Source organism: Podarcis cretensis, assembly GCF_951804945.1.
Source record: "Podarcis cretensis genome assembly, chromosome: 1".
NCBI classification, from domain to species: domain Eukaryota; kingdom Metazoa; phylum Chordata; class Lepidosauria; order Squamata; family Lacertidae; genus Podarcis; species Podarcis cretensis.
In genome coordinates, this window is record NC_137170.1 from 6,197,891 (window position 1) to 6,333,641 (window position 135,751).

The 135,751-nt window shown below is 45.6% G+C and overlaps 3 protein-coding genes across 7 annotated transcripts; 1 reads left to right on the top strand and 2 right to left on the bottom strand.

Moving 5' to 3' along the window:
* Positions 1-8,038: 8,038 nt before the first annotated feature.
* Positions 8,039-56,414, bottom strand: GCH1 (GTP cyclohydrolase 1). Its single transcript, XM_079963030.1, has 6 exons — positions 55,684-56,414; positions 40,164-40,273; positions 26,355-26,410; positions 14,098-14,129; positions 10,843-10,927; positions 8,039-8,266 (listed from the first exon to the last, which is right to left on the bottom strand). The coding sequence occupies exons 1-6, from the start codon at positions 56,027-56,029 to the stop codon at positions 8,140-8,142; spliced, it is 756 nt and encodes a 251-aa protein (XP_079819156.1). The 5' UTR covers positions 56,030-56,414; the 3' UTR covers positions 8,039-8,139.
* An 11,247-nt stretch (positions 56,415-67,661) lies between these two features.
* Positions 67,662-104,678, bottom strand: WDHD1 (WD repeat and HMG-box DNA binding protein 1). Of its 4 annotated transcripts, none has more exons than XM_079985400.1 (27): positions 104,535-104,678; positions 102,525-102,634; positions 101,918-102,003; positions 99,747-99,858; positions 97,005-97,156; positions 95,555-95,666; positions 94,831-94,881; positions 93,509-93,604; positions 92,069-92,161; positions 90,690-90,796; positions 89,633-89,774; positions 88,673-88,874; positions 88,293-88,480; positions 86,046-86,230; positions 84,968-85,209; positions 83,095-83,232; positions 80,752-80,908; positions 78,631-78,745; positions 77,122-77,253; positions 75,504-75,724; positions 73,992-74,125; positions 73,537-73,578; positions 72,434-72,486; positions 72,161-72,319; positions 70,278-70,408; positions 69,921-70,056; positions 67,662-68,688 (listed from the first exon to the last, which is right to left on the bottom strand). In XM_079985400.1, the coding sequence occupies exons 3-27, from the start codon at positions 101,992-101,994 to the stop codon at positions 68,485-68,487; spliced, it is 3,381 nt and encodes a 1,126-aa protein (XP_079841526.1). In that variant the 5' UTR covers positions 101,995-102,003; positions 102,525-102,634; positions 104,535-104,678; the 3' UTR covers positions 67,662-68,484. The 4 variants fall into 4 exon arrangements, with proteins under 4 accessions (XP_079841526.1, XP_079841525.1, XP_079841527.1 ...); XM_079985399.1 differs by having other exon boundaries at positions 102,525-102,655; positions 104,535-104,665; XM_079985401.1 differs by lacking the exon at positions 104,535-104,678 and adding an exon at positions 102,828-102,888.
* A 452-nt stretch (positions 104,679-105,130) lies between these two features.
* SOCS4 (suppressor of cytokine signaling 4) lies at positions 105,131-121,523 on the top strand. Of its 2 annotated transcripts, none has more exons than XM_079953271.1 (2): positions 105,131-105,748; positions 119,650-121,523. In XM_079953271.1, the coding sequence occupies exon 2, from the start codon at positions 119,760-119,762 to the stop codon at positions 121,068-121,070; it is 1,311 nt and encodes a 436-aa protein (XP_079809397.1). In that variant the 5' UTR covers positions 105,131-105,748; positions 119,650-119,759; the 3' UTR covers positions 121,071-121,523. The 2 variants fall into 2 exon arrangements, with proteins under 2 accessions (XP_079809397.1, XP_079809398.1); XM_079953272.1 differs by having other exon boundaries at positions 105,131-105,737.
* The last annotated feature ends 14,228 nt before the right edge of the window (positions 121,524-135,751 follow it).

Sequence of the window (135,751 nt, forward strand, 5' to 3'; positions counted from 1 at the left end):
GGCCCTCTGCCTGGTTCCCTTTAACTTGGCTTCTCGCAATGAGGGAACCGCCAGAAGGCCCTCGGAGCTGGACCTCAGTGTCTGGGCTGAACGATGGGGGTGGAGATACTCCTTCAGATATACAGGACCGAGGCCGTTTAGGGCTTTAAAGGTCAACACCAACACTTTGAATTGTGCTCGGAAACATACTGGGAGCCAATGCAGATCTCTCAGGACTGGTGTTATGTGGTCTCGGCGGCCGCTCCCAGTCACCAGTCTGGCTGCCGCATTAACCAAGGGACTGCCATACGTCTGGAAATCGGGCTGTCAAAACGGCTTCAAAATCGGCAAAATGTCCAGGTAAACCCAGACGTAGGGCAAGTAGGGCGATTTAAAAAAAAAAATGCTTTACAAATCCAAAAAAAGCCCCAATAATTTTGTCCATATTTTCACTTTGGGGAATATGACAACCCTAATTAACCTGTTTAACTTGATTACATGCATGGAGAAGGAAGAAGGGTAGCAAATTGTGCAACAGCCTAACCAAATTGCTTTGGGACCTCTTTCTTGTGAGACGTGATTAATAAATTTAATAAGCTAATTGCACTGTGTTACCCAGGTCTTCCCAGGCAAACCACTGCATGCTAACAACTGCACCATCCTTTTGGTTTGTACTAAGTGGAAACTTACAAGCAGTTTTAACTGGTGAGGGCAGAAAGTTTCTAGTGTTTGAATAAGGGCACAAAGCTTTCGAAATAGCTCCTCGCTATGTCCTCACAACGTCAAAAGCTTTCGCAAAAGGGCAAATGGACGGGGGGGGGGAGACGCACAGCCCAGTGGCAGATATGCAGAGCAAGGGGCTGAACGAATGACAGAGCCAGTGACAAAACTGACCCTCCTTCTGCCACCTGTACTGCCGGCCGAAAGTACATCTTTCCAGGGTTACATCATTGTCCAGAAGAGCAACAGCTCATCAATAGCTTTACTGATAATAATTAACTGCTTCGTACCGGGGCATCGCTGGGAAGCGGGTAGCGCTGTGGGTTAAACCAAAGAGCCTAGGACTTGCCGGTCAGAAGGTCGGTGGTTCAAATCCCCGCGATGGGGTGAGCTCCCGTTGCTCGGTCCCTACTCCTGCCAACCTAGCAGTTCGAAAGCACGTCAAAGTGCAAGTAGATAAATAGGTACCACTCCGGCAGGAAGGTAAATGGCGTTTCCGTGCGCTGCTCTGGTTCGCCAGAAGCGGCTTAGTCATGCTGGCCCCATGACCCAGAAGCTGTACGCCGGCTCCCCCAGCCAATAAAGCAAGATGAGCGCCGCAACCCCCAAGTCGGCCACAACTGGACCTAATGGTCAGGGGTTCCTTTACCTTTACCTTTAACCTGAAAAAGGGATGCGGGTGGCGCTGTGGGTTAAACCACAGAGCCTAGGACTTGCTGACCAGAAGGTTGGTGGTTCGAATCCCCGCGACGGAGTGAGCTCCCATTGCTCGGTCCCTGCTTCTGCCAACCTAGCAATTCGAAAGCACGTCAAGTGCAAGTAGATAAATAGGTACTGATCCGGTGGGAAGGTAAACGGCGTTCATCCTAACATTCATTAATTTTACAATATTTCTGCAGATAGTCTTTGAACTTCTTCCAATCTTCTTCCGCCGACTCTTTTCCCTGGTCTCGGATTCTGCCGGTCATTTCTGCCAGTCCCATATAGTCTATCATCTTCATCTGCCATTCTTCCAAAGTGGGTAGATCTTGTGTCTTCCAATATTTTGCAATAAGTATTCTTGCTGCTGTTGCCGCATACATAAAAAAAGTTTTGTCTTTCTTTAGCACCAATTGGCCAACCATGCCCAGGAGAAAGGCCTCTGGTTTCTTCAGGAAGGTATATTTAAATACCTTTTTCATTTCATTATAAATCATTTCCCAGAAAGCCTTGATCCTTGGGCACGTCCACCAAAGGTGAAAGAATGTACCTTCAGTCTCTTTACATTTCCAACATTTATTATCGGGCAAATGATAAATTTTTGCAAGCTTGACTGGGGTCATGTACCACCTGTACATCATTTTCATAATATTCTCTCTTAATGCCTTAACAGAAAGTTCTTCCTGATGTGGAGTCGGAATCTCCTTGTAACTTGAAGTCGTGGGCTCGAGTCCTAGCCTCCAAGGTAGGGCCCTTCTGCCTTGAAGTCCTGCCCCTGGGGCCATTGGCATAGCTACCCCAGTGTAAGAGGCTGCTGGAGGAACGGTATCTCATGTCTGATGCTAATAACGGCACTGAAAACATGTCATTTCCTGCACGACTCCCAGCAGTCAATAAATCACTAAACAATGAACACCGGCTTGATTCCTGGCCGGTGTCAGTGATGTTGTGACATGACTGAGCTTCAGGGCCAGAGTTTAAATCTCGTTCCAGCCATTTACTCACTGGGTGGCCTTTGGGAAGCTGCTATTCCTCTCCCGTTCCCCAAATCTGTAATATGTGGATAAAAAATTACTGTGTTCCCGTGCAGTGGGGTTGCTTTGAGGGTTAATGGGTGATAGCCAATAAGATCATAAGAGCTTCGTGGATCAGGCCAATGGCTCATCTAGTCCAGCCGGGGGTATAGGAATAGAATAGAATAGAATTTATTATTTATACCCCGCCCATCTGGCTGGGTTTCGCCAGCCACTCTGGGCAGCTTCCAGCAAAGTATTAAAATACAGTAGTCTGTTAAACATTAAAAGCTTCCCTAAAGAGGGCTGCCTTCAGATGTCTTCTAAAAATCTGGTAGTTGTTGTTCTCTTTGACATCTGGTGGGAGGGTGTTCCACGGGGTGGGTGCCACCACCGAGAAGGCCCTCTGCCTGGTAGGAAGGGGGTGCAGGAAGCAGGGTGCGTGTGTCATCCTGAAGGGGGGTGACATTCAGCGCCCACCCCCCTGCGCCGAGATCGGCCCCCGGGGAGGACCGCGCAGCTGTGCAGAATGGCCCCTTGGGCGGATCGCCCCCGCCTTCAGGTGCACAACATGTCTGGCACTCCGGGTGCCGGAACACCCAGCTACGCCACTGAGTCCAGCATCCTGTTCTCTCAGTGGCCGACCAGGTGCCTGCGGGAAAAACCCACAAGCAGGATTCGAACACAAGATTTTCTCTCCCCTCCTGTGTTTTCCACGACTGGGATTCAGAATCCCTGCTGCGTCTAATTGTGGAGGCAGAGTATAGCAGTCATTTAGCTGGCAGCCATCTGCATCCCTGTCCGCCATTAATTTTCCTGGTCCTCTTTTAAATGGAAGGGCATCACTACCTCTTCTGATAGCAAACTGTACAGTGGTACCTCAGGTTACAGACGCTTCAGGTTACAGACTCCACTAACCCAGAAATAGTACCTCGGGTTAAGAACTTTGCTTCAGGATGAGAACAGAAATTGCGCGGCGGCAGCAGGAGGCCCCATTAGCTAAAGTGGTACCTCAGGTTAAGAACGGTTTCAGGTTAAGAATGAATTAAGTTCTTAACCCAAGGTACCACTGTACTTCCTTTCTTCACTCCTGCAATCTCCCAGCATTCAGGTGCATTGGATAGTCCTCCATTCACTGAATGGCCTTGGGCTGTGGCTGAAATGATCCATAAATCATTTGACATGCTAAGTTTGGACCAGAGAGACACCTGGGGTCAGAACCCAGCCAGTATGTAAAATTGGGTCCATCGCTCTTCCATCGTATCCAAGGGATGGGGAACCTGTAGATGGTGTTGGAGTACAGCTCCAATCTTCCCTGGGACTGCTGTTGTGGGTGAGATTCTGGCAATGCAGTGCTTTGGGGGGTTCCTGCCAACTCTTTGATTCCAACTCTTTGATTCTATGACATTGGGGAACCAGAGTCTCGCCACATCTGGAGCACCTAATGTTCCTCCTTCTAGCCTTCCTTGTAGGGTTGGTGTGAAGGTAAAGGTAAAGGGACCCCTGACCATTAGGTCCAGTCGTGGCCGACTCTGGGGTTGCGGAGCTCATCTCGCTTTATTGACCGACGGAGCCGGCGTACAGCTTCCGGGTCATGTGGCCAGCAGGACTAAGCCGCTTCTGGTGAACCAGAGCAGCGCATGGAAACGCCGTTTACCTTCCCGCCAGAGCGGTACCTATTTATCTACTTGCACAGGTGTGCTTTCGAACTGCTAGGTTGGCAGGAGCTGGGACCAAGCAACGGGAGCTCATCCCGTCACGGGGATTCGAACCGCCGACCTTCTGATCAGCAAGTCCTAGGCTCTGTGGTTTAACTCACAGCGCCACCCATGGTAAATATGGGCAAATTGTCAACTGAAGGGCAAGATGCATGTGTGTGTGTCAGGGGGTGGGGGTGTAAAGTTTTGCTTTTCCTTCGCTCACAAGAAACACCTGCTACGAAATCCAGGCTCTTCAGGGAATTAAAGGTCAGCATTTCAGTTAGTTTGTGGATTCAAGAAATCTGAACAAAGAACAAAAGGAAGGAGGTAGAGGGTAATCTCAAGAGTATTAGATGCCTCGGCTAGGCCAAACAGAGGTGTTTGAGTAACCTAATGTTGACACTTCTTTTTTATGTTTTTAAACCTCTGTTACTTTGCGGCTTTCTGAAGCAGTTGTGTCCGTTCTTCCTGGATGAACAAAACGAGCCATTTCCTGCCTCTGGGGGTGTTTCTTCACTTCAAATGAAATTAAAAAGATGGTCTGGTTTTGGGAAAAGATTCAAACAGAGAGAAAATAACCCAATGAACTGGAAGAAGTGTAGGCATAGTATTTGGGGGGGGGGGAGACAATGTGCGTCTTCCAGGCCTTTTGTGTGAAAAGATCCAAATGCTACAACCTTTGATTCGCTCCATCCCCTTTTGTGAACCTTCTCCAAGTCCATATTGAGATGGCGCACCCATTTCATCTCACACCTGGAGGCTGCTGCACGACTTTCTACCCCAAAGACCAGAGCTTTCCTGACTTTTCGTGCTGGTGACGCACTTTTCAGACCTGTATCGTTTTGCAACACAGTCATTCAGTTTCACTAGCAAACCAGAGGTTAAACCGACCCCATTCCAGCCCCGGGAGCGTTCGCACAACACACCGACACTCTGCAACCGACACACTAACATGCCACAACACAGAGTTTGGAAAGCTCTGCCACAGATGCACATGATAGCGGCAGCACCCTGGCCCATGTCTCCCAAAAGCACAGGTACAGACTGCAGGTATGCATGCGATTCTCAAGCAGTTTAAACCCTGGGTTGCAATCTGTGAAGTTGCTGGATGCCAGTGCTGAACTCACAAATCACACAGCGGAGAGTCTCCCAAAAATGACCAAGGCTGTATTTATCTTTTAATATTTTTAAATAGAACAGAGCTTGACAGAAGGGGGAAACACAACGACGGACTGTGCATGGCTTACGTTTATTTATGTACAGACTGGGCACGGAAAACGTTGGCTAAGGGTCACTTTTCCCCCACAAAAGAAGAGGCATAAGCAAGCCTTCCTCTTCGCCCTGCCATCATCCAGCTGTTTGGGGACAATGACTCCCATCTGCCCCAGACTGTAGTCCTGAACATCTGGATGAGGCCAAGAGGAGCAAAGCTTCCCATCAATAACAAATTTGCCAAGCTGTAAGTTCAACAAATTCTAAGGCCACAAAGGGTGGGTGCAAGCTGCTTGGAACTTCCTTTTGCTCGTGGTACGGGGGGAGAAGGAATAAATTGCTCCCTTGCACCAGTTCTCCTTTATGGAGACAGCCGAGAGGTTTTCCAAAAGTCCAGTTAAGAGGTATGTTGGAAGGACTCTGTGGCGAAACAAAAAAGCAGAGTTTGGACAGGGACGACGCCGGCTCTGTCCCTAAGCGAAAAGTGAGGATGTTGTGCTCCTGCCTCTTCGCTCGTTGCACGAGGCTGAGGGTCACCAGTTTCCTCATCCCAGGGCTTCCCAGATTAAGGTTACCAGACGTCCCTGTTTCCCAGGGACAGTCTCCGGATTTACAAATCAGTCCCCATACAAAATCCATTGGAGTTGAAAAGTGTCCCCAGATTGATTGAAAAAACAATCTGGTAACCTTATCTCAGATGTTGCTGGACCGCCAAAGCCCATCGCCCCTGACCACTGGGTGTACTGGCTGGCGCTGATGGGATTTCCAAGGCCAACAACAGGCTGGAAAAGGCCAAATTGCCATTTTGACTTCGCACACTTCCTAGAAAGGGAGCGTCTGTGGAAAATCCAGACGGGCTTTCTGTTCTCTCCCCTCTCCTCCAACAGTCATGGGCAAAGAAAAGGTACCATGGCGAGCAGCCACCCACAGCCCTCTCCTCCACAAATGTGTCTAATCCTTTTTTCAAACGCTGCCTCTTGTGGCAATGAGTTCCATAGTTAACTTCCGCCTCACTCGCTTTTTCAGTTTAGTCCCAAAGTGTGAGAGCACGTGTTGCGGTGGGGTCTGCTGAGTCACCCCTCTGTTGCCAGGTAGGGTCATAAATATTAATTTAATTGGCATTTAATTGGATGGCTGTGTTGCTGGGGGAATTTACTTGTTGCAAATTTGGTGAGAGGGACCAAACTGTTTAAATTCAGAGCACGCAGCTTGAGGCTTTCTCTTTCGCTGCGTGAGCCAAATCACCCGCCCACCCTCCCTATATTTAGGGTTTGTTTGTGCTGACTTTCCTATGCCTGTCATGGGGTCATCTGCCGTTGGGGCAGGGGCCTGGTAGGAATTTTGTCCATCTGGCTGATTGGCTGTGCCATTTGGTTTTTGCCTACTGCGTAGCAAATTGTCACAGCTTGTAAGGTTGCGGTTAGGCATTGGTTTAAATTGGTTGGAGGAGGGGTAAGGATTGGCCGTGGCTGCCCCTCCAATGCTGCTGCAGAAAGGGAATTCCGTTAAAGGAACCCAGGGGCTTGCCACGATTTCATCTGAATCCCTGGAGAGGGGCTAGGGCCGGCAAGCCCTGGGAAGCATGCGGGTGAGCGCTGAGGGCCTGTGACTCAGCTCCATTGCTCCCCAATATTGTTTTCCCTTCCCTGGCATCCGAGTTCGGATGTCAGTTCTGTCCCCAGGCAGGGGGGGACAGATAGTCTTAACCAGTGCCTAAGCAACCACTCATAACCACCCAAACAAAAATGACGTGTGAGTTGTGAGTTATTTGAGGGGGTGGCTTGGGGACCTCGACACACAAATGCCTTGGATGGGAGTTGCTTCTGGTTATTGCCCTTTCCTGACAGCTTTCATCCCTGGGACCATTGGCCAAGCTGGCTGGGATGGGTGGGAGTTGGAGCTCAATGACTTCTAGAGGTCCAGGGGTCGCCGGTTTACTGACTTACCGATCCAAGCTCTGGCAAATGATAGATTTGACTAAGTGAATCAGACAGGCTTAGGGAGGGGGAGGCTTAGAGTCTGCTCAACACTTGCTTCCAGTTACTGCACCATCTTTCCTTAATTAAAAGAGGTTTACAAAACATCCCTTGCCTTAATTTTCCCTGTAGACTGCAGCAAGCCACTTCTGACGATGGTGGCATTTTGGTTACCTCAGAGGAAGGGGACGGGACTCTTTGACGTGCACGGAAAAACGTTCCCATGAAAGGACAGTGGCTGGCCATGTGTTGGAAATCAGGAAGGAGTTCTCAGTCTGGGGAGAAGGGCTTCATAGAACCACAGAATTATTGCAAGGGACCCCAGGGCTCATCTAGTCTAACCCCCGGCAATGCAGGGATCACAGCTGGCATGTGGCCACTTGGACGGTTGGCCTGTGAAGGATTGTGGCCCTTGGGTTGACTGCCTCTGCTCCACCCCTTGAAGGAAGGATGCATTTTTTGAGTTATTTGGAAAGAAGGGGTTTCGCTTTCCCTCCTTCTGAAGGAGCATTTCCTGAAAAGCGCTTTAAACCATCTTAAGAAGCAGAATAAATTTTGTAAAATCCCACTCGAACCACCCACCAAAATCAACGGACAGCGCTGTGAGAGGGCCTGCCCGGAACATCAGCCGAGAAAACATTTTTTCAAGACAATTTGGAACCTCCCAGATGGGGGTCACAATGGACTTGCCATAAAGAACCTTTTACAGAACCAATAATAAGTGAAAACAAGGGAATCGAAACGGACAGTTACTTTAAGGAAAGAGTGAGAGAGAGGAGGGAACAAAGCAGCAAAATAACCAACAGCAGACAAGACAGTCCGGAGGAAGATGGCACAGTTTTAGCTGCGGATGAGCGTCAAAAACTCTTCCCGGGTCTTTGGGTCTTCCCGGAATACTCCGAGCATCGTGCTGGTCACAGTCTTGCTGTTCATTTTCTGAACCCCTCGCATGACCATGCACATGTGCCTGCGGGGAAAAGGAAGAGGGAGGAGATGCCATCAGGCAAGAAGCAGCGCGGCGAAATGGTTAGAGTGCTGGGGGAGCAGGGTTCAAATTTCGCGCGGACATGAAGCTCGCTGGGAGACCTGGGAGACAGTCACATCCCCAGCATAAAAAAAACCTACCGCTAATTAAATATTTCAGAGATAAGCATATGCGGGGCGGGGGTGCAAAGATCCCCCCGGCGTGCCGGCGCCACCCAGGTTGCCCAGGTTGCCCAGTCCCAGGTGCGCAGGAGGGCAGAACTGGCCGGCCACCTCAGTGTCTCGCTGGCTCAGTCGCCCCCAAACTCGCGGCACAGAGCCGCCCGCAGTAGAAGAGCCCAGCGCGGCACTCTGACCGATGTATGGGCTCTTCCCCGGACTCAAATCTCAGGCCCTGGATTCTTGGCCTGGCGCCCGGGTGCCCCGCACCCCTATGACCTATGGGTAAGACGGCCCTGACAGGGGTTTCCCTACAGGAAGATATCTGGTTAGCCGCTGTGAGAACAGGCTGCTGGACCAAGATGGGCCGTTGGCCTGATCCTGCAAGCTCTTCTCATGCTCTTATCTCTGATCCCCAGCCTGTTCACATCCCCAGCATAAAAAAACCTACCGGTAATTAAATATTTCAGAGATAAGAGCATGAGAAGAGCTTGCAGGATCAGGCCAACGGCCCATCTTAGTCCAGCAGCCTGTTCTCACAGCGGCTAACCAGATACAGTGGTGCATCGCAAGACAAAAAGAATCCGTTCCGCGACTCTCTTCGTCTAGCGGTTTTTTCGTCTTGCGAAGCAAGCCCATTGACGGCTTAGCGGATTAGCGCTATTAGCGGTTTAGTGGCTTTTAGCGGCTTATTGGCTTATCGGATAAGCGGATAAGCGGCTTAGCAGCTTAGAAAAAGGGGGGAGGGGAAAAAACCCGCAGGAACTCGCAAGACATTTTCGTCTTGCGAAGCAAGCCCATAGGAAATTCGTTTTGCGAAGCGCCTCCAAAACGGAAAACCCTTTCGTCTAGCGGGTTTTCCGTCTTGCGAGGCATTCGTCGTGTGGGGCACCACTGTATCTGCCTGTAGGGAAACCCCTGTCAGGGCCGTCTTACCCATAGGTCATAGGGGTGTGGGGCACCCGGGCGCCAGGCCGAGAATCCAGGGCCTGAGATTTGAGTCCAGGGTAGAGCTCATCCATCGGTCAGAGTGCCGCGGTGGGCTCTTCTACTGCGGGCGGCTCTGTGCCACGAGTTCGGGGGCGACTGAGCCAGCGAGACACTGAGGTGGCCGGCCAGTTCTGCCCTCCTGCGCACCTGGGACTGGGCAGCCTGGGCGGCGCCGGCACGCCGGGGGAATCTTTGCACCCCCGCCCCACATATGCTTAAGACAGCCCTGACCCCTGTGCAGGATCCGAGCAGGAGAGCAACTCTCCCCTTATGTGGTTTCCAGCCACTGGTATTTAGAAGCATAGATATTGTGCCGAGTAGCCATTGATAGGCCTCTCCTCCATAACAGTTGCTAATCCTCGTCTAAAGCCATCATATAGTTTTTCCACCTTTTTGAGTCCGCAGCTCCCTTGACCAACTGCATTCTTTCTGCAGCTTCCCTTTCCTCCTTTTTTCTTTTTCTTTTCTTTTTTTTAACAAAGTAATAAAGGTAAAGGGACCCCTGACCATTAGGTCCAGTCGCGGACGACTCTGGGGTTGCGGCGCTCATCTCGCTTTATTGGCCGAGGGAGCTGGCGTACAGCTTCCAGGTCATGTGGCCAGCATGACTAAGCCGTTTCTGGTGAACCAGAGCAGCGCATGGAAACGCCGTTTACCTTCCCGCCAGAGTGGTACCTATTTATCTACTTGCACTTTGACGTGCTTTCGAACTGCTAGGTGGGCAGGAGCAGGGACTGAGCAATGGGAGCTCACCCCGTCACGGGGATTTGAACTGCCGACCTTCTGATCGGCAAGTCCTAGGCTCTGTGGTTTAACCCACAGCGCCACCCGCGTCCCTAACAAAGTAATAATCATGTATAAATAAGAACAAAAATGTGCACCCCACCACCGAGACCATTCCATTGTAATTATCCAACCACCCAAAATATCAATATCTCTTGCAATAGTTTGACCCCAATAGTTTGACAGTGGTACCTCTGGTTGCGAACGGGATCCGTTCCGGAGCCCCGTTCGCAACATGCAGTGGCGTAGCGTGGGGGGTGCAGGGGGAACAGCCGCACCGGGCGCAACATCTGGGGGTTAGGGTTAGGGTGCGCAAATCCACGGGTTAGGGGGCGCAAATTACTTGCCTTGCCCCGGGTGCTGACAACCCACGCTACGCCACTGGCAACATGAGCAGAACGCAACCTGCGTCTGTGCATCTGTGCATGCATGGGTCATGATTCGCTGCTTCTGTGCATGTGCATGACGTCATTTTGAGCGTCTGCGCATGCGCGATGTTTTTGGGATTGAACCTGGAACCTTCTGCATGCAAATCAGATGCTAAACCACTGAGCGATGCCCCTCCCACCCACAACATTTAACCCCTGGCCATCCAGGGTAACTCAGCAGAGCTCTGCGCATGCTTACGTCGCTTCAACCACCACCCCGACACCCGCAGGCTGCAAGGCTTCCGTGATGGCGATGGCAATCTGTTTCGTAAGGCGCTCCTGAACTGCAGCAAGGAAAGAAAACAGGAGGGGGGGGGAGATCTGTAACTCTTATGGGACGTCTCTGCAAGTCACATCCAATAGGAAAGAGTTGTTTGGGAGGGGCAGCAATGCTTCAAAGCACTGGGTGGCAGAGATTACCATATTTTTCGCTCCATAAGGCACACCGGACCATGGGGCACACCTAGTTGTTAGAGGGGGAAATCAATAAAAAAAATCTTATTTCCCCCCCAGCCCCAAAGAGCAGCGTACAGGCTGCGCGCAACCTCTCCCTGCCGGAGGGGTTGTGCACGGCTATGGCACAAGCCAAGGCAGCGAGTGGGATGGATCCCACTCGCTGTTTTGGCTTTCTCTTTAGCCCCATGCAGCCTCTCCCTGCCGGAGGGGCTGCGCGTGACTATCCCTGAAGCCTTCCGAGCGCAGCACCTGTTCCCGCTGTGCTCCTCAGGCTTCGGGTTCCTTTTGCTGAAGCCGGGAGAGCAAGACTCTCCTGGCTTCAGCGAAAGGAACCTGAAGCCTCCAAAACGCACCAGGAACTTGCCGCTGCTGTGCTCGGAAGGCTTCAGGCAGCTATCCCTGAAGTCTGGAGAGCGAGAGGGGTCGGTGTACACTGCGCCTCTCACTCTCCAGGCTTCAGCGAAAGCAACGCGAAGCCTCCGGAGCGCTGAGGGAGCGCTCCCTCTATGCTTCAGAGGCTTTGCGTTGCTATCGCTGAAGCCAAGGAGCCTGCATTCGCTCCATAGGACGCACACACATTTCCCCTCAATTTTTGTGTCCTAAAGAGCGAAAAATACGGTACATTTCAAAATATTCATTTAAAAAACCAAAAATCAGTGACTTCCCTTCTACTCTTTCCGTGGTTCGTTTTGCATTCCATACACCCCTGCATCTTTTACATAGAATCCTAGAGTTGGAAGAGACCACAAGGGCCATCGAGTCCAACCCCCTGCCAAGCAGGAAACACCATCAGAGCAATCCTGACATATGGTTGTCAAGCCTCTGCTTAAAGACCTCCAAAGAAGGAGACTCCACCACACTCCTTGGCAGCAAATTCCACTGTCAAACAGCTCTTACTGTCAGGAAGTTCTTCCTAATGTTTAGGTGGAATCTTCTTTCCTGTAGTTTGGAGCCATTGCTCCGTGTCCGCTTCTCTGGAGCAGCAGAAAACAACCTTTCTCCCTCCTCTATGTGACATCCTTTTATATATTTGAGCATGGCTATCATATCACCCCTTAACCTCCTCTTCTCCAGGCTAAACATGCCCAGCTCCCTTAGCCGTTCCTCATAAGGCATCGTTTCCAGGCCTTTGAGTCCTAGTATGCTTGGCTGCTCCTAATCCATTCAGTAATCCATTGTTACAGCCATCAGAACTTACTTTCAGTGGTGAATTTATCTCAATACTACCAGTGTTTTTCAATGAACACAATTTTCTGTAAACATTTTCCAAGTCTTCTTTAAATGTGCATTCTTTTTCTTCTCTTATTCTATATGTTAAATCTGCAAGCTGCGCATACTTCATCAGATTAAGTCGCAATTCTTCTTTGGTTGGGACCTCACTCGTTTTCCATTTGGGGGCTAACAAAACACGGGCCGCAGTAGTAGTGTACATAAATAGTCGTTTTTGACACCTGGGAATCTCCCTCTGAATTATCCCCAACAAAAAGGACTCTAGTTTTTTGGGGGAAGGTACTTTTAAACGTTCCCTCCCCCCCCCCTTTATATATCATTTCCCAATACCCTTTTACAAGTCCACCACGTATAATAAAAGATACCCTCAACCTCGTTACATCTCCAGCACTTATCTGATGGATTTAGGTTTGATGAGGCCCTAAGCTACTGAAGGTCATGGGGCCCTTGATATGTCCAGCTGTCCTTTGTCAACAACAAATTGCCGCTGTTTTTTGTGTTGAATATATGCTATATGGTAATTTATGAACCTAACAGGTATCTCAAGCCATTGGCACGTAAGAAAATTACCGTATTTTTTGCTCTATAAGACTCACTTTTCCCCTCCTAAAAAGTAAGGGGAAATGTGTCTGCGTCTTATGGAGCAAATGCAGGCTGCGCAGCTATCCCAGAAGCCAGAACAGCAAGAGGGATTACTGCTTTCACTGCGCAGCGATCCCTCTTGCTGTTCTGGCTTCTGAGATTCAGAATATTTTTTTCTTGTTTTCCTCCTCCACAAACTAGGTGCGTCTTGTGGTCTGGTGCGTCTTATAGAGCGAAAAATATGGTATGCATTTTATCAAAGTAATTGTTGAACTGAAATACAATTAAGAAGTAGTATATTAATAGTAATTTTATAATGGGATCAAAATAAATAAATTATGTATTACATGAAATCGATCAGAAGGCATAAGACTCATACCCTTAGTCTATGCTGCCTGGTCATCAGTCTACAAGCACTCTTTAATATTAGATAAAAGGTACAACAGCTTGACCTGCATGGAACTGTGCTGTACTGAAGTCTGCAGCTGCATGCCACATGTTTCCATGCAACCAGTCCATGCAGAATGTAGGCATCCTATATACAGAAATAAGCAACCCAGTGATACTTGAGGGAACAGACTAGCAGGCGGGGCCCATGACTTACATCATAGGCACCTAAACAACAGTGTTGCTGTATGTAGGTTTTATTTTATATTTACCATATTTTTTGCTCTATAAGACGCACCAGACCACAAGACGCACCTAGTTTTTGGAGGAGAAAAACAAGAAAAAAATATTCTGAATCTCAGAAGCCAGAACAGCAAGAGGGATCGCTGTGCAGTGAAAGCAGCAATCCCTCGCTGTTCTGGCTCCTGGGATAGTTGTGCAGCCTGCATTCGCTCCATAAGACGCACACACATTTCCCCTTACTTTTTAAGAGGGGAAAAGTGAGTCTTATAGAGCAAAAAATACGGTATTTTATATTTTGGAAATGTGCATCCAGGTTTTTTTCCCTTTACATTTTTTTTTGGGGGGGGGCCAAGAGAGTGGGGCCCTAAGCTACAGCTTGTTTAGCTTATACGTAAATCCGGCACTGGTTTGCTCCCTTACCCCACCCTGACTTCATGCAATTCCAGGGTAGCGATGAGGCATTACCAATCCTCCAATGGCAGGTCTGTGTGATGACACTGTTCCATTTTTATTATAGAAAGAGATATCATTAGGTAGAACACAAGGGATTACTCACCTTGTAATCTTCTGCTGTAGATTTCAACAATCCTTTATTTAAAAAGGGGAGAAAAAGAGAAGGCAGCGTTCTGTTACAACGGCACTTTCAAACTGTAGATTTGAAAGCAGAGGTCAAACTTATGAACACAAAAAAGCAAGCTTAGGGCATTGACGGAATGTAAATTAATTGATAAGCAATAAAAGCAAACGGGACTCCCTCCCCAAAACACACTTTATCCCCGGTTTTTTGTATCCCTCCCCCATCATAAATCACACAAATTTCCTGTTATGGTCCCAACTGTAAACCATCCCAAGAAATCAAGATAAATTCCAGGAAAATTCCCAAGATCGGGACACACCCTCCCATGCGAATCTCTTTCAAGGCACCTTAATTTTAATAGGAGAATTATGGGTACACGTTCATCACTCCCATGGAAATGAGCAGGACTTCAAACATTCTTAGCTTGGGTTGGGTAGAAACAGACCCACCAACCTGGATCACGCAAAGGGATTTGCAAAAACTTTATTCGCATTAGCCAATGGCCATAGCAACAGTAAAACATTACAGTATACGCAGAAAAGGAAATTTGATATAAGAGCACAAGTCCTGAATCAGCCGTCAGTTAGTGGCCCTTATTCTGATTGCCCCTGCTATGAACCTAGCAACCTTTGCTGTTATCTGCTCATTTTGATCTGGTAGAAGAAAGGACATTGTGGCAGTGGTTGTGCGCCCTGGGATGGTTAGTACGGGTGGGGTGAGGATCTCGTTCCTCAAGTCTTTGTAGAGAGTACAGGACAGGAGGACGTGTGCCGCTGTTTCGGTGCTACCATCTCCACAGGGGCAAAGACATTTCTCAGGCGGGATCTTTTGGAATCGGCCCTCAAGTACCACTGATGGCAAAACATCCAGTCTCGCAAGTCTAAAAGCACGTCTGTATTTTGGGATAATACATTTGTGCAGATATGGGGCCAGAGAATCAAAATGGAGAGGTGGAAAATGAACATACCAAGGGCAGAATTTCCTTATACTGGCCAGGTTGTTCTGATGCTCAATATCTTTTAGACGTTGACCAATTAGACTGTTTGCCTTAGTGGGGCCCATAGTGGGTAGGTGTTGTGGGGATAAGGCCACAAGAGTGAAGTTTTTGATAGACTTAAGCCAGGTAATTTTATGGGAGGCTTGAAGTACTAGGGATAGTAAACCGGGGGGATATGGGTTTAGGCGGAGCCAGAAGTTAAGAGTTCTTTGGGGGGATTTGCAAAGTGTCTGGAGCTCAGAGATGGGCTGGGGCAGAGCATACCAAGTGGCAAGGTCAAAAGGTTACTGGAGCAATCTCTTCTAGCCTGCTTGTCAATCCAGACGTACATGTCTCCAGAGACACTTTTTAGCTTCCAGTTCTTAAAACAGCGTATTTAGACGGGGGTTCGGTTCCACCTGACCAATCAGTTTTGGAGGGGGGAGCTGCTTTCAGCTCCAGGCTGAATCCTTTTTGTACCGCCTGCAAGCAACCAGGGTCGTTGCTCAGTGGTGAGAAACAGCACACAGAAAGAGAGAGATCACAGAAAAATCTGTCCCAGTTCCTTCCATGAGAATGCCAGGCAAAGCATTTAGGAAACTGTGCAATGATCCAATTATAGCTCCAAGATTTAATCCGCATGAAAATGCAAAGTAAAAAAAATTTTTAAAAGGTGTTTGTTTAGAAAAAAAGAAGAGTTTTGGATTCGATATCCCGCCTTTCACTCCCCTTCAGGAGTCTCAAAGCGGCTAACATTCTCCTTTCCCTTCCTCCCCCACAACAAACACTCTGTGAGGTGAGTGGGGCTGAGAGACTTCAGAGAAGTGTGACTGGCCCAAGGTCACCCAGCAGCTGCATGTGGAGGAGCCGGGAAGCGAACCCAGTTCCCCAGATTACGAGACTACAGCTCTTAACCACTACACCACACTGGCTCTCTTTACTGTTCCAGGATCACGCCCCCAAGTATACTAACCCGACACATTAGTCCGAGAAATCCTATTAGGAGAGATTATTCTTCTCCTGTTGACAAACCTGATTTGGAGCCGCAAGCGGCTTTAAATAAAATAGGACAAAGAGAAGGCGTGGGTTTTTTTGTGCAAAGTTATCTGGGCTTCCTTGCCAGCAAGGTGGCAAGGAAGCGAAAGCCAGCTTTGGATAATCCACTGCAGCACTTACAAATGAAGTAGCAAAATGAAAGCACGGACTTTTCAAATTTGCTGTCTCCCCCAAATCAGCTCCCAAAGCTCCAAGCTCAGTGGAGGCTGCAGTCTTGGAAACCTCCATAGCTACTGACTGCAAGAATACCAGCTTCATGGTATTGTTACAGGTTTGGGGGAGGTCGTTCTGGGTGAAAACCAGGTTCACACCTGTGATCCTGTTTCTGTGAGACTAGAGGGAAGCCCATCTGCCATGGGTGCTTTAGCTGAGATTCCTGCATGCAAGGGGTTGGACTAGATGACCCTCGGATCCCTCTCCAACTCTACAATTCTATGAACGCTGCCGAACCTTAAGCAGAGGGCCTTAAGGTTCATGAATAATCATAGTTTAGAGGTCCGGTGCCCTGAGGAAGTCAGATTATCCTCCACCAGGGCCAGGGCCTTCTCAGTGATGGCTCCGACCTGGTGGAATGCTCTGTCCCAGGAGACCAGGGCCCTGCAGGATTTAATTTCCTTCCGCACGGCCTGTAAGACAAAGCTATTCTGTCTGGCTTTCAATTTGAACTTAGCCTCATCTTTTATTCCCCTTCCTTCCCTCCCCCTCCCCGTTTTATGAAGATTACCCGCTCTGGGATCCCACAGCTAATTCTGCCCTGGTCTCCTCGCTGGCCCAAATAGGACTAATTTAGCCAGCTAGCACTGGTGATCATCTAATGTTTATTGGATGGATTTTCCCCCTAAATTGATTTTTTAATTCTGAATTTATTGTTATTCACGTTTTATACTGTATTTTATGCTGGTTTTTGTTGCATTAATTAAGTGTTTTAAATTTGTTGTTAGCCGCCCTGAGCCCAGTTTTCTGAACCGGGAAGGGCGGGGTATAAATAAAAAAATTATTATTTATTATTTATTTATTATGAACTGGCCCAACCAGTTCCTTTGTTAAGGCGATGGCCTTAGCTGGCCAGTTAAGGACTTCCATTCACATGTCCAAAGAGGTTGCTTTGTTGCCATGGAGACAAATGGGTGAGACTTTTCCCACCTCATCTGGCAAAGATTAAGAAAAATAGGCAGAAGGGGACAGCTGGGGGGGGTGAAATGGGGAGGGAGGAGGGTTATGGATAATGCTGGAAGCTGGAGCAACAGAGACATGTCTTGATCTGTGCTGAACCCAAACTGTGCCTTGAGGCTCCCCTGGAAACCTAATGGGGAGGCAAGATGTTCTCTCCTGTTCTGGAGGGTAGAATTCGAACCAATGGCTTCAAGTTACAAGAAAGAAGATTCCAACTAAAGATTCGGAAATACTTTCTGACAGTAAGAGCTGTTCAGCAGTGGAACAGACTCCCACAAGAGGTGGTGGACTCTCCTTCCTTGGAGACTTTTAAACAGAGATCGGACAGCCATCTTGTCATGGATGCTTTAGCTGAGATTCCTGCACTGCAGAGGGTTGGACTAGATGACCCCAGGGGGTCCCATTCCAGCTCTACAATTCTATGATTCTAACTGTGCAGAAGGGCTCTCAAACCCAGCATGGCTGGTTTGTTTAACTTGCAGGATTTATGCTGGTTGTCGAATCCAGCTTTCCCTGGTGCTGAACCTGCAGAGCAGAAACGATTAAGAAAAACAAGATAAAGGTAAAGGGACCCCTGACCATTAGGTCCAGTCGTGACTGACTCTGGGGTTGCGGCGCTCATCTTGCTTTATTGGCTGAGGGAGCCTGCGTTTGTCCGCAGACAGTTTCCGGGTCATGTGGCCAGCATGACTAAGCCGCTTCTGGCGAACCAGAGCAGCACACGGAAATGCCGTTTACCTTCCCACCGGATCAGTACCTATTTATCTACTTGCACTTTGACGTGCTTTCAAACTGTTAGGTTGGCAGGAGCAGGGACCGAGCAACGGGAGCTCACCCCATCGCGGGGATTCGAACCACCAACCTTCTGATCAGCAAGTCCTAGGCTCTGTGGTTTAACCCACAGCGCCACCCGCATCCCTTTTTCAGGTTAACGGTAAAGGTAAAGGCACCCCTGACCATTAGGTCCAGTTGTGGCCGACTCGGGGGTTGCGGTGCTCATCTTGCTTTATTGGCTGGGGGCACCGGCATACAGCTTCCGGGTCATGTGGCCAGCATGACTAAGCCGCTTCTGGCGAACCAGAGCAGCGCACGGAAACGCCATTTACCTTCCCGCCGGAGTGGTACCTATTCGAACCGCTGACCTTCTGAGCTTTGGGTCCCTTCCAACTCAAATATTCAATGATTCCAAGATACTTTGGCATGTTATGCCATGTACCTTTCCACCCTATGCTTAGGTTACATAGATGTTTAAATGAAACCATATATCCTAAAAACACTTCAGTCTCCATTGACCTTCATTCCAAGGAAAGCAAAAGATGGATAAGTGCCAGAACCCCAAGTCTCCCGCCAGAGATTGGGGTTCACACAATGCTATGTCAAAACAAAGCGTTCCTAACCCTTGCTTCCACTCCAGAGGCACCAGGCAATATTCCAGCCTTTGTCAAGTTGGCGCCCTGCAGAACTACAACTCCTGTCAGCTTGAGCATCATACGGCCCTGCTGGCTGGGGCTAATGGGAGTTGTAGCGCAGATCAGCAGGTTGGTGAAGACTTTGTTGTTGTTGTTGTTTAGTCGTTTAGTCGTGTCCAACTCTTCGTGACCCCCTGGACCAGAGCACGCCAGGCACTCCTGTCTTCCACTGCCTCTCGCAGTTTGGTCAAACTCATGCTGGTAGCTTCGAGAACACTGTCCAACCATCTCGTCCTCTGTCGTCCCCTTCTCCTTGTGCCCTCCATCTTTCCCCACATCAGGGTCTTTTCCAGGGAGTCTTCTCTTCTCATGAGGTGGCCAAAGTCTTGGAGCCTCAGCTTCACGATCTGTCCTTCCAGTGAGCACTCAGGGCTGATTTCCTTCAGAATGGATCGGTTTGATCTTCTTGCAGTCCATGGGACTCTCAAGAGTCTCCTCCAGCACCAGAATTCAAAAGCATCGATTCTTCGGTGATCAGCCTTCTTTATGGTCCAACTCTCAATTCATCATTACTGGGAAAACCATAGCTTTTACTATACGGACCTTTGTTGGCAAGGTGATGTCTCTGCTTTTTAAGATGCTATCTAGGTTTGTCATTGCTTTTCTCCCAAGATTGCTCAGTTTTTTGATTTTGTTTTTTTAATGACACTAGGCCAGGAATCAGACGGAGTTGCCGGCAGAGCATAAGGAAAGAAGCAGCTCTCAATAGCGAGACCGAGTTGTGTGTTGCATGCGTACGAAGGGAATGGCGGTGTGTGCGAGGGTGGGGCCATGGCGCATGAGGCCTTTCGATCCAAAGCAGCACATCCGTGAATTAATGCAGTTCAGTTTCCAAGGAAAAGGATAAAGCCCCAAAGGGCAGCTGTCAGCACAAACGTCCAGCCATATCACAGAGCCTGGCATCTGCCATTCACGTGCCCACTGAGGAATAGATAATATCAGTGCTCTGCGTGAATGAGCAGAAAAGCAAAGTAAGAGGCCTACTGGATCAGATCAAGAGGCAAGCTGCAACCATCAACGCCTGTCCAGCAGGAGCCCACCGGAAGGCAAGAAACCCCTCTTTCTGCTCCAGTTCCCTGCAAGCGAGATTCAGAGGCCTGGTTTGTATGTGATGCTTCTGTGCACAGCAGGGGCAGGCAGGGCTCCGACAGGGATGGGAAAATCTCTGAATTTCTAGGGAGCAGCTGCCAGTCAGTGTAGGCAGCACTGAGACAGGTGACTCGGTATAAGGCAGCATCCTGCGTCACCAGAAGACTCCTAAGTCCTCTGTGCCAGCATAGCGGATGGAGAGGGTGTCCGAGTTAAAATAACCAGCTCACAGACTGGTTAGCGAAAATGATTAAATATTTACATACAGTGGACCCTCCGGATACAAACTTAATTCGTTCCGGGGGTCCGTTCGCACCTTGGAAATAACGTAAATAGAGGCACGCTTTTGCACACACATGCAGCGTGATTGAGCGCTTCTGCGCATGCACGCACGGCGAAACCCGGAAGTATCCCGAAGATTCTGTATCCAGAGGGATATGTAAGTAGACTGTATTGCAAAGTTAACAGGGAGAGTAAGAGGAAACACTATACAAAAAGTTAATAAGGAATGGGTGGTTTTCGAAGAATATCTTAAAAATTATATGAATAAGGTGGATCTCCTGACAGACAGAATGAATCTAGAAAATAGAGGAAATGTATAGCAAAACTCATCTAGAAAAAGAACTGGGAAAACAGAATAATAAGAATGAAATGCATACAGATTGCTAAATTGTAAAATAGCACAACGAGAAGAGTTGGAAGTCAAATACTGATGGTGTGTCTGCATTGGGTTTGTATATAGGTAACATATGTTTTGCAGGTATGTATGTATGGTATGTATTGTATGTACAGTATTGTATTGTACTGTTTAAGTTTATGTATAATAAAGATTTTTTTAAATTAAAAATTATAATAAAATAAAATAGGGACACCTGGGTTCAAGTCCCTGCCAAGCCACAAAGCATTGAGAGTATTCAGGTTAGTTTCTCTGAGCCAGTGTTTCCCAAACATTTTTTTTCTGGGCCACACTTTGAGAATAAAAAATTGTTTGCACTACACCAATTTTAAAATAGAAATATATTGGAAAATGCAACTAGGATTGCCCTCGGTATCGCTTGATGCTCTTGCTTTTGTTTTGAAAATATATTTATCCATAGTCTGCAAATAAAAAAAATTATTTTGATACCATACTGAAATATTTAAATGTGTATTTGATTATGCTTGAACGGTCCCACCATTTTCTCCTGCTATACCAGTGTGACATGCCACACGCTTTGAAAACCACTGCTCTAAGCTTTGACATACCTCACAGGGCTGTTGTGTGTGTGGGTTGTTTCCTCCACATATTACAGATTTGGGGAACGGCATAGCTGTTTCCCGAAGGCCACCGAGTGAGTAAATGGCTGGAGCGAGATTTAAACTCTAGCCCTGAAGCTCAATCATTCATGGCATCACTGACACCAGCCAGGAATCAAGCCTGTGAACATTGTTTAGCAATTTATTGACTGCTGGGAGACGTGCAGGAAATGACATGTTTTCAGTGCCATTATTAGCATCAGACGCGAGAGACCGTTCTCGCCCAAAAGTCCTTTCTGTGATTGTGCAATTTGGGGATAATTGTGGAGTGATGCAAAGCCATCGATCGGCCTGTAGCAGAGGACCAATAAATGCATCTGAAGGGAATCTCTCCCTACGCTTGAGGATGAAGACAAGCGCCACAAGGCAGGCGAGACGCTGGAGAGTAATTTCAGCATTTGCTCACTCGGAGACGGACAAAAGCCAGCAATTATGCAGGCTGCCCTCCAGAGTTCCCACACCTGGAAAGCCAAAAGCCGAGGGGGAAGTGAATCACCAAATGCCACAAGGCCAGAAAGTCCAGTAGCAAGCTAAGAAAATAAAGAAATTGAGGCTAGGGGGAAGAAAAAAAAAAAGAAGAAGAAGAAGAAGAAGAAGAAGAAGAAGAAGAAGAAGAAGAAGAAGAAGAAGCAGCAGCAGCAGCAGCAGCAGCAGCAGCGGAGGAGGCAGAGGAGTTTGGATCTGAAATCCCGCTTTATCACTATCTTTGTTGTTGTTGTTTAGTCGTTTAGTCATGTCCTCCTCTTCATGACCCCCTGGACCAGAGCATGCCAGGCACTCCTGTCTTCCACTGCTTCCCGCAGTTTGGTCAGACTCATGTTTGTAACTTCGAGAACACTGTCCAACCATCTCGTCCTCTGTCATCCCCTTCTCCTTGTGCCCTCCATCTTTCCCAACATCAGGGTCTTTTCCAGGGAGTCTTCTCTTCTCATGAGGTGGCCAAAGTCTTGGAGCCTCAGCTTCAGGATCTGTCCTTCCAGTGAGCACTCAGGGCTGATTTCCTTCAGAATGGAGAGGTTGGATCTTCTTGCAGTCCATGGGACTCTCAAGAGTCTCCTCCAGCACCAGACTTCAAAAGCATCAATTCTTCAGCGATCAGCCTTCTTGATGGTTCAGCTCTCACTTCCATACATCACTACTGGGAAAACCATGGCTTTAACTATATGGACCAAGGTGATATCTCTGCTTTTTAAGATGCTGTCTAGGTTTGCCATTGCTTTTCTCCCAAGAAGCAGGCGTCTTTTTTAATTTCGTGGCTGCTGTCACCATCTGCAGTGATCATGGAACCCAAGAAAGTAAAAACTCTCACTGCTTCCATTTCTTCCCCTTCTCTTTGCCAGGAAGTGAAGATAGCTGATAGCTTCTCTGAGTTATTCAAGCCCCTACGCCACGGCAAGGCAGTGATCCATGAAGGAGTATCACTACCCTGAGAAGTCTCAAAGCAGCTAACATTCTCCTTTCCCTTCCTCCCCCACAACAAACACTCTGCGAGGTGAGTGGGGCTGAGAGACTTCAGAGAAGTTTGACTGGCCCAAGGTCACCCAGCAGCTGCATGTGGAGGAGCCGGGAAGCGAACCCAGTTCCCCAGATTACGAGTCCACCGCTCTTACCCTCTACACCACAAGAGGCGAGAGGCTGCCACAAGGTTTGAGGAACCAAAGAGCAGCACTGCATCCTGTTTCATGGAGCTACCAAGGGCTCTGCTCTCCCTCCATGGCCAGAGGCAGCAATGCTTCTGAACACCAGTTGCTTGAAACCACAGGAGAGGAGGGGGCTCTTGTGGTCGGATCCTGCTTCTGGGTTTCCCCACAGGCATCTGGCTAGCTCTTGTGAGAGCAGGATGCTGGACTAGATGGGCTACTGGCCTGATCCAGCAGGTCTCTTGTGATGCTCCAACATGGCCAATCAGGTATATTGGGCATAAAGATAAAGGACCCCTGGGCGGTTAAGTCCAGTCAAAGGAGACTATGGGGTTGCAGCGCTCATCTCGCTTCAGGCCAAGGGAGCCGGCATTTGTCTGCAGACAGCTTTCCAGGTCATGTGGCCAGCAGGACTAAACCGCTTCTGGTGCAATGGAACACCATGATGGAAACCAGAGTGCACGGAAACACCATTTACCTACCCGCCACCGCGGTACCTATTTATCTACTTGCACTGGTGTGCTTTCGAACTGCTAGGTTGGCAGGAGCTGGGACAGAGAAACGGGAGCTCACCCCGTGGCAGAGATTCAAACCACCGAACTTCTGATCAGCAAGCCCAAGAGGCTGAGTGGTTTAGACCACAGCGCCACCTGCATTCGCCTCTGGGGAACCCCCAACCAGGCCAATAGCACAACAGCCCCTCTCCCACTCTGGAACTGGGTGTGGGGATTGCGCTGAATGGCAGCTATGGGCAGTAAGAACCATCTACCTTTTACGGCCTGCCCATAAAAAGCAAGTCTGGGGTGATGTCCACTGTTTCCAGGAACTTTTGCCATGATGAGATTTTTGTGGGCGAGCTGAGAGGCTGTTTGGACCCCTAGTGGGAACCCAAAGGGTGGGCTAGAAGGAAAAGGAATTGATATTGATTTACAGATATTAGTAACTTTGTATTAATGTTACAGTTTTATATTTACATCTGTATTTTTGTAAGCAAAAAAAATTGAGTTGCTTGTTGCTGCTTCGGTTTTTTTGTACACTGCTTAGAGACATTTCAAATATATTGGGTGGTATAGAAATCAAATCAAACGAGCAAACAGTGGCTGTAAAGAAATGTGAAAGGTCAGATTTAATTGAGTTGCTGATTAAAGCAGGAGAATCAACATACGCAGTACAGCCCACGGGTGGAGCTACACACAAGGGGGGAAACACTATAAACAAGTCAGAAATTTAATCATTATAACAAAAACAAAAAAACGCTATGTAAAAATCACACCAAATTTGTTTTGCTCTCTGGTGCCATCTGGTGTTCCATGTTTATAACAAAGTTGAAATGTCGGGGTTTTTTTTACTAATGTAGCTGAGTCCCATACCAGTCCAAATTGTGAATGGAGGGTTTACTGTTTCAGGAAGTTAGCATGTGGCTTGCTATTTTTAATCATTTTTTATAATTGAATTTGTATCAGAAAATCCCAGGACAATTCACAAAAATGAAACTATCCACACAGCTTAGGGATATGGAATGACCAACATCAAAAAGATGGAAGGCAAAGAAAGGACATTAAACTAAGGAGCCTTGAAAGCAGTTTCAACTAAAACACAGTGCCTGGGCAGACAAGCTTTTAACCAAGTGGCAAAAAAGGCTGTAATGTTCAGATCAATGAATTGTATAAGCTTGACAAGAAAAATGGTTTTGCATCGGAAAAACCAAATTGGAAACGGAGTTGTTAGATACTAATGTCAAAAACCTATCTAAAATGTATAATTTATTGTGGGTGTGGCATACAAAGGATGAACAAGTTAAATCTGTGATGATGGATTGGGCAAGAGATGTTGGACACAATATAATGTTTGAAGATTGGGAAAGATTGTGGAAGAAAGGGATTAAGTTTACTGCATGCACTGTACTAAAAGAGAATATTATGAAAATGGTGTATAGATGGTACTTAACCCCAGTAAAACTAGCAAAGATCTACCGTACAAATGATAATTCATGTTGGAAGTGTAGAGAAAAAGAAGGCACCTTTTACCATATGTGGTGGACGTGTCCCAAGCTGAAAGATTTCTGGGGAAAGATTTATAATGAATTGAAAAAAATGTTAAAATAGACATATATTAAGAAACCAGAAGCCTTTCTACTTGAAATAAGAGGACTGGAATTGCCCAAAAAAGATGTTAGATTGTTTTTGTATGCCACAACTGCAGCAAGAATTTTGTTAGCCAAAAATTGGAAATCACAGGAAATACCAACAGTGGAAGAATGGCAGATGAAGATGTTGGACTTTTTGGAGCTGGCCGACCTGACTGGAAAAATCTGTGATCAGAAAGAAGAGGAACATCAAGAAGAGTGGAAGAAATTTAAGGACTATTTAGCTAGATATTCGAATATAACATAAGTAGAATCGCTTGTAAGTACCAAATTGGCCGAGGATTAAAATATGTCAAATTTTATAAGATTATGGACTGAAAATATTATGAAAAGGAAGGAAGACAGAAATTTGAATAAGTAAATTTTATTGGAAAATAGATATTGGAAAACTGTCACAATGAGATTTACTGAAAGTCAGTCAGGAGGGATTTGAGGAAGTCATTTAACAATGTAAACTAAATTGGACCTTTAACAGTTAGGTGTTTATATGTTTGTATTTCTAATACTGTATTGTTTTTTCTTTTTGTGTGTTTGTCTTAAATTTGGAAAATTAATTGAAAAAATTGAAAAAAGAAGGCTGTAATATTGGCCAACATACACCTATCAAAAAGCAATGACAAACCTAGACAGCATCTTAAAAAGTAGAGACATCACCTTGCCGACAAAGGTCCATATACTTAAAGCCATGGTTTTCCCAGTAGTGATGTATGAAAGTGAGAGCTGGACTATAAAGAAGGCTGATCGCTGAAGAATCGATGCTTTTGAATTCTGGTGCTGGAGGAGACTCTTGATAGTCCCATGGACTGCAAGAAGATCAAGCCTATCCATTCTGAAGGAAATCAGCCCTGAGTGCTCACTGGAAGGACAGATCCTGAAGCTGAGGCTCCAAGACTTTGGCCACCTCATGAGAAGAGAAGACTCCCTGGAAAAGACTCTGATGCTGGGAAAGATGGAGGGCACAAGGAGAAGGGGACGACAGAGGACGAGATGGTGGGACAGTGTTCTCGAAGCTACCAGCATGAGTTTGACCAAACTGCGGGAGGCAGTGGAAGACAGGAGTGCCTGGCGTGCTCTGGTCTAGGGGGTCACGAAGAGGTGGACACGACTAAACGACTAAACAACAACAACACACCTATCAAAATTGCACAGGGAGGAATTCAGCGTAGCACTAACACAATCGGTCTGTCAGGGCATCCGTCCGTCATGAACTGATGTGTTCTGCTACAAGCATCCTTTTCCCAGGTGAGCCTTGCCCCAGACTAAGAGGCTAACACACAACAGCACAGCTTCCTGGCTCTTAGAAAAGGGTCAGATTATGCAGCTAAACACACTCCGCTCAAGGCAATCCAATTTAGCAAACAGCATTGCTTTAATTACCTGGAAGTTCTTACCTTGCCAGCTTGCTGAGTCCCAGGACCTGTTTGTTAGGCAGGTAGCCTATGTGCACCTAAGAGAGGGAGGAAGGAAGGATGGGGGGGAAAGTCATGAAACAGATCCCACAGGTGCGAGGCTGTCGGGCAAGACCTGGGGGGGTTCGTGCATGTGCATCCAGGCCAGATCAAACATGAACCAGGACTGCGCTTTTTAGCCTGTGCAGGGAAGATCCAATAATGGCCATGCGAGTTGCGTTAAGAGGCCGAGAAAGAACAGAAAAGTCAACATGCTTGGTGAACTCACTTCCCGTTTGTCCCTCCTTCCTGTAAAGAAGGGAAGGGGCAAACAGAAACCATTCAAAGTGGGCTTCCAAAGAAGCCGAGAAGTTTACAGTCATACCTCGGGTTACAGACGCTTCAGGTTGTGTGGTTTTTTTGGGTTGCGGACCGCCGAAACCCGGAAGTACCGGAACAGGTTACCGTATTTTTCGTTCTATAAAATGCACCAGACTATAAGACGCACCTAGTTCTTGGAGGAGGAAAACAAGAAAAAAAATTATTCTGAATCCCAGAAGCCAGAACAGCAAGAGGGATCGCTGCGCAGCTGTTCTGGCTTCTGGGATAGCCGTGCAAAGCCTCTTCAGGGCAGTGGGATGAATGTTCTCCCTGCCCTGAAGAGGCTTCGCACGGCTAAGCCAGAAGCTAGAACAGCGAGAGGGAGCGCTGCGCAGCGATCCCTCTTGCTGTTCTGGCTTCTGGGATAGCTGCGCAGTCTGCATTCGCTCCATAAGACGCACACACATTTCCCCTTACTTTTTAGGAGGGGAAAAGTGCATCTTCTAGAGCGAAAAATACAGTACTTTTGGGTTTCGGTGGTCGCGCATGTGCAGAAGCACTAAACTGCGCTTTGCACATGCGCAGAAGTGCCGAATCACAACCCGCGCGTGCGCAGACGCGCCGCTGCGGGTTGCGAACGTGCTTCCCGCACGGATCACGTTCGCAACCTGAGCATCCACTGTACTTGGAGGTCTAAGAATGGTGACACAAATCCATTTGACACGCTGGTGCATGCAGCTGATTTTTTAAAAGCTGAGGACTTCAATGGGTCATAAGAACATAAAAGACTGCTGGGTCAGGCCAGGAGTCTACCTGGTCCAGCATCCTATTCTCACAGTGGCCAACCAGATGCCTGTGGAACAGCCGCAATCAGGATTTGAACACAAGAGCGTCTCTCCCCTCCTGCGATTTGCAGAAACTGGTCTTCAGAATCATTACTGCCTCCAGGTCTGGAGGGCAGATCCTGGCCATCAGGACTCAGAGCCATTGATAGTCCCAACCTCCAGTACTTTTGCATCCTTTGGAAAAACCTTTTTTTTTAAAAAAAAAAAAGGGGGGGGTGGAATAAGCCAGAAGGTTCTGTGCCTTTCTGTCCTTATGCTGAACAGCCACAGCTACTGCAAAGGACTGCAAGAACCTTCTTCACAAAGGTGTGCAGATTCTCTGTAAATGTTACGCAAGAAAAACTTTAATAGCAAATGATTTTTTTAAAAAAATCTCTGCAAATCTCATACCTACACAGAACTACATAAATCCTTTCTTTCTTTCTTTCTTTCTTTCGTTCGTTCGTTCGTTCGTTCGTTCGTTCGTTTTTTATTTATATTTTTCAACTCTATACATTTCATTAGTTTTACTAAACATTTCCGAATTTTGACTTCCTTCCCCCTCTTCCTGTGGTTCCTTAAATTAATTTTTTTATGTCTTCTGCATACTCAAGTTCATTTAACTTGCTCACTTATATATCTACTGTAAATATATACTCTTATAAAACGGTAGGTTGTTTCATTAATCCTGCTAATGTTTTTATCTGTTCACAATTTATCTGTAAATATTCAATAAACCATTTCCATTCTTTTATAAAAAGTTTGTTATCTTGATTTCTGATGCTTCTGGTAAGTTTCGCCATTACGTAAATCGTTTCCCCTATGTCTTCTGGAGAGAGAGAAGAGCTATTAAATTAGATTATTATTATTAATGTTATTTTATTTCCAAATGTAAAGGCCAAGGCTTCTTCACGACTCTAAGAAGAGCTGGGCTGCTGGATCAGACCCAAAGGCCGTCTCATTCAGGCTTCTCACAGTGGCCAGTCAGTGTTGGTTTCTGCTCTCTTCACTGTGCAGCGAAATGCTTGTCACAAGACAATGTTTACATTCCAGTCAGAGTTGCTGTTGGAGTTTCTCACGGGAAAGGAGACTGGATGTGACGTACACTGGTTTCCTGTTTTTCACTGTTCTCACTGTGTTCTCTCCGTGCTTTAGAGGAGAGAGGATGCTTTCTCTGCTCCGGCAGAGGCAAGATGTTTTTCTGTAATCTACCAGCTTTGAAGTGTAAATAAAGTAATATAGAGTATGTGGCACGTACTCCTCATCATTCCGCTGTGCTTGGGACACTGCAATTTCAACATTCTTGGTTATGGGGCCCAGAAGAAAACGCAGTCATCTTGAGAATGGAATTTAGAATTCGAATCAGAATGCCGGCAAAAGGATCGGAATGCAGAGGGACGGATCGGACGGTATCTGCTCTGCGCGTCAAGATGATTGATGAGGTATGTGCTCATGCTCCGGGCAGCCTGCCAGCTTCTAATTAATGGCTTTATGGCTGGACTCTGAACTTTTATGGCCATTTTGCCGGGCACAGGCAAAGGCTCAAAGGAACAAGCTCCTATGCTGGGGGAAACCGAAAGTAACTTTTCAAAGTGCTTTTGGAATAAAGCAGCTGCAGAAAACAGTGACGCAGCTTGATTTAAGGCAGCAGAGAGAAAGCACTTTTGAATTTGCCTTTGGAATGAGGTTTGAAGCAGCAGAGACGCAGCTTGTATAAAGCAGCTTGTTTAAAGCAGCAGAGATGATGCAGAAGGCTAATGCCAGAGTCATGATGGTTAGCTGCAGAAGGCTGGCTGATGCAAGTAGGGAATCTGATGCCAATCAGCCAATTGCTCAGCTCAGAGTAGCCTGTGATACTGCCATGATTCAGAATGAAGCAGACCCTAGAGTGAAGGCCTTCTGGGAAATGATATATAATGAGTTGAAAAAGGTATTTAAGTATACTTTCCCCAAGAAACCAGAGGCCTTTCTCCTGGGTATTGTCGGCCAGAGGGTGATAAAGGACAGAACTTTTTTCCTGTATGCAACAACAGCAGCAAGGATACTCATCGCCAAGCACTGGAAAACTCGAGATCTACCCACACTGGAAGAATGGCAGATGCAACTGATAGACTATATGGAATTGGCTGAGGTGACCGGCAGAATCCGAGACCTGGGAGAGGAGAGGGTTGAAGAAGACTGGAAGAAATTTAGGATTTATTTACAAAAATACTGTAATTTGGTTGAATGTTAAGAAGGATGCCAGACCATAAATAATTGAGCACCACTAAATTAGACGTAATCTGGATGATAAGTGAGATTGAGGAAAATATAAACCTTTTGGAGAATTATTAGACTAAATTAAATGAACGAGACTTAAGAATGTAAACAAGATGATAAATTGCTGGAAAAAGTTTACAATGATGTAAGTGGGAGCGGGAGACGTGAGGGAGTCCAAAGAAGCTTTGAAAATATGTTATGATACATGTCATATTGTTTATTATTTTTGCATTTTGTATTTAAAAAATCTCAATAAATATTTATAAAAAAAAAAAAACAGAATGAAGCAGACCGCCAGGGTGATAGCTGCATGGGTAAGGGGGAGTCTTCACAGACGTCATCCCATAGTGCAGTGGAACCACCAGATGGCGCCAAAGCTTTGAAGGCAGTGAAATGCTACTCGTGTGGACGTCTAGGCCATATGAAGAGGGAATGCAAATATTCCAAGGCCAAGACAGAACAGCGCAGCGGAAGCTCATCGCGTGGAAGAGGCCAGAGCAAAGGCAAAGGTCCGGTGTCCAGGACAACGCAGCACAAGGCAATGGTCTCATGCTTCGCTCCAGAGGTTGCAAAGGTCCAGAAGACGTCTAGATCTTTTTTCGTTGTTGATTCGGCTGCAACTCACCACATGTGCAACGATAAGCGACTGTTCGTGTCTTTTACACCGCAGGAAGGTGCGATTCACCAGGCGGATGACCACACAATCCCCAGTAAAGGCTATGGAACTGTTGTTCTTCACAGTGCATCATCACAAAGAAAAATGATTATGTATTGCATGCTGAATATGCTGATCGTTTGTATGTTTTGTATTTTGATGATGATGTGCAGGATGAAACTTGTTGCATTGCAGGTTCTAACAAAAGTTTGCATGCAGAATGTATTCACGATTTTCCCCGAAAATTTGGTCATTTGAATTTTGAGGCAGTATCTAAAATGCCTGCCTTGGTTGAAGGTATGACTATTAAACCCTGCAGGTACCACATGAAGTGCAAGGCATGCGCAGCAAACAAGGTGAAAATGGCTGCGAAAGGCAAGCTACAGAACCATACCAAATTGTTCATGCTGTTTTAGTTGGACCACTAGCGCCCTCTTTGGGTGGAAATAGGTACTTCATGGTTCTTATTGATGCATTTTCCAGGTATATTTATGTGTACAATCTCAAGCAGAAATCAGAGGCTTTTCCAAGGTTCAAGGAATTCTGTGCTTGGTTGGAAAATGTGCATGGTAAGAAGATAAAAATTCTTTTCACTGATCGCGGGGGGGAATTCACTTCTCAGCAGTTTGAAGCTTTTCTGACTGAGAAAAAGGAATTCAACATGATTTGTCTAGTCCTCGCTCACCATGGCAGAATGGGCTTTGCGAGAGGGCAAATCAAACATTGCTTCAAGGGTTAAAAACCTTGCTGCATGATGCCAATCTTCCAGAGAGTTATTGGGCCGAATCTCTCTCGTGTTTTGTTTACAGTTATAATCGCAGGTTATCTTCAGCGATTGGTTGTACCCCCTATGAGAAGATGTTTGGCAAGAAACCATACATCAAACACATGAAAATTTTTGGTTCTGACATGTGGGTTCACTCACCACAAAGCTCCAAGTTAGACAAGCGTGGATTGCATGGTATCTTTCTAGGTTATCAGAAAGGTTCTTACAGAATAATGATGACTGACTCTAAGACAATTAAGCTCACAAGAAGTGTTGAGTACAATGCCAAGTGGGGGGAGAATGTGGGAATTTTCCAATGTTATCCTGATGTAAGTGATGAGACTGAGGATAGTCAAAAGCAGCCACAGCAACCCACACCCACTGATGAAGGTTCTGATTCTGAGTCTGAAACTGAATCAGGTGATTCAGAGGATTTCAAGAGTGCGAAAGCCTCTATGCGACCCTCTGAAAGCTCTGATCAAGAATTGGAAGAACCATTGTTCACAATAGGACACTTTTCTCCCAAGAAGGAAGAGGAGAGTGTTGAAGACCTAAGGCTAATTCGCAGGTCACAAAGAGCCACAAAAGGCAGACCTCCAAAGAGATTTGCTGATGAGTTTGCCAAGATAGCAGTAACAGCTGTTAAAAGCTCCAAGAAGGTATTTGAACCTTCAAGTTTCCAAGAAATCCAGGATTTGGATTCAAAGGAAGCTGAGCCATGGTTAAATGCCATGAAAGCTGAGCTTGATTCCTTGGAAAGGAACAAAACATGGGAACTTGTTCCAGTAGTTCCAGGAATGAAACTGCTTGGAAGCAAATGGGTCTTCAAAGCGAAGACAGATCAAAATGGCAAGATAGTCAGACACAAAGCCAGATTGGTAGCCAGAGGTTTTGCACAGGTACCAGGTGAAGACTATCACGAGACCTACTCACCCACAGTGAGGTATGAGAGCATTAGGCTTATGCTCAAGCTAGCTGCAGAGGAGAATCTACACATTAGTCACCATGATGTGAATACAGCTTTTCTGTACGGATCTCTAGATGAATCACTTTATATGCTTCCACCTGATGGCGTACAGGTAAAACAGGGATTTGTTTGTGCTCTGAAGAAGTCCCTTTATGGTCTCAAACAAAGTGCACGGTGTTGGCACACAAAACTCACTGAAGTATTGTTTTCTCTAGGTTTTCAGCAAGGGAAAGCTGATCCATGTGTATTTGTCAAAGAGGAGGGGCAAAAGAAACTGTATTGTTTGTTTTATGTTGATGATCTTTTATTCTTTTGGAAGGATGTCACAATGTACAATAACGCCCTAGCTCAACTGAAAGAACACTTTGACATGAAAGATCTTGGTGAGGTAAACAACTACCTATCTCTTGAAATAGAGAGAGATCAAGATGGTAACATTCTAGTACACCAGTCACGGAAAATTGCTGATGTGTTAAGCAAACTAAACCTGATGGATGCTAACCCTGTAGACACACCGATGACAACAGGTTATCAGGTAGATGACACTGAAGAAGCATTTTCTGACACTACACTGTACAGAAGTGTGCTAGGCAAGCTAAACTTCATTGCCAGATGTTCAAGACCAGACATTGCTGTTAGCTGTAATTTGCTAAGCAGACAAGTCAACAGTCCTACTGTTAAGGATTGGAAAGCTCTGAAACGTATAGCGCGCTATTTGAAAGGCACTATGCATCACAGACTGAGATTTAACAATCAGAAGTCTGGTGGTCTTGAGATATTTGCAGATGCAAGTTTTGGAAGTGACCCTACAGACAGGAAAAGCACGTCTGGAGTTTGCTACATGTACAATCAGGGTCTATTTGATTGGTCATGCAAGAAGCAAACAACAGTTAGCTTAAGTACTTGTGAAGCTGAACTGAATGCACTGTCTTATTCACTTAAAGATTGTGAATGGTTGTTACAATTGTGCAAAGACATGAAAATTCCTGTCAAATGTCCAATCCAGGTTTACCAGGACAACAAAGCATGTTTGGCTTTGCTGAATTCTGAAGGTTGTAAGCAAAGCACGAAGCACTTGCAATTGAAGTTGCAACATGCTAGGGAACGTATTCAGAAGGGACTCGTAACGGTGTCCTATATGCCAGGTAATGAAATTCCTGCTGATGTATTGTCCAAGATTGTATCAAGGGATCAACCTATGTGCAGAAGTTGGGTTTGTACTGATATTGTACGAACACGCTGCCCAGTGATGTTCACAGAAAGGGGGAGGATGTTGGTTTCTGCTCTCTTCACTGTGCAGCGAAATGCTTGTCACAAGACAATGTTTACATTCCAGTCAGAGTTGCTGTTGGAGTTTCTCACGGGAAAGGAGACTGGATGTGACGTACACTGGTTTCCTGTTTTTCACTGTTCTCACTGTGTTCTCTCCGTGCTTTAGAGGAGAGAGGATGCTTTCTCTGCTCCGGCAGAGGCAAGATGTTTTTCTGTAATCTACCAGCTTTGAAGTGTAAATAAAGTAATATAGAGTATGTGGCACGTACTCCTCATCATTCCGCTGTGCTTGGGACACTGCAATTTCAACAGTCAGATGCCCTGACAGGGAGCTCACAAGCAGGACCTGAGTTCAAAAGACGGTCCCCTCTACTTGCGATAGCTCCCAGTAACTGGTACCCAGAGGGGGGGGGCATAGCTGTCAACTTACAGATTTGAAAATAAGGGACCAGCAGCCTCAAAAATAAGGGATCAGCAGCCAAAAGGGATTTTCAGAGCACAGGTATGTTCAACTTCTGAGCCCCTCTGAGCCAAAGGCAGAAAGCCCAGCCAGCAGCCAAACGAAGCCTCAAGCGGTGGTTCCCACAGCGCAGCAACCCAGCAAAGGGGATGCAGCAAGGAAAACCACCGTCCCCTCCCCGCTGGGAAGCGCTGAGCAAAGGCGAGTCCCCAGGCAACGCGGCTGATTTGATCGGCACAAGGCATGCAAGCTACACCCCCCAGGCGTTCTCAGACTCCCTATTGGGTGAGCAACGCAGCCAAGCAACACAGTTGGAGCCTCCCTCCTCCCTGGCCGGCAGGGAGGGAGGGAGGGAGAGGAGCTGCTTCCTTTGAAACCCGGGAAATTTAAGGGACATCATCAATAAGGGACAGCAGCGCTAGGATAAGGGAGTTTCCCGCCAAATAAGGGACCGTTGACAGCTATGGGGAGTGGTTGTGTCTGCGTGATCAAAGCATCAGGAAGAGCCCCACTGAACATGGAGCTGCCAGAAGGGACAAATTGTCCCCTGCCAAATTAGCTGGAACTGCTTAGAAAGGGGGGGGGAAATAACAATAACAATTAGGAAAGCCACAGAATGTACTTTTTCTGGAGAGGAGAATAATCTTACGGGCGCCGCAGTGCCATCATTTTAACGAGGGAGAAAAAGAGCAAAGAACAAGCGTCAGAGCCCAAGTTTGGGGGCTTTTCTGGTTGGAGCACGGAAAGTAAATACCCGAGAAAAACTCTTCTTCTCCAGAGCAGAAGTCAGCTGCCACCAGGCCCCAGAAAGAAATCCACAATCGTGGTTGCCATTGAGGATTTCCTGGCTGTAGCCTGAGAGATGCAAGAAGCTGCCTTAAACAGAGTCAGACCACTGGCCCATTTTCCTCAGTATTGTTGGCACAGACTGGCAGCAGCTCTCTGGAGTTTCAGACTTTGAGGGAAGCCACGACTGTTTAAAGTGGTACTAAAATGCTTCTAATGTGGGATGCAGATGGGGCCAAATACAGCCCCTACCCTCGTTTCTCATGCCTGACCATAACTAAGCCTGTGAACAAAAGTGATCTTCTAAAAACAAAAAAAGCCACTTTGCATGTTGATTCCCTGTTTATCTCTGCCTTGTTTCCAGAGTGTTTCATTTTGCAAATAATTTTTTATTGTTTTCAACATGTAATTCTTTTTCCAACAATCCTTTTTGTCACATTATAATCCCTCTGACTCTGCCGAATCCTGACTTCCCTCCCTCACAACCGCTGGTATATAATTTTTGCAAATATTTTTTAATTGTTTTCAACATGTAATTCTTTTTCCAACAATCCTTTTTGTCACATTATAATCCCTCTGACTCTGCCGAATCCTGACTTCCCTCCCTCACAACCGCTGGTATATAATTTTTGCAAATATTTTTTAATTGTTTTCAACATGTAATTCTTTTTCCAACAATCATTTTTGTCACATTATAATCCCTCTGACTCTGCCGAATCCTGACTTCCCTCCCTCACAACCACTGGTATATACATCACATACTTTTTGCGTATATTATTGTCATAACTCTACTGTTTTACATTGGAGGTGTTATTCCAGTCCTGGTAGTGTCTTAATATTTTTGTTGTTCTCCTTTATTTATTCAATAAATTTATTCCAATTGTTCTTGTATCTCTGGTCCTCTTGGTCCCGGTCCCAGAGTGTTTCATTTTGGATTGTTAAGTTCATTGAGGCATGGACCTGCCCCGCTTATTGGCTACAATGCACACTGAGCATGTCATGTAAATAATAATAATAATAATAATAATAATAATAATAATAATAATAATTTGTTTTGAGCCACTCTGATCGGCTCCCAACAGAATATTAAAAGCACGATAAAACATCAAACATTAAAAACTTCCCTAAGCAGGGCTGCCTTCAGACGTCTTCTAAAAATCAGCTAGTTTTTTATTTCCTTGACAGCTGATTGGAGGGCATTCCATAGTGCGGGCGCCACCACTGAGAAGGCCCTCTACCTGCTTCCCTGTAACTTGGCTTCTCACAGTGAGGGAACCACCACAAGGCCCTTGGCGCTGGACCTCAGTGTCTGGGCTGAACGATGGAGGTGGAGACGCTCCTTCAGGTATCCTGGACCGAGGCCGTTTAGGGCTTTCAAGGTCAGCACCAACACTTTGAATTGTGCTTAGAAATGTACTGGGAGCCAATGCAGGTCTTTCAAGACCGGTGTTTTATGGTCTCGGCGGCCGCTCCCAGTCCCCAGTCTAGCTGCCGCATTCTGGATTAGTTGTAGTTTCCAGGTCACCTTCAAAGGTAGCCCCACGTAGAGCGCATTGCAGTAGTCCAAGCGGGAGATAACCAGAGCATGCACCACTCTGGCAAGACAGTCTGTGGGCAGGTAGGGTCTCAGCCTGCGTACCAGGTGGAGCTGGTATACACTAATTAAACCATAATCATGCTAGAAGGCGCAAGGATTTGGGACACTATCCTGCTTCCTCTCTGCCTGTCTTTCCTCTCACAGCGATGGGGGAAGAGTCCTTTTGCTCCCCTAGCTCTTTCCTTATTGTGTAGTAGTAGTACTACTACTACTAATAATAATAAATAATAAATAATAAACAACAACAACAACAATAATAATAATAATAATAATAAATCTGAGCACAGATTAGATTCTGAACTTCCAGCATCCATATTTTGAATCTTTTGGAAAAAGCTTCTCTTTTTAAAAAATATAAAAAACAGGGGGGGGGGGATAAAGTAGAAGTTTATTGCTCCCAGCAGGTTCTGTGCTCCTGCGATGCTGCCTTTTTAACTGACGGTTCGTGTGACCTGGAAGAGATCAGAGCTTATGTCCAGGGCAATCAGGTTTAATGAACAGACGTCTGCCCTCGAGGAAGGCTGCTGGTACGAAGGGCTTTGAAATGAAATGTCAGAAGCTATGATGAAGGAGGCGAGACCGGTGCAAAGAGAGTGGGGGCAACCTTTGCAGAGGGAAGTCGGCAAAGACTTTGGCAAGGAAAGGTCTCCAGAAACAGCACTGGAAGGATCTGCAGGGAGACATCAGAGAGACGCTCTCTCTTTCTCTCCACACACACACCACCCGTTCTCTAAAAACCTGGATCTTGAATGTGCAATCACGTCCTGGAAACGGCTCGTCCGAGCCCTCCTCTGTTTACCATCCACCCCCTTCCTTGCAAAACTCGCTTTGAAGCAAAGCAAATTGTACTAAATGACCGAAGAGACGCAATTTCAACTCGTGCCATTTATCTTCTTTTACGCAGTTTGGGTTTCCTTGGCTCCTGAGTCTGGGTTTCTGAATCCAGCTGTCTGCCAACACTGAGCCCCACCCACCCAGACCATAACTGTCAACTTTTCCCCTTTCTTGTGAGGAATCCTATTCAGAATAAGGGAATTTCCCTTTAAAGAATGTTGACAGCTATGACCCAGTTGCCGACTGGATCAGTGCTGAGCTCTGCACTAGCATTCGCTCAGTTCCGGGTGGAAATTTTGGGCAGCAAATTTGGCAGCAGTGACTTAAAATTTGCAGAAAATTCAGCCGCAGGTGAAACACGACTCCTGACTCCTGACCATTAGGTCCATTCGTGACCAACTCTGGGGTTGTGGTGCTCATCTCGCTTTATTGGCCAAGGGAGCCGGCATACAGCTTCCGGGTCATGTGGCCAGCAGGACTAAGCCGCTTCTGGCGAACCAGAGCAGTGCACGGAAACGCCGTTTACCTTCCCGCCAGAGTGGTACCTATTCATCTACTTGCACTTTGACGTGCTTTCGAACTGCTAGGTGGGTAGGAGCAGGGACTGAGCAACGGGAGCTCACCCCATCGTGGGGATTCGAACCGCCGACCTTCTGATCAGCAAGCCCTAGGCGCTGTGGTTTAACCCACAGCACCACCTGCGTCCCGCAGGTGAAACAGAGCCGCAGGCAAAACTAACAGGCAATGAAGCCCTTGGCTTGCCCCATGTGGCGAAGGTCAACACTGGCTTCTTGCATAATACCAAACACTACCCAAGTATCCTGTTCCATGAGGGCTAGAAAGAAGCCCTGTGTTGTAGTGGTTAGAGCAGGGTTACCCAAGCTGTTTCTCCAGGTTTTTCTGAGCTACAACCCCCATCATCCCTGACCACTGGTCCTGCTAGCTAGGGATGATGGGAGTTGTAGTCCAAACCAGCAGAAGACTCAAGTTTGGGAAACACTGAGTTAAGAGTTTCAGACTGGAACCTGGGAGAGACCAGGGTTCAAATCTCCCCACGGCCATGAAGCTCACTAGGTGTGACTTTGGGCCTGGTCACGGCCTCCTCTCAGCCTAGCCTACCTCACAGGGTTGTTGTATGGATTGAATGGTGAATAGGGAAGTAATAGTGCCACTGTATTCTGCTCTGGTCAGACCTCACCTGGAGTACTGTGTCCAGTTCTGGGCACCACAGTTCAAGAAGGACACTGACAAACTGGAACGTGTCCAGAGGAGGGCAACCAAAATGGTCAAAGGCCTGGAAACGATGCCTTATGAGGAACGGCTAAGGGAGCTGGGCATGTTTAGCCTGGAGAAGAGGAGGTTAAGGGGTGATATGATAGCCATGTTCAAATATATAAAAGGATGTCACATAGAGGAGGGAGAAAGGTTGTTTTCTGCTGCTCCAGAGAAGCGGACACGGAGCAATGGTTCCAAACTACAAGAAAAAAGATTCCACCTAAACATTAGGAAGAACTTCCTGACAGTAAGAGCTGTTCGACAGTGGAATTTGCTGCCAAGGAGTGTGGTGGAGTCTCCTTCTTTGGAGGTCTTTAAGCAGAGGCTTGACAACCATATGTCAGGAGTGCTCTGATGGTGTTTCCTGCTTGGCAGGGGGTTGGACTTGATGGCCCTTGTGGTCTCTTCCAACTCTATGATTCTATGATTCTATGAATGGGGAGAGGGAGAACCATGTATGTCTCCTTGAGCTCCTGGGAGGGAAAAGGTGGGATTTACATGCAAATCAATCATGTGGGGGCTCAATTAGTGCCAACGCCTTCTGTCAAGAGCTTGGGTGTAACCTTTGACGCCTCCCTTTCCACGGAGGTGCAGGTTGCAGCCCCAGCAAAGGTGGCATCTTTCCATCTCTGCCGTATCAAGCAGTTGGTCCCTTACCTCTCTCACCCTGATTTGGCCACAGTGATCCATGCGACGGTCACCTCCAGCCTTGATTATTGTAACTCGCTCTACGCGGGGCTGCCCTTGAAGCTGACCCAGATACTCCAGCGGGTGCAGAATGCCGCTGTGAGGCTCCTTACGGGGTCCCTGCCATGGGAGCATATTCACCCAGTGCTTTACCAACTGCACTGGCTCCCGGCGGAGTACAGGGTCAGGTTTAAGGTGCTGGTTTTGACCTTTAAAGCCCTATGCGGCCTAGGACCCTCGAACCTACGGGACCGCCTCTCCTGGTATGCCTCGCGGAGGACCTTAAGGTCCACAAATAACAACACTTTGGAGGTCCCAAGTCGCAAGGTGGTTAGATTGGTCTCAACTAGGGCCAGGACCTTTTCAGCACTGGCTCCGACTTGGTGGAACGCTCTGTCACAAGAGACCAGGGCCCTGTGGGACTTGACATCTTTCCGCAGAGCCTGCAAGACAGAGCTGTTCCGCCTGGCCTTTGGTTTGGACTCAGTCTGACCCTTATGTTTCCCTCCCCTTATGGTCTTGATCTATGGGCTACTTTTAAAATGAGGCTGCATTTTAAATTGCATCTTAACCTGTATTTTAAATTGGTTTTTTTTCCTATTATGTTTTTACTGTAATTTTACTGGTGTTAGCCGCCCTGAGCCCGGCTTTGGCCAGGGAGGGTGGGGTATAAAGAAATATTATTATTATTATTATTATTATTATTATTATTATTATTAAAGATCAACGAGACAATAACAATAATCCTCACACAGCTAATCCCACAACAAACGTGTATCAAACAGGCGCCCACTTAAAACATTTTTGTTCAGACAAGTCTACCCAGAAACGTAGACATCGCCTATGTTACTTTTCCTTTTTTTCACTTCTTTTCATCCATCTGCCATGGCTGCTTTAGCTGAGAGCCCTGCATGACAGAGGAGAGATGGAAGAGATGACCCCTGCGGGTAAATTTCGGCTCTTCAACTCTACGTTTCTGCGATAACTTGCTGATGGAATCCCTAAAGGCTTTGGTGAACCAAACATTCCAATTCATACGCCTGCTCATTCTCTGTGTGTGGTTGGTTTTAAAAAAAAAAGTGAGAAAGGGGATGGAAGTAAAAAATTACCTTTCCCACAAATGGAACCAGGTGATGCTCGCACATCGAGAACATGTCTATGTCCTTCACGATCACCATTTCGTCGTGATCTTCATCAAATATGGCATCGTTTAGTACATCTGAAATTAAGCAAAGCACATTAAGAGGGAGAAGGAGAAGAGAAGGAGGAGGAGGAGGAGGAGGAAGAGGAGGAGTTTGGATTTGATATCCCGCTTTATCACTACCCTAGGTACTGCTCCGGCGGGAAGATAAATGGCATTTCCGTGCGCTGCTCTGGTTCGCCAGAAGCGGCTTAGTCCTGCTGGCCACATGACCCGAAAGCTGTACGCCGGCTCCCTTGGCCAGTAAAGTGAGATGAGCGCCGCAACCTCAGAGCCAGCCACGACTGGACCTAATGGTCAGGGGTCCCTTTACCCTTTACCTTTAAGGAGTCTCAAAGTGGCTCACAATCTCCCTTCCCTTCCTCCCCCACAACAAACACTCTGTGAGGTGAGTGGGGCTGAGAGACTTCAGAGAAGTGTGACTGGCCCAAGGTCACCCAGCAGCTGCATGTGGAGGAGCGGAGACGCGAACCCGGTTCCCCAGATTGCGAGTCTACCGCTCTGAACCACTACACCACACCGGCTCTCTAATTAATTAATTAATTAAAATTAAATTAAAATATTAAAAATTAATTAAAATATGGCTTAAAATTCATCTTAAATAATAACAGTCCTCCCCACAACCACCACCCCCATTTAACAGGCCATAGATTATTTAATGGCCAAAGGCCTGGGTAAAGAGGAATGTTTCCACCTAAAGACATGTAATGATAGCACTGTGAGCCTCTCTGGGGACAGCATTCCACAAATAGGGGGCCACCACAGAAAAGGCTCTTTCTTGTGTTGCAAACCTCTGGACTTCTCGAGGAGGAGGCACACAAAGAAGGGCCTCAGACGATAATTGCAGGGTCTGGATCTATTCCTATGGGGAGACGTGGTCCTTGAGGAATTGAGGTCCTGAGGCTTTATAGGTCATAACCAGCACTTTGAATTGGGCCTGGAAACTAACCGGCAGCTAGGATCAGTGATAAATGCTCACACCATCTTGCACCGATGAGCAACCTGGCTGCCAAATTCTGCACCAGCCAAAAATTCCAAGCAGTCTTCAGGGGCAGCCCTACGTTTAATGCATTGCAGTAATCTAGCCTTGAGTTTAGATGGTGACAGCAGCCACGAAATTAAAAGATGCCTGCTTCTTGGGAGGAAAGCAATAACAAACCTAGACAGCATCTTAAAAAGCAGAGACATCACCTTGCCAACAAAGGTGTTTATAGTTAAAGCTATGGTTTTCCCAGTAATGATGTATGGAAGTAAGAGCTGGACCATAAAGAAGGCTGATCGCCAAAGAATGGATGCTCTTGAATTATGGTGCTGGAGGAGACTCTTGAGAGTCCCATGGACTGCAAGAAGATCGAACCCATCCATTCTTAGGGAAATCAGCCCTGAGTGCTCACTGGAAGGACAGATCCTGAAGCTGAGGCTCCAATACTTTGGCCACCTCATGAGAAGAGAAGACTCCCTGGAAAAGACCCTGATGTTGGGAAAGATGGAGGGCACAAGGAGAAGGGGACGACTGTGGACGAGATGGTTGGACAGTGTTCTCGAAGCTATCAGCATGAGTTTGACCAAACTGCGGGAGGCAGTGGAAGACAGGAGTGCCTGGCGTGCTCTGGTCCATGGGGTCACGAAGAGTCTGGACACGACTAAACGACTAAACAACAACAACCACAACCTTGAGGTTACCAGAGCACAGACAACAGTAGTTAGGCTATCGCTGTCCAGATAGGGGTGTAGCTGGGCCACCAGCTAAAGCTGATAGAAGGCACTCAGGGCCACCAAGACCACCTGAGCCTCGAGCAACAGCAAAGGATCCAGGAACCCCATTAGCCTTGGATCTGTGAGATTTTAGTTTGTGTCTCAGCTTAGGAGCATAGGATGCTGCCTTATACAGAGTCAGACCACAGACCCACCCAAGTCAGTCTTATCGACACTGACCGGCAGCAACCCTGCCCACTATACCTGAAGGAGTGTCTCCACCCCAATCGTTCTGCCCGGATACTGAGGTCCAGCGCCAAGGGCCTTCTGGTGGTTCCCTTCCTGCGGGAAGCAAAGCTACAGGGAACCAGGCAGAGGGCCTTCTCGGTGGTGGCACCCGCCCTTCAGATGTCAAGGCAATAACTCTGCTCCCTTCAGCAGCACATATACTAAAAACGGAACGATACAGACGTCAAGGAAATAAACACCTATCTGACTTTTAGAAGACATCTGAAGGCAGCCCTGTTTAGGGAAGCTATTAATATTTGATGAATTATTGTATTTTAATATTTTTCTGGAAGCCGCCCAGAGTGGCTGCGGAAACTCAGCCAGATGGGCGGGGTATAAATTATTATTATTATTATTATTATTATTATTATTATTATTATTATTATTTCAGACCGGGCACTCTCCTAAGTCCTTCCTGGGAAATGGCAGCGATTGCACCTGGGACCTGGCATACAAAAGTAGATGCTCTAAAAAGCATCCCTTTTGCAATGAGGCTGCCATGACCTCACCAAGCAACACCTTTGTCTCAGTTCTTCATCTGTAAAATGGGTACAGCAGCTGCCTCCCTCACACGACTATGGTGAAAGCAAACAAACAAACAAACAAACAAACTGTAAAGCACATGGGGAAAGTCGAAAGAGGCGGCACCAGAATCGCACATTTTCTGCCGTCTGGAATTTTCCCCCTCTGGGTTACCTGCCATCCGGAAGGAGGGAAGGAAAGGAATTCTGTGCATCAAGGCATAGCTGGACTTCATTTTGTACTTTTTACACAGTTCCTGGGCAAGAGCCAATCTGAATAAGAACAAAAGGGCTTTCGGGCAGCGGTCCCCACCCTCGAAGCCCATCGAAAGCTCCCCGCCCCGTCTCCCAGTGACTCAAAAGCTAATATAAAAAAACCTACAGCTGTGCTAGACGCCTTTTCTTTTACAGCTTCCTGTGACACAAACACAGACGCACAGACACCCATCGCAAACACGGCCACCGATGCTTGGGGCTGCCATTTAGGGCTGATAGTGATATGCTCTTGCGGGTGATTTTAATTTCCTGTGCGCAGCCAGATGGAGGCAGGTAACCCTAGCGACCAGGGATGGAGCTGCTCTCGGCTCCTCTGTCATGTCCATCACCAGGAAGTGTCTGGAGAAGGCGGGGGGGGAGGGCAGGGAGGCCTTCCAAGAGAGTACAAAGGGCAGATTACGTTTGCCTCTGGCCAACTCCCTTCCCGCAAGGCAACCTTTGCCAACGTGGTGCCCTCCAAACGTTGTGCATCACAACTCCCGTCCATCAGCTCCGGCTGTGTGACTGATGGGGACTTCAAAGGCCTCCAGAGCAAGTGGAGGGAGAAAGGTTTCTCTCCTAGCTCCAGTGGCGTAGCGTAGGGGGTGCAGGGGGGGCCAGCCGCACTGGGCGCAACATCTGGGGGTTAGGGTTAGGGGGCGCAAATCCATGGGTTAGGGGGCGCAAATCCATGGGTTAGGGGGCGCAAATTACTTGCCTTGCCCTGGGTGCTGACAACCCACGCTACGCCACTGCCTAGCGCCAGGGCTCGTGGGCAGCAAATGAAGCAGAATGTTGGAATAATAATAATAATAATAATAATAATAATAATAATAATAATAATTTATTTATATCCCGCCCATCTGGCTGAGTCTCCCCAGCCACTCTGGGCGGCTCCCAATCAAATGTTAAAAACAATACAGCATTAGATATTAAAAACTTCCCTAAACAGGGCTGCCTTCAGATGTCTTTTAAAGATAGGATAACTGCTTATTTCCTTCACATCTGAAGGGAGGGTGTTCCACAGGGCAGGCGCCACTACCGAGAAGGCCCTCTGCCTGATTCCCTGTAACTTGGCTTCTCGCAATGAGGGAACCGCCAGAAGGCCCTCGGCACTGGACCTCAGTGTCTGGGCTGAACAATGTGGGTGGAGATGCTCCTTCAGATATACTGGACCGAGGCCGTTTAGGACTTTAAAGGTCAGCACCAACACTTTGAATTGTGCTCGGAAATGTACTGGGAGCCAATGCAGATCTCTCAGGACCAGTGTTATGTGGTCCCGGCGGCCGCTCCCAGTCACCAGTCTAGCAGCCGCATTCTGGATTAATTGAAGTTTCTGGGTCACCTTCAAAGGTAGCCCCACATAGAGTGCATTGCAGTAGTCCAAGCGGGAGATAACTAGAGCATGCACCACTCTGGCAAGACAGTCTGCAGGCAGGTAGGGTCTCATCCTGTGCACCAGGTGGAGCTGGTAGACAGCCGCCCTGGACACAGAATTAAGCTGCGCCTCCATGGACAGTTGTGAGTCCAGAATGACTCCCAGGCTGCGCACCTGGTCCTTCAGGGGCACAGTTACCCCATTCAGGACCAGGGAATCCCCCACACCCGCCCGCCCCCTGTCCCCCAAAAACAGTACTTCTGTCTTGTCAGGATTCAACCACAATCTGTTAGCCGTCATCCATCCTCCAACAGCCTCTAGGCACTCACACAGGACCTTCGCCGTTGGAAGAGAAGCGGACACGGAGCAATGGTTCCGAGCTACAAGAAAGAAGATTCCACCTAAACATTAGGAAGAACTTCCTGACAGTAAGAGCTGTTCGACAGTGGAATTTGCTGCCAAGGAGTGTGGTGGAGTCTCCTTCTTTGGAGATCTTTAAGCAGAGGCTTGACAACCATATGTCAGGAGTGCTCTGATGGTGTTTCCTGCTTGGCAGGGGGTTGGACTTGATGGCCCTTGTGGTCTCTTCCAACTCTATGATTCTATGATTCTATGATTCTATGACAGATAAATAAAAGGTGTCTTCATGCAGTGTGCAGAGTTAATGTGTGGAACTCTCTGCCACAGGAGGCAATGATGGTTGCCAACTTGAATGGCTTTAGAAGAGGACTGGACAAATTCATGAAGGTGAGGTAATCGGTGGGTACTAGCCGTTTTGACTATGCTCTGCTTCCACAGTTGGAAGCAACAACAACAACAACAACAACAATGGGCAGAGAGCCTTCTCAGCAGTGGTGCCCGCCCTGCAGAATGCCCTCCCATCAGATGCCAAGGAGATTTAGAACCACAGTCAGGTTATGTCTTTTCAGGTTGCGTCCCGCGGCGACCCGGAAGTACCGGAAAGGGTTACTTCCGGGTTTCTCCACTCGCACATGCGCAGACACTCAAAATGATGTCACACGCATGTGCAGAAGCGGCAAATTGTGACCCGCAGACGCAGGTCAATTATTATTCAATTATTATTATTCTTGAAGATCATTTTTGTATTATGTTTTTACTGTAATTTTACTGGTGTTAGCCACCCTGAGCCCGGCTCTGGCCGGCGAGGGTGGGGTATAAATAAAATTTATTATTTTATTATTATTATTATCAAGTCCAACAGGACTTACTCCCAGGTAAAAGCACAGCAAGGCCCCACTGAACTCAATAGAATTTAACTTCTGTGTGATGTTTTGGGAGGGACTCCAAAGGTCATCCAGTCCAACCCCCTGAAATGCATTTGCATACAACAAATATAAAAGCATGCGCCGCTGGGGCGTTTAGAGCACGTGTGGAGTGCAAACTCCCCATCGGCAGACGTGACGTTGGATGAAAGAGAGAATCGCAACAGTTGGGAGAAGATAAAATCTGAATAGGAAGGGAAGAGAATCGCCCATGATTTGGAGCCTTTGCGTCAGAGGTAAAAGAGCCTGTTGCTATAGGAACTATTTGCATGGCTTTAATGTCGCTCGGGAGGCGAGCGAAAAGGAAAAGATGAAGATGCTGCCTTTACAGCCTTTAGGGCAGGTTAACAGAAGACACAAAACGGCTAGGATGGCTGGCTCTCTGGTACATTTGCAGTCTCCAGCCACAGCCGGAATAATCAAAACGAAGTTTACGAAGTTGCTTCAAATGCCAGAGCTGGAACATGAGCCAGCAATGCTTACAGGGGCTCAGACTGGGTGCATGTGTGCCTACGCAAACCCATATGCCAAAGGGCTCTCCTCAAAACCCCTGACTCTTGCCTTCTCGCCTCCCATCATCTCTGCCCTCTGTGGATGGGACTCTCTAAGTTTCCCTGACTTGGAAAAAGGCCAGTTCAGAAGTACAATGAATGGGTGGGTGGAAATTTCACATAACTGGCAAGAGTTGCACCCTCTATGGCGGGGGTCATTAACTTTTCAATGCCCGTGGGAGCATTGGATTTTCTTTTTTCCTTTTTTGGGGGTATAATTTTTATTAAAGATTTAAACAAAACATATTATCCAAAAACATGTCATCCTTAATTTCCCCTCTGTTTCCTCCCTCCCCCCACCCTCCCACACAAAACCCACCCACCCCCACCCCCCTGACTTCCCTCCGTTCCAGTCTTTGGTTTCTCTGTGAATGCTGTTCTCTGCATGTTACAAAGTTGTATAAATCCTTAAATTATTTAACTGATTATTGTCAATAAAAAGTTTGTGATGTTTATTCAAAACCTGCCAATGAGTCCAATTCACTTTGTTGCCTCTTCAAATCCTTTGTAAAGGGTTCCCATTCATCTTTAAAGTCACAGTTATCCTTGTCCCCGTGGCTTATGTGTCAATTTTGCCAGTTCTGCATAGTCCATCAGTTTTTCTTGCCATGATTCTTTAGTTGGAATTTCTTCAGTCTTCCATCCTTGTGCTATTAGGATTCTCGCAGCTGTTGTCGCATACATGAAGATGTTTTTCAGCTTTTTTGGCAGATCTTTCCCTATAATCCCTAACAAAAATGCTTCAGGTTTTTTAACAAATGTTAGCTGGAACATTTTCTCCAACGGAGCATTGGATTTTCAAGCAAGTGCAACAGGCAGCACATCCTTTGGTGCCTTAAGAACATAATAAAAGAGGCAGTTGATCCATCTTGCCCGTGTCTAGTTGTGGGCACTGTTGGTGCATAGGTACACGGAACTGGACCTCACTGGGCTTCTTGCACCAACTGGAGAATGCCAGGCAACTACGTTCTCCCCCACAAACGACCCTCGGGAGGATTCATCACTCTTCTTTCCCAATGCGCTTCTGTGACACATATCCAAAGATATGTGCACACAGTACAATAGCAGAGTCCAAGCAGCAGCTAGGCATTGGCGGTGTGGATTTCTAAGCTACTTTATTACGTACCAAACAGAACAAAACAAATCATGGCTCCTCTCTCCTCCTTCGTCTCCGAGAGAGAACAGAAAAGCAATAGTACAACAGAACAGTGTAACTGAACTTCCGTTCTCATGACTCCAACAGTATGGGATGTCAACACAGACATGTGATGAAAACAATCACACACCCTGCAACGGGAGGAATGAAATCCCAACAGGCACAGCAGTTTAAGAAGGGTGATAATATACATTCACCCTGGAGAAAAGACAACTGAGGGTGATTTGATAACTGTATGATGGATGACCACCAAACCTCTGTTTAAAAAGCTCCAAGGAAAGAGAGTCCACCACCTTTAGGGGGAGTCTGTTAAACCATTCAACAGCACCAGTTGTCAGAAAGTTCTTCCTGTTGTTCAGTTAGAATCGCCTTTCATGTAAGTTGAATCTATCGGGTTAGGTCCTTCCATCTTCCATGTGAGATCCCCAGGGGCGGAGGAAGGGGGGTGCGGTGGGGGCGGGTTGCCCCGGGTGTCACCTCTGAGGGGGGTGACAAAATACTGGGCGGCACTCACTGTGGGGGCCTGCAGCGCGTCCGAACCACGCGTCTCTCCTGGGAGTGACACAGCATCTTGAGTGCCCAAACGGTCCGCCCACTGCCTCCCCCTCAGCTGTAGGGCAGCAGAGTGGGAGGAAGCAGGCAGGTGGCCTGGCAGAGTGTCCTGCCCCAGCTGGCCATGCCCCACAGGTGGCTGGCAGGTGCACTGCCCCAGGCGCCTGATCGGCTTGCTCCACTGCTGGACAGCCCTTCAGATATTTGAAGATAGCTATCCTGTCTCCTGTCCATCTCCTCTTTTCCAGGCTAAACATACACAACTCCTTCAAGTGCACCTTATAAAACTTGGTTTCCAGACCCTTGAGTATCTTGGTCTCCCTCCTCTGCACATATTCCGGCCTGTCAACATCCTTCTTAAACTGTGGCGCCCAGAACGGGATACAGTATTCCAGGTGGGGTCTGACCATGGTAGAATGACTATTCGCATCAAAGTAACTTCCCATCGAAAGGGGGGGGCACCCTGCGTTTCCCCCATTCTCTGCTTCATCAACAGCACTTGCAAGGAAGTCTTATAGCTATCAACATAAACACTACAGAACGAAACTTGCCTTCAGAAGAAAATATTATTGGTTGTACAACATTTTACTCCTTTCTTGTTCCCCCTCATATTTTTTTCACAGCTTAGCTGTGAAAAAGAAAACAGAAAATTGTGCCAACGTTTTTTTAAAAAATTCTGAAAAATAAAAAAAGAGCTTTGGCAAGTTTACTTTTCATGAGAGTCAAATTAAGGCACTTTCCCCCAATGTATTGACAGTTTAAACAAGTTGAAGACACGGCAGATCATTCAGAGGCAATAAAAGGCTTTAAGAGACACCTGGTTGAAATTGCAGCCTTTCTTCACTCCACTTTCCTGCCAAAACGGTATTTACAAGAAGAGTGACGTACAAGAGGCAACAAGGTTTGCTTCTGCCATCAGTGTCTCTAATGAGGTCTGGAATCATGCGCCGAGCCCCAAATGGAATCAATTGTTCGGAAAGCATCTGCTAGTTCCTCCATCAACATTGGCAGCGGAGAAAAGAGGTCTAATTTAATTCACATTTGTGATTGCACACAGTGCAAGTGGAAACAAGGGGGGCAGAGTCAGGCTTTATTCTGCCACTTTCAAGGCAGACGGACACACTTGTCTCTTTTGCACAAATCCTTTGGCACAAAACTATCCACTGTGGAAGTTATTCGGTTAGGTTTTAATGTTTTCTATATTGCTTATGTGATGGCAGAAAGTGAGGAGGAATTAAAGAACCTTTTATTGAGGGTGAAAGAGGAGAGCGCAAAATATGGTCTGAATCTCAACATCAAAAAAACGAAGATCATGGCCACTGGGCCCATCACCTCCTGGCAAATAGAAGGGGAAGAAATGGAGGCAGTGAGAGATTTTATTTTCTTGGGCTCCATGATCACTGCAGATGGTGACAGCAGCCACGAAATTAAAAGACACCTGCTTCTTGGGAGAAAAGCAATGACAAACCTAGACAGCATCTTAAAAAGCAGAGACATCACCTTGCCAACAAAGGTCCGTATAGTTAAAGCTATGGTTTTCCCAGTAGTGATGTGTGGAAGTGAGAGCTGGACCACAAAGAAGGCTGATCGCCGAAGAATCAATGCTTTTGAATTATGGTGCTGGAGGAGACTCTTGAGAGTCCCATAGACTGCAAGAAGATCAAACCTCTCCATTCGGAAGCAAATCAGCCCTGAGTGCTCACTGGAAGGACAGATCCTGAAGCTGAGGCTCCAAGGCTTTGGCCACCTCATGAGAAGAGAAGACTCCCTGGAAAAGACCCTGATGTTGGGAAAAATGGAGGGCACAAGGAGAAGGGGACGACAGAGGATGAGATGGTGGGACAGTGTTCTCGAAGCTACGAACATGAGTTTGACCAAACTGCGGGAGGCAGTGGAAAACAGGAGTGCCTGGCATGCTCTGGTCCAGGGAGTCATGAAGAGTTGGACATGACTAAACAACTAAACAACAACAGATATTGCTTATGAGTAGTTTTGTTATGTTTGCAGTTATGTGTATTTTCATGTTGGAAGCAGCCCTGTCCTGAGCATGTTTTTGAACTTTGGAAAGGCAGCAAACAAATGATATACAGTGTATATTTTAGCCAGGCTTCTAATATTGTGGCTTTCAATAACCACAAGCATTATAGAGAGATTTAACCACTTTTGACTCCTCTTTTCAACTTCCTCTTTTACCAGTTCCCCAAATTTCTTGGGGATGTTTCCTCCTTTGAAGTAAAATGTAAATATGCTGGACTTTCTTGGCAATTGCCTGTTTATATATATATTGAATTTGATAGCACTAAGGTCACTATCTGCATTTGGTTCAACAACATTTACATCTGGCACCAGATCCTGAGAGTCCCTTAAGATCACTTCACCTGTGTTCAGATCCATGATCAACTGTTCTCAAGTATCAAATCTAGAAAAGGCAAAGTGGTACACCAAGGGAGCTGCACCACTGATTAAAAATCGCAAGTGATTCTCAAAACAGTGATCTGCAATGCACTTCCAGGTGGTTCACCAGGCAGAAGTCAGTAAGGAGAAGCTGTCACTATTGTCGCTTTATTGGTTCGTGCTGGTTGCTCAGCAGCTAAGTGCGCACGGCTAGACCTTACGACACAAAAAGGCAAACAAACTGACAAGTGGCAGGCAGCTGCAGCGCTAACTCCAAAGCCTGTGGTTTAACGCAGAGCAAGAATTTTGAACCATTTGCCTCGCTACGCCTTCGTCGAAAGCGGTTCTGAATTTGCCCTGGTGTGGCTCCTGTCAAGGACGGACAAAAATGCAAGCAAGGGCAAAGTGATTGGGACAAAATACCCAACTCACTTTACATGTAAACAACAAAAAAGGCAAAGGACCCCTGGATGGTTAAGTCCAGTCAAAGGCGACTCTGGGGTTGCGGCGCTCATCTTGCTTTCAGGCCAAGGGAGCCAGCGTTTGTCCACAGACAGCTTTCCGAGTCATGCAACCAGCAGGACTAAACCGCTTCTGGTGCAATGGAACACCATGATGGAAACCAGAGCGCACGGAAACGCCATTTACCTACCCGCTGCAGCGGTAACTATTTATCTACTTGTAATGGTGTGCTTTCGAACTGCTAGGTTGGCAGGAGCTGGGACAGAGAAACGGGAGCTCACTCTGTCACGGGGATTCGAATGGCCGTCTTTTTGATTGGCAAGCCAAGAGGCTGAGTGGTTTAGATCACAGCACCACCCACATCCCAACTTTGCATGTATGCTCATGTGGTCTGTACTGGTGGTGACTGACCATGAAAAAGAGTTATTATTGGGAGTGGGTAGCCTGATGAACAATGGGATTACGGCACTCACCTGACCTTATCCGCACTGCTAACCTGACAGGGCAGCGACAAGTTTGGTGGTGTGGTGCAAGCAGGGGCGTACGAAGTGGGACACAGAGGGGGCGGGCCGCCCCGTGTGCCACTTGGGGGGGGCGTGACAAGAGGGCCCCTGCCTCCCCCAACCTGTAGAGCAACCGAGGGCACATGGCGTCCATATGGGCTGCCTCTCGCATGGCGACCGCACGGGCTGCCGCGCATGCGCACTCCGTAAGGGATGCCGTGCATGCGCAGTCCGTACAGACGTCACACGTGTGCCACCGGGCGGTTCGTCCTGCCCCGGGGTCCTCCGTCACTGGGTGCAAGCACCCTGGCAGCAGTGTTAGAAACCCAGATGTATAAGCTAGATGCCAAATTGCACCTTAAACCTGGGTTATGGTCTCCACAATGGAATGTCCAGTCGCCAGAGGGTTGGGTTTGATGACCCCTTTCAATGTGACAATGCTACAATTCTATTATCTCAACTACAATCTGCTGGGATAGCTCACGTGGTAGAGCATGAGACTCTTAACTTGAGGGTCATGGGTGTGATAGGAATTTGGAGGTCTTAGGTATATGTTAAATGTTCATAAGTGTACCAACCAAGCACGTACATAGATCAGCACAGGAAGACCGACCTGAAACCATTTTGATTCCCAAACTGAGCAAATGATTTCTCTGCAAGGTCAAAATGGGAAACCTCCCCATTGTCTCTTTCCTCACAAATCCTGTCTTAAGGGCACATTTAAGATATGAATAGGGTGTGAGCCTGACCTGGCTCAGGAACTAAGTATTTATCATTACAAAAAACTGGCCAGGCTACCCAGGAAATCCAATCAATTGACCATTAAACAGGTAAACAAAGCACTCAGATTTCCTGTAGACCGCCCTTTCTGTAATGTAGGTATGTGGGGAGTGGTCTTGGGTTTCACCCCTTCTGTGCTGTATGTATGATGTATGGAGGGGTGGTCTTGAGCTCCACGGCAGGGAATTTAAAATGTCTATATAAGGCCTCGCGCGCCATTGTTCTGGGTTCCTCCTCCTTTCCTGCATCTGAGGGGAGCACCCTGTTGCAACAGATCAATAAAGATCAGGCTTACTAGCTGCTTTGCTTCTCAATATTCTCTGGTTGGCCTCTGTTCTTTTCTCCTACCAATAGGGAACCTACGTAAGGACTCTATATGGGCTCTTGGATACCCCATAAGGAGAAAAGGGCAGATTTTGTTTACAACATGGGTTTTAGCCCCACATGGGGCAAAACATTCCTGCATTGCAGTGGTTTTGAGTAGATGACCTTTGTGGTCCCTTCCAGCTCAACAATTCTACGAGTCCATTGTTTGACTGCAACTCTTACAACAATTCACTCGTCCCAGAATTGATGCTTTTGAGTTATGGTGCTGGAGGAGACTCTTGAGAGTCCCATGGACTGCAAGAAGATCAAAGTGATCCATTCTGAAGGAAATCAGCCCTGAGTGCTCACTGGAAGGACAGATCCTGAAGCTGAGACGCCAATACTTTGGCCACCTCATGAGAAGAGAAGACTCCCTGGAAAAGACCCTGAAGTTGGGAAAGATTGAGGGCACAAGGAGAAGGGGACGACAGAAGACGAGATGGTTGGACAGTGTTCTCGAAGCTACCAGCATGAGTTTGACCAAACTGCGGGAGGCAGTGGAAGACAGGAGTGCCTGGCGTGCTCTGGTCCATGGGGTCACGAAGAGTCGGACACAAATAAACGATTAAACAACAAAGCTGGAGGTTTTTAAGCTGTGGTTGCCAGCTGTGGTCTCCATGTAGTTGCCATTGGACCTTTGTCAGTAGCAAAATGTGCCCGGCTAATTTCTGCTCTGATCTCCCCTCCACCTCGCCCCTCCCAGTGATGCGGCTGGAGGGAGGTGATGGCGGCAGCACAGCCCCAGAGGACGCCACACCACCCACTAAGATTTTGACCCAGCTGTGAAAAATGAGAATTCCATGCTAGGGATCGTTGGGGAAAAGATCCAGAATAAAACTACCAAGATCACAATAGCATTGCACAAACCCATGGGGCAAGTGCACTTGCTATAATGGCATGTAACTCTAAGCAGGGGTGTCCCAACTTTTTTCAAAGAGGGCCAGATTTGATGAAGTGAACATGCGTGAGGGCCAATAGAATTTATTATTTATACCCCGCCCATCTGCCTGGGTTTCCCCAGCCACTCTGACCACTCTGACTGCATTAAAATACAGTAGTCTGTTAAACATTAAAAGCTTCCCTAAAGAGGGCTGCCTTCAGATGTCTTCTAAAAATTTGGTAGTTTTTTATTGCCTTGACATCTGCTGGGAGGGCATTCCACAGGGCAGGTGCCATTACTAAGAAGGCCCTTTGCCTTGTTCCCTGTAACCTGGCTTCTCGCAGTGAGCGGACTGCCAGAAGGCCCTCAGCGCTGGACCTCAGCGTCGGGGCAGAATGATGGGTGTGGAGACGCTCCTTCTTTTTATGATTTTACTGCAAAGTTGTTGGGCTTTTTTAAGGATTTTACTCCAGGAAATAAACTACCACAGGGGCCGGATTAATCTGACAGGCCCCCGAAACGGATTTTGGACATGCCTGCTCTAAGCCATCATTTATTTTTAGGGAATGGGTCATGGGTCAGGGACAGGCTTTACTTTTGCATGCAGAAAATTTCGGAGATTCAATCCTCACAGCTGAAAGAGACCCCAACCCGAAACCCTGCTAGCTGGTGTATACACCAATGTTTCCCAAACTTGGGTCTTCAGCTGTTTTTGGACTACAACTCCCATCATCCCTAGCTAGCAAGACCAGCTGTCAGGGTTGATGGGAATTGCAGTCTGAAAACAGCTGGAGATCCAAGTTTGGGGAACCCTGGGGTGCATAGTACTAATAATAATGTTATTATTTATATATTGGCCAAACACAACAGCCCTGTTTGAAATCCTAGAGAGCCACTAGTCAGAGGGAGAGAAGACTTCTCTGAGACCAGACTGCAGACGGAGTTCAGGGGAAGAGCTAAGATTCACACTCAGGAGTTTCTAATTCACAACCGAAGGTGTGTTCACACCAGGGGACATTATTGGGGATGGAGATGTCTTTACCCTATGCAAAGGCGTCCACACCTTGTCTAGAGATTAAAAGTGGTTTTAGCCTTAGGGACTCAGATCTGTGTTAAACTGGTTGGAGAAACAATGCCCCAGTTGGTATTATTTCACAACAAAGTACAGGATATGCCTTCATTCTGGATGATGTCCTGTGAGCAGGGATTAAAAACCCAACACAGCTACTAAACAGGAGTGTGAACAGGGCCTTGGTTTCCTTAGCTGCTTTGCTATGCCGGCGCCATACAAAGTGACGCAGCAGTTTAAAGTTGTTTCATTCATTAAAACTGAAGTTTAGTATTAACTTTTAAAGTCATCTTAAAATGGGAGAAGCCTACAGAGGGCACCTGGTCCAATCCTTGGAAGCATCTTTAAAGCCCTAAACGGCCTCGGCCCACTATACCTGACAGAGCGCAACCACCCCCATTGTTCTGCCCGGACACTGAGGTCCAGCGCCGAGGGCCTTCTGGCGGTTCCCTCGCTGCGAGAAGTGAGGTTACAGGGAACCAGGCAGAGGGCCTTCTCGGTGGTGGCACCTGCCCTGTGGAGCGCTCTCCCATCAGATGTCAAAGAGATAAACAACTACCGGTATCTGACATTTAGAAAACATCTGAAGGCAGCCCTGTTTAGGGAAGTTTTTAATATTTGGTGTTTTATTGCTTTGTTATTATTATTCTGCTGGGAGCCACCCAGATGGGCAGGGTATAAATAATAAATTATTGTATTATGATTATGATTATCTCCAGTTATAGCTGGGATACACTCCTTGTCTGAAATCCTGAAGAGCTGCTTCTGCCAGTCAGTGTGGGCATACTGAGCTAGACATCTTGACTCTGTAGAAGCCAGCTTCTTAAATTCCAATGTGTTTCCAAAGTAACAATGATTTCATTGGAAATTCACTTCCCCACTTTTGTAATCTCCCGCGGATGCCCTCATCCCAGCTCCTCAAGGGGCCTCAGGCAAGTCTCTTCCCCAACCATTCTCCATTCCGGTGCCCTCTGGTTGCTTCGGACTAAAACAAGGCCACCAGCCCTGGGCAGCACTGCCTAGTGGGCAGTGCAGTCCAAAACAGCTGGAAGGCACAGAGTCTGCTATAATCTACCCCATGGGAACAGTGAGGGTGCCTGAAAGGACCTTTAAGCACATTCATTTATTGGAACCTGGACACTACAGCCAGCTCAAATTGCCCCTAATTTCAGAACACTACCCCACAGGGCTGTTGGGAACAGGAGCGATGCAAAGCACTGGGCATTCTGCTTTGTTTTTAGTTTGGCGGGGATCTATTCTCCAGGTGCACCCTCGGGCACCGGAGCCCTGCTCACCTGTGATGGTCTCTTGGTAGCCTTTGGTGAAGAACTGCATGGCGGTGGCCGCCCTCCAGGGGGTCTTGAGGAGTCCCTGGCGCTCGGGGTCCTCGCCCAGGGCGCGCAGGATGGTGCTGTAGGCGGCGGCCAAGCCGGGCAGGTTCATCTCGTTGTCTTCCTCGCTGCGGGTGCGCTCCTCTCTCCAGCTCTCGAAAGAGCTGGCTGCAGCCTTGGGGCAGCGCGGCGCGTCCGCGGAGGAGCGCCCGGGCAGCGCCTGCGGCGGCTTCTCCGCCAGCGCGTAGCCGTTGTAGCTGGCGGCTCGCAGAGGCTGCTCCAGCAGCGCCCGCGGCTTCACCTTCTCCATCGCTCCGGAACCGGGAGACCTGTCCGTGCGGCTAGGGAAAACCCTGGAGATGTGGGCTGGATCTGGCGACTTTGCGCGCAAAAGGACGCGAGCCCTGGAGGGACGAACACCCGAGGGACCGTGCCCGGTCTCAGACGGAGGGGGCGAGTCTTTCTACGCACGAGGAGCGCACGGATCCTCAGCGCAGCGTTGTCTCCAGCGCTGGAGACGGTGCGCCAAAGCGGTGACCCGTGCGCCTTGGCGCTGGAGAGGTTGGGAAGTTCCTGGCGCAGCGTGTTCCGGCAGGGAAAAGCGTGGCGCGCCTCGACGGAGGAGGGAAAACAACACCGATGTCAGGATCCGGCCCTGGCTTTCCCTCGGCTCCACCCTCGGACTTTCCCCCGGCCGGCTCGCCCCACTTTATAGCGCGCCAGGCTTCGGCGCAGCTCCTATTGGGCTCCCCTGCCCGTGCGTCACCCGCCCTGGCAGCCTGTAAGAGGATCAGGCGGCCGGCGAGCTCCACGGGCGGAAGCGGGGGTAGCGGCGGGCGGCCGGCCGGGGGAGCCCAGGCTGGGCCAAGCGGGGACGCGGAGGGGTCCCTGTCGAAGTGGGAGAGGCTGGGTCGCCGTGGGGAGCGCAGGAGAAGCCCGGGTCGTCGCAGGAGGCTGCCTGATGGCTTTTATTTGGTTCACAAGGATCTTTGCGCACCGCCAACTCTTAAAAAAATAATATCCTGGCCGACGGGTACGATAAAATCATGAAAACATCAAAACAATGTGAAATCGCAAAAACCCAAATGACCAGCGTGGAATCCAATTCTCTTTCGTTCTTGTTTTGTTTTGGGTTTTTTTGAAAGTCACTGTAATGTTCTTGGAATTACAGCTAAAGTGTCCAGGACAGATGAACATCCAAGCTCTGCTTGTTGTTGTTGTTTAGTCGTGTCCGACTCTTGGTGACCCCCTGGACCAGAGCACCCCAGTCATTCCTGTCTTCCACTGCCTCCCGCAGTTTGGTCAAACTCATGCTGGTAGCTTCGAGAACATTGTCCAACCATCTCGTCCTCTGTCGTCCCCTTCTCCTTGTGCCCTCCATCTTTCCCAACATCAGGGTATTTTCCAGGGAGTCTTCTCTTCTCAGGAGGTGGCCAAAGTATTGAAGCCTCAACTTCACAATCTGTCCTTCCAGTGGATCACTGCCTTGTCATGGCGAAGGGGACTGAATAACTCAGAAAAGCTATGAGCTAGGCCATGCAGGGCCACCCAAGATGGACAGGTCATAGTGGAGAGTTTTGACCAAACGTGATCTACCTGGAGCAGGAACCTGCAAGCCACTCCAGCATCCCTGCCAAGAAAACTCCATGGACAAAGACAACCTCTGCTTAGAAACCTCTAAAGAAGGAGTCTTACAACATTAGTTGTTACACATTAATTCATTGCAAAATAGCCAATGTCCATCAATAAATAATGTACCGATATTTGTTGTTGTTGTTGTTGTTGTTTAGTCGTGTCCGACTCTTTGTGACCCCCTGGACCAGAGCATGCCAGGCACTCCTGTCTTCCACTGCCTCCCGCAGTTTGGCCAAACTCATGCTGGTACCAATATTACCCAGTGTTAAATCGAGTCAGATATGAAAACATTTTCCAGTGCAATCAGCTATTAATAATCTTTATTCCTCAAAAGTTCCAATTGTGGGGGGAATGTAAGTAGCGTCCTCCTTCCAGAGGAACCCAGACTAAGTGAGTCTTGTGTCCCAGGAGCTTTTTCCCTGCTCAGAGAAGTGAAGGTGAGTATAACAGCCAGAGAGCAGGGAAAAGAGAGACGTTGAATAATAATAATGGCCTGCCTTGCAGGATGGTTGTGTGGGTTAGTGAATAATGCATATGAAGTGCCTTGCGGGGGGTTCCAGGAAGGCTTAGTGCACAGAGGAGAAAAGGGTTCAAACATGAGCCCCAGGGTTCTGCAACGGCAAAGTGAGATAACCTCCTTTGCACACTACCCAGGCATAGAAGAAGAAAAACAGCATATAAAACAAATAGAAAATAGATTAAGATACCCCAGAGAATGAACCTGTGGGCAGGGAGTGTCTCAGCTTTTAATATATGTACAATGCATATTATTAAATTCATGCATGCATAATATTGGCTACTGAGTCCTCTACCCTCTGGCTGGAGGAAGCTCTCAGGAAGTCGTTTATTTCTGCACATGCTAAATGTTTCCTGAAAACTTGTAAGGAGATACCAGTGGGAGTGAACCACAGGCTCACTTAAGCCATGTCTGTTTCAGCTGGGGTAATATCGGGCACTAGAGACGCCGCTTCCTTGTAAGGGATTGCATTTATATCACCATCAAACCATTTGGGTTTTCCTCCCGATGAAGAAAGGCATGCACTGGTCATGTAATAATAAACGTAGCAAGTGCAAAATGGCCTGGCGTCTTCTTGGAGGAATGGACACCTTGAAAGATAGGAATGAATCAGGGTAGGAACAGATTTTCACATTTGTATCTTGCCTTTTCTCCGTGGCAGCCCAGCCCTACAATTCTCTGATTCTCCAAGAGGCAGTGGCTGGCTCTAAGTTACCCAATGAGCTTCTTGGCTGAGTGGGGATTCGAAGCCTGGTCTCCCAGATCCTAGTCCAAAACTCTAGCCACTACACAACACTGTGTACATCATGTGGCCTGTCCCACATCTGGCTGTTGCTCAGTGGTATGAACAAACTTCCTAGGAGTTAATCTCAGTGAAGACCATTACTTGGAAAATCAATACAACCCAGGTGGTTAAGAAAGCCCAACAGAGACTCCGTCTGTGTGGTATGCTGGTTTGACATCAACTGATAGGAAGTGCCTACAGAGGGTGGTGAATACAGCACAAGATATTATGGGCTGCCCCGTGAATCCGTTGGAAGAAATAGCAGAAGAAGGTTGCCTCAGGAGAGTGAGGAAAATTCTCAGGGATGATTCACACCCTGGCCGGCACTTTCTTGATCTCCTGCCCTCAGGCAGAAGATATAGAAGCATGATTAGTCACGCCAACAGGGTAAAGAACAGCTTCTATCCGTGGGCTGTTAGGCTGCTGAATGAAAAGATAACAACAGGGCAACTGACTTTTGGGTTTGGTGGGCGTGTGCATCAGTAAAGGAGGGGAATTAAGACTAAGAAGGCTGAGTGGGGGGTGCTCATGTAATCTCACTGTATACAAGTTGTGCAAGTGACAATAAAGTATTTCAAAGTTTTTATCGGTGGTTGCAAGAACCAATGATCTCTATCTTTAAGTCTGAACAAGATGCTTGTTTAACCTGGAGGTAGGCTGTCTGAATTGTGCATTGCTTTGTAACGATTTGTTGGGTCTCTGGACCGTAATAAAGATTGAGTGATTGATTGAATAAAGTATTTCAATTTCAGTTCAATCTGCTTTCTCTGCGGAAGGTTCCAGGCTCAATCTCAGCATCTCCAGGAAAGGCTGAGAAATACATGCCTGTCTGAAAAATTGGGGAGCTGTTGCCATACTGAGCTATTGCTAGTCCATTGCTAGTCTAGTCGGCTACTTTGTGTGTAACTGGGCATGTGTGTTTGTGTGTGCCATCTTGTCATTCAACGCAGGCAGCAAAATGTTTTGATCTGGCCTTGGGCACAGGCAACCTTTTTGACCCTGAAAACCTGCCATTTCCTCACTGCCAACCTACTGAGAGCTCCATATCAGTGATTGGCAAGGCCACATAGTGCAGATATAGATGCAGACACACTTTCTCTCCCATGGAGACAGGCACACAATGTCCCTCCTCAGCCAGATCTAGGTTGGTAGCTGTCACTGGGAGTGAGGTTTAACCCTCTCAACCTATTCCAGCACTGTAATAGGAAGGAAGATTTCACCAGATAGCACCACTATTTTTGAAGACTTTGATCTTGTCTGTGTGCTTTGTTTTTTGTTTTGCTTTTTCCACTGCTTTTTTTGCCTCTTCCCTCCCTGAAGAGCTCTGTGAGCTCAGTGGTCAGTATTCCTGCTGCCAAATGAAATGGAGGAAATTGTTAGTTGTCGAGGAGATAAGGGCCTGGGTAAGGAAAATATGTCATAAATACGCTTTGGTGATTCATTTCCTCTTTGTCCCTTTTGGGCACCTGGTATCATTCAAAACCTCGCTCGCTGAATCATCACCTTGTCATGGTGAATGGGCTTGCACGTTCCTATGATCCTTGTGAGTGAAGCCAGTGTACTGGAAGAAGCAAAGATCACCAGTGTCGAAGAAATGATTCCTCAACATCAACTTTGTTGGACTGGTCATGTTGTGCAGATGTCTGATTATCGTCTTCCAAAGCAACTACTCTATTCCGAACATGGAAAGCGTAATGCTGGTGGTCAAGAAAAGAGGTTTAAAGACTCTCTCAATGCAAATCTTTAAAAATGTAGTATAAGGACCCCTGACCATTAGGTCCAGTCGTGGCCGACTCTGGGGTTGCAGCGCTCATCTTGCTTTATTGGCCGAGGGAGCTGGCAAACAGCTTCCAGGACATGTGGCCAGCATGACTAAGCCGCTTCTGGCGAACCAGAGCAGCGCACGGAAACGCCGTTTACCTTCCCGCTGGAGCGGTACCTATTTATCTACTTGCATTTAATGTGCTTTCGAACTGCTTGGTTGGCAGGAGCAGGGACCGAGCAACGGGAGCTCACCCCGTCCCAGGGATTTGAACTGCCGACCTTCTGATCGGCAAGTCCTTGGCTCTGTGGTTTAACGCACAGCGCCACCCGCATCCCTCAAAAAATGTAGTATAAACACCAACAACTGGGAAACACTGGCCTGCAAGTGCTCCAATTGGAGAACAGCCTTTACCAAAGGTGTCATGGACTTTGAAGATGCTCGAACTCAGGACAAAAGGGAGAAACATAGTAAGAGGAAGGCACACTTAGCAAACCCTCTCTGTAATGAACTCCTGCCCGGAAACCTATGTCCCCACTGTGGAAGGATGTGTGGGTCCAGAACTGGCCTCCACACTCACTTACAGACACACTGCTAAGACCGTGTTCATGGAAGACAACCTTACTTGGCTATGAGTGATCGCCAAAGAAGATCATTCAAAACAAAAGAGGAAACAGAATGGGCAGCTCAGTGCTCAGGGGTGGTGTTTGCAGAATCCCAGAGAGAACAAAGATCCAATGGGGAGGGGTGGGTAGCACCATCACCATCAGGGCTGTAACAGCAAAATGACACATGCAACTTTCAACACAAGATGAAGCCCATTTCCTTAGCCTGAGGAATCTTTGTTTCCTTGTTAATTATAAACTATTATAAAGTCTTCATTTAATCATCATCACCATGGTGAAAAGAGTTCTACTCCAGAGGATGGTTGCAAAGAACATTTTGAAAATATTGTAGATTTCTTTTAAGTCTACAGAAGCCAGAGGAGAAGGAAAACAACATAAATATTGCAACATTTCAACTACTTTAAATGCATTTTTACTCAAAACAAGAGATCTGTATGAAATGTATGTGGTGCAAAGGATGAAGTGATGACATGTGCAAGTACGGTAATTCAGTGAGGTTTGTAGCCTCTCTCCATCATCTTTTTTTTTTTTAAATTCTTTTTATTAATTTTCACTTAAATCACCAAAAAGAAAAACAAATCAACAGTTACCACAGTTGCAAAAAACCCCAAAACACAGAAAAAAACTAAATAAATATCAAAACATAACATATAAATAATATCAATTTCCGTTACGCTTCTTTGTCTTCTCATTTATATCTTTATATCTTTAAGTATTTTAATCATTCTTCTACACATCTATTGACTTCCATCCCTCCCGGTATCAGGCTTCTTAATATGAGTAGTTTATTTCTCCTGCAGTTGATGATTATAATGATTTGCACATCGTAAGGTCTATATCAGTCATGCTATAGTTTTTAGGTTCTTATAATTCCCTTCAATATAAATCATAAATTTATTCCAGTCATTAATAAACTTTGTATTTTTTTGGTTTCTAATTTTTTGTGTCATTTTTGCAAGTTCTACAAATTCGAATAACTTTGTTTGCCAATCACTAATTGGTGGGATACTTTGGCTTTTCCAATTTTGGGCAATTAATAATCTAGCGGCAGCTGTAGTATACTGGAATAATGTCTTATCTTCTTTTTTAATTTCGTCCCCAATTATTCCCAGAAGAAAGGCCTCTGGTCTTTTGGGAAATGTATATTTAAATATTTTTTTTAACTCATTGTAAATATATTCCCAGTATTTCTTCATTTCGTTGCATGTCCACCACATGTGAAAAAAATTACCTTCTTTAGTTTTACACTTCCAGCAAAACTTACTTCCTGTCCTGTACATTTTCCCTAGCTTTGCTGGGGTAATGTACCACCTGTACATCATCTTTTCTAAATTTTCCCTTAGTGTTACACATGCCGTGAATTTCATTCCGCTAGTCCATAAATTCAGCCACTTATCATACTCTATATTATATCCCAGATCCATTGCCCATCTTGTCATAACTTCCTTTATTTCCTCATCTTTGGTGTCCCATTCTAATAGTATATCATACATTTTAGATAATAATTTGGATTTACCCTCTATTATTTCTATCTGAAATTTGGATTTCTTCTCATTCATCCCTACTTTTTTATGTTCTGTCCATATTGCGTTTATTTGATGGAATTGTAACCAGCTTGTTAATTTCTCTTTCAGCTCCTCATGTTCTCATCCTCCATCCACTTTCTGATCTTATTAGTAGGTCTTCATAAGTAAACCTTTTTCCTTCCATATTGGTTTTTTTAATCACTGAAATATCAATTGGTGATAACCACCAGGGTGTTTTCCATTCAAGGAGTTTTTTATTCTTCTCCCACACTTCATATAGCAGCCCCCTAATAATATGACTAGAAAACCCTTTATGTACTTTTTCTTTATTTTGCCATAAGTAGGCGTGCCAGCCAAACCTATTGTCGAACCCCTCGAGGTCTAATAAGTCCGTATTTTCCAAATTAATCCAATCTTTGATCCAGCAAAGGCAGGCTGCCTCAAAATATAATTTTAGGTTGGGTACCGAGAATCCCCCTCTTTCTTTCCGGTCTGTAAGAAGTTTGAATCTAATTCTTGGCCTTTTTCCTTGCCATATGAATTTCGAAAGAGTTTTTTGCCAATCTGTAAACACTTTAGAGCCTCTGATCACGGGGATGTTTTGAAACAAAAACAGCATTCTTGGAAGGAAGTTCATTTTTATTGCCGCCATCCTTCCCATCCACGAGAGTTTCACTCTGCTCCAGGTGTCCAGGTCTTTCTTAATCTGCTTCCATGTCGTAAGGTAGCCTCTCTCCATCATCATTTCCCCCCCAAACTAAAGTCTCAATTTTTATAAGCCTATTGTTCTCCCGAGGACTCTCCTTTCTCCCCAATAATTTCAGAGGAGTCCCTTCACAATGAGCCGAAGATAATTTTGTGTAGCAAAATTGTTGCAGAAATTATGGGTGCCACCCTCAGCCATAACTATGGGGTAGGAATGTATCTCAGTGGCAGAACATCTGCTTTGGAATAGATGCGCCAATGGTGTGACTCAGGAACATGACAGTTACAATATTTTAGGTGTCCTAATCAGTGTTGTTTCGAAAGGTTTGGTCTGCCATCTTGGTTCAAAATGGCACCCAATGGTGTCCATAGACCGAATCCTGCTCCGCAATCTCCAAATTTGGCTATAGTACCTTAAGAGGTGTCTGAATACAGCGTGGAGACAGAGAGCTTTCCAAAATATAGAAACCGTTAAGTGCTTTGTAACTGTTGGTTGGCATCCGTCTGTCTTGGGAGACAGTGGAGGAGTGCACCTTTGGGGAAGAAGTCAAATCATTGAAGAGTTGCAGCACCTGCTGTGGCTGTAGAGACCGATATGGGAGAGACATGTTTTGTTGCAGCTGGGGCAGATGAAGGTGTCCGGTTGGGCTGATGCAGATGAACCACGGCACTTCTGCCTGTGCTCCACCCAAAGAAAAAGGCCTGGGTCAATGTTCTCCAGGGCTGAGAAGATCATAGAGAAGACACTAGGTCAGTCTTTCTTGGGAGGCTATTTCATAGATGCGGTGCTACCACCAGCAAGGACCTTTCCGTAAAAGATACCCAGAACACTGTGCATCACCTGTTTGCTAAGATTGCTAAGGGAAAGGAGATTGTTAGCCACTTTGAGACTCCTTAGGGTAGTGATAAAGCGGGATATCAAATCCAAACTCTTCTTCTTCTGTATGTTATGCTGCTTGACGCGAGTCTCCACATTCTTTACTTCTAACTTTTTTTTCAGTGCGTGTAATCAATTTCTCCAGCTTTGTGATCCACGGCAAGGATGGTATGTTGTAACAGATAAACTATTGAGCCTAGGGTCAGGGCAAAGGCTGCCCTAAGGCCAGGTATTACATCTTGTTTAATCAGTAAACAGAAGGCCATGTCCCCAGATTTCAACACATCTGCAAAGCCAAACAGTGAGCTTCAGATAATGCAATGTCCTCTCCCTGCCCTGCCCTCCATGAAAAAGCTTAGGTTTATTTGCATGCTGGAATCCTCTAGCGTCCAGGGAAGAATGTGGTAAGGGAGCTTCCTGGGAGGAAATCTTAAGAGAGTTGTTTAGCCAAGAGAAAATGCAATTTAAATGTGACAGGATAAACATCCTTCAGATATCTGAAGGGGTGTCAGCTAGACAATGCAGCAAACTTGGAAAGAAGTGGACTTCCAGACTGGGATTCCACCTTTCAGGAATGCTGCAGCAGAGGCCTCTCTGCTTCGGCTGGATGACCTTTTGAGATCCCATCAACTCCAATATTCTATGCAGGGGTATTGCTTATCAGCAATTAGATGGAAGCTGAATTAAAACAGGACTTCCACACAGCACTAAACGCAATACATTTTTATGTTCTTCGCCATGGCCAAGATCCTTCCATAATAGTTGCTCACAATTATGGAAACTGCATGCAGCTAAGTTCCTCGCTAGAATTAATTATAATCTTGTTTGCAGGTTAAGTCTGTTTCAATGCTGCCTGTTGGTTTGTCTGGGGTGGGGAGCTTTAATTGAGCAGTCATTAAAGGCTCCCTCTTGGAAACAGAAATGAACACTGGGGTAATTAAAAGAGGCTAATTATTGGGAAACTCTTCACTTATCCCCCAGATGTAACTCACAATGAGGTGGTGAAAGCAGTCAATTAGCCAAGTTGCACATATCTGGCAGTCCTGCTTTTAGCGTTTCATCATAGGCACAGATTAAGGACGCGAGTGGCGCTGTGGGTTAAACCACAGAGCCTAGGACTTGTTGATCAGAAGGTCGGTGGTTCGAATCCCCGCGACAGGGTGAGCTCCCGTTTCTCTGTCCCAGCTCCTGCCAACCTAGCAGTTCGAAAGCACGGCAAAGTGCAAGTAGATAAACAGGTACCGCTTTGGCGGGAAGGTAAACAGCATTTCTGTGCGCTGCTCTGGTTCGCCAGAAGCGGCTTAGTCATGCTGGCCACATGACCTGGAAGCTGTACGCCAGCTCCCTCGGCCAATAAAGCGAGATGAGCACCGCAACCCCAGAGTCGGTCACAACTGGACCTACTGGTCAGGGGTCCCTTTACCTTTACCTAGGCACAGATAGAGAAGAACTAAATCTCACTGCTTACAGAAAAGCATCAGCATTCAATCACAGGTCCAGATAAGGAATGCAAACCCCAGAGTGGAGCAGACTGACAGCATCGTCTGGATGTTTCATAAAAAACAAGTGAACAAATGACGGCAGATTCCAAAAAAAAGATGTTAACATGGAAGCAACCCCAGTGGTTTAAAAACTCAAAGTGCAGCTATCGGGAGGGTGTGGGTCAGAGAATCTGCACCCCTAAAACCTGGGTGAATGCTGAATTTCCGCATGGAGCTTGGCTTCATGGATAAGATGGCTAATATCCAAGAATAGACCCAAACAATATACAGAACTTTCATACTCAGAAGAAGCATACCTTGGGTTATCAGATGCTGAAGGCAAACAATAGGGGCTTGGTCATTCCTCCTCTGGTCACTGGATTCACAACCAGACTTTATCATGTATGAAGCACCTTAAGAGCTTTTCTACATAACCTGCCTCTGTAATCTTTAAGGTAGCCCTGCAAGGCAGTTCAGCATATTTTTAAATTCCAAAATGAAAGGGCTACAGATGCAGAGATTGGCAACCTTAGGCAAGCCATTTGCTGAATGCCTGAGCTCCGAACTAGACACCCCTGGCTCACAGTCCATTTTTATTCAGTCCATTAAGACTAGCAAACCGTCCCCTTGCTTTCTTAAAATTGCAGCCCTCTCCAAATGGACAGTCTTTTGATTTGCAATTAAGGACAGTCGTGCTCCTGCATCTCTTTGCTCATTTATCTCGGGGCCCTGTTATCCTTCGATCAATTATTCAATTTCATACTTAGATCACAATATCCTTCCGATGAATTAGTGAATTTATTCCGTCCAACCAGAGTTTACTATAACAATGGCTGTGATAACTGCTTCTTTGGCTATCACTAACTTGGCTGTAGCAAGGTTAAAAGTGGTTATGCCCTATTTCACAGGGATGGGAAGGCCATGTCCCTCCAGATGTTGTTAGACGCCAACTCCCAGCAGCCCCAGCTAGCACAGCCAAGGGACCTAGGGATGATGGTGTGAAGATCTGATAAGATCTTAATTGCACTGGCCAGCTAATTGCTTTATGGCCCCAATTAGCCCCAGTGGTCCGGCACGCTCCAAGCCAAGCTGCGCAGACCTTCTTCTTCTCCGGTTTCGCCTTGCAGAGTTATTTTATCAGTAAATAAAAACTGATAAGTTTATACAGTACTTATACAGTACTGTATAAACTTATCAGTTTTTATTTACTGATAAAATACAGTGTTGCACTCCTGGCACAATGCAAACTTCCATCTGCTCCTGCAAAACAGAAAACAGATGGGAGTTGGGAGTCCAGCACTATTTAGAGGGGCACAAGCTGCCCATTCCTGTTCTGTAGGCTCACAGTCCTTCCTCTCCAGGGCTCCAAATTACTGGGAGCTGAACTGACATATGAGGGGAGGGGAGAAGGATTTCTTCTCTCATCAGTTAAGTTGGAGTGGACAAAACAGACCTACCCAAATATAAAACTAGCATCTGAGATGAGTGAAAACAAAGTATTCATCAACTAAGATATACAAGACAGCATCTTAAAAAGCAGAGACATCACCTTGCCAACAAAGGTCCATATAGTTAAAGCTATGGTTTTCCCAGTAGTGATGTATGGAAGTGAGAGCTGGACCTATAAAGAAGGCTGATCACCGAAGAATCAATGCTTTTGAACTATGGTGCTGGAGGAGACTCAAGAGTCCCATGAACTGCAAGGAGATCAAATCTATCCATTCTTAAGGAAATCAGCCCTGAGTGCTCACTGGAAGGACAGATCCTGAAGCTGAGGCTCCAAGACTTTGGCCACCTCATGAGAAGAGAAGACTCCCTGGAAAAGACCCTGATGTTGGGAAAGATGGAGGGCACAAGGAGAAGGGGACGACAGAGGACGAGGTGGTTGGACAGTGTTCTCAAAGCTACCAGCATAAGTTGACCAAACTGCGGGAGGCAGTGGAAGACAGGAGTGCCTGGGTGCTCTGGTCCAGTGGGTCATGAAGCGTCGGACATGACTAATCGACTAAACAACAACAAGAAGAAGATATACAAATGTCACCACTTTATTTAGTAGAACCATTACATAAAAATACCAAAATTCCAGCATTTGGAAGAAAAACATTTGCTATGCAGAACTCAGACATACCTAATGATGCCCATATGCCTAAGGCAGGAGTATTTAATGTGATGCCCTCCAGAAGTTGTTGGACTACAACACCCATCATCCACGATCACTGGCTAGGCTGGATGGGGCCAATAGGGAGTCCAGCAACATTTTGAGGGCACTGCGCTAGCTACACCGGCCTAAGAGACAAGTCTCTCCTACATTCCTTTCCTACGTAGATCAGGGGGGAAATTACACAAACCAGATGGGTGTGGGGTGAATGATTCTTCTTCAACATGGCTGGGTGGGAAATGGGTTGAATGGCTCCACTGTTCTCTGCTCATCTACCAGCACACGTTGAGTCAAGTCAAAAGCTCACAAGGCTGTTGCTGCAAGACAGGCAAACCCCCAAAGTGCCAGACCCTAACAAAGGCTTTCACACATTCTGTAACTTAAAAAGGAAAAGCAACAAAGAAGTAGTGGAAAACAGAAGGTCAGAAGAACAGTGTCAAGCGGGAACAGTGGACATCTATGGAACAGACTCTCTGCCTTTTCTCCTTGGCCATATCTGCTTTCTACCGCCATGGTGCAGTCCCAAAGGAAACACGGCGCACTATTGAAATAACAGGTCTCATGCCAGGAATATCTGGATTTGGCTTACTGGGACCAACTAAATGTGTGGCATGACATAAAAAGGGCAACACCTGTTTGGAGGCTGGTTCAAACAATAGGTTAAAGTTAACCCACAAGAAAAGCACAGGCTGGTTTATCTCTGCTTGAAGGCAAATGCTGATAGCTTTGCGATGGCAGACTCCTGAATGGAACTGGGTTTTGTGACCGAGCTTGTGTCCTCCTTTGATTTTTTCCCTTGGCTTTCTTGCCCATCACTGTTAACAACTTCCAAGCGCTTCCGCTTTTTCCCTTCCGACGAATCGCCAGCTTCTTTTCCTTTGGCTTTCTCGGTCCAGACCTAGGGAAGGGGAGGAAACCAATTAACTAATGTAGCAGGGATTTGCCATTATTCAGCTATTCAGAGGTAAAGTGCAGTGTCACTGAATTCTGTGGAATGGGATACTTCTTCACCAGCACTGAATCCTAACAAAATAAGATCAGAAGAGCCTGGCTGCTGCATCCTCAGTCCAGTATACCTGAAGGAGCATCTCCACCCCCATCATTCTGCCCGGACGCTGAGGTCCAGCGCCGAGGGCCTTCTGGCTGTTCCCTCATTGCAAGAAGCAAAGCTACAGGGAACCAGGCAGAGGGCCTTCTCTGTAGTGGCGCCCGCCCTGTGGAACGCCCTTCCAGCAGATGTCAAAGCGATAAACAACTACCTGACATTCAGAAGACATCTTAAGGCAGCCCTGTTCAGGGAAGTTTTTAACGTGTGATATTTTACTGTATTTTTGGTTTCTATGGAAGCCGCCCAGAGTGGCTGGGGAGGCCCAGCCAGATGGGCGGGGTATAAATAATAAATTATTATTATTATTATTATTATCCTGGCTCCTCTCAAGGCATCACCCCTAGACCAGATTTCCAACTGCAGCAAAGATGGGGAGATGTTGATCAGGGGGTGCAGTGCAAATATTATAGTTAGCATGTTGTAGTGATTAGCACTGAACTAGACCTGGAGAGACACAGGTTCAAATCTCTACTATGAAAGCTCCCTGGGTGATTTCACACTGTTGACTCATGTTAAGCTTGTGGTCTGCTAAGACCCCGAGATGCTTTTCACATTTACTAGTGGCAAGCCAGGTGTCCCCCATCTTTTATTTGTGTAGCTGGTTCTTCATGCCTTACAGTTGTCCCTACTGAAATTCATTTGGTTAGTGTAGGCCCAGTTCTCCATTCTCCTAAAGTCACATTGAATCCCAATTACGTCTTCTGTGACATTAGCTACCCCACCCCCATGCCTGCAGGGGCTGATGGGAGTTGTAGTTCAGCAACATCTGGAGCGCCTGAGCTTCTACACACCTGGCGTGGCACAACATAGGCCATACTGTGCCAAACGTGCAGATTCATGCTTCACGCAGCTACCTCAAAGTTCATTCATTCTGGGGCATGGTAACAATGTTGGAGCAGGCAATGGAAAAGCAGCAGAACCCAGGAACGGGGAAAGGAAACGGGGGTGGGGGTGGGGGGAAGGATTTCTATAGAAGAAGCAAATGAACAGAAGTAAAACATTCCATGAGGGAACTCCATTACCATCCTTTCTTCTGCAGACAGATTTCTGAATCGACTCATGCCTTCTTTTATTATCTCAGTTTCTTCAAAATGAGGATTATCTGCCCCAATGCAGCTTCTGTTCTCGTCTAGCCACATCTGGAACCCAGTCTTTGGCCTTGAAAAAAGGAAGAAGAAGAAGAAGAAGAAGAGGAGGAGGAGGAGGAGGAGGAGGAGAAGAAAGGGATTCTGAAATGTTCTGCAGCTGAAGGAGGAGGAGAAGAAAGGGATTCTGAAATGTTCTGCAGCTGAACTTTTGGAATGCCCGGGGAGCTTTCTGGATTAGCCACCCCACAATGGCAATGGGAAAGACTGGGACTGCCCCACTGGGACACTGACCTTTTATTGTCACTGCTCTCAGTTGGAGTTTGAGGTGGTTCAGGTGGGGGTGCTTCAGTTCCCCCTCTCTCGTCTATGTTCTTCTTTTCAGTACTAGGTGTTCGGGGTTGGAAAAATGCAGCTGCTGCAGCCTATACAATTAGATACAGGTTTCAAAAATTCACAGTGAACGTGTATTACTTATGCATTTCAGGCCGTAAAATACTCTGGGCGCCCATCTCTTGATGTTAAAACATTTCCCTTGAAAAGGGTGTCTTTATAGATAATTTTTTCTCCCAGTCCACAGTTTTCAATGCATTATTAACTACAACAGAAGAAGTTAGTGAGATAGCATTTCTTTTGCTTTGTGTGTGTGTGTGCATTTATTGTTTGTATGTATGTATTTTATCTTATCTTCACCTACTTACTGTTTCTTTGTATTGAAAAACAAAACAATAGGCATGCCAGGGTCTTTGCTTTTTTGACCACGCAACATCGTTTTTTACCCACTTAAAAAAAATGCTGTCAAACAACCAACAAAAAATTGTATACATCTTGAGATAAAGTAACAACTCTTGACTGTTCAGTGTTCACTTTTCTATCATGTGCATATTGTTATTTATGAATGGTGCACCACAACAATAAACCTAACCCTCAACAAGTGGCTGGAAAACAGTTTTTTGAGATGAGCCCAACAAATTTCAGGTATGAAAATCTTCTTCAGTGCCAACAAGCAACACCTAACAACAATTCAGAAGCAAAACAGGTAAAATGTGTGCCCTTAAGAGAAAATGCAATACAGTGGTGCCCCGCAAGACGAACGCCTCGCAAGACGGAAAACTCGCTAGACGAAAGAGTTTTCCGTTTTGGAGGTGCTTTGCAAAACAAATTTCCTATGGGCTTGCTTCGCAAGACGAAAATGTCTTGCGAGTTCCTGTGGTTTTTTTTCCTTTCCCCCCCCTTTTTCTAAGCCGCTTATCCGCTAAGCCGCTAAAACCCGCTAAACCGCTAATAGCGCTAAGCCGTCAATGGGCTTGCTTCGCAAGACGAAAAAACCACTAGACGAAGAGAATCGCGGAACGGATTCTTTTCGTCTTGCGAAGCACCACTGTAATCTAGTCTTGTGCATCACCCAGTATTCCCAATAAATTCACTAGTATGCTACTAGTATGATGAAAAAAAGTATTAAAGATCTTAAAGGTAAAGGTAAAGGGACCCCTGACCATTAGGTCCAGTCGTGGCCGACTCTGGGGTTGCGGCACTCATCTCGCTTTATTGGCCGAGGGAGCCGGCGTACAGCTTCCGGGTCATGTGGCCAGCATGACTAAGCCGTTTCTGGCAAACCAGAGCTGCGCACGGAAACGTTGTTTACCTTCCCGCCAGAGCAGTACCTATTTATCTACTTGCACTTTGACGTGCTTTCGAACTGCTAGGTTGGCAGGAGCAGGGACCCAACAATCAGAGCTCACCCTGTTGCGGGGATTTGAACCGCTGACCTTCTGATCAGCAAGTCCTAGGCTCTGTGGTCTTACAAGCCTGATAAAGGACACAAAAGAAGAGGTGGGGGTGGCCCTATTTTGTGGCCCTTCAGTGGCGCTCACTCTGTGTTTCTTCACCTCACTTCCTCATCTCACAAACTGACCTTCATGCTTGATCTTACAGCCCTCACTTAGGGTACAACATTTCTTGCACTTGATATGAGCTGACAACAATGAATTAGCTGAGCTCCACCCCAATACAATCGTACCTTGGATCCTGAACACTTTGGTACTCAGACATTTTGGCTCCCAAACACCACAAACCCGAAGTGAGTGTTCCAGTTTGTGAACATTCTTTGAAACCTGAACATACGATGGGGCTTCCACAACTTCCAAGGTACGACTGTAAGTCAACATGAATCTCACCTGCTTTGACTTCGGCTTAGGAACCAGCGGTTTTATAACTGGACTCTTCTTGTTTGAAGCAACTCGGCTGTTTGGCATGGAATTTTTCTTGCCTTGTTTGGTCATGTTGTCTATGATATTAGCCAGCTGAACCAGCTGATCCTTTTGGCTACTGGATACCTAGTGGAGCAAAACATTTTTAAAAAACCCTTACTTTCCATCGCTCAGGATTTCTGACAATCTTCACACATTTTACTTAAAATTTGAAGTGAACTAAAATCACCAAATTCTCACCTTGAAGGGATTGACTCGCTTTTGACTGCTGGACACAACTGCAGCTTTTGTTACTGGAGAGAGAAGCAATAGGGGAGAAGAACACCAATGAAAACCTTTAGAAAACACTGTGTATGCCTTCTGGGAAAAGGAACTAATTGTTTTCATTTACAATAGTTAAGTGGGCCTGCGTATACAGAAGTGCTTTATTAATTAATGTTATGTGTTCTTTATTTTTAGGGTAGTATTCAATGCTGTACACATGGGATTCCATTTATAAGCATAAGGTAAAGGTAAAGGGACCCCTCACCATTAGGTCCAGTCGTGACCGACTCTGGGGTTGCGCGCTCATCTCACTCTATAGGCGGAGGGAGCCGGCGTTTGTCTGCAGACAGCTTCTGGGTCATGTGGCCAGCATGACTAAGCCACTTCTGGCGAACCAGAGCAGCACACGGAAACGCCATTTACCTTCCCGCTGGAGCAGTACGTATTTATCTACTTGCACTTTGTTGTGCTTTCGAACTGCTAGGTTGGCAGGAGCAGGGACCAAACAATGGGAGATCACCCCGTCACGGGGATTCGAACCGCCGGCCTTCTGATCGGCAAGTCCTAGGCTCTGTGGTTTAACCCACAGCGCCACCTGCGTCCCTCATTATAAGCATACCTCAGAGATATTGCAGGTTCGGTTCCAGACCATCACAATAAAGCTAATATTGCAATAAAACCCAGCTCCAGCCATAGTCTACTCCCATGGCGGGAAGAGGGGCAGCAGCGGGGAGCTTCCTTACCCTGGCTGGGCTGCCTGAAGTGGCACCCATGTCCTGGTAAGGAGCAATATCCACGAACCACAAAAAAAGCAAAACGCAATAAAATGAGGTTTGCCTGAAGCCACCTCTCCCCATGCCCCACACAATCCCCCAACTCCTCATAGCTGATTTGGGGTGCACAGTGGGAGCTGGAGAGGAACTGTTCCAATTTATTACATCAGAATTAAGGGATGCAAGCATGCTGTTTGACAAAAGGAGAGGAACTGCAGTTGGGCAGCTGACATCAAAAGTTGCACAAACAGGCACAACCATTAATATCTTTTCTTTGCCTAGAAAATAATAATAATTTTGACTCACCAGATTTGGGAGTAGACACCTTTTCAGAGATTGGCGGAGGTCCTTCAGAAAGATATGACAAATGGTGTATATGTAAGTGCAAACATGAGAAGAGGAGTGAAATTTGAGGCATCTTCCAGGTTAACCCTGAATAAGTGCTGTATTATAGTCCTAGTTAAGAACATCAGCTAAGCAAAATAGATGGTAAGTGAGCTACAAAATGCTAAAAGCTAGAAAAGACAGAAGACAGACCCTACTTGCTACAATGATTACTGAGGGAAAGGAGAAGCAAGCTTTTCCTTCCTTGAAAAGGAAAATGAACCAAGAAAAATAAACCCCAGAAAATAGTTGTTCTTTGTGGAGCCTGTCATGCATTATTTGTCTGCTCTTATCAACAACCCGTCCTCAGGATTTGGGAAATATGACAACTATACAGCCTTCTGCCCTGAATACTTGTGTGCATCTGTCAGTCTTACTAGGTTTTGTCACTTCAGATGTGCCTTCCTCCTCCTCCTCCTTCTCCTCCTCTTCCTCGTAGGTCTCCATACTTTGCTGACGTTGAAGGTTTCTGATCCGGGCCTGACCTGATTCTGTGGGGGTGCTACTGTAACTGAAAGCAGATAAATGAACTCAGCAGTCTACTCATTTAGTTAGATATTTAGATAAACAGATAGATAAGAGGCAGCTGCCACACATGTAATACACTGGGCCATTAGTAAGATTAAAACAACAACTGATTTAGGTCACATGCTAGAAAATACCTTAAAACTGCATACCTAGGTAAAAAGAAGACGATAACTACACACCCTGGCAGTAAAATAAATGAATCACCAAACTTCTGCTAAACTCAGTGAAGGGCTAGGAATAGACAGTGCTGTACCACTGATGAAACTAAGTGTGTGTGGTTGGAAGAAGGTATCAATCACTCTGAGGGGTCTAAAAGGAGGGAGAGGATACAGGGAAAATATAAAGAACAGTAACATGTTGCACAGCACCTTAACGGGCTGTCCTAGAGCTAACAAGTCTCTGGTTAAAAGTACACTCTAACGAAGGTCACTGCCAACACGCAACCCTTATCTACAATTAAGGACGGTGGTGAATAGTGAAGAAAATTCATGTGAGAAAGGAGGAAAGTGTGCAGACAATGGGTTAAGAGTTATATTCAGGCCCTTTCTAAATGTGTGTGTGTTTGGGTGGGTGTGTATCTGTGTGTGTATCTTCTGTCTTCAAACCTTTACACTTAAAATGCTATTCTGTCCTAGGAGAGAAAGATAAGCTTAACTCTTGCTTCCAGAACATCCCCAGTCTGTGAAACATCCCAGGCTCCGCAAGAATCAATTTCAAGCCATAAAAAGATGGCTGTATCTCACTTTTTATAGAAAATTTGTTCCTCATAGAAGAAGAAGAAGAAGAAGAGGAGGAGGAGGAAGAGGAAGAAGAAGAGGAGGAGGAGGAGGAGGAGGAGTTTGGATTTGATATCCCGCTTTATCACTACCCTAAGGAGTCTCAAAGCGGCTAACAATCTCCTTTCCCTTCCTCCCCCCCAACAAACACTCTGTGAGGTGAGTGGGGCTGAGAGACTTCAGAGAAGTGTGACTAGCCCAAGGTCACCCAGCAGCTGCATGTGGAGGAGCGGAGATGCATGTGGAAAAGTGGGGAAGCGAACCCGGTTCACCAGATTATGAGTCCACCACTCTTAACCAGTACACTACGGTGGCTCTCAAATGGTGCCTGTTCCCTTTTTAAGCATTGTTTCAGTCCAGGGGTTGAGCACCAGTATAAAGGCTCCCCATTATCCACGATACTGACAGGGAAGGAACACCATCAAACCTCTGGCTCTGGCAGATAGAATATGGGACTGGAAGCCACACAAATACCCACACTCACTATGTGCCACTAGTACACGCCTACGTGATGAATGAGGTCCCTGCAACTCCTTCACTGCAAAAGTCTGCCAACTGTAGTGTCATTCTGGAATTTCTTCTTACCCAGCATTCAGATGATTTTGGAAATCCTCTTCCTCCTCCATGCCGTTCTCTTCAGCAGCTGCCAACTCAGCTGCTCTCTCTGCTGCCAGTTCACTGAGCCGCTGGGCGAGATTCAGCCTCCGAGAGCGAGAGGCGTACTTGATAGCTAAGCTCCTGGCATTCTGAGTCATAAGCTCTGCAAGTTCCATGCAGCGAAACTCGCGTTCCAGGGTACAGGAAAGCTATTTGTACGAAAGGGGAAAAGAGAAACAAAGTCCCGTGGTGTTTAGGAAGGGAAGGTTCTCTTGTAAATTCAAGAGAACAAAAGCTATACAGTAGTACCTCTGGTTAAGTAACCCTCTGGTTACATAAACTTCGGGATGCGAAAGCGGGAAATCCGGAAGCATTTTATCAGGTTTTGCTGCGCGCCTGTGGTCATTCTTTTAAAAAGCAGTAACTTTGGTGGGAACCAGCCTGCTACTGGAGTTACCCTGCCTTTGAAAACTGTTAATTTAGGAAGTAGACCTCAACATTTTAAAACTGTACAGGAGACAAGACAGTAATGGGCAGTGCAAAGTTCTGGGGCTATGACACTGCAGACCAAGGAACTATGGCGTATTGGGGTTAGTTTACTGAGGCTTCACCAGCAAAGGGTGGGGCAGTTGTCATGTCACTTTCCTCTCTTGGCATAGCTTTCTCCTGGCTCAGCAACGCTCCTCTCTTAAAAGCCTCCTGCTCTTAGGCATTAGCTACTCACACATTAAGCCCCCAGGTACATTCTTCCTCTCTGATCCAGCCCCTTCTTACCCTTCTCCATTCTCCTCCCATTCCACATAGTTTGCGCTGTGCCTTGCCCCCATCCCTGACACCTCTGGTTCCACCCACTGCAGCAGCTGTGGCTACAGTCACAGCCAGCCCACCTGGGACTTTGCAGCAGCCTGGGAGTAGCAAAGGTGTTGGCACTGCCCAGCCACAAGATTGGTGTGTTGATTAAGCAGATCTGCGTTATCTACCCACGCTCAGACCACACAATGTGTGTTGGCAAGCTGTTGTTGTTGTTGTTGTTTAGTCATTTAGTCGTGTCTGACTCTTCGTGACTTCCTGGACCAAAGCACGCCAGGCACTCCTCTCTTCCACTGCCTCCCGCAGTTTGGTCAAACTCATGCTGCTAGCTTCGAGAACACTGTCCCACCATCTCATCCTCTGTCGTACTCTTCTCCTTGTGCCCTCCATCTTTCCCAGCATCAGGGTCTTTTCCAGGGAGTCTTCTCTTCTCATGAGGTGGCCAAAGTCTTGGAGCCTCAGCTTCAGGATCTGTCCTTCCAGTGAGCACTCAGGGCTGATTTCCTTCAGAATGGAGAGGTTTGATCTTCTTGCAGTCCATGGGACTCTCAAGAGTCTCCTCCAGCACCAGAATTCAAAAGCATCAATTCTTCAGCGATCAGCCTTCTTGGCAAGCTAGATCTTGCAATAGTGCGTGCTCAAGCCTAAACACCCTTTGTATGTTTCAGGGGTTAATAAAGGGTCACAACCAAATTCCCAAGCTGCAAAGAAATAATGCTATTTTGCTAAGCAGCGTGACATCAAAATGCTTCAAGAGCTGTAGTTGCTTTTTGAATTGAGAACCTCCCTCACTTACTGCAAACATTTTCATCAAGAGATTCTGCTGTTCTTGGGTTGCCTGGCTTTTCACACTTTCATCGTGTTCATATCCATTTTGGGATAAGTAGTCCAGGTAGCGGTGAAACAAGACAGAGCGCCAAAATTGCTCCTGAAGCATGCAGGAAAAAGAAAGGGGGGGGGGGGAGAGAAACACAGTTCAACACGTTGCTGTTTAATCAGGACCATTTGTAGGTCCTGATATTTGCAGGAATTTAACAAGGTCCTGAGATCATAGAATCATAGAGTTGGAAGAGACCACAAGGGCCATCGAGTCCAACCCCCTGCCAAGCAGGAAACACCATCAGAGCACTCCTGACATATGGTTGTCAAGCCTCTGCTTAAAGACCTCCAAAGAAGGAGACTCCACCACACTCCTTGGCAGCAAATTCCACTGTCAAACAGCTCTTACTGTCAGGAAGTTCTTCCTAATGTTTAGGTGGAATCTTCTTTCTTGTAGTTTGGATCCATTGCTCCGTGTCCGCTTCTCTGGAGCAGCAGAAAACAACCTTTCTCCCTCCTCTATGTGACATCCTTTTATATATTTGAACATGGCTATCATATCACCCCTTAACCTCCTCTTCTCCAGGCTAAACATGCCCAGCTCCCTTAGCCGTTCCTCTAGTACTTACAATAAACAAGCACACAAATTGCTCTAGTACTTACAATAAACAAGCACACAAATGCATGCCCTCCACATGCAATGCATGTAAACCGCTTTGAGGGTTTTTACAACACAGTGGTGTAGTAAATGAATGAATGAATGCAAACACACATATTCAACTACGGGCAGAGCTTCTGCACATTTTCTGGTCAATACATGCAATTTAAACATGAATTCAACAAATGTTTCTGACGAGCCCCACAGATAAGACCAAGGGGTTCTGCAGTGCTTTTCTTCACAACAGAGATAATTTGCATCAGAGGTGTTTTATATTAAACAACGTGTCAGATAAACTACTCAAGGAACTCACGTGCTCCACTTCCATGCAATACAGACAAAGCAAAAACCATACAAAATGGGTCTGAGAAAAGGAAGCAAACTGCAATCCCTTATTTAGGTCTTCAGTCTTCCGGCTCCAAATAAAGATATATTGTTTTCCCTTCAGTTTTTGGTGCTTGGTATTATTTTGAGTCCAGCATTTGTTATGTGTGGCTGCTGCAAGGAATTTGTCTATGACCGCAATCGGTTTTTATGTTAATATTTATCATATGACGTATGTGTTTTATGCGGTTATTATTTTTCACCTGGGATCCAAACGTACGAAGGGTGAAAAGTGCAATAAATAACGAACAACTATAATGTTGCTTTCATTAATAACACTGTCGTTGTTAACAAACCCCCTTTTCCAATATGGATCTACGGACCAAATCCCAAGTTCTGACTACATACACGCTGCGAGGGCTGCTTTAATAATCTGGAGACACATGTCAAGAGGGCAGCGATGCAAGACAGCCAGCAAACCAAACCAATGTTGACTTTCCCTACCTCCATCTGGCCCTTATCTGTTGCTGTCTGACAAAAAGGAAGCTTGAACGGCAGCACTGCTACTGCAGGACGGGGAAGGGTAGCGGGGAAACGGGCTCCTTTACAAGGGATGCACCTGCAAGGAGGGAAGCACAGAATTAAGATGCACACCTAAAAGCTGTGTCTCCCCCCACCCCCCGCCGAGTAGGCTCTGTCTAAAGGAGAAATTCATGCACTCACAGCACAATAAATAAAAGGTACAGCTTTTCTTGCATTTTACCACTTCAGTCTACAGGTCAGGGAGAGGCAGTTTCCGTACTCTCCCACATCAGAGGGGAGAAAAATGGCATGCGTTAGTTTTTATTTAAAAAAGTAACACATTACAAAAAGAGTAGAACAAAACTCCAAAAAAGCATTTGCTAAATCTACAATTTTAGCCCCATTCAATTACACTATTACAATCAAATCCTGCATTCACTCACTCTCCTAGGTGATTAATTTTTTAAAAAACACACATAAAGAGAAACCCTGTATTTAAATAACACACTTTCTGTCTTTTTCTTTCTTGGAAGAGGAAGGAAAACCACAATGACTGTGACTTGCATTCATCAACCCAGATGTATCCTGGGGCTTTTCATTAGTTTCCCTAGAAATGAATGACTCGATGGGGGAAGCAGAAGAACATGCCGTTTCTGTACAATTGGCCAAGTCCACAGATAAGAGCAAGATGCCTCCCTGAGTGGCTGCAGTGAGCCTAAGCTTAGCTTTATCAGGGGGAAATAACGCAACCATTGGAAGAAAAAGATAAAAGTAAAGCAACCATGTACAGCTGCGCTCTATATCTGCAGGGAGTCTGCAGCAAAAGGGGAGATTCAGGGCAGCCCTAAGGTGATGGTAGTTGTGACAATACCTTTTTTTAAAAAAATAAAATATTTATTCAGAGTTTAAAAGTTACAAAAAGGAAAAAAGAACAGTACAAAATACAAAGAAAGAATACAACAACAACAAAGAAAGAAAAATAAAATAAAAATAAAAATGAAAAATACATTCACTTAAAAATATAAAAAGAACTGATTAGACCTTTACATAACTTTCTTCCTTTACTTATTTCCTTGACCTCCCCTCACCTCCCAATTTTGTATTCTAGTTCAAATCGTTATTTCAGCAAATCCTTCCAACCTTATTTTCATTTAAGTAATTTATTATATTATAATTTAACGTCCTCTCTTTCATCAAGTTCATCAACTCATTTTTACTTAATCCTTTATATTATTTCTACCAAAACCACCTAATTTTCTTTTCCAACATCTTTCTAACATTCCTTAATTTTACAATATTTTTGAAGATATGCTTTAAATTTTTTTCCAATCTTCTTCCACCGACTCTTCTCCTTGGTCCCGGATTCTGCCAGTCATCTCAGCCAATTCCATATAGCCCATCACTTTCGTCTGCCATTCTCTCGGGTGGGTAGTTCTTGTGTCTTCCAATACTTTGCGATGAGTATTCTTGCTGCTGTAGTAGCGTACATAAAAAAGGTTCTATCCTCCCTTCGCACCAGTTGGCCGACCATGCCCAGGAGAAAGGCCTTTGGTTTCTTCTGGAAGGTATATTTAAATACCTTTTTCATTTCATTATAGATCATCACTGAAGGCAAGAGTGGCCTGGTGCAGTGAGACCTGCTTCTCCAGCAGCTGGAGCTTGTTTGTTAACTGTATTTTCACTCTGAAGGTCTCGATTATTTCTTCTGTAATAGTGAATTTATTCCGCCTACCAAACTGTTGCGGTTTTTGTTTTACTTAAATTTATTATGCTTTGTTAGCTAGCTGCTGTTAGAAGCTGCTCTGGGGACAGCTCACTTTGGAAAGGTAGCAAAAATTAAACCAAAGCAAGTCAATTAAGGGCAGCCTTAGTTGCACAGCTAGCCGTTTAAAGGGGAAGAGACGCTTTCATTGCTAGCAGCTCCACACAGACCTCTTCCCACCCAAGAAATTTAGGCTGCAGGGGTCTGGACTAAGCAGGCAGCAGTGGAGAAGTTGTAGACAGACAGCAGCAGAGGATAAACGGACAGGTGGCTTTGGACAAAACCACCTGAATATTCACGTGCTTTTCTGTTGTATAACCATGCAAACTCTAACTTCCTACCTGAGCTGCTGTGGGTTTTCATGAATGCCCACAATCCAGTAGTGATCTGACTTTCCTTTACAGTGCTCCCTTGTGTCACAGACCGGGGTCCAGGTATTACCAAGTCCTCGGTTCAGCATGCGCACGACACCCTCAGAATCCGCATAACAAGGGGTACCTACAAAATCAGGAACACACACACACAGTGTTGTTTTGAGGGTTCTCTCTGAAGCAGACGCATGAGCTACAGGTAGGATGTTAAGTGCAGCAGTCCTCTCTGCCTTACTGAATAAAAAAAGTATGGCACATTTTGAAGAGAATCAGGGGCTGTTAACTTTGGAAATAGCCCCACCTTCTGGTAGTCTGTAGTAACTAAGTTGTTGAAATTCAGTTTTAACAGCCATGTCCCCTTGCAATCTTCAAGAGCAAACAAATGCACAAGTATCAGTGACCCTTTAAAGCTCGTAGACAGTGAAAATGATGTTACTCTTGCAGGATAGCCACCTATCATTCACAAAGGAGCAGTGCTTGGTCCCCTTCCCCACCCTGGTATCTTCCTCAAGTTTAGAGATGCTAAGTTTTGCTCCTGAAAAGCTCCTTGCCCAGATCCATCTCCACAGATCTGGGTGTTCACTAATAATGCTGAACTTCCCCGCTTAGGACGTTGCAGGCATCTCCACCTATTAGGACAGGCATAGGCAAACTCGGCCCTCCAGATGTTTTGGGACTACAACTCCCATCATCCCTGACCACTGATCCCGTTAGCTAGGGATGATGGGAGTTGTAGTCCAAAACATTTGGAGGGCAGAGTTTGCCCGTGCCTGTCTTAGGAGGCTGCAGGCATCTTCAACACCACCAGTGACCAATTTAGCTTGTAAACCAGCCCTTTGGGATAACGGCTTGCACCCTAACTTCCCTTCCACTCATCAGTATCGTTATTTTATTCCGATTTTTGCCCGCCCTTCACCATCGGGTCCAAGGGCTGCAAACATCCAAAACTGAATATTAAAAACTGCTATAAAAAATTATAGTCGCAGAAATAGGGTGAGTTCACATTCATGGACCAGGGCTTTCCCTTCTCTCTCCGCCCCCCCCCCCCAGTCCTGGGGGCTGGGGAGCCTTTGGGAATGATTTGGAATATAGTGCAGATGGCTGCAGGGGAGGTGGTGGAAACCGGCTCCTCTCACTTTCATGAAGAGAAACTTAGGATCCAAACCAGTGAGCAATATACAGTGGTGCCCCGCAAGAGTATAGCATCTAGATCAAGGGAAGTAATAGTGCCACTGTATTCTGCTCTGGTCAGACCTCACCTGGAGTACTGTGTCCAGTTCTGGGCACCACAGTTCAAGAAGGACACTGACAAACTGGAACGTGTCCAGAGGAGGGCAACCAAAATGGTCAAAGGCCTGGAAACGATGCCTTATGAGGAACGGCTAAGGGAGCTGGGCATGTTTAGTCTGGAGAAGAGGAGGTTAAGGGGTGATATGATAGCCATGTTCAAATATATAAAAGGATGTCACATAGAGGAGGGAGAAAGGTTGTTTTCTGCTGCTCCAGAGAAGCGGACACGGAGCAATGGCTCCAAACTACAGGAAAGAAGATTCCACCTAAACATTAGGAAGAACTTCCTGACAGTAAGAGCTGTTTGACAGTGGAATTTGCTGCCAAGGAGTGTGGTGGAGTCTCCTTCTTTGGAGGTCTTTAAGCAGAGGCTTGACAACCATATGTCAGGAGTGCTCTGATGGTGTTTCCTGCTTGGCAGGGGGTTGGACTCGATGGCCCTTGTGGTCTCTTCCAACTCTATGATTCTATGATTCTAAGATGAATGCCTCGCAAAACGAAAAACCCGCTAGACGAAAGGGTTTTCCGTTTTGGAGGTGCTTCGCAAGACGAATTTCCCTATGGGCTTGCTTCGCAAGACGAAAATGTCTTGCAAGTTTTTCCGACTCCCCCCCCCCTTTTTCTAAGCCGCTAAGCCGATTATCCGCTAAAAGCCGCTAATAGCGCTAATCCGCTAATGGGCTTGCTTCGCAAGACGAAAAAACCGCTAGACGAAGAGACTCGCGGAACGGATTCTTTTCGTCTTGCGAGGCACCACTGTATCCAGTTATGTCTATCCACTAACAGAACAAACTTTCACTTGTGCAATGGGACTTCCTCTTCTGCTTACACACCCCCTTGTACCCACCCACCCCCTCAATATAAAGGATCATAGGAACTTCTAGAATAGAATTGATGGGGCGTGAGAGGGCTGCGGGGGAGAGTAGAGGAATGGGAAGTCTGTCGCACAATGCTGCACATTTCCTCCCCAGGAAAATGATACTGACATATCTCAGAAAAAAGGAGAGAAGCGAACCATCTTACCTTCTGCTGAAAATCCTAGCCATGTCAGATAGGATTTCCTGGAAAGAGGAAGTGGGTCACCGTGCAAAAGCTGCCTCTTCTTCCTTCCCAGCTCTAGCAGCTGCACCCCAAGACACTGATCCCCATCAAAACCAGTACCTATAAAAGCAAGAGGGGTGGGGGCAATTAATTCTAGACCGAAGGAAGTTGCAGAACAGGAGCTGCTGCTGGTGGGTGAAGATAGCTGGAAGTTGCTCTGTCAGTGTGCCATTTTCTGGGCACCTGAAGGACCTGGCTGAATTTCTATCCCCTGGATAATTTTTAAGCATTCGCAGAAATATCTAAGTTCTTAAGTCTCGGTTATTCCTTTTATAATACTGAATTTATTCTGTCCGCTAAATTGTTGGTGTCAGGGAACTGCCATCGGCTCAGAGGAGAGAAATAGAAGGGCAGTTGTGTTACAGGGAACCTCCAAAAATCTTGCGACGCAGTTCCTCTTCTGGGGAGGAGGAAAGCCCCACCTCCAGTGGAGAAGAGGTGCAAGGACCAGAGGTTGCTGGTGAGAGCCTAAACACCGCTTCTGGCCAGGCCGGACAGGAGGGAAACATGCCCTTGCCATCGCCCATCCTGCGCAGTAGTTTGAGGTGCAGAGAGGGGAGGAGGCGTTTGGGGGTAACGAAACTTATGTTGGGGGAGGTCCAAAAAGAGACCACTCCCGGATTCTGCTAGCGACTGAGCCAGACATGAGCTTTGGGGCTCTTCACTGTAAATAGTTTGCACCAAAATAAAGCCTGGTCGGAGGTCCTGCCTGGTTACTCTCGAGCAACCGCAACAGCCATCTGACAGCTGGTTTTTGTCTTACTTGAATTAAATGATATATTTTGTTAAGTGGCTGTTTGTGGCAGGACTTCTCCTGCCTCTCTCCTCCTCCCCCCAACACCACAGCCTTCCATCCTCCCACCCCATCCTCCCCCCAAGTCTGCTAAGGAGGGTTCCCCAACCTGAAGGGTGGGGTCTGTGAGGGAGAAGAGAATCCATCCTGTCAACCGTGTCTGTTCAGCTAGCAGATGGATACTGTCAGCTTTGACCCTCATTATCCCAAAACATACGTATAGGTCCGTATAGTTATAGCTATGATTTTCCCAGTAGTGATGTATGGAAGTGAGGGCTGGACCATAAAGAAGGCTGATCGCCAAAGAATTGATGCTCTTGAATTATGGTGCTGGAGGAGACTCTTGAGAGTCCCATGGGCTGCAAGAAGATCAAACCTCTCCATTCTGAAGGAAATCAGCCCTGAGTGCTCACTGGAAGGACAGATCCTGAAGCTGAGGCTCCAAGACTTTGGCCACCTCATGAGAAGAGAAGACTCCCTGGAAAAGACCCTGATGCTGGGAAAGATGGAGGGCACAAGGAGAAGAGTACGACAGAGGACGAGATGGTGGGACAGTGTTCTCCAAGCTACCAGCATGAGTTTGACCCAACTGCGGGAGGCAGTGGAAGAGAGGAGTGCCTGGCGTGCTCTGGTCCATGGGGTCACGAAGAGTCAGACACAACTAAATAACTAAACAACAACAACAACAACAACAACAACAATCCTAAAACAATTCCAATGAAGTCTAAACTTCATTGTGGCAAGACGGGGTGTCAGAGAGACGGGTGGTGTAAAGCCAGTAGTACAATTACAAAGAAATGGAAGTCGTTGGGCATGTGATGACAGCTCACTTTAGAAATGCAACTAAATTAACATGTTCAACATTTCCCCATTCAAAATCAAAGCATGATGCTTCTATGGCATTTTTTGAAACAGAAGTTGCAGCAAAAAAGGAGGTGGAGGGGAAACATAACTAACCCCGAAACATATAAACAGGAAAAAGAAGCCTGCCAGGGAAATCACCTTTGTGAAAAGCCACCAACAGCTGCTCTCCGTGTCCCGCCATGGACACCACAGGGCCAGGGAGGCTGAAGATGTCTTTCTGAACTCCTCCATTCGTGAAGAGGCGGAGGAGAAGAGTGCTTGTGGCACACGCAGCCCAGCCCTGGCCCAAACAAACCGCTTCAATCTCTTCATTCTGCAGCATGTCAACTGTCCACTCCTTGTTGGAATCCCAGGAGTTAAAATGTATGCAGTGAAGCTTGCTGAAAATGGGAAAAAGCGAGGGGGGAATGGGAAAGAAAAAACAAGAAGTAATTAGGGATGTTCAGACTAGAGTCTTTTTGCTGAACATGTTTTTCAGGGTGGGGGGGGGCTTCACGCAATAGTCGCAGTTTTGTTGGAGACTAAATTAAACCAGGGGGACGCAGGTGGCGCTGTGGGTTAAAGCCTCAGCGCCTAGGGCTTGCCGATCGAAAGGTCGGCGGTTCGAATCCCTTCGGCAGGGTGCGCTCCCGCTGCTCGGTCCCAGCGCCTGCCAACCTAGCAGTTCGAAAGCACCTCCGGGTGCAAGTAGATAAATAGGGACCGCTTACCAGCGGGAAGGTAAACGGCGTTTCCGTGTGCGGCTCTGGCTCGCCAGAGCAGCGATGTCACGCTGGCCACGTGACCCGGAAGTGTCTCCGGACAGCGCTGGCCCCTGGCCTCTTAAGTGAGATGGGCGCACAACCCCAGAGTCTGTCAAGACTGGCCCGTACGGGCAGGGGTACCTTTACCTTTACCTTTTTAAATTAAATCAGAATGCTGGTTTGTACTGTTACAAGTTGAAAACATGCTAGGAAAACTGATCACCAATTTATTAATTAGTAAGTCTTCTTTCCTTTATCAGCTCCACCTTTTCTTTATTCCTCAGCTGTTCCCTTGAGGTTTTGCACGAAACGAACAGTATCTCCAAGAGATGTTGCACTAACAACAGCTCTGAGATCCATTCATCCTGATCATGACCACTACAGGTAAACCCCTGGCATGCCAAAAATAGGTTTGGTAGTGGGGTTTTTTTAAGAAGTTGTGTTCTTCACAGAAACAGTAAAATCAGCGTTACCTCGCTAGCTCCTCCGTGCTCTCGCAGGCTAGCAAAATAGCTTGACTAGAAAGGGCTGCCATTGTGTGATTCAAAGAATTTGGCAAGTGCATAGCGTGATGGATGGCCGTGTCATGGAATTCCACATCAATGGCGTTGTCCTGCTCATCATTATAGCAGCGAATAATACCAATAGAGTTCCACACCTATGGGAGGAACGTCAACAGTAACACTACTTTCAGAATTGCAACTTATCACCAAACTTAAAACCATGGAGAGACCTGGTCTGAACAAAGACATTGGATTCTTATCTCATTATACATGACAAAGCCATTTTTCACCTTCTCACCCCTTGCTTTTTCCTGTAAGGCCTATTGCAGTCGTTAAGAGTCGTCAACAGGCTCATCACAGCTATCTGCCAATCACCCAATCCCACCACCCTTCTGAGTAATACCCCTCCCCACCTTCTCACTATATAGAAGGGTCTGGTGACTTCCGTTTCAGTGTATCTGAAGAAGTGTGCATGCACACGAAAGCTCATACCAAGTACTAACCTAGTTGGTCTTTAAGGTGCTACTGGAAGAAAAGAAAAATTTATTTTGTTTTGACTACTTTCAGAAAAGCAACATACAGCCTTCAAATGCCTGCTTTCTACTCTGAATGGATCTCAGAGGCTACTACTCTTTTCCGAACTTAAAAATGGAAAGCATAATGCTAGTGGTCAACAAAATAGGTTTAAAGACTCTCTCAAGGCAAATCTTTAAAAATGTAGTATAAACACTGACAATTGGGAAACACTGGCCTGCGAGCGCTCCTGGAAGAAAAGAAAAATTTATTTTGTTTTGACTACTTTCAGAAAAGCAACATACAGCCTTCAAATGCCTGCTTTCTACTCTGAATGGATCTCAGAGGCTACTACTCTTTTCCGAACTTAAAAATGGAAAGCATAATGCTAGTGGTCAACAAAATAGGTTTAAAGACTCTCTCAAGGCAAATCTTTAAAAATGAAGTATAAACACTGACAATTGGGAAACACTGGCCTGCGAGCGCTCCAGTTGGAAAACAGCCTTCGCCAAAGGTGTCATGGGCTTTGAAGACACTTGAATTCAGGACAAAAGGGAGAAGCGTGCTAAGAGGAAGTCATGCTTGGCAAATGCACACCGTGATCACCTCCTGCCCGGAAACCAATGTCCCCGCTGTGGAAGGATTTGTGGATCCAGAATTGGCCTCCACAGTCACTTATGGACTCATTGTTAAAACCGTATTTATGGAAGACAATCTTACTCGGCTATGAGTGATCGCCGAAGAATGTTCACACAAATATCAGACAGGCAGGGTATAAATAATAAAATATTTCTGTTATTATTATTAAATATTATTGCTGGATTTTTGGAAACACTTTGCGATCCTTTTCTTGAAAATCAACATACAAAACCTTAAATAAAAATTATAAACTCTCCATCTCCCCCTTAATTAGATGGGGACAACTGGCTGATTATTTTGACATGTTTGGTTTAAAGGGCTGAGGGCGGAGGAAATTTCAAAAAGCAAAGGGGGATGACAATACCACATGCCCAAGAAAGGACTCCAATGTCTGTTGTGAAATGATCTGATAAATGCTGGCCAATATTATACCACAGAGGAGAGTTGAGGCTGCAGTGCAGACATACTACTGTGGTTTATTACTCCAAACAGCAAAAGACAGGGGCCATGTCTGGGAGACCAGGCAAGTTGCTTGCTCCTGTGACATTTCTCTTTTCATTTCTCTCCTTGTAAAGATGGCACCTTATTGATTGAAATTTATTGACCTTCCCTCACTCCTCTGTGGAATAACGCCCCATGACCTTGTTTCTTGGAAGAGGCGGGGAAGAGTCATTCCTACTCACAAAGAAATCTTAATCCACTTTTCCACCCCCATTCAGGCAATGAGGTGAGTACATACACCACCCTTTCTGGAAGGTTTTTCTGTGCAACAGCAGCCTATGTAGAGATGCACTGCTTTAAAAAAAAAAAGAAAAAAGAACTCAGCCCGCTCCCTCCCCCCCAAAAAGGAGACAACAATTGATGAAGGGACCAATTTATCTGGGAACTGGTACTGTTTTGGGTGGCATCACACTCCCTTGAAGGATCAGTTGCATAGCCTGGGGGTACTTCTCGGATCAGTATCACTCTTGGATCCTGAGGTGGGACCAATGGCCAAGAGTGCCTTTTCCCAACTTTATTATTATTATTATTATTTTAAAAATCAGCCAAAGAAAAGAAACTCACCATGAAGCGGTGAGTGAGGTGAACCGGAGTGGAGCCAGGCTGGAAGGGCTTTTGCTGAGGAGTTGGCACTGGCCCATCGTAGAAAGGCCTCTGGGTTGATGATAGTGGCAGCAGCGGGGCAAGGCTTTCCTGGTCGTCCTCTTCTTCCTCTTTGTCAAGGCCAGAGTTAGCTTTCAGCAATCCAGTATCTATGCAAGGCAGCTTTGTATCAGTGGCTTGGGAAAGCAAGGGCTTTTAAAAAAAATCTTGCAACACCCCCCCCCCCCAACCAAAGGATATTGTGAGCCAAGCTGGCAGCATCCTTGATGTGTCTGCAGTTCCTGCAGTGTTCGTCCTCCCTGCCCCCCACTACACACTCCCAAGCTTTGGGAAATTCAAACCTAGGGAGTTCTCATCATCCTCTATTATTGCCCCTCGGTTTCTGGGACGGCCCGATGCCATCATGGGGCCGTCGTCGTCCTCTTCGTCATTCCTCGCTGCTTTGGAACCCCAGTCGTCCCCAACCGAGTCTCTGTTCAGGAAGTCTTCGCCGTCATCCTCATCAAAAAGTTCGTCATAATCTTTGACACCAGGGGCAGATGCCTAAAGCCATGGTTTAAAAGTTACTGTCATAAAAGAATTACCCACCCGAGAAGAATGGCAGATGAAAGTGATGGACTATATGGAATTGGCTGAGATGACTGGCAGAATCCGGGACCAGGGAGAAGAGTCGGTGGAAGAAGATTGGGAAAAAATTAAAGTTTATCTTCAAAAATATTGCAAAATTAAGATTTGTTAGAAAGATGTTGGAAAAAGAAAATTAGGTGGTTTTGGTAGAAATGATATAAAGGATTAAGTAAAAATGAGCTGATGAAATTGACGAAAGAGAGGACGTTAAATTATAATATATTAAATTAAATTACTTAAATGAAAATAAGGTTGGAAGGATTTGCTGAAATAACGATTTGAACTAGAATACAAAATTGGGAGGTGCGAGGAGGTCAAGGAAATAAGTAAAGGAAGGAAGTTATGTAAAGGTTTAATCTGTTTTTTTTCTTTTTTAAGTGAATGTATTTTTATTTTGCTGTTGTACTCTATTTATTTTATTTATTTATTTATTTATTTATTTATTGTATTTTGTATTGTTCTTTTTTCTCTTTGTAATTTTTAAACTCTGAATAAATATTATTTAAAAAAATAAAATAAAAGTTACTGTCATAAAATCCACATAGTGCTATCAAGAAAACATCACGTTTTATCCTGAAGCCTGCCAAACTCCAGATTTACATGAGTGGATCAAGATTGCCACCCATGATGGGAAAGGATACCGAAGAAGCCAAGAAACTTCCGGTTTATATTACCTTGCAGTTTGATTTCTTTCCATCTACATCACAGACATTCTCAAGTAGTCCCAGATTGCCTTCCATGTCCGTATAAGCAACCTGCCCGCCTTTTGGGTGCCAAGCCAAACCACAGATGGTGTAACTTTTGTCATGCTTCACCCTAAAAAACAATGAAAAACCAGTGTTCTGTGCAGGTTTAAAATCACAATCTGTTAAACCCTCGCTACAGAAAAAGATTGTTTGGCTCACAGGACTTGGACAAATCATTCTTGGCTTAGCAAAGATCACTACAGCAGAACACAAGAACCCTGTGGAAAAACCCTGTGCCATGTATGAGTCCTAATACTGTAATTGTAATCAATTAAGTGAGAAACATACACACTAGTCCTCCTGAGCTCATCAAATCTTCTCAGTGTGCTACGTCCTTCTGAATCATACGTAGTTAAGAACAATTCTAATTGGTTCTTACTAAGACAGATGAATCACATGCGGTCTGTGCAACCCAAATCGCTATGCTCAGGCAGGCCCAACACCCAGCTAAAAATTAATGTGGCCCGTTTGTAGTTTGCATGGCTGATATACACAGAGGAATGTCTTAGGTCCGTGGGCCTGAAATTCCACATTCCTGCTCTAGGGCATCGGGATTTTTCACCCAATGGAAGTTGCCCTAATTTACATAGGATTTTTTCTCCCAAAAACAATCCCAGTTCAAAATTTTCCAGAAAATCCACACCACTGAGCACTGCAGTACAAAGAGGCTAACAGTTATGATTGCATGGAATGGACAGAGATGGCCCAATGAGAACAAGGCAGGCGTCTGTCCTGTCATAAGCTGCTTCACCTCTAGATTAAACCAAAGGTAAGCAAAAGCTAATAATAATAATAATTTATTTATATCCCGCCCTCCCCAGCCGAAGCTGGGCTCAGAGCGGCTAACAACAGTAAAGTAGTACAGCATTCTAAAGAGGGCCAAATGTTCATTTCATAGGCCTGTGGCTCCCAATTTCTCTCTTAATAATTGTTCTACTTTGTGTAAGATCATCTTTACAAGGCACATTATGAAAACTACAGGCACCTCTCCAAGCACTCCTGGGTGTCCACATTCCAAATGACTATCCAGCCACCAACACTTCCTGCTGCCAGATACTGTCCACACGGAGACCAGGCTACAACATTGAAGGGCTGGTAGACAAAGGAAAAAATAAAGATGCATCATTAACTGCAGAACACGTTGAACAATCTCACTTTCATTTTGGGCACCAAGCAACTGTACTGATTATTAATTCTTTGTGAGAAAAGAAAGCATCTATATTGGGATTTTCTAAGCAAACCGAAAGGCAAAACAGATGTATGAAGATACCCGGCACTCGTTTCAACTTTACATTTATCATCCTTGCGCGGGATGAGGAGCCTTGTATTTAAGGGAAAAAAACACCCTGTATCTTATATAAATATGAAAGTTGAGAAACTATTTCCAGTTGCCACAGCCACTGCCCAGTCCTATGAAATGTCAGGTTCTATTTTACAATTCTAACATTTGGAAAGAAAATTAATATCCCACAGTAATAATAATAATAATAATTTATTATTTATACCCTGCCCATCTGGCTGGGTTTCCCCAGTCACTCTGGGCAGCTTCCAACAATACACTAAAATACAATAACCTATTAAACATTAAAAGCTTCCCTAAACAGGGCTGCCTTTAGATGTCTTCTAAAAGTTTGGTAGTTATTTTTCTCTTTGACATCTGGTGGGAGGGTGTTCCACAGGGCAGGTGCCACTACTGAGAAGGCCCTCTGCCTGGTTCCCTGTAACTTGGCTTCTTGCAGCGAGGGAACCGCCAGAAGGCCTTCGGCGCTGGACCTCAGCGTCCGGGCAGAACGATGGAGGTGGAGACGCTCCATCAGGTCTACTGAACCGAGGCCGTTTAGGGCTTTAAAGGTCAGCACCAACACATTCCATTGTTCTGCTATGCACTCTGTGCTTACCTGATCAATGATGCATCTATCTATAGGAAGGTTTATTAGGCCTAGTTTCTTTTGGTTAAGAGTCAAAGACTGAGTGCACCTGAAACTGAACAGTACCTTTGCAATGAATTGTTTATACATATGCACAGGATACTGAGAGCAAGTAGACTCCTTTCAGCAAGCGGTACAACCACTAATACTGTATCAGGTTTCCAAAGGGAAACTGCTATATCCCAAGGATGTTTGCAGCACAATACTATACAGGTCTGCGCAGAAGTAAATTTCACTGAATTCAATGAGACTTACTCTCCCAGGTAAGGAGATACAGGATTCCCTGCAGGTAGACTGCTCATTTAGAAAAGCATATCATAGCCATCTGGGAGCGATCAGTTTAACAATGGATAGCCAGCACTTCCTTCATGTGTCAGGAAAGCCCTCTTCTTACAATACGTACAGATTGAATAGCAAGCACCTAGAGGATACCAACCTGTGTGACGGACTTATCCAACAGATCTAGTTGATGATCCCAGGTTTCTCGTCTGTATAGTTTAACCACTTTCTCTACTGGAACAGCAAGCAACTATTCAGAGAGGGAAATGTTTTGTTTTTAATAATAGTTTTATTATTTATACCCCGCCCATCTGACTAGGTTTCCCTGCAAATCTCAATTACAAAATGAGTTCCAGTTTTGTGGCTTTAGTTATAAAAGTATTTTTAAGCCACAGTGTCGTAAAATATCTAGGCAGAGTAAAACAATAAAAGAACACGGTTAAAAACAATACGATGTTTGATAAGCAAGCACTGATGCTTCATTCATATTGGAAGGAACTCACTAGACACAGAGCATTGTACACAGAACACAGAATGCATTGTATGGGTTCCATTCTGTTCCAACAAAGCCGAGAGACCAGCCTGTGGCAACAATCTGAGTCAGAAAAAGCAGGACAGCTCTCATGGCTAAGACTGCAAACCCTCAGGAGCAATGGAGATTGTTCCAACAAATGTCTGAAATCAGCCAAGCACATGCATACTACAGCAGCTATACCGAGTACCAGTCTTCCACAATGCTGCTTGCCTTGAGAAGCGTGGCACTGCCCTCTGGCAAACATGACAAGTAGACACCTTTCTTCCCAAATTTGAAGCTACAGAGGTGGCCAGAGATTTTTCTGAGCAAAAGATTAGCAAGAGTATGTTACTTTTGCTTGCCCTTTTCGCTTTGTGAAAAGAGCAACCAATAAATGTAATTAATCGTGATCATCTATTACAGTGGTGCCCCGCAAGACGAATGCCTCGCAAGATGGAAAACTCGCTAGACGAAAGGGTTTTCCGTTTTGGAGGTGCTTCGCAAAACGAATTTCCTATGGGCTTGCTTCGCAAGACGAAAATGTCTTGCGAGTTCCTGCGGGTTTTCCCCCCCCCTTCCCCCCTTTTTCTAATCCGCTAAGCCGCTTATCCGCTTATCCGCTAAAAGCCACTAAATCACTAATAGCGCTAATCCGCTAAGCCGTCAATGGGCTTGCTTCGCAAGACGAAAAAACCGCTAGACGAAGAGACTCGCGGAACGGATTCTTTTCGTCTTGCGAGGCACCACTGTATATGGGAAGAGGTTCTTGTGCCATTTCATATGTTGCCCACTCCCTGCATCTGCATTACTTAGAAGACACAGCATTTATGATTACGACAGCAGCACCTTCACCAACACTCGCCATCCTTAATCCTGAGCAGGGCTCTGCCATTGTTCCACATGTTGGATTTCTAAACACTCAGCTGCTACATCTCCACTGCACAGTGGCATCAGGGCAGGCTGATTTTCAGAGGAACAACAATTTGAAAAGAAGAGATTCTAACACATTTCCCTACCCATTGCTTCTCCAAATTTGCACACACACACACACACGGATTAAAACACATAAAAACAACTTGTTACCTTTCCTGTTTTGGGTTGCCACGCGTGTCTACATATTGTTTTTGCATTCACCACATCATTACACTTCTGCAGCAATGGCCAGTTTGTCTCACAACTCTGGAAGCAAAATAAGTTAATAATGGTTATCCATCTTGAGATGAGCTCTTTCTAAATATGAGATTCAGGTAGATAGCTGTGTTGGTCTGACGCAGTCAAAATAAATAAATAAATAAAATAAAATGTCCAATAGCACCTTAATAATAATAATAATAATAATAATAATAATAATTTTTTATTTATACCCCGCCCTCCTCAGCCAAGGCCGGGCTCAGGGAGGCTAACAAGCAATAATAAAAACAAGTTGAATGAATACAACTTAAAAACAAGATTAAAATACAACATTAAAATATTGAAACATTAAAATATTAAAATGCAGCCTCATCACAGGAGGAGAAAGGAAAAAGGAAAAAAGAACTAAGTTTCTTCTTCGTATAAGCTTTCATGTGCATGCACACTTCTTCAGATACTTAGCTGGTCTCTAAGGTGCTACTGGACATTTATTTTATTTTTTATTTAAATGTGATGAGTTTTAGATGAAGCGGGGTGCAATATAAGTTCCCACCCAAGGAAGGACAAATAGCCACTGTGGATCCACAGCCTGGGAGAATCGAAAAAAAGGTCTTCAACTATGCCAGTTAAGTATCTCTACATAGTGCTACTCAAACTTTGAGATCATTAGGAACTTCGAGAAGTGAAATGGAGACACTTCCGTCCCTTAACTGGAATGTTTCTTTAAAATGTCTGAACACAGTTGGTGTGGGTAATGACATGTAGGACAAGCCATAAATTTGTTTTGTTTTGTTTAGTTTATTGTGTTTAGTTTAATGTGTTAAGGTTGTGTTTTGTATTGTTTATATATTGTACTGTATTGTTTTTTCTCTTTTTTGTTTTCTTTCTCCTGTCTTTTTTCTTTTCTTTCTTTTTTGTAAGCTTTAAAAGTAATAAATATTATTTTAAAAAATAAATAAATAAATTTGAATGATTTGGTAAATATGTACTCTATGAACCTGCTGTCTTCACAGTATATGTTCCTGGTTGCCTGAGTAGCCTGTGACCATTTTTCCTGTAAAGAAACACTCTCTTCCAGAAGGCATGGGCCCTCTTGCACTAAACACAGAAGGGGGTGGTTTTTCTAAGAGCACGAAAACGTTAATATCTGAACACAGAGAATGGGAGTTGGTATGAGGTCAATGCAGACATGAGAGAAAATAAAATTTTAAAAACCTACTTAAGTATCTCTTGTGGTAAAATTCCAGGTTTAACTCCAAGAAGTGGCATTTTACCTGCTCTGAAATTTTCCATACTCTGACCGACCCGTCACAGCTTGCTGATGCCTGTGCAAGGAAACATTTTTAGAGAGTCATTAGCCTCTGACCAACCAGCAAAGTACTACTGCATTAAGGTTTACATTTAAAACAGCAGCAAACAGTATCCTAAACATATTACGCAATCAAACATTCATGGACATACTGGTCTTCAAATGCATTAGCCTTTAAGGTGCGCTTGATGTTTTCCTATCAAGTGTTGGAAAGAATAGTTGAAAAAATCAAGCCTGAATTTGATTTTCATATTATCTTTTCTACTTTTTAGCATAGTTACAATTTCATGAAGTCACTTCGCCAGTGCCACATCATACACACACACACACACACACACACACACACACGAGAGAAATATTTTGTTTGAAGGCACTCTTAAAAGAAATGGTTGAGTATTTACAAAGCCATGACAAAATCTCATTTTTAAAAAGTGATAATGAACACTATAAACTTTTTATTAACATCTGACTGTTGTGTCTCTCCCCAAAGAATGCTGAAAGTCATAGTTATATAGCTTTGCAGGTTATTCTGTGCTCTATATATGTCACAAAGTAATTTTAGTTTTGAATTTTTAAATTATTAATTTATTTCATTAAGGAGGTTTTACAAAAACCAACTTAATTAAAATGTGTGATCCACTTTTAAGAGACAAGAGAAGAAAGAAAAAGTCCACTGGAAAAGTTGTTACCAGAAAAGTGTTTTTTGGATCGAATGACACACTTAAAACAGGTGCGTCATGTCCTCGAAATGTCTTTTGCTGGCTGCTGTCAGTTACTTCCACAATCTTCACCAGGAAGTCACTAGGGATAAGCATAATACTACTATTAGTTGTGCTATATAATGAAAAATTGAAAATCTAACTTTTATTGGAATAAATGAAGCTGTATTTCTTCCATTTAGAAATGACTCAATTACAATTACAGTGCAGATGTACCGTATTTTTCGTCCTATAGGGCGCACCGGCCCATAGGATGCAACTCATTTGGGGGGGGGGAATGAATTTAAAAAAAAAAAAATTCCCCCCAGCCGCGGCTGCCGCCCCAAGCCTTGGCACACCTGCCCGAAGCACGGGGCACCCTCCGGAGGGCTCCGCATGCTTCGGGCGGCAGGCTGCCGCCCCAAGCCTTGCGCGCCCAGCGGGACCTCCTGCCGGCCGCGCAAGGCTTGCCGACACTCGCCGGGGCTGCAGGCTGCTGCCCGCAAGCCTTGTGAGCCTGCGGGAACTCCCGCCGGGCTTGCAAGGCTTGCGGATAGCTTCCTGAAGCCTGGAGAGCGAGAGGGGTCGGTGCGCACCGATGCCTCTCGCTCTCCAGGCTTCAGCGAAAGCCTGCATTCGCCCCATAGGACGCACACACACATTTCCCCTTCATTTTTGGAGGGGGAAAATGTGTCCTATGGGGCGAAAAATACGGTAAAGTGCCTTTTAAAAGGCACTGCATGTTTCTACGCAAATGTGGGCACACAATTACTCTACCACAGAAAAAGTTAACCTCTGTTCAATCTCTGCAATTCAGAGATTCATTTGTGTTATCAAACATTATAGACATAAAAACCATTTTCATAATGCATATTAAAACTGTTGATTATAATGAACTACTAACCCTGACAAATTGTCTTCCTGCTATGAGCCCCTCAAGGCAATTACAACAAATTGATCTAATTTAAAATGACAATTAAGGACTCTTGAGAACCACCTCCACAAATATCACCTGCAAATGCTTATAACAAGAGCAAGAGGTAGAAAAATGGCAGTAAAAGTCGGCTGGAGTGCTTTAAGCTAACCTTCAGAAACTCAGTAAAGTGATAACTTATATCGTACACACTCTTCTGCAGCCTGCATTAAATTAGGTACAGCCAGACTCACTTCTCCACCAGATCAGTGCAAGAATGTAGACAGCTTCCTATGAGCAAAGCTGATGTGTTTTTCTCAAAGGAATGCCAATTATATGTAGAGAGAATATACAATGTTCTTGCAACAATCCCAACATTAAATACAATCAGCAGAGCATACAAACTTTTTTCCTATCATACATGAACAGAATATTAAAACAATGTCTTCTATCCAAGGTTGCTGGTATTCAAAAGTCATAGGGAAAGCCGTTTGTGTGTCTTTTCCTTCTACTTCAGAGTCAAATTACCTGGATCCAGCAGCTACTTTGCTCCCATCAGCACTGAAAACTACATGGTTTGCATTCATTGTGAAGCGTGTCAGGATACCATCTGGAGCACCCTCTGGGAATGTATGGATCTGGACAGTATTGTTAGAGACTGCCGTAATCAATCTTCCATTCTACAAATAAAGCAATGGGAGGGTCAGGTGATTTAAATAAACATCTACTGACTCCAGGAGCAGTTCAATCCTCTTCAACCGGCTCCCACGTAACCATCCAGCCACAGCTTCCAAACATCTTATCAGTGTGTCTGGGGCAAGTCAGGATGGCCATCCATCAACAAATAGAATTGGGTGTCATCAGCATACTGATGGAAGCCCAACCCAAAACTCCGGACAAGCTGGGTGAGGGGGCACATTAAGATGTTGAAAATCATCGGGGAGAGTATCGCACCCTGCGACACTCCACACACCAAGGAGTGGCGTGACAACAGTTCCCCCCAAAGTGCCACCCTCTGCCCCCAACCAGAGAGAAACAAGCGCAGCCATTGAAGGACTGTACCCTGGATCCCCACGCTGGCGAGGCGGTGGTCCAGGAGTTTGTGATCAACCATGGTGAAGGCTGCTGACAGGTCTAAAAGAATCAGCAGCCCCAACCTGCCTTGATCCAGCTGCCTACGGAGATCATCTGTTAGGGCGACCAGAGCCATCTTGGTCACATGACCAGAGCGGAAGCCGGACTGGAATGGATCCAGAGCCGATGTTTCATCCAGAAACCCACCAAGCTGTTCAACAACCGCTCTCTCAATCACCTTACCCAGGAACGGAAGATTTGAAACTGGGCGGTAATTGGATAGATCTAAAGGATCTAATGATGTTTTTTTTAAGAGTGGGCTCACCACTGCCTCCTTCAATTCCCCTGGGAATGTCCCAGTGCCAAGGGACAAATTGATGGTATCCCCTTTTCAGCACTAATAAAGTTGTCAATACACTTCAGGGCGAATATACTTATTACTCAGCTGGGCTCAAAGACTGGCCAGGGTGGAGACTGGGGAGAGGCCATTCCTCCTCCCCCATTTATGTTCCCTTGGCAAATATGGGCTTGAGAATGTCCTTGCATGGATTACAAATTACAGTTAAATCTATTTCTAGGGAAATCCATATATATATGCACAATTGTAAAATTAACAACCATTGTAAAATTACCTCTTCAAAATACTTTCATGTAAGAATAGCAAGCATCAGTCTAGTACAGGCATAGGCAAACTTGGCCCTCCAGATGTTTTGGGACTACAACTCCCATCATCTCTAGCTAACAGGACCAGTGGTCAGGGATGATGGGAACTGCAGTCCCAAAATATCTGGAGGGCCAAGTTTGCCTATGCCTGGTCTAGTTACGTACTATAATTGGATGCTGTATCAGATTAGCCACTAAAGCACAAATTCAGTAATGACATGAGGTTGGGAGCAGCAAACATGAGTCCCAGGGCCAAAATGGTAAGAGGGAAATAGTAAAATGGTCACCGTAAACACACAACAGCACAATAACTTTAATGCTGAAGGTGTTACAAGTAGCCAGGTAAATTTGCAAGCGCAGTATAACCAGCCTTTAATAAAAGATAAAGATTTGAAAAATTTAGGGGGTGATTTTCTTATAATAGTAGTCTCATTTGAGGCTAATAATAATAATAATAATAATCTCAATTATAAGTATCAATTGAGTTGCTTTAACTTGCTGTATTCACAAGAGGGCAGACTTGGGCAAGGTTTCACAAATAAAATACTTATTAAAAATTGCAGTCTGAGTATCAAATTTAACAAAATGATAATATTGCAATGAAGAAAGTCTTATTAAACTTTGAAACAAGAGCCCAACTTAAATTAACAAAATAAAATGTAGTGCAAATATTGTTTCAGAAAGGAGTTGCTGATGTCGAACATGTGGATTTGTATTGCTAATATTTTACTCATCTTTTTCTATTTTTCCATTAAAACAGGAAACATAAAATAATTATTTTGTTTAAAGAAACGTTCCACCCAACTCTAAATGCATCTACTGTCTGCTGGTGTTAAAACAGAAGACCAGGGGTCAGCAAACTTTTTCAGCAGGGGGCCGGTCCACTGTCCCTCAGATCTTGTGGGGGACCGGACTATATATTGGGGGGGGGTGAACGAATTCCTATGCCCCACAAATAACCCAGAGATGCATTTTAAATAAAAGCATACATTCTACTCATGTAAAAATCCGTGGGCCAGATTGAGAAGGTGATTGGGCCGGATTGGGCCTCAGTTTTCCTACCCATGCAGAAGACGATACAAATGATAAGTGATACCTCTTTCAATCAAGAAAGCAGTTGTGAACACCCTGCAAAACACTGAAAAGAAAGTTGCTACACCAGAAGTTTTTACTTGTCTAACAAGTTCACACAAACAATCTGCAACACAGACAGCCTAGGTGAATGAAGAGAACCAGCTGTTCCAATTTACAAAAGCTTTTGTGCCTAGTCATAATTCTCATGTCACAGGTAATCAAGTCAGTGACTATATTCAATCCTGACATAATAGACTGCATAGCAGAAGCAACAGGTTGCTCAAATGTTGCTGACTTCCTATCAGTATAAAACACAGCTGTGAAAATGACCTCATTGTAGGTATTGCCTAATGCACAAGGCCTATTTGATGACACTACTTTTACAAAGGAGCCCTGCACACATACTGGAAGAACCAGAATATCTCTAAGTTCCCGCTGTATAGTTCATAACTGCAGTACCTTGAGAGCAAACGAGTAGGCCTTTTCTCCCACGTTAATTGACTTGGGGTCATTGTCATCCAGGCTTTCCCAAATCCTGACATCTCCATCACTGCCGCATGTTACAATACAGCTATTCAAAGAAACAAGATCAATCTTACACAAACATGTACGAAACTGTATCAAAATTCTTCACAGTTTTCACTAAAGTAAAACAGTGGTGGAAGTTTCTCTGCAAACGCTTTCATTCCTCAGAAACAATATACAGTGGTACCTCGGAAGTTGATTGGAATCCGTTCTGGAAGTCCGTTCGACTTCCACAACATTCGGAATCTAAGACACGGCTTCCGATTGGCTGCAGGAAGCTCCTGCAGCCAATCAGAAGCTGCGGAAGTCCCGTCAGTATATTTGGGTTCCAAAGAACGCTCGCAAACCAGAGCACTCACTTCCAGGTTTGCGGCGTTTGGGAGCCAAAACATCCAACTCGCAAGGCGTTCGGGATCCAAAGTACGACTGTAAATTGATCACAAGAAGAAAGTGTTAGCTTTGGTGTCAACAGTCACTATGGATGACACTGTAAAAAGATGAGGTGTCCTACTAAATTTCAGGTGACTACTTCACATCTCAACCTTATAGATTATGGTGATAAAACAAGGCATAAGGAAAGAGGCAATCTCTTGAATACATGCAAAAAGACCATACAATTGGGCAGCAAGACCATACAATTAAACCACATGACTTCCCCCAAAGAATCCTGGGAAACCCTCACAGAACTACAATTCCCAACAAACTGCAGTCCCCGGGATTCTTTAGCTGAAGTCATGTGGTTTAAATGAATGGTGCATAGTAGGCAAATTGCTTCCTCCCTCATGAATTTAACTATCAGTGGTTATTGCCACAATGGGTATGTGCTGCCTCCATAGTCTGAGGCAGTATGCTTCTAAATAACAGCTGCTGGAAACTACAAAGGGGAAACTGCTGTTGTGCTCAGGTCCTGCTTACGGATTTCCTACAGTCATCTGGTCAGTCACTCTGAGAACAGGATGATGAACTAAACGAGCCATGAGCCTGATCCAGGAGGGCAGTTCTTATAAATTTGGCACCAATGAAATCCATTTTTGCAGAGTTCAAACTACATAACTCTAAAAAAGGACAGCACCCTGGCTAAGTGCATCTGTTTTGGCCACCAGGCCATGACAGTTTGTCCTCATTCCTCTGTTGCTTTTCACTGCTGTGCCACCTGGCAGAAAAGATGAATGTAGAATCCGCTTGCACTGAGATCATGCAAATCCATCTGTGCATGACTGTACTATTCCTAGTTGTCAATGGAGTATTCAGTTCCACACAATGCTGGAGTTCCCTTGTAATTTGGCAGCAGTCATTCAGATGGGATAGGCAATAAAGGCACAACATCACTTTGACCCATAGCATAAACAAAAATCTTTGGGTCTTAAGAATTATGAAGTCATTTATTTGTTCTTCACATGAAACAAACACTGTGGGAAGCCAATAACAATCACTTCCTGCCATCTATGCCAGGAATGGGGGACCTATGATCCTTCAGATGTTGCAGGACTCCAAACCCCACCAGTCTTAGCCAGCATTGCCAATGGCTAGTGATGTTCTCTACAGTAGAAATATATATATAAATATAAAAAATGTCTAGTAGCACCTTCTTGTTGTTTAGTCGTGTCCAACTCTTCATGACCCCATGGACCAGAGCACGCCAGGCACTCCTGTCTTCCACTGCCTCCCGCAGCTTGGTCAAACTCATGCTGGTAGCTTCGAGAACACTGTCCCACCGCCTCGTCCTCTTGTCGTCCCCTTCTCCTTGTGCCCTCCATCTTTCCCAACATCAGGGTCTTTTCCAGGGAGTCTTCTCTTCTCATGAGGTGGCCAAAGTACTGGTGCCTCAGCTTCAGGATCTGTCCTTCCAGTGAGCACTCAGGGCTGATTTCCTTAAGAATGGATAGGTTTGATCTTCTTGCAGTCCATGGGACTGCACACGAAAGCTCATACCAAGAACAAACTTAGTTGGTCTCTAAGGTGCTACTAGACAATTTTTATATTTTTTATATATGGCTAGTGATGTTGTGAATCATCCGGAGGGCCACAGGTTACCCATCCCCAACATATACATACATTGTGTGTGTGTACATTAATCACATGCAACTGGGCCCTCAGTCACTTACCTCCCAATGTCATCAAAGCAAACATCTGTGTGACCTTCTGTGTGGCCGTATCTCATTGGCTTTTGTGACAAAGGCATATTCTTTATCTAGGTTACAAAGTTAAAAAGGGCTTCAAGCAAAACAATTACAAGTGATTAACAGGTTTTTGAGTTCAAAAATCACCAAATCTACAATTACGTTCAAACTATTTTTATTTTTTAATATAACATCATTAACCTGCATGAAATTTTACAGTGTAACACAGCCAAAAGATTACCTGTAGAAGCTTACTACCTAATTTTAGGCTGGGGGTGTGTGAATGGAGAGGCAATAGTAGTAGGTAAAGGTAAAGGTAAAGGGACCCCTGACCATTAGGCCCAGTCGCGGACGACTCTAGGGTTGCGGCGCTCATCTTGGTAACATATACAGTAATGCCTACAGACTGCAATGTCATTATAAAGAATCTCAGTTACTATACTGTACTATGGACAACTGTATTAGTCCTTTTTCATCATTTTGCCACAGACACAATTCTTTAGGATAGGAAAAAGTCAATAACTTATTCCGTATGTTATGAAGGCTTGGCTATTATTAGACTCCTTTCCTTTCTTTGTCTTGTTATGCTTACGTTTTCTTCCGTCAGCAGCCCCTCGACGAAATCTCCAAAAGGGCGGTTTTCTAATCGGTGCCAGTGATTTGAGGAAGAGGTAAAAGCAGTGCAATTCCAGATTCAGTGACCTGCAGTGAAAGCGTATAGTCCTGTAAATGCAAAAACCACAGTGGGACATACATGCAAGGCGATAAATCATCATCATCATCATCATCATCATCATCACCATCATCACAACATTAGGAGGGTTTCTTTCACAAAGACAAGAAGCAATGACATGGGTAGTGCAAATACTTTGGATTACACCGTTTAGAAGCACACCTTTTGTAAAGGTATCAGCCATACAGGTGACTCTTCACTCAAGGAGTTGCCAGGCTCCTGCTTACTCTCTTAAAGGTAAAGGTACCCCTGCCCGTACGGGCCAGTCTTGACAGACTCTGGGGTTGTGCGCCCATCTCACTTAAGAGGCCAGGGGCCAGCGCTGTCCGGAGACACTTCCGGGTCACGTGGCCAGCGTGACATCGCTGCTCTGGCAAGCCAGAGCCGCACACGGAAACGCCGTTTACCTGCCCGCTGGTAAGCGGTCCCTATTTATCTACTTGCACCCGGAGGTGCTTTCGAACTGCTAGGTTGGCAGGCGCTGGGACCGAGCAGCGGGAGCGCACCCCGCCGCAGGGATTCAAACCGCCGACCTTTCGATCGGCAAGTCCTAGGCGCTGAGGCTTTAACCCACAGCGCCACCTGCGTCCCGTGGCGCTTACTCTCTTAGGAGGGCACCAAATTCCCAGGATCCCAGCTTGGCTGCCACTTAATCCGAAACAACTTGCACCAAATGCTGCCTCATAATGTTTTGTTTGAAAGCGGGGAGGCTTCCCCACAAAGTTTGCTATACTTGGAGAGGTGAAGAATGGAGAGAGAGAGAAAGGAAGACAGAGAGACAGCAGTCTTCTCTCTTCTCTTCTCCCCCCCCACCCCCCTTTTTTTTTTTGCTGGAGCACAAAAAAAGGGGAAAGGAGCAGCGGGGAAGCAGTGGAGACCCCAAGAGATAGGAGTGGGGTGGGAGGCCACTTCTAGGCAGGCAAGAAAGAAAAATAGCAGCACACATGTCCATGGCAGGAGTTCAGAAATAGAGGGGGAAGCAGGGGTAGCTGCTCTTCTCTTTATTTGTAAGCCGCCTTGAGTCCCCGTCTGGGGAAAAGGTGGGGTAACAACAAAATAATAATAGCAGGTCGTTGTTTTGGGGGGGTTGCTTGCACCTCACCAAATTAATAATAATAATAATAATAATAATAATAATAAAAATAGCAGGTCCTTGTATGGGGGGGTCGCTTGCCCCTCACCAAATTAATAATAATAATAATAATAATAATAATAATAGCAAGTCCTTGTTTGGGGGGTCGCTTGTCCCTCACCAAATTAATAATAATAATAATAATAATAATAATAATAGCAAGTCCTTGTTTGGGGGGTCGCTTGCCCCTCACCAAATTAATAACAATAACAGGTCCTTGTTTGGGGGGGGGGTCGCTTGCCCCTCTCTGCAAAATAATAATAAATAATAATAATAATAATATAAATTATGTCAGGTCCTTGTTTGGGGGTGTCGCTTGCCCCTCTCTCCACAAATAATAATAATAATAATAATAAGCCCTTGTTCAGGGGGTTGCTTGCCCCTCTCCACAAATAAAAATAAAAAATCAGGTCCTTGGTTGGTGGGGTCGCTTGCCCCTCTCCACAGATGATAATAATAATAATAATAATAGGTCCTTGTTCAGGGGGTCGCTTGCCCCTCACCACAAAATAAAATAATAACAGTAATAGTAGTACGTCCTTGTTTGTGTGTGGGGGGGTCGCTTGCCCCTCACCCCCCCGACCCCCTCGTTGCGCCGCCTATGGGGGCAGCCTGAGGTAACAAATCCCCCCCTTTTTTTTTTTCTTCCTCCTCCTTCGCTTCTCTTTTGGGGGGGGCTGAGGGGAGAAACAGGGCCGAGGCCGGCCCCCCCCCAACACAGCCCCCCCCCTCCTCACCGCCACACGGAGGCCCCCGGCCTCTCCTCGTCGCCTTTCTCCTTCTTCCCGCGCTCTGGGCCTGAGGCGGAGCCGGCGTGGGGCGTCAGAGTCCCGGCCTCGCTCTCCTCTCCGCCTCCCGCTCCTCCTCCTCCTCCTTCCCGGGCCGGCCATGATGGCGGGCGGAGGAGGCGCCTGAGGTGACCGGGCCGCCTAGCGAGGGAGGAGGAGAAGCGCCTCTGCGCGGCCGGGAGACGGGCGAGGAGGGCGGGCAGCAGCTGGCCGGGCCTCTCGGCTGCTCCTCTCCCCTTCTCTCTTCTCCTCTCCACCCTCTGGGTGTTAAAAGGACATCTCTGTGTGGAGCTTTATGGGATATATACACTTTTTTTCTGCCTCACGGTTTCCTCCCTCCCCATTAATCTCTTTATTTCGGAGCTCCCACCCCCCCCTCTCTCTTCTATTTATTTTTTTAAAGCCCCCCACCCCCGAGTTTATTTCTCATTTCTTCCCGCCTTTCCTTCCTCAAATAGCCCCTTCCCCATTGGCATTTTGGTCAAATAACCCCCTTTGGGGGGGCTTCTTCCTTCTTTTCTTCCTAGGGGAGTAAGTTTTAGGACGGCACCCCCCCCCAAAAAAAAAAACGTGCCTCCCCATTCCCGTGTATAAGACGTACTATATCCTCCCCCCCCAAATTTTTTAATTTTTTAAAAACTGGGGGTCGTCGTCTACACGGTTGCAATTCACTATTTCTTAATTTGGGGTCTCCAATTCGTTATTTCTTAATTTGGGGCTCCAAAAATAGGGGCCGTCTTCGACATGGGGGGCGTCTTATACATGGAAAAATACAGGAATTAAAATTCCCCTGCACTCATTTCTGCCCACCTTCCCTTTTCTGCTGCCTCCATCCTTCCCCCTTTCCCCATGCTGCTTTTCCCCTCTCAACCTTCCCCATTCCCTTTTCCTTCCTCCTCTTTCCTTTTAAACTCTCCTTCCTTGCCACCCCCCCCCCACTTTCTTTCTTTCCTTCCTCCCTCCCCATCTCCTGCCTCCTCAGCCCAGCCCACCTCCCCCCCCCCCAGTTCCAGCTGTGCAGTTAATCCAGTCTGGCTTTGTGTCTGATGGGGAGCCGATGTGCCTGTCCTTGCTGGGGTGAAGCCCCTCTTGGACCCCTTCTTTTGGGTGCCAGACCTCTACCCCCCCCCCACCAACAACATGTCTCTTCTGGTAAGCAGCAGGTAAGCATGCTCAATGGGGGTGGGGACAGCATCCCCTTCATTATGGAAATTGCTTTTTTACTATTATTATTAACTGCTAAAGGCTTTCCGATTGCCATCAGTTCACGTCTTCGCGGCATGTTTCTTAACATTCTGGGAAATTTAATTAATTGTAATATTCTTCCTTAACATCCGTAACTCTTCGGAGTTAAGGGCAGTGCTTTTTTCCTGGGGGGGACGCAGGGGTGCGCATACCCCTAAACATTTTGTGAATCTAAGTTTGGCCTCATCGAGGAGCAGTATTTCAATATGAGTAGGAAAATGAGAGTACCTCTAACCATTTTTTTTAAAGGAAAAAAAGCACTGCTTAACATTATGGGGAAAGTGTATGTGGAGGGTTATTGGAACTGGAGTTGAGGGTCTGTTATTTGCATTGGCCGGGTATCTTTCTGGTGGGAAGAGGAGTAGGCTGTATTCTGACAAAATCTGGCTCGCTGTTGGTTTCATAACTGCCGTCACAGAAATGTAGCTTCTTTTTTAGAAAACAGCTGAAGGCAAAACTTTTTAATGAGTCTGTGCCTTTAAGGTTGGAATTGGTGCTCGGTAATGAATTTTGATTCAAGAAGTTCCCAGTTTTAACCAGCTCTAGGGGTGTGTATTAAAAAATGGATAGGCAAATAAATGTTTAGGATCCTTGACTGCATTGCTGAAGGTTTTTCTGGACAGCATCTACTAGTGAGTAACCAAGCATTTGACTGTGTTACGGGTCACTTCAGTATCTTATATCCACCCACGTGATACTCGGCTGACAGGCCATCCTTATTTCAAAGGATTTCCCTTTATTCTGGAGTATTCCCATCTCAAAACCAAGCACTGCACTTATTTTTAAAAACTTTGATATGCCCACCACACTTTGGATGCCCACCACACTTTTCAAAAGTTAAAAAGCAAGGCTTTCTTCTCTTTCAAATGAGATTTTCAAGTGTAGCTTCTTCTAGCTTTACTTCATACATGGCACATTTTACATCTCATGTCTTGAAACATGCATGGAAATGCCACTTAAGAGTGACTAAAATTCAGGTCTGATTCACTGCCACCTTCTATTCTGGAAATATTCCGGAAGCGATTCGTTCAAAGCCAAACCTAGGTCTTAAGATGTGTGTCCTTTATTATAATGATAATTATAATAATAGATAATGATGATTATAATAATACTATAGCAGCAACACTAGTTGTGTGTGTCTTATGGAGAAACCACAAGGAACTAAAATGCTTGTTCTTGCCTTTTAATGGTAGTTTGGTAGCTATTGAAATCTAGGCTGACAAAATATATGAAATAGCTCTGGATTGTTTGTTTGGCCCTGCTTACAATACATGTGTGAATATTTCTGGTCTCATATTGACACGTGTGTGTGTACTATTATTATTGTTACTATTATTAATCTATATGCTACCCATCTGACTGGGTTCCAACAGATTAAAACACAATACCACATCAAACATTAAAAACTTCCCTGAACAGAACTGCCTTCAGATGTCTTCTAAAAGTCAGATAGTTGTTTATTTCCTTGACGTCTGACGGGAGGGTGCGACTACCAAGAAGGCGCTCTGCCTCACTAGATGTTTCAGGATATGGCAATATACTTTGTACACAAATAGGTGCCTTCTTCTGTTTCTAGCAAAACAACTATTAGACTGTCCTTAGCTAGAATATAATTTTTACGAGATGACATTTAAAAATAAGCAACTAAATATCCACTTTGTTGTATTTAAGGAAACATTTTAAATAGAATTGGTGTTTTCGTTTTACTCTTTTATTTTTGGAGTGTTAACAGGACTTCTTTTTAAAAATGGAATTATGATAAATACCTATTGAGGATCTCAATTCTGGTTGAATTGCAGATCCATAATTAAGCTAAATATATTTCTGTGTAGGGGGAGAAACAAATTGTGGATATTTAAATGGGAGCTGCACAAGAGTAATATTTTTCTTCAGTTTCCATTCATTTGAATGAGCCGTGCAAAGGAGAACCCAAGGCATTCTGACCCCCATGACAATGGATTGAATAAACTGAGGCTTAAACCAGATAAGATAGGCAGTTAGTAGATGGTTTGTCTGCCAAGTTGAGTGGGTGGTTTTTGTTTTTATTATGTATTTTGTGGTTTTATCTTGTGATTTTATCTTGTGAACCACGCTGAGATCTGTGGGTATAGGGCAGTATACCGAATTAATAATAATAATATATTTTTAAAAAAACCTATTCTGGAGGAGGTTGCACTCCCCCTAAATCATGGGTAGGCAAACTAACACCTGGGGGGCTGATCTGGCCCAGTCGCCTTCTAACCCCGGCCCACAGACAGTCCGGGAATCAGCGTGTTTCTACATGAGTAGAATGTGTGCTTTTATTTAAAATGCATCTCTGGGTTATTTGTGGGGCATAGGAATTTGTTCATTTCCCCCCCCCCCAAAAAAATGGTCCAACCCAACCCCACAAGGTCTGAGGGACAGTGGACTGACCCCCTGCTGAAACGGTTTGCTGACCCCTGCCCTAAATGATCCAATTTGCAGTTTGGAGGTACTCGGCATCCAATATTGTCACTAGACTAGATGCACAGGCTTCTGATGAGAAATCGGCTACAATCTTACTTGGACAGAGATATCTTGGCCACGGTACAGTCATCCATGCTCTGATAACCTCCCCTTAGATTACAGTGGTGCCCCGCAAGACGAATGCCTCGCAAGACGAAAAACTCGCTAGACGAAAGAGTTTTCCGTCTTTTGAGGTGCTTCGCAAGAGGAATTTCCCTATGGGCTTGCTTCTTGCTTCTTGCGTTACGTCTTGCGAGTTCTTGCAAGTTTTTTCCCTTTCCCCCCCCCCCTTTTTCTAAGCCGCTAATAGCCGCTAAACCACTAATAGCGCTAAGCCGCTAATAGCCGTGCTTCGCAAGACGAAAAAACCACATGACGAAGAGACTCGCAGAACGGATTAATTTCGTCTTGCGAGACACCACTGTATTGTGTTATGTATGTAGCTGCCTTTGAAAACAATTACCTTGTTACTCCAAAATGGGGCAGTGAGGTTGTTGAACAGGACTAGGCAACTGAAACATCTGCTAGTACGTTATCAGCTATTCTGGCTTCTTGTTCATTTCCAGGCAGTTTTGGGCCAGGTTACCTGTAGGATTGCATCCTCCCACATATATCCAGACCTTGAGTCCATGATCTCTGAGGTGTGATCCAACTAGTACTGATAAGGCCTTCTCAGTAATATCACCCTGGTTATGGAATGTCCTCCCCAGAGAGCCTCACCTGACCCCTGTTATGTATTTTTTTCTGGTGCCAGATGAATACATTGATTTTTCTCTGCCATTATGTGTTTTATAAGGGATTTGTACCAAGAAAGAAAAGAAAGAAAGAAAGGAATAAAAAAAAAAGAGATTTGTACTTTGTATTGCTGAATTTTAGTAGTATTTATGTATTACACCTGAAAGTGAGGTTCTTCAGTTCACCACCCAGAGAAATGCCATAAATAAATAAGCAATATTGATTAACGTATGGAAGGATGCAGTTTGAATTTTCTGCCTCTGGCACCAAAACAAAGGTCTAGCACATTTGCCAAAAACAGCAACTGATAAAACAAAGTTTTTGCATGAAGTAATTTCCCCACCCCATGGCACTATCTCACTATCACAGTGTGATGCAGCAGCAAAAAAAGCTAATGTTATTCTCGGCTGCATCAGTAGAAGTATAGGGTCCAGATCAAGGGAAGTAATAGTACCACTCTATTCTGCCTTGGTCAGACCACACCTGGAATATTGTGTCCAGTTTTGGGCACCACAATTTTAAGAAGGATGTTGACAAGCAGGAAGGTGTGCAGAGGAGGGCGACCAAGATGATCAGAGGTCTGGAAAGGAAGCCTTATGAGGAGCTCTTGAAGGAGCTGGGTATGTTTAGCCTGAAAAAGAGGAGACTGAGAGGAGATAGGAGAGCCATCTTCAGATATCTGAAGGGCTGCCCCATGCAAGAGGGAGCATGCTTGTTTCCTCCTGCTCTGGAGGATAGGACCCGATCCAGTGGCTTCATGTTGCAAGAAAGGAGATTCCGACTAAACATTCGGAAAAACTTTCTGACAGTAAGAGCTGTTCAGCAGTCGAACAGACTCCCACTGGAGGTGGTGGACTCTCCTTCCTTGGAGATTTCTAAGCATCTGTCATGGATGCTTTAGCTGAGATTCTTGCATTGCAGGGCATTGGACTAGATGACCCTCAAGGTCCCTTCTAACTCTTAAGATTCTATGATTCTCACAACTCATGTGACCAGGCACACAAATAATGGTTCCTAATGCCTCTTTACTGAAACAATGGGTTGGATTTTGCTGGTCTTGCATACTGGGAGTACAGTGGTACCTCAGGTTACATACGCTTCAGGTTACATACACTTCAGGTTACAGACTTCACTAACCCAGAAATAGGGCTTCAGGTTAAGAACTTTGCTTCAGGCTGAGAACAGAAATCGTGCTCCAGCGGCAGCAGGAGGCCCCATTAGCTAAAGTGGTGCTTCAGGTTAAGAACAGTTTCAGGTTAAGAACAGACCTCCGGAATGAATTAAGTACTTAACCCAAGGTACCACTGTACTCAAATAGGGCTTGCTTTAACTAGACATATATAGGATTGCACTGTGAGTCTCCAAATGTCAAAAAATACAACACTGCACGGTCCCCTCTTAAGTCTGCTGAAGAGCTGACAGCCTGTTTTCTCAGCACTTTGTAGTCCAAGCCCAATATATTTACTACATTTTGAGTGCATGTTAACACCTGCAGAATTGGGGCTACTATAAGTACAATTGTAGTCAGTTGTGCTTCAATGAGTACCTGCATTAAAATACAACCAATCTTTGAAACAATATTTTATACATACTGTTTTAAAGAGAAAATGTCTTTGGCACACAGGTTACAAAATACCTGAACTGAAAAGAGAATTTCCTCTTACCGTTTCTGCAGCTGAAGCTAGCTTTTAATTTCACTACTGGACTAACAACAGTAATCACTCCCAGGCAGAAATCTTTTTAAAAACAAAACAAACTTGCAAGCAGTTTTCACAACATATTTGCTTATAGCGTATGGTAACTTTCATAGAATGTGTGTCCTTGATCTGCTTTATAGTCTAAATGGTGCTCTAGTAGGTTTTATTCTGATGCCTATTTTGAGTTAAGCTGAGAGATCCATCTCTTGAGTGGTAGGAGGGAGGAACAAATTGCCCTTAAGAACAGAAGTGTGCTGATGGCCTGCAGCTTTTGGTATCTGTCTGGTTTCTTACCAACAGCACAACCTTAACCATGTCTGCTCAAATGTAAATCCTGTTGAAGTGTAGGGACGCAATGGTGCTGTGGTCTAAACCATGGGTAGGCAAACTCAGGCCCGGGGGCCGGATCCGGCTCAATCGCCTTCTAAATCCGGCCTGCAGACGGTCCAGGAATCAGCATGTTTTTACATGAGTAGAATGTGTCCTTTTATTTAAAATGCATCTCTGGGTTATTTGTGGGGCCTGCCTGGTGTTTTTACATGAGTCGAATGTGTGCTTTTATTTAAAATGCATCTCTGGGTTATTTGTGGAGCATAGGAATTCATTCATTTTCTCCCCAAAAATATAGTCCGCCCCCCCTCACAAGGTCTGAGGGCAGTGGACCGGCCCCCTGCTGCAAAAGTTTGCTGACCCCTGACTGAGCCTTTTGGGTTTGCCAACCGTTGCTGTGTCCTAGCTTCTGCCAACCTAGCAGTTGAATTCAACCCTGAGCAAATGGAACTAAGATTGCAGTTTAAATTACACTGGGATAGCAACTACTATTTGTTTGCAGCCTGCATGTATGCGGTTATAACATATTCATTGCTCCTATGGATTTATTACTGGAGATAGAATTTCTCTCTTTAGGGAAATGCAGGCTTATGGATTCCCTGGTCTTTACCAGCCACTTGGAGGTTATCCATACTTCCACTTGCCCTGTGCCTAGAAAGCATGGGTCCGGGCAGTTTTCCACATGTCCCATACTTTCTAGGCAAGGGTCATAAAATCATAGAATTGTAGAGTTGGAAGGGACCCCAAGGATCATCTAGTCCAACCCCCTGCTGTGCAGTAATCTGTGTGGTTTTGCCCTTGCCCTTCCACTTTCCCATGGAAAACCCGCTCTTTGGCAATAAATCAGAGCAAACGTCAATCTGGAGAGAACCCAATTGACATTTGCTCTGATTCAGCAGTAAATATTGGATTTTCCCAGGGGAAAGCAGTGGTACAAGGGCAAGTCTGGATATGCTCTTAGTCTCAGAAGAAGAGTGTTATTCTGGGCCTCTTATATCTGTCCACACATGATGCAGGGTCCAAAGTAACTGGTTTCAGACTTCTCCAATCTTCTGCTGTCCTTCCTGTTGTTGTGAAGATCAGTCAAATTTCTCCTAGGTGCTCCTGTAGGAGAAAATCTAGTCCAAAGAGGGCCAGATTTGATGAAGTGAACATGCATGAGGGCTGACCAAAGTTGTTGACCTTTTTTTTGTAGAACCACAGAAAGGAACTGTGTATGAGGGCCGGATTAAAACGGACTTTGGACATGCCTGATCTAGTCGCTAGCTGTATGAGAGAAGTGAAAAGGAACAATGTTGGCTTCCATTCTCTCCCTGAGATAAGAGTCCATTGCGATTGCAACCAACAAAAGAGACAGTCCTGTGTCAAAGAACAACGAATCAAACTCCTCCGCAGTGTTTTTCATGCTCTGATTACTTCCCTGTGGCGGAATCATATGGTCCAAAAGGAAGCCTTTATTTTATTGTCTGTGTGTCGGAGCTAGCTGCGTGCTTAAGTGTTTTGTCAAAGGCAGAATGCTTTTAAAAGGCTTTCAGTGTGTGCCCACTAACAAGTAAATTGTACCTGGAAGACGTGAGCATCCTTTCTGCTCAGCCCTATGTCACATCCGCTCTGTTTCTTAGTGAAAATAAAACCTACAAAGCAGATGCTCGTAATGTGGCTTATCAAATGGCTCATTCCATCAGTGTTGCCCTCTGGGTGAAAATATACTTAATATCTATGTGGTCTTTTGTTCTTATCTGTGTTGCTGGCATCAGTGAACATAAAGCTATATGCATTTATTTGGTTCAGATATCCTTGGGTTATGAAGATGTCATTAAAGCCTGATTTGTGGGGGGCTGGGATGGAGAGACTTAGGGGAAGGAGAACAAGTTAAAGCATGATATTAAGCAAGTCTGTACAGCTGGCATGAATCCCAATTTATGTGAGTGTTCCTCGTCTAAACCAAGGATGATTGGGAATTTTCTGTTGTCTTCCTGTGTTGTTAAAATGGAAATGTCCTTGCATTAAGTTACTGAGGTTACGCTGGCGATCTTGTACATTTAGAATTTTGTATTTGCATAATAATAATAATAATAATAATAATAATAATAATAATAATTTTTATTTATATCCCGCCCTCCCCAGCCGAAGCCGGGCTCAGGGCGGCTACCAACACTAAAATAGTGCAACATTCTAAAAACATTATAAAAATTAATTAAAATCAGAATTGATGGCAACCATAAACTAAAGTTCTGTAAAGATTGCCAAAGGAGGGAGTCAGGCTGCGCCCTGACCAAAGGCCTGGTGGAACAGCTCTGAGACCTTGCTCTGGTTTTTTGGACCTGCTTTTTATGTTAATGTACTATTAGGCTACTCTAGCCTTCAAAATGGTGCTGGCTAAGCATAACATTAATAAATAGCCCCTTTCTCTTGCTCATTTGAAGAGGAGGAGACAATGTCTGAGAAATCAGTGGTATCTACCCTCGGGGAATAGGACACAGACACTGGGTGCCTCTCAGTAGCAATATTGTGAGGGTAAATATAATGAAGGGAATAGATTAATTAAATGGAGAGAAGACCCGAGAGCTGCTTTTTTCAGTCATCTCAGTCCATTTAAGAAGAGGTGGAGAGCTGAGCTGGGAGAAATAGAAATGTAAGCGTGATGTAAAATGGTTGCTCCAAAGGTCCGTTGGAAAGCCCGGTTTCCGTGCGTACAGATGAGCTCCTTCCTCTTTATCTTCAGCTGGGCAGGGGAAATATGTTTTGAGTTATAAACATGGAGAAGAATGTGTGTGTGCGTGCGCTTAGATTTCTCCAAAGGTTATGACATGTGTAAGATAATATTTCTCTGCAAAAGAATGTTTATTGTTAAGAAAGAGGGTTTATTGCTTTTGATTTATAGTCCAACATATCCCAACCGCGCAAGGTGATAAACATTATGTTTGTTTAAATAAATCTTTATCAGCAGTGGAAGGGACACTGTTTTTCATACCATTTACAGATGAGGCACCAGATTTGTGTCTTGGGCTGCAATGTGAACTCTAGGGAGTAAGCCCCACTGAGCACAGTGGGACTTATCTCAGAGTAAGCCTACATAGGGTTGCTTAGTCCAGGCATCCCCAACCTTCAGCCCTCCAGATGTCTTGGACTACAATTCCCATCATCCCTGACCACTGGTGCTGTTAGCTAGGGATCATGGGAGTTGTAGGCCAAAACATCTGGAGGGCCGCAGGTTGGGGATGTCTGGTTAGTCTATCATCAGAGATCAACAAGGAAAACATTTCTTTGTTGAGGTTTTTCTACCCTTGACCTCTCAGTGGCTTTTGATATGACATAAAAGAAAAGATTAACGGGTTGTTGTTTTCTAAGTGCCCTGATTTTCTTCCAAAAATGGCATTCAAGTCTTGAAATAACCATAAGCATCATAACATAAAATACTGTATTATAATTAACAGCAGATTCAAGCAGTTTAAAACCAAGAAATCAAAGTCTCAAAGACATAACCTCAAACAGTTAACAAACAAAAGCACTCAAGCTAGCAGAAAAAACCCACTGGTCACCACTAGAACAGTGTTACCGGTCACCAAAGGCCCACATATACAAAGACAGGCTTTGCCTGATGCCGAAAAGATAATAAGGACAGCTCTAGGTGAACATCCATCTAGAGGGAAATTCTATAATCAAAGCTTTCTATCTCCAATGGTGGCATTTCCATTTCCGGGGGCCAGCTGCTTCACTTCAGACTAGGGGGTTGCCTGAAGAAGGTCTCCAGTCACTATCTCATCCGTCCAGGAGAAGAAAGCCCTTAAAGTACCTTGTTCCCAGGCCATGTAAATTTATGGCTACGTATTAGCAAAACTAGGGACGCAGGTGGCGCTGTGGGTTAAAGCCTCAGCGCCTAGGACTTGCCGATCGAAAGGTCGGTGGTTCGAATCCCTGCGGCGGGGTGCGCTCCCGCTGCTCGGTCCCAGCGCCTGCCAACCTAGCAGTTCGAAAGCACCTCCGGGTGCAAGTAGATAAATAGGGACCGCTTACCAGCGGGAAGGTAAACGGCGTTTCCGTGTGCGGCTCTGGCTCTGGCTCTGGCTCTGGCCAGAGCAGCGATGTCACGCTGGCCACGTGACCCGGAAGTGTCTCCGGACAGCGCTGGCCCCTGGCCTCTTAAGTGAGATGGGCGCACAACCCCAGAGTCTGTCAAGACTGGCCCGTACGGGCAGGGGTACCTTTACCTTTTATTAGCAAAACTAGACCTTTGGCAACACGTCAAATAGGAGAGGACAGCTTTTGAGTAAACATGCCTAGAAATCACTTGAAATTTCTGAAGACATTTCAGAAGAAGCTTGGTGTAGAACACATTGTGTTAATTGTGACTTCTTTTGGACCTCCTGCCGGAGTCAATAGGAATAAGCAGGGCAGCTTTATGCTGGTTCAATGCTCTCCAGGCAGTTGAAGGTTTACTCCTTTGTGGACACTTGTGAGCTGTTCTGTAAAGTTTCATAGCCCTCTTTCTGTCTGTACAGTCATACTTCGGGTTACAGCCGCTTCAGGTTGCGTTTTTTTGGGTTTCGGCGGTCGCGCATGCGCAGAAGTGCCAGACCGCAACCTGCATGTGCGCAGACGCAGGTTGCAAACGTGCATCCCACATGGATCACGTTCGCAACCCGAACGTCCACTGTATAATATCTGTATAAAATCACCAAGTGAAATCATTTGGTGTGCGGATGATGCCTGACTCCATTTTCCCTTTCGAACAGACCCAAAGGCAGCAGCTGCAGCTGCAAACAAGCTTGTGGTGACCATAATTATACGGTATACAAAATGCTACCAATGCCAGCTAGTAGTCCCTTTTCTCCAGAGATCAGTTTCCACTTGATGAATAATAATATTTCTCTTTTGGTGAACCAAGTTCACGGTCTTGCTGTGCTCCAGCATCTACTGCAGGTGTGGAGAAACCTTTGGGCCCTGTAGATGTTGTTGAACTACAACTCCCATCATCTCTGGCCATTGGCCAGGTTTGCTAGTGCTGATGTGAACTGTAGTTCAGCAACAGCTGGGGGGGCCAAAGGTTCTCCACTCCTGGTCTGCCATCAGAAGCAGAGCTGAAACAGAGCGGTGGCTAAGGGCAGGTTCCACCAACTGGTCATTTGGACGGCAGTCTCACTGTATCTCTCATCCATTCTTTTTCAGTAACTTCCAGGCTAGACTCTCTGATGCACTCTGAGAGGCACACAGAAGCCACCACCCACCAAAAGTATTTGGAAACATTAGTTGGTGTGCAATGCAGGGGGCTGGCTTTTTGTGAAGGCTAGTCACCAAAATTGTGTGACATTGCACCTGTTCAAAACTACACTGGCTTCTTGTTGGTTTCCAGACCTCCCGTAAAGTGCTGGTTTTGACCCTTAAAACTCCTCGGAGCCTGTTTTCCTCTTGAGACCTGTGGAAGAGGCTGTCCTCTAGCACAGGGCTGTGGCCTTTTCAATTGTAGGCCCTCTAGGGAATCTAAGCGTTGTAAAAAGGTAGAAGGTAAAGGACCCCTGGATAGTTAAGTCCAGTCAAAGGCGACTATGGGGTTGTGGTGCTCATCCGCTTTTCAGGCCGAGGGAGCCGGCATTTGTCCACAGAGAGTTTTCTGGGTCATGTGGCCAGCAGGACTAAACTTCTGGCACAATTGGATGCTGTGATGAGTGCCAGAGTGCACAGAAATGCTGTTTATCTTCCCACCACAGTGGTACCTATTTATCTACTTGCACCGGTGTGCTTTCGAACTGCTAGGTTGGCAGAAGCTGGGACAGAGCAACAGGAGCTCACACCATCACACGGATTCGAACCACCGACTTTCCAATTGGCAAACCCAAGAGGCTCAGTGGTTTAGACCACAGAGCCACCCACTCCCCTAAGCATAGTACTACCATCTTTTAAGAGAGGTTAAATCGTATTGTAGTTTTGATACAGTACTTTGTTTTATTTGTGTGTAAATCACATTGAGTTAAAATATTTGCCTTAAAGGTAGTTTGTATATGGCTTAATAATAAATAATATTAAAATACTCATTTAAAAATGCCTTAAAGGTTCAAGTGCCCTTGCTCCACATTATAAATGTATTATGTTCCATTTGCATGTTTCTTATTCCCTAGGGCCAGCAATGTGTTTAGATAAACATTAAACTGTAGGGGAGGCAAACAAAGGCATGTGTTGTGCATGAGTTGAATCTTGAAGAAGGCTTAATTTTGGTAGTGTCATTCCCCCCCCCCTTGCAATCCCTTTAAAAAAAAAAAGCCATCCATCATGGTCTTTCAAAATTGCTTTCATGAAAGAACTGGATTTTATATAATCCTCTTCAATATGTAAAGCCCTAGATACTTCAAGTGCCTTGGGGGTGTCCTTTAAAAAGAAAAAGAGAAAACCCTTCATCTTGAAAAGCAAGTGACAAGAGTACCAAGAGATTCCCAGTATGTTACTTATGTATTTTTAATTAATTTCTGTCTTGAGTGTGACCTGAAAGTGTCAGTATAGAATAACATCTCTTAACATCACACTTATGTGAACTAATATTGAACAAGCATAACGTGAATCTTTTGAGCATGTAATATTTCTTGGCCTACTTTGCCTCTCTTCTGAATGACTTGAATGACTCACTGGCATGAATATATATAGCATTTGTCTAAAAAGGACAGGCAAAGTAAAATCCTCTCCAACAGCTCTCAGCTACCTGCTGCCCTCCAGATGTTTTTGACCACAATTTCCATTACCACCAGCCACTATGAAGGGGGCGGACATCTGGGGGGAAAGCGTTTGGCAACCCCACCCAACATTGAACCCAATGTGTTTTGACTTTATGTGATTTTGGCCCGTGTAAGTTGCAGGTTTACTGTACAGCACTTGTCCCAACGGCGTGGTGGTGGTCCTGGAAGTGGGCCCACTTCCAGCGATGACATTAAGCCCTCTCTGCAGTTTATCTCTCATAATATGACCATGGAGGAAGTCCTTGACAGCTAATTAAGTTAGAATTGTGCTTCAGGTGATACAGAGGTCCATCAGCCACAGTTCCATTCGTCTGGAAGCACTGGAAGTCACACCTATTTACCATGGCCTTTTGCACTTGAGTTGTAAATTTTTAGGACCTTTTGTTACTCTATTATATGTAGTTGTTTCCCCAGCTGTCGTTAGACTACAACTCCCATCATCCCTAGCTAGCAGGACCAGCGATCAGGGATGATGAGAGTTGTAGTCCAGCAACAGCTGGGGACCCAAGTTTGAGAAACACAGATTTAAAATGATAAAGAATTTGGAACTCTGGTAGTCTGTTCTTTTTTTAATAATAAAACAACAACAACATTAAGCAAGTAGCTATGGGTATTCCAGTGTGTAGCTGGCACAAATGCTAATATTTATAGCTCCACAGGTAAAAAGGATCTTGCATGAATATGGTGTCCATGTGAGCTAATCGCCTTGATCTGAATATCAGTGGAATAAGCTAGCACAGTGGCGTAGCGTGGGGGGTGCAGGGGGGGCCGGCCGCACCGGGCGCAACATCTGGGGTTAGGGCAAATCCACGGGTTAGGGGGCGCAAATTACTTGCCTTGCCCCGGGTGCTGACAACCCATGCTACGCCACTGAGCTAGCAAGATATAACCTGGAGTTTAGCTTTGATTTGCATTTCCACCCACAAACGTTTCAAAATATCGAATAAAATACGATTGTCCTGATTCTGTGGCAGATATAGATTATCTGATTCAACCTCTCCCTCCAATTAATTAGTAACGCTTTCCTAAGTGGATATCTGCCAGCCAAGGCTTGATTCTTGGAAACAGGTTAACCCCTTAATTCCCAAGCCACACCACATGCAGGATTTTTAAAGCAGTGGCATGTCTCCACGCAATGTCTGCCACATTGAGCTCCTGAAGGAAGTATGGGATAACAAAAGAGGAAGAATATACGGTATTTAGTGCTTGTCTCAGTATGAACTTAACGGATTAAGTGGAATTCTAATCACCCCACAGAAACCAGTATAGTCCTTTCCTTTCCAATAGAGCTTCTGTTGTGCTGCTGGGCACACGAGCACTGTGGCTGGGCCCTTTATGTCAAGATGCTCTTCAAAACCTCCCCTAGGAACATGGAGCATCGTGCACTATCCTTGCTCCTTGTTTGCAGCTCTACTGCTTTTCCTGGAAGTAGTTCAAAGCCTGGGGAAGGACAAGCCACCAGATATTCCTAGGGAAGGTGCAGAAAGGCTGTGAATAGCCTGGCTCTGACGCTTCATGCCTGGGCGAAGGAAGCCTGAGTACAGTGGTACCTCAGGTTAAGTACTTAATTCGTTCCAGAGGTCCGTACTTAACCTGAAATTGTTCTTAACCTGAAGCACCACTTTAGCTAATGGGAGCTGCTGCCGTGCCGCCAGAGCCCAATTTCTGTTCTTATCCTGAAGCAAAGTTCTTAACCTGAAGCACTATTTCTGGGTCAGCGGAGTCTGTAACCTGAAGCGTATGTAACCTGAAGCGTATGTAACCCGAGGTACCACTGTATATGCTTGGGGTTATTACACATGTACTCATAACATAAGCTGAGGGCTGTCTTTTCTCTTTTCGTAGGTACATTCGAAAAGCACCTGATGGAAGCTTTCTGAGATAGAAACTGGTTCCGGAGGATTTGGCAACAGTAGCCTTGGAACTTTTGTGAATCCGGTTGCATTTGCGGGGAAATGGCAGAAAATAAAGAAAGGAGCCCTAAAAATCCAGATGTGAGACCTAAAACCAGCCGGAGTAGAAGCGCAGACAGAAAGGACGGCTACGTGTGGAGCGGAAAGAAGCTTTCCTGGTCAAAAAGGAGTGAAGGCAGTTCTGACGCTGAAACGGCCAGCACCTCAGGGAAATCCATGTTTAGTTTAAGGAACCAGGAGAGGAAACACAGCTGTTCCTCTACTGAGTTGGACTTGGAGCGTTCCTGCGGCCACAGACTCCTAGGCCGTTCCCTTAAGCAGAAACTGCAGGATGCTGTGGGCCAGTGCTTTCCCATAAAGAACTGCAGCAGTCGACATTCTTCGGTGCTTCCACCAAAGAGAAAGATACACATCAGCGAGCTCATGCTGGACAAGTGTCCTTTCCCGCCACGATCCGAACTAGCCTTCCGGTGGCATTTAATCAAACGGCACACTGCTCCCGTAAGACAGGCGTCCGAAAGTTGGTTAAGTATGGAGCCGTCACAAGGTGAAGGGAGGAACGGGGAACTCAGGGGCGTAGAGAGTGCCGAAGAAGGAGAGTCAGCGGTTTTGCAGGCATGCAGCATTCCTGACGCTGCAGCCTGCAGGTGCGACCCCCAAGGTGACCCTGCCGCAGGCAAGCAGCTAAGGAACAGCAGAGAGGAAAGTGACATGGACTCCGACGATGAGGTGGTGACACTATGCACTAGCTCTAGGAAGAGAAACAAGCCACGGTGGGAAACAGACGACGAGCTGCTGCAGCTGGAAACCCCTCCTAAATATCACACCCAGATAGATTATGTCCATTGTCTTGTCCCTGACCTCCTTCAAATCAATAATAATCCCTGCTACTGGGGAGTGATGGATAAATACGCGGCAGAAGCACTTTTAGATGGGAAGCCAGAAGGGACTTTTTTGCTGCGAGACTCTGCCCAGGAAGATTACTTGTTCTCGGTCAGTTTTAGGCGTTACAGCCGGTCCCTTCATGCCAGGATCGAGCAGTGGAATCACAACTTCAGCTTCGATGCCCACGACCCATGCGTCTTCCATTCTCCCGACATCACTGGACTCCTGGAACATTACAAAGACCCAAGCTCTTGCATGTTCTTTGAGCCACTTCTCTCGACTCCCTTAAACAGGACTTTCCCCTTTTCCCTTCAACATATATGCAGGACAGTTATTTGCAACAACACGACTTACGATGGCATAGACGCCCTTCCCGTTCCGCCCTCTGTGAAGTTGTATCTGAAAGAATATCACTATAAGTCCAAAGTTAGAGTCCTCAGGATTGATGTACCAGACCAGCAACTCTAGAAGACTTTCTGAGAGACCTTTGGGAGTCTCTGTCCTTTGCCCTCTAAATAATTGTTTTCCCCTGAAAAGAATTATTTATAGTCTCATCAACTGAACTCTGCCTGAGCCTTATGGTCCAAATAGATTTTTATTCTGCAGCTCCAACAGGCAGATTTTTTTGGGTGAAGACACAAAACCTGTGCTTTTATTGGTAATAATATTCTATAGGGTTTTATGGAATTTCAAGTAGATTTTTTTAAGTTTTCACTCAAGCCTAACCTTTTAGATTAAAGCTAAATCAAAATGAATTTTGACTTGCCTTTTATATACTGTGATTTATATGCAGTACAGGCATGTTTGAAACACTGTATGCAATGTCTACTCAAGAGTGACTAATTTGTATTTTATACCTTTCTTTGAAAATTAGTTCTTGGTCCTCTCTATAAAAAGTAAAATTAATGTCTATTTATGATGCTGCTGCTGCTACTGTGTGGCTTCTTAATTTTTGTTCATAACATAAATATATTATCTGTCTTTTGAGTCCATGTGACGATAATCTGGTATATGGCACAACATAATTTGGTCTTCTGATCATTTTTTACTTGTTTAAAAACTAGGTACTGAGCTTAGATTGCCTCGTTTGGAAATATCTACCAAGAACCCAGAACGATAATGCACCATATTAAGCAATGCCAGTGTAAAAAGTTAGTAAATGTTTTACAAGGAATTAAATCATGGGCAGGGCATCCGATTGGGTGCAGACCTCACAAGCTATTAACTATATGCACTAAAACAAATATGAATTCCCAAATAAGACAACACTGGGATAGCTCAGTAGGTAGAACACGAGGTGCTTAACCTCAGGGTCGCCGGTTTGAGCCCCACGTTGGGTAAGAGATTCGGGCATTGCAGGGGGCTGGGGTACATGACCCTCGTGGTTCTTTCCAACTCTTCAGTTCTAAGAAAGAGAGATGTGGACCTCCTGCCTCTCTCACACACACAACTCAGTCTTGCATAGCGTTGCCATGTTTTAAAAAGTGAAAATCCGGACACAAAAGTTGCTGAGCTTTTTTTGGCACAGCTGTTGAGCTTTTTTATTGGTTTTTGAGCTATTTTTAAGGAAATTCGCCCAAAAAATCAACGCTTCCAACATGGGTTGCCATACTTCTGGGTTTCCCTGGACATTTTTGAAAATTTCACCCGGATGCAATTTCCGGATATGTCTGGGGAAACCAGGGCATATGGCGGCCCTAGTCTTGCTTAGATTAGCGCTCTCTTGTCATTTTTCCACTCTCAGGTCTAACCATTGTAGTTTAACATGGTTAAAACTACAGTAACCTTTCTCCAAAAGCATGGACAGTACCTGGTTGGACAGATGTATTATATCTGCATTCTTCAGGCCCGTTGCATAGTTAATACAGGAGAGTATTTTCACTGCAGACATTGGGGGTTCTTTGTGAGCAGAGAGAAAGAAGCAGGTAGCCTGAAGACCAAAGTTTATAGGAAAACACCATCCTCTTTCAGGCATGCGTCTCTCAAACAAAGTATAAATTGAACTAGATACACGCTTTGTCCTCCCATCTCAAGGACAGCACTGTGTCCCCTCAGGACTAAGAAGTAGATTATTAGGCTTTTTCCTCACTTGCTATTTTAAAATAGCTTTCGAACTCCAGAGGTCTCCCTGGAGAGTCAAGAGGGCATTGGGTCCTCGTAGAGCAAGTGCCAGACACTCACTTAGAAATTTGTGAATAGGTCTTGGTGAATTATCTATTCCCGAGGCACACTTTTTAGCATTGCTTCCCTGTTGATTAGTTCCTTCTATTTCAGTCATAAAACTACCTATGTTTTCAGCTTTAATAATATCAGCGGGAAGGGTCTCCCCCCATTTTTTAAACAAACCCCAAGCCAGTGCTGTAGCTTTCTCTTCCACCCACCCTGCATGTACCTTCCCCCCGCGGGATTAATATTTTTGAATTAATCTTGTTTCATTTAAAAAGAAGGAATCCCAATTTTCACTTTTAAAAGTTCTCAAGACGACCTATGTCTGTCCCTATAGTCGCTCCCTTTCGCTTATATTTCAACTGCATGCTGATACTATTCCTCCTCTCCTAATTGCTTTGTATTTACATTTGCTTCACCCTTGTAGCTCTGTGAGTAGGGGAGGGCTAACCCCCACCCCACCCCATTTCATTGCAGTACAAAAGGAGAAACACTCTGTTTCACAAGGCCTTTAAGTGTGGAATCCAATAACGCTAGCGTCTCCTAGAGGCAATGGAAGGACCACGTCTCAGACTATGCGCAGGGGTCAGCAAACCTTTTCAGCAGGGGGCCGGTCCACTGTCCCTCAGACCTTGTGGGGGGCCGGATTATTTTTTTGGGGGTAGAGAACAAATTCCTATGCCCCACAAATAACCCAGAGATGCATTTTAAATAAAAGCACACATTCTACTCATGTAAAAACACCAGGGAGGCCCCACAAATAACCCAGATATGCATTTTAAATACAGTGTTATCTCGGGTTACAGACGTTTCAGGTTACAGACTCCCCGAAATAGTACCTCGGGTTAAGAACTTTGCTTCAGGATGAGGACAGAAATTGCGCAGTGGCGGTGCGGCAGCAGCGGAAGGCCCCATTAGCTAAAGTGGTGTCTGAGGTTAAGAACAGTTTCAGGTTAAGAATGGATCTCCGGAACGAATGAAGTTCTTAACCCGAGCTACCAATGTAAAAGCACACATTCTACTCATGTAAAAACACGCTGATTCCCGGACCATCCACGGGCTGGATTTAGAAGGCGACTGGGCCGGATCCAGCCCCCGGGCCTTAGTTTGCCTACCCATGGACTATGGAAGTGCTGCTATTAGCACAAGAACATTTGACTGGGCAACAGAACTTCCTCTCCCTCTTCTCAACCTGCGCACCCCCTAAATCCTTTATGAGCTTTCCTAGGATAATACATTTTTATATTTTAAACTACAATGAAAGCAACTTATTTTTTTAAAAAAAAATGTTTAAGGAAAATCACATGGCATATGTGCAAAGATAGAACCTGCACATCTGGCGGGGGGTGCGCGGGAAATAATAGTACAGAAGGTTTCAGTTTCTGGAGCATGGCAACTGCACTTACTAATGTTCATTGCTTGTTACTGTGTGTTGAGGAAGGGGAGTATCGAAAACCTTTTGTCGGAGCCAGAACAAAGGAACGTTATTCCCACCTGCCTTCTCTATGTCTCTCTCTCACTGTCTCTCTCGCTCTCGCTGTGACCAGAGAGAGCCACAGAGCTCCTTCCACCCTCTTTTATGAGTCTCTGCAGGAATGTGTTTTAAGTATAGCCTGACGCATGAGCAAGCTTGAGAAAGCACCTTTCGTGTTCAGGGAACCAGCTGGCAAGAGCGCCGACAGTCTCTGCTGTACGTCTGCAGATTTCCCCAGAGAAGCCCTAATTCCCATTTTCATTTTTCTCAGAAAAGAAGCCTAGTCCGTGCACAGCCTGACACAAGAGGGGGAATGCACAGATTCCGTTCATTGGTTTTGTCAGAATCTAGCCTGCTCCTGCCTTTCCGTGTTTCTTGGCCAATGAACAAGGTCATAATAACGACTGACATTAATGAAAGCACATCTAGTCAAAGCGAAGGCTGAAATCGCAACACTCACTGAAGGAGTTTCTGGGTTCATTTTCAAGCCTTCTGCTGGGCGTATTCGCAGCATTTTCAGTCTACACTGGGGCTGGCCGGCACTGCAATTCCATTCAGAAAAATGGCTGAATAGCTAGCTCCTGAGAAAGTCCCGGGAGGACAAAACCCAGAAAAGACTTGGCTTGCAATGCTGCAACAGCAGCAACATCCTCTGTACTAACATGAATGAAAAATGACTCTGGCTGGGGAAAATGGCTAGCATGGAAGCCACCGTCGTTCTGAGCCAGAGAAAACCAGGATCGTTTAGTTAAAAGCAGAAGGTCAAGGGATTATCTTACAACTTGCTGCAATATTTATGTTTTCTTCTTAGATGTAGCATTCCTTCCTGTGGTGTCTTGTTTCCACAACAGAAGCCGTTTTTCTCCGCCGAACTTTACTATCTCGGCAGGCAAAACAGCTCATCTCATTGGCCACTGGGTGAGCAAAAATAGGGACTGTCCACTCCTTCCACCCTGCTAGTGACCGCAGCTCTTTTTAGTTGCAGCATGCGGCATTTAGGGCCCTCAAGGGTAGAGAGATTCCACATTAGCCAACCAAATGCCAAGCCAGAAAGAGGGTGAGTTGGTGGGGTTATCTTATAAAAACGGCACCCTTCTGTAAAGAAGAGACTTTACAGTTAAATTAATGTGTCATCAACCAGGAAAGACAGGCTACTCAAAGCTTATCACAATAAAAGCATCCAGTAGGAAAATAGTGCCCAAAAGTAGCTGGGAATGAGAGAAAGTGAAGTTATAACAATGACGACTTTTATTGTTGTATCCAGCTGTTATGTATATTTCACCAGCACAGTGGCCAGGGATGGTAGGTGTTGTCTGAAACATCTGGCAACCTCCCCAACCTGGTGCCCTCCAGATGTTTAGGATACAAGACCCATCAGCCCCAGCTGCATGGCCAATGGCCAGGGGCAATGAGAAGTGTAGTCCCAAACAGGTTGGGGCAGGCTGATTTATAGAATCGAATCACTGTGTGTGTTTATGTATCTGTGGTGAGTTGCCTGGGTTTTGAATCTGCCGCTGTGGTTCCCTTAGTGCCCAGCACAGTACAGTCATACCTCGGGTTGAATATGCTTCAGATTGAGCATTTTCAGGTTACTTCCATGTTTCACTGCTCGCACATGCGCAGATGCTCAAAATGACATCATGCGCAGAAGCGGCAAATTGCCGCACGCGCAGATGCGGGTTGTGTTCGCTTCAGGATGCGAACGGGGGTCTGGAACGGATCCCATTTACATCCAGAGATACCATTGTACCCTGTTTGGGTTGGTGGTGTCATCCTACAAGTATTAACCCTTGCAGAAGAAGAGGTCTAGCAATCCACTAAGGCCTCCAAAATAGACTCCGGTTCTCCAGCTTTTTATAGTAGGGCAGATAATAATAATAATAATAATAATAATAATAATAATGAATTTTATTTATACCCTGCCCTCCCCGGCCAGAACCAGGCTCAGGGCGGCTAACACCAGCAAAATTACAGTAAAAACATAATAGGGGGGGAAACCAATTTAAAATACAGGTTAAAATGCAATTTAAAATGCAGCCTCATTTTAAGAGTAGCCCATAGATCAAAACCATAAGGGGAGGGAAACATAAGGGTCAGACTGAGTCCAAACCAAAGGCCAGGCGGAACAGCTCTGTCTTGCAGGCCCTGCGGAAAGATGTCAAGTCCCGCAGGGCCCTAGTCTCTTGTGACAGAGCGCTCCACCAGATTGGAGCCAGTACTGAAAAGGCCCTGGCCCTAATTGAGACCAATCTAGTTGAGACCAATTTTAAAATGGGCTACTTTTAAAATGAGGCTGCATTTTAAATTGCATTTTAACCTGTATTTTAAATTGGTTCCCCCCCCCCCAATTATGATTCTACTGTAATTTTACTGGTGTTAGCCGCCCTGCGCCTGGGTCTGGCTGGGGAGGGTGGGGTATAAATAAAAATTATTATTATTATTATTATTATTATTATTACTACCCTATGGTTGGAGGCAGCAATGCTTCTGAACTCCCGTTGTTGGAAATCACAGGAGGGGAGGGGTCTCTTGCGCCCGGGCCCTTCTTATGTGTTGGGGCACCTAGTTGACCATTGTGAGAGCAGCATGCTGGACTAGCTGGGCCATGCCCTGATCCAGAGCCTCTTATCACGTTCTCATGTTCCTTAGTCCACCAGAAGACAGGCAGGTGGTCATCTGTAGCAGCCAAAGCTTCTGAACTATCTTTAAGGGCGTTCCACATTGATTACTAGAGCTCAGCCAGTCACTGTGGTGGCAAACGACTGGATGCCTGCGGCAAGCTCCTTTGTCTTCCAGGAAAGGGTGTGGGCAGCAAATAAAATGCACTCTAGGCCTGTTGCCTGATATGCAAGGCTTGCGCTAAGGTGGCTTTCCTACGCATGGCCCAAAAATGAGGGCACAGATGTGCGTAGAATCTGCCGATCCGAATTTATATTTATAGCTGCAGAATTTAGAACTAATGGGAGGAGTTCAACATTGGGCTCCTCTAATCGTTCCGCCATCTCCTCTCTCTTGCTTTGGGGGGGGGTGTTTCTCCTGGCCCCCCAGGGCAGAATTGGGGCATGCAGAGAGTGCGCATTGTGCTTCTGCTGGCATGTCAGCTTAGCTGAATCCCGCCCAATTTCCATAGCCAACATCAACAGTGTAAATTAAATTGAAATGCAAAACATCTCACTGTACAGGAGAACACACCTGTATGCAGTGGCGTAGCGTGGGGGTGCAGGGGGGCCGGCCGCACCGGGCGCAACATCTGGGGGTTAGGGTTAGGGGGCGCAAATCCACGGGTTAGGGGGCGCAGATTACTTGCCTTGCCCCGGGTGCTGACAACCCACGCTACGCCACTGCCTGTATGGCAAGTGACCTGTGCACAGTTCTGCTGCTCAGGGGCTCACTGTTGATGGGCAACCTCAAGACCCCTGTGGGTCTCCTTTCTGAGGGAAAGAGCACCTCAGAAGAACAGTAAAAAAAAGAGGGAACAGCCCTGGGGCTCAACAAGGCAAAATTCATTATTACAGCTCAGGGCCAGCACAAACATAAGGCAAGGTGAGGCGACTACCTCGGGTGGCAGGATCCACAGAGACAGCAGAGCCTGGTGGAGATCTTTATTCAGCCCTTCTTCCTGATATAGATCTTCACTCACCCCTTCTTCCCCGGCAGGGAGGGTGGCATCTTGTGGTTTGCCTCAGGTTTCAAAATCTCTTGCGCCAGCCCTCTTACAGCTCATGGGAATAATTTTGAGTGCCTTATTTATTGAATACCAAGACTTTCTCTCCACCACCCTATTTTCTCTCGTTCTTTAGAACAGTCTAGGACAGGGGTCAGCAAACTTTTTCAGCAGGGGGCCGGTCCGCTGTCCCTCAGATCTTGTGGGGGGCCGGACTCTATTTGGGGGGGGGGGAAATGAACGAATTCCTATGCGCCACCAATAACCCAGAGATGTATTTTCAATAACACATTCTACTCATGTGAAAACACGCTGATTCCTAGACCGTCCGCTGGCCGGATTTAGAAGATGATTGGGCCGGATCTGGCCCCCGGGCCTTAGTTTGCCTACCCATGGTCTAGGACTAGACTGCCCCTCAGACAGAGGGCAGCTTCAAACAGACGAATGCCCACTGTAAAGAAGAACACTTTGGTAGTAACAAGCAGCTCAAGAAATTTTGCTGCCTGAGGCAAAGGACAAAAAGGTGCCTTTCCCTAAACAAACTGGACTGGTAGTTGAAATTTACTCCAATATTGGGGGCATCCCCCACTGCACTCGAGGGGAGCAGGCTAGCATAGCAGTTAGAGGGCACTCACAGCTCTGTCCGCTCTGCAGCTTGCATATAATAGTAACTGGTTTTTTTCCCCTTCTCTACTCTCCCACTTGGAAAACTGTAATTGCTATGTGGGACAGTCATGACTCATAATGACCATTAGGCATCACTGACCTGTTTCCCAGCTCTGCTTGCTAATTAAAATGGAAACAATGTCACTAGATGATGATGATGATGATGATGATGATGATGAGCCTTCAGATGCAACAAACCACTTGATTTTCTGCATGTTTGTTGCACAGACTTTAGGCTTGCAAGACAGAGCTGTTCCGCCTGGTCTTTGGTATGGACTCAGTCTGACCCTTATGTTTCCCTCCCCTTATGGTTTTGATCTATGGGCTACTTTTAAAATGAGGCTGCTTTTTAAATTGTATTTTAACCTGTACAATGGTACCTCGGGTTACATACACTTCAGTTTACATACGCTTCAGGTTACACACTCCGCTAACCCAGAAATAGTACCTCGGGTTAAGAACTTTGCTTCAGGATGAGAACAGAAATCATGCGGCGGCAGCAGGAGGCCCCATTAGCTAAAGTGGTGCTTCAGGTTAAGAACAGTTTCAGGTTAAGAACGGACCTCCGGAACAAATTACATACTTAACCTGAGGTACCACTGTATTTTAAATTGGATCCCCCCCCCCCGCATTATATTTTTATTATAATTTCACTGGTGTTAGCTGCCCTGAGCCTGGCCAGGGAGGGTGGGGTATAAATAATAATAATAATAATAATAATAATAATAATAATAATAATAATTCTTATTATTATTACTACTACTATTATGATGATGATGATGATGATGATTCCTCCGCCAATGGTCAGAATTTCTTTTTTTGTCATTCGGATCCACTGATTCAGGCCCTACCCTCCAGATCAGGAGAAAACAAGCTTTCTCCGTATTCCATGTGACAGCCCTTCAGATATTTGTGGGCCGCAGGTGGCGCTGTGGCCTAAACCACAGAGCCTAGGACTTGCTGATTGGAAGGTCAGCGGTTTGAATTCCCGCGACGGGGTGAGCTCCCGTTGCTCGGTCCCTGCTCCTGCCCACCTAGCAGTTCGAAAGCACACCAGTGCAAGTAAATAAATAGGTACCGCTCTGGCGGGAAGGTAAACGGCGTTTCCGTGCGCTGCTCTGATTTTGCCAGAAGCGGCTTAGTCATGCTGGCCACATGTCCTGGAAAAACTGTCTGCGGACAAACGCCAGCTCCCTCAGCCAGTAAAGCGAGATGAGCGCCACAACCCCAGAGTCGTTCGCTACTGGACTTAACTGTCAGGGGTCCTTTACCTTTTTTTATCCTGTCTCCTCTCAGTCTCCTCTTCCAGGCTAAACATACTCAGCTCCCTCGACCATTCCTCATCAGGCTGGGTTTCCAGACCCTTGATCATCTCAGTCACCCTCCTCTGCACATGTTACAGCTTGTCAATACCCTTCTTAAACTATGGTACCCAGACCACACGACTCCAGGCAGGGCCTGACCAAGGCAGGATAGAGGAACAGTTATACCTTGGGTTACAGACACTTCAGGTAGTGCATTTTCGGGTTACGGACGCGCCAGAACCTGGAAGTACTGGAACGGGTTACTTCCGGGTTTCGGTGCTCGCGCATGCGCAGAAGTGCCAACTCGCAACCCATGCGTGCGCAGACACTGCGGGTTGCGAACGTGCCTCCCGCATGGATCACGTTCGCAATCCGAGCGTCCACTGTACTCTTACTTTCTGTTAATGAATCGTTCTGTGGTTTCTTATTATTTTGGACAGCTTTTAATAATAGGATAGCCTCTCAAGAGTGGTTAGCCTGTCCCCTGCCCATGTCTCCCTTTAACGGGACTCTTAAAACTGCTTTGTTCCAGCAAACATCTTTTAGTTCAATCCTGTTGACTATCCCTTTTTATCAGTTGCTCACACAGGTTTTTTTATGGTTGTGTTTTGGCTACTGTTGGTTTTATTCTCAGGTTTCTTGGGGCTGCTTTTCATTTTCTTGTACTTTTTAGATTTGTAAGTCACCTTGACTTTTATAGAAAGGCTGGGTGTTGATGGCAAAAATAAATAACCAATCATTTTAGACACATGGGAAGTGTGAGGTATAAACAAATAACAGCACATCATTGTTTGATTGATGGTTTAATGTGTTTAGATACCACGTTCCTGCCAAGACAGCGGTCTGCACAGGGCACTATGGGTCTTTGTGCAGCGGTGGGCAGTGTTTGGTATTTATATATCTCCCAATTAACCATAGGCTCTTGGTAGAGGGGATGCTCAGAAGCAGGAGCTAAGAAATGTGTAAGAAATGGTGTTCAGAATTCCCAGCAAGTACAAATAATAATAATAATAATAATAATAATAATAATAATAATAAATTTTATTTATATCCCGCCCTCCCCAGCCGAAGCCAGGCTCAGGGCGGCTAACAACACTAAAACAGTACAACATTATAAAACATTATAAAAATGAATTAAAATCAAAATTGATGGCAACCATAAACTAAAGTTTTGTAAAGATTGCCAAAGGAGGGAGTCAGGCTGCGCCCTGACCAAAGGCCAGGTGGAACAGCTCTGTCTTGCAGGCCCTGCGGAAAGATGTCAAGTCCTGCAGGGCCCTTGTCTCTTGTGACAGAGCGTTCCACCAGGTTGGAGCCGCAGCCGAAAAAGCCCTGGCTCTAGTTGAGGCCAGCCTAGCCTCTCTGTGGCCTGGGACCTTCAAGGTGTTTTTATTTGAAGACCGTAAGTTCCTCTGTGGGGCATACCAGGAGAGGCGGTCCCGTAGGTACGAGGGCCCTAGGCCGTATAGGGCTTTGAAGGTTAGCCCTCCAGATGTTTTGGGACTACAACTCCCATCATCCCTGACCACTGGTCCTGTTAGCTAGGGATGATGGGAGTTGTAGTCCCAAAACATCTGGAGGGCCGAGTTTGCCTGTGCCTGCTTTGGAGTATCAGAAATTCTGGGTACCTCTGGGAATACTTATTTAATATATTATTTAATCCATGGGTAGGCAAACTAAGGCCAAGGGCCAGATCTGGCCCAATTGCCTTCTAAATCCAGCCCGCGGAGGGTTCGTGAATCAGCGTGTTTTTACATGAGTAAAATGTGTTGTTTTATGTAAAATTCATCTCTGGGTTATTTGTGGGGTCTGCCTGGTGTTTTTATTTAAAATGCACCTCTGGGTTATTTGTGGGGCATAGGAATTCATTCATTCTCCCACCCCCCAAAAGAATATAGTCCGGCCCTCCACAAGGTCTGAGGGACAGTGGACCGGCCCCTGGATGAAAACATTTGCCTACTTTTCTTCCAAGGTGCTTATGCTAGTATAAGGTAAAGGTAAAGGGACCCCTGACCATTAGGTCCAGTCGTGACCAACTCTGGGGTTGCAGCGCTCATCTCGCTTTATTGGCCGAGGGAGCAGCCGTACAGCTTCCGGGTCATGTGGCCAGCATGACTAAGCCGCTTCTGGCGAACCAGAGCAGTGCATGGAAACGCCGTTTACCTTCCCGCCGGAGCGGTACCTATTTATCTACTTTGCACTTTGACGTGCTTTTGAACTGCTAGGTTGGCAGGAGCAGGAACCGAGCAACGGGAGCTCACCCCGTCGCGGGGATTCGAACCGCCGACCTTCTGATCGGCAAATCCTAGGCTCTGTCTTTTAACACACAGCGCCACCCGTGTCCCTTTATGCTAGCATACATTGACTCATTTCTGGTCACTACCAGGTTGGACTACTGCAATATGTTCTACATGGGGCAGCCCTTGAAGAGTTTTTCAGAAATGCCTTCTGATGCAAATGCAGCGGCCAAAGTGTTTGCTTTTCAGCACACATCACAGCAGATTTCTATATATATTTTTTGCGCTGTTTTCCAATTTGTTTCAGGCACCCTTCCCAAATGCTTGCTATTACCTTAAATGGCTGAGAATCAGCTCGTGCAAAGCACTGCTTCGTCCTGCATGAAGTTGCTCACAAAATGTTCAGCGGCTAAAGAGGTGCACTTGGTTGGGTGTTATGTTCTGAGTTGAATAGGATCCAAAAGGCAGCAGTCTGATTGGTCAATAGGATTCAGAATGCCGCAGTCTGATTGGTCCTAGAACAATAGGATTCAGAATGCAGCAGTCTGACTGGTCCACAGGAGCCACCCAATCCAGCTCCAGGTGGAAGTGAATCTGCAACCTGATTGGCCTACAGATGAATCCTGGAATTAGCCAATCACGTGGGGCCCATTGTGTAAATAATGTATATAAAGCAGACATTCTGGGGGAACTTCCATTCCTCCACACCGCTATGAGCTAAATAAAGAGCATGAAATCCACTCTCGACTCCGAGTATATTTCATTGGGACACCATAGCTGTCAACGTTTTCCTTTTTTTAAGGGAAATCCCCTTATTCCAAATAGGATTCCTCGCAAGAAAAGGGAAAAGTTGACAGCTATGTGGGACACGAGAGAGGGTCTTCTCAGTGGCACCAACCTGACTGTGGAACTCTTGCCCAATTGCACGTTGCCAAAAAGAGGACAAAACAGGACAACGATTTGCATAAACTTTGCGTGTGGCAATTTATATGTGTGGATGCAGGTTTTTTGTTACTACAAACTTTACTGAAGAATAAAACTTATACAATCGCACAATACAATTTATGCAACAATACAATACAATTTATGCAACAATACAATGGTTTATACAAGAAAATCCATCCTTTAAAAATAAAATAAAAATGAAGTAACTTATTCATACGTACACTCAAACACATACCTTTCCCCTGTTCTCACCAAAATTGGTTCTGCTTTCTTTTTCGAAGGAGTAAATGAAGTAATTATTAAGGCAAAGAATCTGGTAATATTTTTATTAACCACTGTTCTTTGCAGTGCTGTTCAAATAGAGAAAACATTAGCTGATATCTGTTTTAAGAACCGGTAAAGCAATGCGTGGAATTTACTCCTTCGAGAAACACTTACCGGGCACGTCAGATTTTTGAATAGGAAAGCGAAGTCAGACCCATTTATTGTAGTCTGGTGGGAACTGACTGAATATATCAACAAGGAAAAGCTACATCTTCCTCTCTCCACCAGTTTCACAAGACATTCGGGACAAATTAATCTCTCCATGAATAATCCATCCCCTTCTGTTTATTACAAGTTATACTTTACATCTCCTAATGTGCATTGCATTGTCAACTAGTGTGCAACTGTGTTGTAATGCTTCTCTCTCATGCTTGATATTTTGCTTTACCTTAGTCACCATCAGAAGTCCATCTAAGTTCCTTCGGTTTTGATTTTATATTTGTTGTATCATTGAAAACCCATAAAGAATTTTTTGTTTTATGACAAAACCTACAAACACCTTTCCCCATTCCTCATCTTTTCCGTTCAGGGCTATGTTTTCTGAAACTTATTAATTTACTTGGAACACAAAGTACAGTCATACCTCATGTTACGTTTGCTTCAGGTTGAGCGTTTTCAGGTTGTGTCCTGCGGCGACCAGGAAGTACTGGAACGGGTTACTTCCATGTTTCACCGCTCGCGCATGTGCAGATGTGCAAAATGACGTCACGTGCATGCGCAGAAGCGGTGAATTGCGACCTGCGTGTGCGCAGACATGCGGACACGGGTTGCGTTCTTTTCAGGTTGTGAACAGGCCTCCGGAACGGATCCCGTTCGCAACCAGAGGTAATAATAATAATAATAATAATAATAATAATAATAATAATAATAATTTATTATTTATACCCTGCCCATCTGGCTGAGTTTCCCCAGCCACTCTGGGCAGCTCCCAATCAAGTGTTAAAAACAGTACAGCGTTACATATTAAAAACTTCCCTGAACAGCTTAATGAATGTTAGAAGGATGTTGGAATGAAGTTATGTGGTTTTAGCAGAAATGTTATAAGGGTTTAGGAAAAAATAGACTGTTAATTGGTGAAAGGAGGGAAAGTAAAGTTACATCATACTGAGATAAATTACAGAACAAAAATTGGAAAAGATGGAAAGGATTTGCTGAAATAGTTAACTGAATTAGAATATAAAAAAGGGAGGTGTGAGGAGGTCAAGGAAACAAGCAAATGAAAGATAAGTTATGGGAAGATTAGTTGTGTGTGTGTGTGTTTTTTCCTTTTCTTCTTTTTTCCTTATTGTGATGTGTTGTTTTGTTTTTGTTTAATATGGTGTTTTTACTTTTGCTTTTTGTAACCCTTAAAAATTTCAATAAATATTATTTAAAATAATAATAATAATAATAAAAACTTCCCTGAACAGGGCTGCCTTAAGATGTTTTCTGAACATCAGGTAGTTGTTTATCGCTTTGACATCTGGTGGGAGGGCGTTCCACAGGGCGGGTGCCACTACCAAGAAGGCCTTCTGCCTGGTTCCCTGTAGCCTCACTTCTTGCAATGAGGAAACTGCCAGAAGGCCCTCGGTGCTGGACCACAGTGTCCAGGCAGAACGATGGGGGTGGAGATGCTCCTTCAGGTATACAGGACCGAGGTACCACTGTAGTCCACTCCAACATCCAATCATAGGTGTATAATTTTTTATAGATTTGTTTACTGCATTTATGTATCCCGATTTTTCCTCTAACGACCTTGAGGTGGTGTACATGGCTCTTCCCTTCCTCACAACGACCCTGCGAAGTAGGCTAGGCTGAGAGCCACTGCCCATCCCAGTAAGCTTCCTGGCCGAGTGGGGATTTGAACCCTGGTCCAAACCCTCAAAGTGTCCCTATTTTCCAGGGACAATGCTGTATTTACAGAAGCCATCCCAGTTTTCTGATTTGATCCTGGAATGTCCCACTTTTCCGTAGGACCTCCCTATTTTCATCAGGGAAATGTTGGAGAGTATGGAGTTATGTGGCCCCCCAGCCAAGGAGATAAGTAACTACACAACCTTTAGAAGACATCTGAAAGCAGCCCTGGATAGAGAAGGTTTTTTAAATGTTTAATATTTCATTACTAGTACGTTTCTGAGCACAATTCAAAGTGCTGGTGCTGACCTTTAAAGCCCTAAACGGCCTCGGTCGAGTATATCTGAAGGAGCATCTCCACCCCCATCGTTCTGCCCGAACACTGAGGTCCAGCTCTGAGGGCCTTCTAGTGGTTCCCTCCCTCCGAGAAGCCAATTTACAGGGAACCAGGCAGAGGGCCTTCTCGGTAATGGCACCCGTCCTGTGGAACGCCCTCCCACCAGATGTCAAAGAGAAGAATAACTACCAAACTTTTA

Coding starts and splice junctions, on each gene's coding strand:
- WDHD1 (XM_079985400.1), bottom strand. CDS start 101,994: ATGCCTTTGTCACAAAAGCCAATGAGATACGGCCACACAGAAGGTCAC. Junction 86,231..88,292: donor ACCTCACTCACCGCTTCATG/GTGAGTTTCTTT, acceptor TTCCTCCCATAG/GTGTGGAACTCTATTGGTAT. Junction 72,320..72,433: donor AGCGAGTCAATCCCTTCAAG/GTGAGAATTTGG, acceptor TTGCTCCACTAG/GTATCCAGTAGCCAAAAGGA.
- SOCS4 (XM_079953271.1), top strand. CDS start 119,760: ATGGCAGAAAATAAAGAAAGGAGCCCTAAAAATCCAGATGTGAGACCT.
- GCH1 (XM_079963030.1), bottom strand. CDS start 56,029: ATGGAGAAGGTGAAGCCGCGGGCGCTGCTGGAGCAGCCTCTGCGAGCC. Junction 26,411..40,163: donor TGGTTCCATTTGTGGGAAAG/GTAATTTTTTAC, acceptor TCCCTCTCTTAG/GTGCACATAGGCTACCTGCC. Junction 8,267..10,842: donor GGGGTGGTGGTTGAAGCGAC/GTAAGCATGCGC, acceptor TTTTCCCCGCAG/GCACATGTGCATGGTCATGC.